This window comes from Lemur catta, chromosome 6 (assembly GCF_020740605.2).
Source record: "Lemur catta isolate mLemCat1 chromosome 6, mLemCat1.pri, whole genome shotgun sequence".
NCBI lineage: Eukaryota > Metazoa > Chordata > Mammalia > Primates > Lemuridae > Lemur > Lemur catta.
In genome coordinates this window covers 25,044,523-25,188,701 of record NC_059133.1, presented here as the reverse complement: position 1 = coordinate 25,188,701, position 144,179 = coordinate 25,044,523, and the positions used below count along the sequence as shown (strand labels likewise).

Below are 144,179 nucleotides of genomic sequence, written 5' to 3'. Positions count from 1 at the left end.
TTTTCCATGGACCGGGGGTGGGGGGCATGGTTTTGGGATGATTTGAGTGCATTACATTTATTGTGCAGTCAAACCTCTCGATAATCTGTATTTGCAGCCGCTCCCCAGAGCTAGCATCACCACCTCAGCTCCACCTTAGGCCATCAGGCATTAGATTCTCATAAGGAGCCACAACCTAGATCCCTCGCACGTGCAGTTTACAGTAGGGTTCATGCTCCTGTGAGAATCCAATGCTACCGCTGATCTGACAGGAGGTGGCGTTTTTTGTGGTGATACGAGCGATGGGGAGAGGCTGTAAACTCACAGGAAGCTTCGCTTACTCACCCACCACTCACCTCCTGCTGTCCGGTCTGGTTTCTAACAGGCCGTGGACCGGTACCGGTCCACAGCCCAGGGGTTGGGTACCGCAGGTCTATGGGATAGCAAGTATATTAACACCTGACTTTAGCAAGAAGTCTAATTGTATATCCTCCCTCAGAAAGGCAGAAAATAGGGAGAGGCAGAGAGATAGAGAACACCAGTGTGTGCTTATACGACAGCCACTGTTTCCTGGTGGCACTGCTTTGATCTGTTTCTTTTTATTTTTTAATTTTTTTTATTTCAGCATATTACGGGGAGAATGTAACTCTTACTGCCTTGCACAAGACTTCAGGTGACTAGAATACAAAAGTAAAGGCGAGATGTTAAGTGTTCTTACCACAAAAATAACTATGTGTGTAATGCATTTGTTAACTAGCTAGATTTAACCATTCCACAATGTATATATACTTCAGAACATCATGTTGTACATGATAAATGCACACAATTTTGTCTGTCAATTAAAAAAAAAATCGCGGTTGCTCTAGCTGCAGAGCCCAAGCCCTGGGCCTCAGACCAGTACCAGTCTGTGGCCTGTTAGGAACCGGGCCACACAGCAGGAGGTGAGCAGAGCTTCATCTGTATTTAAGCTCTGCCTAACCCCACCCACAGTTCATGGAAAAATTCTCTTCCATGAAACTGGTCCCTGTGCCAAAAAAGTTGGGAACCACTGCTCTAGAGTTTACAATGTTCATATTTAATTTATTATACTCTACCTTCAAAGACTATTATACCACTCCATGTATAGTTTAAGAATCTTATGATAACATGTACACAATTCCTCCCATCCTTTGTGACTTCTTTTTTTTTAAGAGACAAGGTCTCACTCTGTCACCCAGGCTGGAGTGCAGTGGCATGATCATAGCTCACTGTAATCTTGAATTCCTGGGCTCAAGCGATCCTCCTGCCTCAGCCTCCCGAGTAGCTGGGACTACAGACACATGCTACCATGCCCGGCTAATTTTTTCTTTCTTTCTTTTTCTTTTTTCTTGGTAAAGATAGGGTCTCATTATGTTGCTCAGGCTGGTCGGGAACTCCGGGCCTCCCAAAGTGATAGGATTACAGACATGAGCCACCACACCCAGCCCTTGGTGATATTTTTGTTTTACAATTATTTTACGGTCATAATCCCCACAATCCACTTATTTTACATTTGTTTACACTGTTAAATATCATTAGTTGATTTAAAAATAACGAAAGGGCCTCCATAAAAAAAAAAAAGTAGGTTGGTCCGATGGTAGTGGGTTATCAGAACTTACTTACATTAGTGTCACTAAAGTTGGTATACCACTCCCCACTGCTAAATTTGGCAAAAAAAAAAAAAAAGTAGAGGCTAGAAACTTGAAACTTCAAGAAAACCACAGCACGTAAATAAGCTGAGGCCTGGGGACTCGTGGAAAATGGAAGTGAGATATGCAAGGCAGCCCGCAATAAACCCCACACTGCTGCAAAGGCAGCTGGGGCGAGGGAGCTTGGGGCAGGCTGACAGAGGGGGCAGGTTCCTGAAGGAGGGCGTGAGCTGGGCCTTGAAACACAAGGAATTTATTAGGGGAGGGAGGGCACTCCAGGAAAATCAGTCTTGTCACATTATAAGATGGAACTGCCACATAAGTCCACACTGTGCTTATTATACAGGAGGACAATTGATCACATTCACGAGGCACAGAGTTAGATGAAAATTTCTTTATTTTAGGCTCAGCTGCCCCTTGAAATTCGTATTCAGAGTCTCCACCTTGAGGGGGGAATGACCTGTCTTGCGCTTATCTTACGGCGAAACTGATGAGCGTTACAGTACAAGGTATGTTCTAATTCTCTCGTTGGAAGCTCCCCAGCCTGCTATTCTTGTTGTAGTGGTTTAGCTCCTTTTTAGTAGTTTGTTAATTAATCTCCTTTGGGAGTTGTCCAGGACACTCCAGCCTCCTATTACAAGGTCTGTAAGACATGAGTCACAGCACCGCCACCCAACCCATGGCCTAGACACACTCTAGGTGTCATTCTTTATGGCACCCTTCCTGCTCCCATCTGGGTCTCATCAGTGAGGTACTAACAATCCTACCTCTCAGATAACTCTCATATCTGTCTCTTCTGCTCCTTCCTCACCACCGCTGCCTGATCAGCCCCTTGTCATTTCTTGCCTGAATCCTACCCTTTAATTTCCATCCTACCTCCAGCTCCTTTTAAACATTCCTCTCCATCCCCCATAGCCTCTCTGTGACTGCTTGAACATTCACCGTGATATATTACACACACACACTTCACGACTTACCACTATTTCAGCCTCTTCTCCCTCCTTGCCTCCCAAACATCCGGAGTTCAAGAAAACTGAGTTACTTACAGTCCCCCAGAGCCACATGCTGTTGGAAGTCCCCATTCCTTTGTGTCTGCAGTTCCCTCTGCTTAGAATGTCCTTGCTCAACCCTGTGTGGACTCCTCTTTGTCATCCTTCAAGACTCACCTCAAATATCTGATCTCTATGAGCAAGGTTGTGGGTTTTTCTTCTGCAGATCCTGTAGCATCTCAAATAAAAATTCTGTTTTAGCATTTACTACATTGCTGTAATTAATAGCAGACACATCCATCTCACCTGTCATATAGGTAGGAGCTACATGCTAGCCATATTTATATCCCGTTCTTAATACAGCATCAGTGAATACTTGAATTAATGATGAATCAAATTCATTTTTATATTGTTAGGGCACTATTAGGCATGCCTAGTTCTTACAACTACCTCCAGCCCAGGGAAATATTGTTATCTTCCCAGGAAAGAAATAAAATTAGAGTACAAAGAAGAGATCAACCCAACTTCCCTCTGAGAGACTGCAAATTCTGAGGTCCATCTGAGGTCCTTTTGGAACCTTTGCCCCTCAGTTTACAGGGCACAAGAGATGGCCTGGCTCCTTTAGCCTTCTTTGGCCATGGGTGGGTGGCCATGAAGATGATCCGACCTGTCACTATCCCAACTCAAACAGCCACTGGCCAACAAGAAGTTCCTCACAGCAGTCTGGACTTACCACTCTGTGACTCACCTAATCACAAATGTCCCAGGAACTTGCCTCAAAGCGTTTGTGGCATAATGACACTCCAGAGACCATAATTCCAAACGTGTCATAAAGTAATTAGAACAAATTCCTACCATTATTTTGAAACCCAGGACTCAAGGTATGAAGGGCAAGAAATCTCCAACATCAGGGGGTCGGGAGAGGGCAAAAAAAAAAGAAAAAGAAATCTCCAACAGCCCAAACAATGTCATTCCATTCTAGAACAAAGAGAATACCAGTATTTGGTGAGATGGGCTTTGCACTAAGGCTTTTGTTAATAGCTACAACCGTACGAGAACTTAGTATGTTGCAGGCATTGTTCTAGAGCAGTTTATGTGTCTTATCTTATTTCACTCTCACGATAGCTCTTTAAGGTAGGTACTATTTTAGCTACATTTTCCAGGTGTAGGGAGTGTGCGGAGACACAGAATTTAGGCAAAAAGGGTAGGAAGCAGCGCTGTGGAGCTTCAAAACCAGATCCAGTCTAGCTCTAAAGCCTGCGGTGTTAGCTAGGGCAGCCCCTCAGAATACACCCCTCAGAACACCCCAGACTCATCGGAGCAGATCAGGAGTGAATGAGAGAACTCTCAGAATACTCTTCTCTTTCTATGCCATCTCACATGGCTCTTTAAGGCCTGCATCCCCATCCCCTGTCCACCAACCCCGCCCCATCTCTGCTCCTCCAGCCCCACCTCTAAACTCTCCCCACCTGCATTCTACACTCCAGCCAATCTGAGCACTTCTCAGTTTCATCAGCATCTCTTGTCTGCAGGTCTTATACATGGTGTACCCTCCACCAGGACCTCTGTCCCCTTTCCCCTGTGCACCTGGCCAACTCCTGTTCATCTTCCAGGTCTCAGCTTTGCCCTCACTGTCTCTGGGGAAAGCTCTTCTGCCCACCCTGCCTGGGTTGGGTGCCCTTCTCCCTGTATGCTCCTAAATACACTCTAGTTTTCTCTGTCACAGACCTGTCACACTGTAGGGTAATTGCCTGTCTTAATAATGGCCTGTCTCCCAGCTGTTCCCTCCATGTCATCATAATTAAATGCTCATCACCCAGAACAATGTCTCACATATGGTGACATATGGTAGACAATAAATATTGGATGGAAGGAGAAATTTAAAAATGAATGAATTGAATAAATGCTGTTTATCACTTGCTCTTAGATGGGACACTTTCAAGAAAGTCTCAAAAAAAATCTAAGATTTCATCAAAAATTGATGCCCTCGTGACATCTTCTCCCCTAGCAAATTAAGGAGGACCCTCGATTTCTCTAGCTAAAATAAGAGTCTCCAAGGATCAAGCTCTAATGACCTCTGAAACCTCTTTTCTAGCTCTCACACCAAATATCAGTTGTCAGATGGCACCAAGACTCTTTTTTTCTTTTCTTTTTTTTTTTGAAACATCATCTCTGTTGCCCAGGCTAGAGTGCAGTGGCATCATCATAGCTCACTGCAACCTGGAATTCCAGGGCTCAAGCGATCCTCCTGCCTCAGCCTCCTGAGTAGCTGGGACTACAGACATGTGCCACCATGCCCAGCTAATTGCTCAACTGATCTCGAACTCCTGAACTCAAGGGATCCTCTGGCCTTCCAGAGTGCTAGGATTATAGGCGTGAGCCACTAAACCTGGCTCTAAAGCAAGACTCTTGATACTGCTCTAAGGTGAACTTAATCCTGATGCATTTTTATTAATAAAACAATGTCTGGGTGTGCTCCAGCTTTGGGCTTATAAACATGCTGTCTACTTTTCATTCTGTTTTTATAAGTAGTTCTACATCATTGCTAAGCTATGCAAACGAGCTCTTCATGATTCCTAAGGAGCACTCTCTTAGTCACAACACAAGATGTACCTCATGATAACAAACATGGAAGGAAACTGTTTGCATCTTGAATACAGACCTTTGTTCTGTCCTAGGATAGAAAGTCGCAAATCAGGGAAACATAATTTGTGTAATATTCCATTCATTCTTCTTTCTGAAAGTAAGTAGGAACTGTCCTAGATGCAGTCTGAGGTTTCCAGTTCTTAATATTCTGTGAGCCTGGGAAGTCATAAAGAAAGTGTATGAAAGCACTAATACTAAATGAATGTTATAGGCTGAGTGGGTTCCCCCAAAATTCATATGTTGAAGTCCTAAGTCCAGGTAGCTCAGAATGTGACTGTATTTGGAGACAGGGCCTTTAAAGAGGTGATCAAGTTAAAATGAGGTCATTAGGGTGGGTCCTCATCCAGTCCCACTGGTGTCCTTATAAGAAGATGAGATTAGGACACAGAGGGAAGGCCATGGGAGAACAGCATGAGAAGGCGGCAAAGCAAGGAGGAAACCAGACCTGCTCACACCCTGATCTTGGACATAAAATCCTAGTGCATGATGCATTCTATCTGCCATCTTGGCTAAGGATGTTTTGATTCAGCATTTTCAATACAAATATTTTAATAAAATGGTACTAGTATTTATCCATTTTGGTTAAGAAATAATTTTTGGTGTGAATGCCATTAAGCCAATTTAATTTTTTAGTCCATTTTCTACAGAGAACAAACTAAACCATTTTCAGTGCTTTTGCATTTTAAATTTTGTTCAGCTGAAGTAATTTTCATTGAATCGATTCTTATGAATGTGTATTTCATAACAAAGATATGATTCATCAATGAATGTTTTGTTCAAATATAATTTGGCCAGTTAGAGCCTTTTAGAAACTTTCTGCTGTGGTTGTTATTTGTACTAAAGTTAGATTTTCCAGGTAAAATTTCACAGGTTAAATAACACTGGCAAAATTTGAATCTTTTGTCATTTTTTAAAAAATAACAGCTTTATTGAGACATAATTCACTAACCATAAATTGACCCCAAAAGACCCTTCGCGTTCTTCCCTCCATGTCCCCCAGCCTCTAGCAACCACTAATTTACTTTCTGTCTCTATGGACTTGCCTATTATGCACATTTCATACACAGTCATGCTTCACTTAATGACGGGGACACCTTATGAGAAATTCATCACTAGGCAATTTCACTGTCATATGAACATCACTGATTGCCCTTACATAAACCTAGATAGTACAGCCTACACCACACCTAGGCTGTATGGTCTAGCCTATTGCTCCTAGGCTACGAATATGTACAGCATGTTACTGTACTGAATCCTGTGGACAACTGGATCACAATGGTAAATATCTGTGTATCTAAACATATCTAAACATAGAAATGGTACAGTAAAAATACACTATTATAATCTAATGGGACCACCATCACATATGCAGTCTATCCTTGACTAAATGTCATTATGCAATGCATGCCTATAAATGAATGGAAACAATAGGTAAGCTTTTGTGCCTGACTGCTTTTATTTAGCATAATGTTTTCAAGTTTCACCCATGCGGTAACATGTATCAATACTTCATTCCTTTTATGGCTGAATAATATTCCACTATATGGATATGCCATACTTTGTGTATCTATTCATCAGTTGATAGACATTTGGGTAATTTTTACTTTTTGGCTATTATGAGCAATATTACTATGAACCTTCATGTACAAGTTTTTGTACAGATATATGTTTTCGATTCTCTTGGGTATATACCTAGGAGTGAAATTATTATTAATCATATGTATATTCTGGTTTCTCTTCAGATCGTATAAATCTTTCACCTTTTATTATTAATCATATAACTCCATGTTTAACTTTTTGAGGAACTGTCAGACTATTTCCCAAATTGGCTGTACCATTTTACATTCCCACTAGCAATCTATGAGGGTTCTAATTTTCTCCTAAGTTTTATCATCATATACCATGTGCAATTTTGGCTTTTTCAGTTTGCTGTTTACTCATACCACCAATAATATTCATTGCCAATTGCACAAAAATATGGTGGTTTGCATTTATTTCTTAGCAAGTTCAAGAAAATTGGAAACTCTAGGATATACCTGTTGTCCAGAATTCGTTTACTTTATCTATCTATTTATTTATTTATTTATTTATTTATTTATTTATTTATTTATGTTAGAGACAGGGTCTTGCCCTGTCACCCAAGCTGGAGTGCAGTGGCTCAATCATGGCTCACCTTGAACTTCTGGGCTCAAGTGAAGTGATCCTCCTGCTTCAGCCTCCAAAGCAGCTAGGACTACAGGTGCATAGTACCATGCCTGGCTATTTTTTAAATTTTTTTTAAACATAGGGTCTTGCTAAGTTGCCCAGGCTGGTCTCAAACCCCTGGCCTCAAGTGACCCTTCTGCCTTGGCCTCCCAAAGTGCTGGGATTACAAGGGTGAGCCACTGCACTGGCCCAGAATAGGTTTATTACAGGGGTCAGAAAACTACAACCCATGGGCCATATTCAGCCTGCTGCCTGTTTTTGTATGAATCACACACTAAGAATCTGTTTTTCGTATTTATAAATGGTTGAAAAAATCAAAAGCAGAATATTTTGTGATGCATAAAAAGTATATAAAATTCAAATTTCATTGACAATAAATAAAATTTTATTGGAATATAGCCACATTCATGTATCTATGGACCATCTATTAACTGTTCTCTTGCACAATGGAAGAGTTAAGTAAGTAGTTGTGACAGAAAGCATCTGAACTGTAGAGCCTAAAATATTTACGATTTTTGGTACCAGTTACTCCAAGAAAAGGGTAAAAAAAAAAAAACCAAAAAAAAAATAGAAAAAAAATAAATCAAATATTTACTATCTGGCCCTTTACAGAAAAATGTCTATCATGTGGCCAATCCAATTCATCTTTATCTTTCAGGTCACATGGTGCGATGGGTACTAACTTCCAAATAGTTAGCAAAGAAAGAGCAAATGGCAGCTACCCAACCATGAGCCTCAGACTGCTGCCAATTTGAACTGTTATGCTCCATAATGAGACCAATATAGAAATTGAGAGTAGGCCTTAGAAACTTATAGAAAATTGACATAGTAATTTTGTATCTGTTGAGTCTAATGCTTGAAAAATGGGATTTATGCTTTGTACATCTTTGGGGTTTTTTATTTCATCTTTCTAGGAATTGATTTTTATTATATTTTATCAGTTCACGAAAAATTGAAAAAAAAATTTTTTTTGAGATGGAGTCTCGCTCTGTCACCTGGGCTAGAGTACCGTGGCGTCAGCCTAGCAGTTCACAGCAAACTCAAACTCCTGGGCTCAAGTGATTCGCCTGCCTCAACCTCCCGAGTAGCTGGGATTACAGGCTATGTCTTAAACTCCTGACCTCAAGCCATCCTCCCACCTCAGCCTCCCAGAGTGCTAGGATTACAGGCGTGAGCCACTGTGCCCAACCAATTGAAATATTTTTTAAAAGACTGGTCCCTTAATATAGTTTGGAAAGCACTCAAATAGAGAATCAATGTCTTTAGTATCAAAGAAGTGGCCGTACTGGGACATAAGCATCCTGAGGGCAGTGGCCTCATCTGCTCTGTGCATCTCTGCTTCCCCCGGCACCCATGACAATGCCTGGCACCCTGCAGTAGGTGCTCAGTAAATACTAGGAGGATATACCAATCTGAAACAACTCACTTCCTAACTCCAATATCCTCACCAAAGAACACCATTTTCTAGGTTTGTTTATGTTTTTTAATTTACTTTCAGAATCAGTACAGACCACAGAATCTAGAGCCAGGCCTATGTTCAAATCCCAGCCTTACCCCTTACTAGCCAGGTTATTCTAGGCAAGTCACTCAACTCTCTATAAGTCTTCATCTATAAAATGCAGATAATGGTGTCCTCTCTATAAAGTTATTAGGATAAGTAACTGAGTTAATGTGTGTAAATTACTTAAAAGAGTGCCTTGCACACAGTAAGAACGCAATAAATGTTAGTTTTTATGATTACTGTATATATATGTAAAGTGTATATGCATGAAGTGGTCACAGCACTTTCTTATATTAGCTGCCCAGCATGGCATCTAATTCATCTTTTTAATGTAACCACATTTTATATTCCTGACAATTATCATATCCCCAGCCTTTTGAAAGTCTTTCCGGGTTAAGGTCATCAGATACTTTGGAAAATTGTAAGATAACTATTTGCATATGATTTTTCATGAATTTGTAAATTATTTCTTATAAATTTGATCAGTACAGTCCAAAGACCTAACATCAAGTATGTAAAGTGCAGCCCACGAATTGGTGCAAGTAATGAGTAGAAGTTTCTATTCTGTCATCCCACACGCAACACCTACCCGTCTGCAATTCCAAATAAACTTTAAAAAAATCAAAATGTTTTCAGAGTGAATCTCCCTAAGCCTGTGGCCGCCCCTTCTTAGGCAGGTCCCCAGGCACTGCAGGGGTGGCAGTAATAGTGAGTGGCTACCCTGAGGAATGACCCTCTCTGAACTCATATCCTGGGACAGTGTTCAGGGTTACCGGAAGACACAAGGCTGAACCAGTTCCGCAGGAAAAGTCTTGCCCTCCACATGCCTTCTTGCCATCTCATTGCTCCCCATCTGGCTGTGCTCTGCCTTGAGCCCAAAATAAATCTCCTCCCAGCCTCCACCTACTGAGAATGTAGACACTCTTCAAGACCAGACACCACTGCTATTTCTGTGGCAACTCCCCAGATCCCTTGTAGTCAGAAATAATAAAAATGACAAAACCTTATGTTATCATTCTTGTTCAAAGTCTGCCTTGTCCACTAAACTGACCCCAGAGCAACTACCAAAGTGCTTTGTACATATTAAGGGGGAAAAACCCAACAAATCATGTTCTCTGGGAAACTTGATCAGGCATCCACAAGCTATTCTTTCATTGTCTGCCTTCCCTACCACCCTAAATGCCACGAGGGCAGGGATCTTAACTGTCTTGCTTATTAGCCAGGGACTGACATTAGTAGGTGCTAAATAAACACTGACTGAATAAATGAATGGATGAATGAATAAGGGATCAAAGCCATCTGGTATCTTATTCTAACTTATGCGAAGGAGGATTTCAAAATTACCTTATCCCAGACCTTAATGATTGAGTTGTTCTTTCCCAAGATCAAAAGCAGAACTGCATACCATAAGGTCATACCTAGCATATACAACATACTGTTATGTACTGTAAGGCTTGTTTAAGGAACAGATATATTTTTTCTTTACTTCCTTTAGACAATTTTAAATCATCTTGTTTTTCTGGGAGCAAAGCTTCCAGTTGGCTAGGTCATTTCTCTACTAATGTTCAACATGCCATCAGAATCATCCATTTTGTAACATTTAATGATTTCATCTATCTTGGGTGACAATAGCCTCCCCTGGTCACAGGATCAACAAGCCACATGACCTGGGTAATTCTAAAGGCTTGGGCTTAGAGCACAAATTCCAGCCAGGGACTGGGGTTATCTAAAGGGCAGAGAGCAACTAAACCAAGGTCACGAGCCAGTTGTTTTTACTGCCTATCATGGGCATGGGTGTTAACCCTCCCAGGGACCTGACAGAAGGGACTCCAGAAGGTGATCTAAGTGCCATCCACCTGTGTCGGCACTCCCCTCGTTTATTTGCAGAGTATCACAGTCACTAAGTTTCCAGAAAGTCACAGGATCATAGACATTAATGCTAGACGGGACCATAGATAGAGTTTAACCCAGGGGGTGCAAACTCAAAGGCCAAGAGTGGCCCAATGGGTTATTTAATTGAAAGAAGATTGCCAGGTGGGGCCTGGGGAGACTGCAAAGAACAGGCTCATCTGAAAAGAGGGGCAGATACACAGGTCAAGCTACCTATTGCCAACTGGTATGTGTGACTCAATATGCCAGTTCTTTTTTGCTTTTAATAATTTTTTTTTAAAAAAAAGCCGACTATTCAGATTTTCATGAGCTACCTCTTATTCTTTTCTCAATTGTGGTAAAATGTACACAACATAAAATTTACCATTTTTACAAAAAAAAAGAAAAACAAAAGGAAAAAAGAAAACAAAAAGGAAAAAGAAAAATTTTAAAAATTTACCATTTGAACCATGTTTAAGTGTACAGTTCAGAAGTGTTAAATACATCACATTGCTGTGCAATCTCCGGAACTCTTTTCACCTTGCAAAACTGAAACTTGTACCCATTGAACAATAACTCCCCATTCCCCTTCCTGCAGCCCTTGGCATCCACCTTCGTATTTCCTGTCTCTACGATTTTGACTATTCCAGATACCAAATAACAGTGGAATCAGGCTGGGCATGGTGGCTCACATCTGTAATCCCAGCAGTTTGGGAGGCTGAGGTGGGAGGATTGCTTGAGGCCAGGAGTTCCAGACCAGCATGTAGGGAGACCTCCTCACTACAAAATAAAGAAACAAATAAATATTTCAAATTATCCGAGTGTGCTGGCATGCACCTGTAGTCCCAGCTACTTGGGAGGCTGAGGCAGGAGGATCGTTTGAGCCCAGGAGTTTGACCTTGCAGTGAGTTACTATCGTGCCACTGCATTCTAGCCGTCTCTTAAAAAAAATGGCTTATTTCACTCAGCAGTGTCCTCAAGTTTCATCCATGTTGTAGCATATGTCAGGATTTCCATCCTTTTTAAGACCAAATAATATTCTATTGTATGTATATTCCACATTTTATCCATTCATCCATCGATGAACACTTGGGTTGCTTTGGGCTACGTGAATAATGCTACTACAAACATGGGTGTACAATGATATCTCTTTTGAGACCCTGCTCTCAATTCTTTTGGGGCATATACCCAGAAGTGGAATTGATAGATCAAATGGTGATTCTATCTTGAGTTTTTTTAGGAACCACTATACTGTTTTGCATAGCAGTTATACCATTTTACATTCCCTAAAACAGTGCATAAGAGTTCCAATTTCTTCATATCCAGAAAGAACCAACATTTGTTCTTTTTTGTTCTTTTGATAATAGCCATCCTAATGGGTGTGAGGTAGTATTTCACTGTGATTTTGCACTTCTCTGATGATTAGTAATATTGAGCATTTTTTCACGTGCTTGTTGGCCATTTATATGTCTTTTCTTGGAGAAACATCTATTCAAGTCCTTTGACCATTTTTTTAACCATTCTTTGTTTTATTCTTGTTGAGTCAATTTTAAAATAATGAACACCAATTCAAATTTTATTTTAAAAAAATACTATGCAGATAAAATACATGCTTTCAGAAAGTATAGGGTCCAGAGACCTCCATTTGGTGACTTGATCTGGGCCCAACAACCTCACCTTGCAGATGAGGAAATCAAAGCCTAGATCATCAGCTCCACCCACCCACAGCTGCACATGGCTGTCCTGGTGTCTGAGACAGAACTGGACCTGAGGTCCTCTAACTGACAGTCATTGGGAAATTTCTTAAAACACTCACCAGAGCCAACACCTCAGATTTGTGAGAGGTTACAACTTGCTAAAAATTCACGACTGGACTTAGTGACTTGTGGGGTAAAGTGCAAAAGGCTACAGCAAAAGACAGTCAGGGACTTTCAGAAAGGAGCTTTCTCTGGACACTGCCTCTTTCTTTCTCTAGAGGCAGAAACAAGGAGCTGGAGATGTATCCGTTGTGGATTAACAATGGACCAAGAGAAACCTATCTGCTGCATTCGTCATTGCTTAGAGGTCCCCGAATTCCGCTGCCAATGCTGCTCTCTACCCCCGAAGTGATTTCTTTCTGATGCTATTTATAAAAAGGAATGTGATCCTCCAGCTGGGCAGGTCTAAATGCATGTGGGGGACTCGAGGGGGATATTAAAACTGTATTTCTGCTTGAGTCTGGCATGTGGCTTCCCAAGAGTACGTATGGCAATGAGAACTTGGGATGGTTGTTATTTGGAATACAGCTCTCTGGGGACGAAAAATGAGCAACATTCTTGAGATGAAATGGCAAATGTGGGAAGATACCCATTTTGGAAAACGGGGTGGACTTTCTCCTTCTGGGCAAGACTCACAACCTGATTTGCTGATTACTGAGTGTTTCTGCCTCTAACTTGTGTGCCATAAGGTGAAATTCTGTACTTCCTTCCTTCTACTTACTTTGTTTCTTTATAACACTGGGGGAAAGTTACACCGATGCAGACTTTCCTGTCTTGATGATAGCAGCATTGAATCGCATTAAATTGACATAAATCAAATATCCATGCCATCCTGCCTTGGCTGGTGTCTTCTGCTCTACCGGCCCCTCTACCAACTTCAGCTGCCTTTGGTTTCCAGAATTGAGAATTTGAACAGAGGCAGCAGCAGTTGCAATGAACCGAGGGGCCTCATTCTAACTCATTTGTTAGCAGAGACCAGCTTAAAATTTCTGGTCACCTGGGGCAAACCATTAGCCAGCAAGTCCCAGCTCTGATCAAATTTGCTGTTGCCTGAGAAGTGCTGCTTGCCATTTTCCTCACGGCTTGGGGCTGTGGGTGGTGCAGAGGAAAGTTTGAAGGGGTTGTTGATATTTGAAAAAGCACTTGGGGGACCCTCAGGCCAAATTGCTAAGTACCCCCAGTGGCCCACAACTAGCTGTATTATCCACATTCTAGGGTTGAGCATTGATGGTTTCATGACACAACCATAATTTAAAAGTCGCTAAATGATGCCTTTTCACACCAGGGCTGGAGCATGCAATGCTCACTTTCCTGTTTTTTTGGCCAGTAAAGGTCCAGTGTGGAGCACCACTTATTAACAAAGTATGCCCAGGTTTGTGAGTGTTTTAGTTTACATCGCCTGATACGTTATCAAGATGAAGCCAGAAATGAGTTTTTGTTATAACCTTCTAGTTCAGGGCAAAGGCCTTGTCTTACTCATCTTTTTATTCCCAGTATCTAGAACAGGGCTTGGCCCAGGATAGAGCCTCCTAGCCCCTGATAAACTCTTAATCATCCCACAGTTCATTCACTCATGTGAATGCGGATTGAGTACACATTGTGTGCAAGGCATTGCCCCAGGAGAGACAGCTAGGTCCCTGCTCTCAGGGACTTACAGTCCAGAGGAGCTTCACCTGCAGGAAGCTTCCCTTTCCCCACCATCCCTCCTGGATGTGCCCTGAAGATCCTGCAACTATCCCAAAGACCATACTTACTATAGGGTCCTATAATCACCTGTGCAGATTTCTTGAGTACAGGGCAGTGAGTTATTCATCTTTGTAATCTCAGCGTCTAGAACCAAGCATGGTACTCTGAAGGTGCTCCTCAGATGCTAATTAATCACTGAATCCACACCTCCTCACAGGCTGCACTAAGACAGGAAGAGGAGACACAGTAGAATGTGGTTTATTCCCCATGCTAACCAGCTGCTTGGTAACTGCCCACTTACTGACCTGTAAGTACACGATCACTGGACTTTAAGCTCCCCAAGAGTAAGGACCATATCCTATTTACTGTTGTATCCCAACACACAGCAATAGTTGTTTGTTAGATCATTGAACAAATAAGTGCATTATGAATAAAATGAAAGATGCTTAGATATAAAAATGCTACCCAATTATACTTACAATGATAGAGTCCCTAAAGAGTGTATAAGATTATTCTGGTATCTTTGACCTGCTGTTTGAGAGATGGTGCTGGCACTCCTAATTTAGAGCAAACCCTTATCAGAGGATATACAGAAATCTGTCGATGATTGAACCATTATAGCTCCCATTATCAGATCATGCAGTGAAAACACTTTAACCCCTCTTCACTTAACCGACTGACTCGATTAACGTAGGTCTCTGTTTCTTCTCTAAAACACACTGACCTGTCACCAGACACCCAGTAAAGGGGTGCAGCTGGGAGGGTCTTCAATTGTGTACCTGAGTTCTGCTCCCACCAGATGAACTGTATGCTTTCTAAAACTTAGTTGAGATCATTCCCACACCCATTTATGTCCATTGTTACTGTTATTATAATTTTACAATTTAATTAACTATTATAAAGCTGATGAAATAGGACTACAAACAAGAGTTGTTATTTTTATAAAAATTAAGCTGAATGCTTTGGGGAAAGTTGATAAAATAAATCATTCACAATATTGTCCAATTAGGTGCAAGCTAGTCGACTCTAAAAGTGTAGGGGCAGAAAAATCTACTAAGGTTCTGCACTCAAAATTGGAAAATGTGGATAATCATTTGTGAAAACTGTGCAAAAGAGATAGAGTAGAACTTGAAACAGCAGATCCATATTGAAAGAAAAAGCCTTAAAGCCTAAACAAAAATAGACAAATGAATCTATATTACACGTTGTACAAAAATATTTAAGGCTTATAAAGTCATATCACTCTTTATAATCCCCTCCTTCTAGCCTCCTACCCCGATGACTGCATGCCCCTAGCCACATGTCCATCTTACCATTTTCTCTAACATCCTGAATAAAGTAGAAGAGTTTAAACAACTGTAAGGGATTTAGAGGTCTATTACCTTTTTTGTGTGTGTGTGCTCCAAGGACAAAACACATGTCTTTTTTTTTTTGAGACAGATTCTCACTCTGTTGCCCTGGCGTCAGCCTAGCTCACAGCAACCTCAGACTCCTGGACTCAAGTAATCCTCCTGCCTCAGCCTCCCAAGTAGCTGGGACTACAGGCGTGTACCACCATGCCCGGCTAATTTTTCTATTTTTAGTAGAGACAGAGGTCTCGCTCTTGGTCAAGCTGGTCTGGAACTCCTGAGCTCAAGCGATCCTCCCGCCTCGGCCTCCCAGTGTGCTAGGATTGCAGGTGTGAGCCACCTCGTCCGGCTAACTCTAATATTATTATACAATGAAAACAAAAAACTATTTTCTTACATAGATGCCCTCTGTAAAGGGCTTATTTTCAGAAAGGGAAAAATGGGAAACTGACTTTTGTTCAGCACCTTCTGAAAACAGGTGCTTTTCATATCTAATTTCATGTAATCTTTACAAACACCCTATGAGTTTGAGCTCACTGGCCCCATTTTCGAGATGAGAAAACTGAGCCCCAGAGAGCTAACCAAGGTCACACAGCCAGTACTAGAGAAGTGGCATGTGACCCACTGTGATTTCCCTAGTCACCAAATTATTTCTTATGATTTGCCCCAGATCTGACATCCCTTTCTCCCCCCACCAACTCCCAAATAAGGCAGTATGATGGCTATGTATTACGCTTCTTTCCAAGAAGTTCCAGCCACTTCAAGGGGATTTTTTGGGTGTCATTATCGGCATGTGCCCAAGTTAAGCAGCTCCCACCCTCCTCCAACACTGGCTGAGATTGCAGAGACCCTACACAAAGCTCCTGTGTTATGCTGTCTACCTGCTATTCTAGAAATTCTCTAAGCAACCCCCGACCTTTCTACTTTCAACCCCCTCTCTGTTTCTCTCTCTCTCTCTCTCTCTCTCTGTCTATGATGGATTGAATTGTGTCTCCCCAAAAGATATTGAAATCTGTGACTGTGACCTTATTTGGAAATAGTGTCCTTGCAATGACCAAGTTAAAACGATTATTAGGTGGGCCCTCAGCCAGCATGACTGGTTCCCTTATGAAAAGGGGAAATTGGAACATAGAGACAGGCACAAAGGGAAGAAGATGGGAAGGCACAAGAGGATGCCTTCCACAAGCCAAGGATACCAGAAGCAAGGAGAAAGGCATGGAGCCAATTCTCCTCACAGCTCTCAGAAGAAACCGGCCCCTAAAGACACCTTGATTTCAAACTTCTAGGCTCCAAAACTGTGAGACAAGAAATTCCTGTTGTTTAAGCCACCCAGTGTGTAGGACCTTGTTATAGCAGCCCTAGGTCCCTAATTCATTCTCTCCCCCTGTCTCTCTCTCCCTCCTCCTCCCCACCTTCTCCCTCTTTCTGTCTCTCTCTGGTGTGACCCCCACGCCTTGCCTGGAGTCACCAGCTTTCTTGGTCAGGCATTGGTTTACCTCGGGAGTAGGGTTTCCCAGTCTCCCCACCTCGAAGCACAGTCCCCTGGGGAGAACTGATGCTTCCCAGTGACAAAAGCCCAACCCCAGCTCAGCCACCAAGGCCCCCAATTGGAAAGGGTCAGGGGAAGGGAGATTGAATAGTATTAGAATAGTCATCATTTTTTAATTTTGACTTGTTTGTTTGTTTTGTAACTAAACAGAATTGTAATGCAGGGCAGATATACTATATCAAATGCCCCTTTCTCACGCAGGTTACGACTGCTGTCGACTGCTGTCGTGGCTTTTCCCTGCTGATCTAATACCTTCCGTTTTGTGTCCTCTGTATTATCACACGGTCAGGCTCCAACAAAGACTTTCCCTGAAATCGCCAGGAGAATCACAAAATTAATCTAAAGCTGCAAATTACTCACCAAGTTGAATCACAAAATTCTTTGTTATTGTTTTGACTGAATCTCTCAGACATTCTACTGAAGTCAGAAGTGGGGCATAAATCATTGTCCCCATGTCTCATCACACTGGGTTTTAGTATTTAATAATTGATTTGAAAGATGCCTGAAGGAAAGTGGTTTTAAGTCTTTTTTTGTTTGTTTCAGAGATGGAATCTTGCTATGTTGTCTAGCCTGGTCTCAAGTTCCTGGACTCAAGTGATTCTCTCACTTCAGCCTCCCAAAGTGATGCAATTATAGGTGACCCACTGTACCTGGCTTAATGCATCTTTTTAAACAGACTACAAATTTGCATCCTTAGTTCTTTTAAATAGAACGTAGACAGTTCTAGTTTATTCGGTCAACAAATTTTAATCAAGCACCTGCAAAGTAGCAGGCACCATTCTAGGCACAGTGTCAAACAAGATGAAACCCCTGTCCTCCTAGAGCTTATTATAGTCTATTATTGTCAGATGTAGACAATAAATAAAAATATGTAAAACTGAATTTCAGGTCATGATAAGTACTATGGGGAAAAATAAAGCCATAATTATTTGTTCAATATCTGTCTTCCCTTTAGGTTATAACCTCCCTCGTCATGATGACAGTGACAATGTCTCTCTCGAGGCTAAAGCATAGCAGGCATTTGATAAGGATTGTTGGATGGATGGACAGATGGACTGGTAGATGAAATGCAACATTCATTTTAGATTTCTTTTTTTATTTCTTTTTCTAACCCACGTGACATAGATCACATTTTAGATTTCCAAGAAGCCATGTACATCCTTCACTGAAAATTCATTGGTTCAAACATACAGTTAGTTTCCTTCACTGTGCGTCTTGCAAGAAAAAAAGGAAAATTTCTTTTTAAAGTACAAACATACGGTTAGTGAGCGCCCATGGTGCCAGACACAATACTAGACCCTCAGAATAAAGATCAATAACATCCTTGCCCTCGGGGAGCTCACACACAGACTTCTGGAGAAACAATGACCCTCTCATGAAGGTATACCTGGGGTGCTCTGTGCCCAACTGGTGGTGGGGAGAGTTTGGGGGCCTGGCGGTGCCAGAAAAGGGTCCCAAAGGAAGTGAAAGCCGAGCTAAGTCTTGAAGGTACAGAGAAGTATTCCAGGCAGGGGAAGGTGTGGGCAGATGCCCGGGAACACCAAGGCAGTGTCTCGGTGGGACTGGAACACAGCGCGGAGCCATGGAGGTGAGGCAGGCGCCACGGCACATGTCACCTCTCTCGCGGCGGAAATCTGATGAGCTTATCAGACCTTTCCTAAAGGTCAGCAGAGCTGAATGATTAGGAACATTGAGGGCGCTGGGTAAGATGTTGCCTAGGAGCCTTGTTTGGCACAAAAGCATCCTTTTTCTCCACCGTTGCTTTGTCTCCGCCCTGGGGTATCGGGTTCCGTGTCCTCGGTGACTGGGGGCCGCAGAGCCGCCCTGCGTCCCGCGACAAGCGTGCTAATCCCAGCGTCTTCTCCGCTCTGCGCCCCGCGCCGCGCCTGGCCGCCGCAAACCTGCTCTGCCGGTTTGTCCCCGCTGCTCCCGGAAAGGGGACACTTTCAGACCCGGCTGGGCTGGCGGCGAGGGAGGAGCGCTCTGCTGTTTTCCGTGCGCTGCCCGCCCCAAACGGCAGTTGATCCTGAGGTCACCTGTCCTTCACAATTCGCAAAGGGGAAGAGCATCTGAATGAATTTGATTTACTTGGGAAACCCCAAATTTAACTGTGCCCTAGTATTTCTAAATAATGTTAGCTTTTTCAATCTAAAAGAAATATATACACCTTGCAGAAAACACAGAGATTAAAAGAAATATAAAGAATAAAACTTACATGAATCATGCAGAGAGAACTGTTGTTAATATTTTGGAATATTTCCTTCTAGTCTTTTTTCCCGGGAACACACACATATATACACATATAAATTCCTATACTCAGCACCCACCACGGTGTCTGAAACATCTAGGTACTCAATATATTAAGTTTGATGAATAAATGAATGAATAAATATAATTTTATTTTTACACATCTAACATCATACCTATACACAGTATGGAACTTTAAAAGATCTTACTCAATATCTCATGTGTATTTTTCTATGTCATATAGATTTTTAAAGCTTTTTTAAATGAATGCACACATGCTATTGTATAAAATAATGCTGACCTAAATGAACATGCAGTACATAACTGTACGTTTGCATCTCTGAAGGTTACCTTATGCTGGATTCCTAGCCATGAAATTAGTGGGTGAAAGAGAATAAATGTTTTAAGATTCTTAGTGTCATGGTGTTTACAAACTCTTCAAACTAAAGTGCTACTTCCCCTGGAAATGCAGAGCGGCTTGCCCACCTGCTGAGTGATCCTCATGGGTGGAACTTGGGCCCCATAATCCCCTCAAACCAAGGATAACCCTCCTCCTGCATCTCTGGGTCATCCCTGGGCTGGCCTGAGCTGGATTAAGCTGCAGCTCAGCTGCTCTGGTCCTCCACAAAGACTCAAAGCAGAGATCTAATCTTTGCCATTGCATTCCATTTAATTCTCACGTAAGCATTGTCTTTTGTGTCTTTTTACTTCCTCTGACCATACCCATTCTATACTAATTCCGTGTCACGAAACTGTTTCTTTTTGTTTGTTTGTTTTCATACTGTGTGCAGTTTGAGATGGGATTTAAATAGATGGTTTTGTCCTTCCTCTAAACATAATTTGTACAAAAAAAAATCATTAGAATTATATTGTGTGCCTTTGGTAAAAACATGATACGTGCCATTTCCAGTGCATTCATCAAACATGGACGTGGTACCACGTTATGGACTGGAAAGGCTTGTTTGCTTCTCCATTTTTAGTGACTAAAACCCTGCCTTACAGAGTTCAGATTCACCACTATGACATCTTTACCTAAATGTTACTCCCCTGGAAGCCTTTCTTGAACATCCTATTTACAGCACCCCTTCCTCCTCTGCTTAATTCTTTTCATAGAAGTTATCACTACCTCACCTACTATGCATTTTATTTATTTGCCTTGTTAACTATTTGTCTCATCCACTAGATACATAACCATTCATTCATTCAGTATGTAAAGAACACCTGCATGTACCTAGAAATGTGCTAAACATGGGGTGGGGAACTAAAAACAAAAAGTATAAGACTGCTTCCCAGGAGCTTGTAATTGAATTAGAAACATCAAACAGTTAAGCAAAGATACAGGTCAGGGTATAATCTTTATGATTTTCTGTTGCCCAGGCTGGAGTGCCATGGTCATAGCTCACTGCAGCCTCAAATTCCTGGGCTCAAGCCATCTTCTCGCCTGGGCCTCCTGAGTAGCTGGAACTACAGCTTCAAGCCCAGCTAATTTTTCTGTTTTTAGTAGAGATGGGGGTCTTACTCTTGCTCAGGCTGGTCTCGAACTTCTGACCTAAAGCAATCCTCCCGATTCTGCCTCCCAGAATGCTAGGATTATAGGCGTGAGCCACTGTGCCCAGCCAACAATAATTTATTAAGATTAGTCTGGTGGGCAAACAGTGAGAGTGAAAAACAATGAGGACAAATAGGACGGATGAAACTCTGGTCCAACAGATCAGCTGGGCTTGAGATGGGAAAGGACCAAAGGATGGTGATAAATGAGAACAGACAAAGATGGTGAAGAATGGCACCCAGTCAACACACACTTGCCTCAACGCAGGCAATTCTCAAAATAAAATGTTTAAGATTATCAGCCATTAAAGAGGACCTGGTTAGTGGGTTACAGGAGACCCTGAGGCTGGCTGCCTAAATGAGGATAAGGGGTAGAAGATGCACAAAGCAGAGGGTAAAGTCAGCTGGGTTATTCCATGCAAAGTAAAGCCCATTTAAAGAACCCAGATAAAGAGGAATAAAAATGAGAAGAGAAAAAAAAATGAGGATCGCTAATTTTAGATAAATCCCATATGGGTTATACTCTTAATTTACTTAAACCAGATGGCTGGGCCCAGGACCGACTAATTTATCACCATCCTGTCATTCAGACACAGAGCCTTCCTCAGGTTCCTAAGCAACTCTGAAGGGAAATGTCAGATTGCATGAAATTTCCTGATCAGATCACGAGACTCAAAGCACATCCCACTGAAAATGATTCGCATCCTCAAAATCGCATGTTCCAGACCAAGCTGCCAGCTCTGCTCACTCCTGGCTTGTGGCAGGCGCATGGGCCTTCTCTGTTTGCAGGCATCGTGGTGGGAGTTCTAAGAATAAGAAAGACCAAAATAAAGGGTGGGGAGGATTTAGAAGAAAGCTTTAGAATTTGGTATTTCAGATTCTTTCTCATTGTACTATATCCTTCCCAAAATTTTCTTAAAAAGGAAGGAAAGCAGCAAAGCATTTAAAAAAAAAAAAAAAAGCATTAAAATTTCTGTGGCAATTAAACAGCAGCCTCTGCGTCAACAAACCCCATCTAGTATGAGATAACATGAAAGGATTGGAAAAGGTCAGACAGGATCAGGAGCTAGGCTGGTTTATGATCCAAAGAGGAAAGTATAATGATGTAACAAAAGCAACAATGAACATTTCTTGAAGTGGAGTCAGTATGTGTCAGACTATTTAGAAACTACTCTTCCTCCCATTTTACAGATGACAAAACTGAGGATTTCTAAAGGATTTAAATCAGGTGTCACATCTATTAGGTACAACTGTTATGGACCAGTTCTATGGATCTTTCAAAGTGTAAGAAAGTCATTGGTTAAAGAAAGGAAGGGCAGGCCGGGTGCAGTGGCTCACACCTGTAATCCTAGCACTCTGGGAGGCCGAGGCGGGTGGATTGCTCGAGGTCAGGAGTTCGAGACCAGCCTGAGCAAGAGCGAGACCCCGTCTCTACTAAAAATAGAAAGAAATTATATGGACAGCTAAAAATATATATAGAAAAATTAGCCGGGCATGGTGGTGCATGCCTGTAGTCCCAGATACTCAGGAGGCTGAGGCAGGAGGATGGCTTAAGCCCAGGAGTTTGAGGTTGCTGTGAGCTAGGCTGACGCCAGGGCACTCACTCTAGCCTGGGCAACAGAGTGAGACTCTGTCTCAAAAAAAAAAAGAAAAAGAAAAAAAAGGAAGGGCAGCAAGGTGCGAATGCCAGAGTTAGAGCCTGTAAGGTGGTTGGTTCCCTGGGGCATGTCTCATGAGCAGAGCATACATATAAAGCTAACAGAACAAGTGATTGCCAAGTGCAACAGGGAGCATGTGCCAAATTCAATGTGGCACCCTGGATTGGATCCTGGAACAGACGTTACTGAAATCTGAATGTAATCTATGGGTTAGTTAATAGTAATGTACAGATGTTAGCTCCTCAGTTGTGACAAATGTACCATAGAAATGTCAGATGTGGGTATGGGATATTGAACTCTCTGTACTATCCTTTAACTTTTCTGTAAATCTAAAATTATTCTAAAAATCTTATTAAATTTTTGAAGAAAAGAGAGCATTTGTGATGTGTTTACAAACGTTCTTCAGAGCAGCACTATCTAAAATGGAAACAGAGAGGGTAGCATTGCATTTTTGTGGCTGGTCATATTTCTTGGCAGACAATATTATTACTAATGATGATCATAATAACTAACATTTTTCATTTAATAATATTTAAGCTTCTGTCCAAGGATGTGACACGCATGTCCGCATGTCATCTTTAAGACAACATTTGTAAACTAAGTAGTTGCTATTATTTTCCCAATTTACAGATGAGAAGAGCTCCTAGAATAGTGCCTGGAATCTGGCAGGTATTCAAAAAATTAGATCGTTTTATTGTGGAAGCTAACAAATAAACCCAACTTCTGAGTAACAGAGTCACAACTCAGACCCGAAAAGGCTTCTAACCCCAGGCTTGCCACTTCCTGACTATTTGACCCTGGGCAAGTTTCAAAACTGAAACAAAGCTATTAATAACCAGTATCATGGAATGGGTTTAAAAGTTTTTCAAAAGTTGCATCATATCAATCTAAATCTATAAAAAGACAATTATTTATTAAATATCTCAAAATTGTTGAATTGAATTTCATTGACTAACTTGAAAATACCCAGTTCTGAGGCTGGGTGAGGTGGCTCATGCCTGTAATCCTAGCACTCTGGGAGGCCAAGATGGGAGGATCGCTTGAGCTCAGGAGTTCAAGACCAGCCTTATCAAGAGCGAGACCCCGTCTCTATTAAAAATAGAAAAATTAGCCAGGTGTCATGGTGCAGGCCTGTAATCCCAGCTACTCGGGAGGCTGAGGCAGGAGGATCACTTGAGACCAGGAGTTTGAGGTTGCAGTGAGCTATGATGATGCCACTGCACTCTAGCCCAGGCAACAGAGCGAGACCCTGTCTCAAAAAAAGAAAAAAAAAAGGACAGAAAGCAGAGACAATCAGGGAAACCATTAACTCCCGATAAACATGGGAGCTTCGAGGAAGAAAAAGTGTTTCCAAATATTCCTTGGAGTCAACTGACTGCGGCTCACAGGATCAGGCAGATTTCCATAAGAAGATCTCCTGAAGAGGGAAAAATGGAAGCTGCAAATTATGAAGATAGGCCTTCTGACGACCAATGCCCAGGGTGAAAATACGGAGAGGGGAAGAAGGCTGGTGGCCAGCAGCCTTTGCTCATCTACATTCAACATACTCAGTTCGATCCCATAGATCTTAATGTCTAGAATGATGCTAATATCCAGGCACAGTGGTGTGCACCTATAATCCTGGCTACTTGGGAGGATGAGTCACAAAAAAAAAAAAAAAATTAAGGATACTAAGCACTGGGGAAGGATACAAAAGTGAAAAGGTAAAACAACACCTAACTTCAATGAGTTTACATCCATCTAGTAGTGTATTTCACCAGAAAATACAGCAAACACACGGCAAGTGGCACAGTGGAATACCTTGAATTTGAATCTCAGGTGTACCTCTTACTGCATGTCATCCCCAAGTTATAGCTCTCTTTGGACCTCAGTGGAAATAATGGTAATTAACATTTGCCTGGAAAGACTGTTGTGATCATCGAAAGTGAGATAGTGTCTATAAAGATGTCTGACCCAGAAAGTATAATAAAAAGGAGTCCCATCATAAATACATATCATTTTTCATCCCCCCTCTCGTTTTTTTTTTTTTGGTTTTTTTTTGTTTTGTTTTGTTTTGGTTTTTTTGCCCTCAGTAAAAAGAAAGAGAAATCCCTGACTTACACCTCTTTTCACCCAACTCTTCATTCTAAACTCAACCTTTGCCTCAGCGGTTACAGCAAAAGGGAAGTCACAGCAGAAAAGCAAAGAGAAGTATTTTTAGCTTTAGAGATTGCAGAAACCCAGATCCCAAGCAATATAAGGACTGTTGGGGGAGGTTCAAGAACTGACTTTAGAACCTTACCCCGTTATTCCCCCTTACCTCCCCCCACCCCCCAGCAAGGCACAAAAACGGGTGCCGTTGAAATCCAATTCACTCGTAGTTGCTGATACAAAGCAGTTTAGAGCCTGAAAAAAGCAGAAGCTTTTCTAATCCATCTGCCCAGACCAGGAGCCACTTCTAATTTGCACAAAAGCAAGAAATATCCCAGCAGCAGCCTTGCCTCTCCCCACCCCCACACCTGCCCAAAATGTGACACCCTTGCACTTCTTGGTCCAAAAAAAAAAAAAAGGTTGGGAAAATAACAAACCCCTAAGTCTGGAGTCATATATTTATTCATTTTCTTCTCCCTGGATCCCTGGGGTTGCTGTTAACCTCTGTGTTCCACTCTCGCCCACCTGCAGGTCTCCAGTTTATAATCTATTTACTTTACTGTTCTTTAGCCAGGGCCCCACCTTCTGGGATGCAGATACGCCATCCTTTTCCTCCAGAATAGAATATTGTTCTACACTCCTTTCTGCCCCAGGCTTTACCTCTCTCTTTCTTGGTGACTTAATTTCAATGCCCTTAATCCCGTCATTGGTCAGGTCCTCTTGCAGCCCTTCCCCAGTATCCTGTCACTAATATCAGATCTCCACTCACCCACACAGCAGCCCCTGAATAGAGCAAACAGGGCTGAAAGAATGTAACCCATTTGCCTGTGGTAACCCAACTAGCCAGTGGTCCAATTCAACAAATTCTGTAAAATGCTAACAGTTACAACAACAGCTGGCACTCGAAATTGAGATGACGGACAGGTTGCAGTTAGGAGCAATGACCAAGTCTAAGGCTGGACCACCGGCGTGAGCGGCACGAGGTAGGGGAGGGAGCAAGGTGTTTGGAGGAGAGGAAGCCGAAGAACACAGAGACCAGACACTGTGTTGAAAAAATAATCTGTAAGAATAAAACAATCACCCAGAAGTATGACAGAAGTCGTGTGGGCGAGAGGAATTCGGAGCCAAGATCTTTAAGGAATGAGGGCGTGTGTTGGGAGGAGGCACTAGAGGACTACAACCTGGTGGCGGACAGGCTGAGGACACTGAGGCAGCGGTGGTGGCAGAGCTGAGGAGTGGGAGGGAAAATGCTCCGGAAGCAGGAATGAGGATGCCCACCTCGTGCTGTGCAGGCCTGAGATCTGAGGAGTATGAGACAGAAAATGGCCACGATCTGCAAGGGAGCCAGCGTTCTTAGAGAAACAGGTCTCCACTGTAGCACGAAGGCAAAGAGAACGTTCAGAGAAGCGTGGTATGGAGGGAATGCTTCCAAGGTCACTACAGAACGACTGCAAAAGTTGGGGAGGGGTAAGACATAGGCTCAGAATACATAATGCCATGGGGCATCAAAGTGCAAAGGATAAAAGACCCAGAAAACAGGGCTGACATAAAGTGGGGGGAAGGACATGATGGGCATTAGTCCCAGGATCCCAGGGCAGATAGCAGTGACACAGCTGTGAGTATTAGGTGGGGAAGGTGAGGGTTTGTCAGGAATGCTAGGAGTTCTTGCCCATTGCAAATTCATAATCTGTTGGGAGAAACCTTTATTCAGTGACAGAATAATGGAAATCTGCAGATTATGGAAACCTATAGGAATGGCATCCAACTCAGACAGGGAGGGCCACAAAAAACTTCAGAAAGAGAAAGAAAGAGACAGAGGGAGAGAATGAATATATAATTCCATAAAACTATTGCCACCACTAGAAAATAATTAAGATCCTTCTCCTATGGCAGTAAGTCTTTGTATAAATGGATTATAAACTGAAAAAGTTGTGTAATATCTTATATTCACATTATTTGAATAGTCTTTGTTCTTGCCAGAGTGAAATGTATTGCTTTTAGCTAGAGGACTTTGCAAGATTTACACAGCGCAGGGTGAGTATATTATCTTTAATGTACGTTGTAAAATTCTAAATAAATGGAAGTTAGAGATTTTCTGAATCTAACAGTCTAATTCTTTCTCTATCCATTACCTGAAATATTTGAAATTACCTCCGGTATTTGGGATGATGGCTACAGAGAGAGAATTAAATTGATGGAACCTTCCCTGATTCCCCTATCTAAATTAGCTATACTCCCTTTATGTCAACATTTGTTGAGCACCTTAATGTATCTCATATAACCCTCATAACAACCTACAAGGTAATAATTTCCACTTTACAAACAAGAAATCTAATGCGCAGAAAGATAAAATAACTTGCCAAGATCCCACAGCTAGTGAACAGCTGAAGCAAGATTCACGATTGTCTATTAAAGTAACCACCCTTTCCCGTAGACCATGATACAATCACATCTTCAAGAGTTTAAAATGTGAAAAAAAAAAGACTATTTGTTTTGTCCACCCCAGATAGTAATTCACTTCCTCTTGCAGTGATTTTGAGGGAGAACAATAGTTGATCAGACCCATGAAGCTTTTTACATAATTGTTGATACATAAAACAGATTGAAATATAATGTAAAAGAATCTCCCTCTAGGGAATTCTACAAATTGCAAGCTAGTTTAGCAAGGCAAAGTCTGCTTGTGTTCAGTTGAAGCAAGAGATTGGAGACAGTCTGATAAGTTTGGCCAGCCAGAAACTCCTAATGGGACCACTCATGGTACCATAACTGAACAGCTGGTGCTGAAAGTGAGCTTAGTCTACAAAGCATCCTCATTGTAAAACACAAAAACAAAAAGCATCTGTCAACCCATATAGATGAACTATTATTCAAATGTAGAGCATTTATTCAGCTTAAAATAAATCTATGAGAACATATTTTACAAACACAAAAATGTTAAATTAGGGGTCATTGGAGACTTGGGTAAAAAATTTGAGGAACCCCTAATGCATGTCAGATGAACTCCAGGGTTTTGTGAAACAGTCTAAAAACCCAAATCAATTACAAATTATTAATCAGTATCCCTTAGCATGGCTGTACTATCTATTATTTAAACAATCTCCTATGTGGGGTCATGTGGTTATTTTCTACCTTTCTTCAATGTATATAATGCTGTAATACCCTTGTGCATATATTTTTATATTATGACATAATTCTTTGTTTTTGGTTTCTTTTTTTTGAGACAGAGTCTCATTCTGTCACCCCAGGTAGAGTGCAGTGGCATCATCATAACTCCCTGCAACCTCAAACTCCTGGGCTCAGGTAATTCTCCTGCCTCAGCCTTCCCAGTAGCTGGGACTACAGGTGGGAGCCACAACATCTGGCTAATATTTTTTATTTTTAGTAGAGACAGGGTCTCACTGTTGCTCAGGCTGATCTCAAACTCCTGAGCTCAAGCAATCCTCCTGCCTTGGCCTCCCAGAGTGCTAGGATTACAGGTGTGAGCCAATGCACCTGGCCAATTTGGCATAATTCTTTGATTATTTCCTTAGAATAAATACATAAAAATGCTGGGTCAAAGCATAGACACATTTTCGAAGCATTTGGTAGATACTGCCAAAATGTCCTCTAGATATTCAAATACAGTGTTGAGATTAATAGCTCAATGAAGGTTTCTAGGATTCTTCTCAGAGTAACCAAGAGGAAAAGAATAGATTTAGATCCAGAATCCTGCATTTGAGCCAAGTTTACCATTATTCGCTGTGCAACCTTGGGCAAGTTGTGTAACCCTTCTGTTCCTCATTTTCTTACCTATAAATTGAGTATAATATCAGTATTCACCTAATAGGGTTGCTGTAAGAATTAAATGACTTAATGTTTATAAACCTTTTAGAACAGGGCCCGGCTCATAGGAAGCCTGTCATAAACGTTATTAATATTATAATTATCCCTGGTTCTTAGCCTTGGTACTTCAAAATCCAGTTTTAAAAAAAAAAAAGAATTAGGGAATCACTATGTTTGCCTTTTTTGCTTTTTTTTTTTTTAACTTCCCAAATAAAAACATTTTAAAAACCAGTGCAGGCCAGCGCGGTGGCTCACGCCTATAATCCTAGCACTCTGGGAGGCTGAGGCGGGTGGATCGTTTGAGCTCAGGAGTGAGTTCGAGACCATCCTGAGCAAGAGTAAGACCCCCGTCTCTACTAAAAATAGAAAGAAATTATATGAACAACTAAAAATATAGAGAGAAAAAATTAGCTGGGCATGGTGGCTCATGCCTGTAGTCCCAGCTACTTGGGAGGCTGAGGCAGGAGGATCACTTGAGTCCAGGAGTTCGAGGTTGCTGTGAGCTAGGCTGATGCCACGGCACTCTAGACTCGGCAACAGAGTGAGACTCTGTCTCAAAAAAAAAAAAAAAAACCCAGTGCTTTCTACAATAATGAACATCTCCTAGAAAAAAATGATATTTTAATAACACTAAAAATTTAGGAAGAATATATTAATAATATCAGGATCAATGACTTGTTATTATATTTAGCTTTGAGAGAAACTTTTTATATTATACTTATTTTTTTCATTTCTCCTTGGAGCAGTGAACATGTTATCTGCACACTGTATTTAGGAACCACTTAGCCATATTTTCCAAAATGGTTACATTTCTATTTTTTACTAATTAGTTGTTAAATGTTTTTAATTTTTAAAAAATTAATCATAGAATTTAGATAGTAGCTTTTGTAAACAATGTGAATGACAGATAACAGGATCATAAGGTCAGCTTTCTGGCTTTGCACAGTGCCAATAATGAACAAAAAAGAAACATTCTTGTATATGACTCTGAGAGAAAGTAGAAGTAAAGCTAAAAACTATTTGTTGGCCGAGAAACTTGGCATCCTCACTTTTATTGTGATAGAGAAGTCCCTAAAAGCTGTTGGAGTGGAAATGAAATTTCGGAGCACCTAAGGGTCAAAGCATTTGTGGAAGAGCCAGCAATCTAATTAACTCAAAGCAAGACCTGGAAAGGAACACAGAAATGCCCAGGAAAACCACAAGAACTGCAGTGTTGATTGATCAATCTGCAATTGTCTTCATTTTAAAAACAAATTGTTTGGGTGAATGAATATTGCTATTGCATTATTTATTGCCCAGTGTTCTATGTGATCTGCTAGTTGTCAGGTATGTATTTAACAAATGTTCAATAATATTAATAACAACTAGCATTTAATGAGAGCTTACTATGTGCCTTGCCCTGTGTGTTATCTCATTTCATCGGCACAGCCATTTTTAGTGATAAATGGGTATTGTTATCATTTCCATTTTAAAGATGAGGAAACCAAGACCTAAAGAAGTTAAATAACGTTCTCCAAGGTTACACAGGTGGAGCCAGAACACAAACCCAGTCTGGCTGACTCCAGCACTCTTACTCTTAACCACTGGGCTACACTGCCATTCTAGACTCTGTTTTATTATTTTGAAAAGTTAAGGAGAAAACATAATGCTTCACCCTAACAAAAAGAAAAGAAAATATGGTACTCTAGTCATCATTAAGAAGCATCCTAGAAGATACCAGAACTAAAAGAAATCAATCCCAGGCCAGGCTTCCAACTTGTCCACAGCCCTTAGCAGATCCTACCTGTGCTTGCTCATCTCATCTGTCTTTTTTTTTTTTAAATCAGTGATATCCAAAGTTCTGGTCAACCAGGAAATTATAGGAGTCAAAGATTCCACTGATTTCTTCTTTCCTTAAACTGAAAGTTGGCTTCTAGTTAATAATTTAGATGGTAGGAAGGAGTGTGGCAAAGAGAGAAGACACTAAGACTCTTAAGTATTATTTTAGAGGATTAGCAGTCACCTTCATTTATTTTATTAGTTATATATCTAGTAAGGCCAAATCAAGCACAAGCACACATGAAAGAAAAAAGTTTCACTGTGAATTACAGTACTGACCATCAAGAACTGTGAAAAAGCTGAGATTTTACCCTACTTGCAAATTGACAAGTTAGCTTACTAATTTTACTCTGGTCATTCTGATAAAAGACATGATATTCCTGGGTCAGACACAAAACCCATCAATACCAGTAGTCAGAGTATCAGTATTTCTTGCACTAGTTCTCAGAGTCTTTATCCCCACAAAGTGACATGAAAGGAGCCAGGTGACATCTGCACAGGCAGTGATTTGCATTACAAGAAAGGAACCCTGCGGCTTTAAAATGGGCTGCAAATAAGCCAGTCCCTTTGCTCCAAAAGGAAGTATTACCTTTGTCTTCCAAAGCTGTTCACTGTACAAACGTTCTTGCAAAGATAGTCTGGAACAAACACAGTCAGTGACTGTTCACAAAACATGCAAAAATGTGAAAGAGCTATAGAAAATTGTCTCCCCACACTGACCATTCTGCTTGTTAGAAGAGTATTTATTTTGAAGACTGTATCTTGCTTAGATCCATAGATTTTGGCAAATGTTTTAATGCCAAAAAATTATACACCAGGATCTTGGAATATTCATTTCATCAAAAAAGTCAGTTGTGCCACTATACTTGCCATATTTTCTAGTAAGCCAATACAGATTCTAGTAACAAAATCTCCACACAATACAAAACGCAGTAAGTGGAAACTGACCTAGAGCATCCCAAAGTTCACATGCTCTAAATGTACAATATAGGCATTATATTCTTATACTAAGAAGACTACTGAACACAATACTCTAGAGTAAAATCATCTCAACAACAACTATTTTTAACACATTGACTGCCACACTAGAAAAAAATTTTTTTCCTTGGGGTCACAGTGTTTATTAGGAAAATAGAATTAAAACTTTGAAAACAAAATGATCCCTTCTAATTTAATGAAAAATTTGTTATTGTTTTCTGCGCATGAGTTATATGCAACTTGAAAAATAGTGAAGAGACATATGAGTTACATATGCTTCATGAGGCCCTGGACTCAAAACTAGTGTGAATTAAATATAACTCACATGGCAGTTAATGTGTTAAAGTCTGAGTCTTAAAGTCTAGATTGGATGATACTGAATCTCCATTTGCTCATTCTTTAGCTTGTGAAAGATAAATTAAAAGGAAAAGGGGTTTTCTCTCTTAGGACCAACTTTCTTATAAGAATCTCAAATTTTTAAATTATAACACATATTTCCCTCTATTTGAATGGGAAATTAGATTTGAATTTTACAATCATTACACATAGTACTCTTGAAATAAAAGCCCTAGAAGCATATCATTCTTTCATCATAGACCAAAATTATAAGATGGTACATAATTGTACAATAAAATAAAATAATGATGATTTCTAACTGAATTCAAATCAAACTAAATTTTGTGCATAGTACATTCATGTTAAAATGGAATGGAATGGGATCTGTAAAATAGGTAGTAATATGCAAAGGTAAATCAGTCCCGTTGCCATTTTTGCAAACTTACCACAATCTAACACCTAGCAAAGTACCTGGCGCATAGTAGACATCAAATAGTTGTTGAATGAATAAATTAATGAATGAATGTGCAAATAGATGTACACAATTCTGTATAATTTACACGTTTTCCTAGTCCATTTTCCCCAAGGAGTACTGTTTTCTTTCCCTCTAGTGCATCAACACTGTCCTTGCTTGTATAACTGCACTAGTTACTCCCTTGTTCTCAATGGCTCACATGAGTCTGCAGCTGTTCAGAATGATCTTTTGGTCATAGAGAGCTACTATAATGAGATTCAGAGATCTATGTTGAGAAAATGCCTTTTAAGTATTTCTTTTGTCTCCTGTGATTTTAGGTAGTAGCCCCCAAGTTACAAAAATCAAAACAACCAATTAAGCTTCAAGGCAAGCTGTTCTGTTCCCCACATCCATGGATTTATGGTTGAACGCCATGCAAAATATTTTCCTTGTCTTTGCCCTAGATCATTTGAATGTTACTTTATCTAAGTCTTATAGTTCCCCATTTACATCCACACTCAAACTCTACGGACCATTCATAAATTAACACGATAGCAAAGGTTTGCTGCTTCAAAATAAGAGCACATTGACTTTTACTCAAATTCATTCCACCCAAGCATAAACAACAACACACTGACCAAAGGACACAGGAAAATGCAGTGTGACTAAAGAACTGCATCTCATATATTGTTTTTATAATGTTTGTGGGGTAGAGGGCTGCATATCCGTGCTTCTGTGGTTTTGGAAACACAGCCCTAGGAAATGTGAAATATAATTATGTCTCCTGATTTCAATAAGGCTTGCTTTGACAAGTGGCTAGAAATAAACTCAAAATGTGATTGAAAGCCAATTTTTGCTGTTTAAAAAAAAATATAACATTCAATGAAATCAGAGGTTGGTTTTAAAAGAAATGTCATTCTCTTTCTTTGAGTCTCATAAAAAAAACACTAAAATGTACCCGCCAGAGAACACTTAACAAGAGCTAGGCTCTAAAGAAATTAAAGAATCTGTAGAAAATACAATGGTGCACCTGAAAATATTCTCTCCTTTGTGTGAAATTCAATTACATAGAAAGCAAACAAATGGAGCAAACAATGAAAATGGCACATGGGATTTTTTTCAATTACTATAAACTGCACGCTCTAAAACAAAAGACCATTTATGCAGCCAATTGCATCTAATGATGTGCATTGTTCTCCCATCAGGCTATTTCTGATGTTAAAAATGCTTTCTCTTGGAGCCTCACACCACTAAACCGAATTATTAACTCCTTTATCACAAGAAGTTATCTCTCCCCATAAATGCAAACTAAATAATAACCTTGTTCATATCTAGATCTCTTTGTCAAAAAACTTTAAAACTTTGACAATACTAAGAAAGACTCAATGAGGTATTTATATCTTTCTAGAAATATTTTACTGAGCCTACTGCAACCATTCTAAAGCAGAAAAAATAAAAACCATGACATCTCTTTGCTTTAACTTAACTATTACTAATATGTTGTTTTAGAATAAGAGAAAAGTCTACAGGCCGGGCGCGGTGGCTCATGCCTGTAATCCTAGTACTCTGGGAGGCCGAGGCGGGTGGATCGCTTGAGGTCAGCAGTTCGAGACCAGCGTGAGCAAGAGCGAGGCCCCCATCTCTACTAACAATAGAAAGAAATTATCTGACCAACTAAAAAAATATATAGAAAAAATTAGCTGGGCATGGTGGTGCATGCCTGTAGCCCCAGCTACTCGGGAGGCTGAGGCAGTAGGATTGCTTAAGCCCAGGAGTTTGAGGTTGCTGTGAGCTAGGCTGATGCTACGGCACTCACTCTAGCCCAGGCAACAGAGCGAGACTCTGTCTCAAAAAAAAGAAAAAAAAAAGAAGAAGAAGAAAAAAATCTACTATAATATACAGGTTCAAACCTCCTAAAAAAATACCAAAACATAATCTACCAGATTAATTGTCTTAATCCATTTTCTGCTGCTATAACAGAATATCACAGTATTGGGTCATTTATAAAGAAAAAAAGTTTATTTGGCTCCTGGTTCTGGAGGCTGGGAAATCAAAGAACATGACACCAGCATCTGTCAAGGGTCATCCCATGGAAGGGCGGAATGTGGAAGGGCAAGAGAGGAGAGAAAAAGGGAGTTGAACTCCTGGCATAACTAACCCACTCCCATGATAAGGGCATTAATCCATGCATGAAGGCAGAGCACTCGTGACCTGATCACTCCTAAAGGTCCCAACTCTCAATTCCATTGCATTGGGGATTAAATTTCCAATACATAATGTTTATGGTACATACATATTCATTAATCTTCTAAAAAATTAAAATCTTAAACTTATTCTTCAGACTCCTTGAAATAAAAATCTCCTTTTATATTTAAAATATGACTCCTGTGGCTGGGTGTAGTGGCTCATCCCTGTAATCCCAGCACTTTGGGAGGCCGAGGTGGGAGAATCACTTGAGAATAGGAGTTCAAGACCAGCACTGGCAATACAGCAACACTTCATCTCTACAAAGTTTTTTTTTTTTATATAAATAATTGACTGGGCATGGTGGCATGCACCTGTAGTCCAAGCTACTCAGGAGGCTGAGGTGGGAGGATCACTTGAGCCCAGGAGTTTGAGGCTGCAGTGAGCTATGATCACACCACCACACTCCAGCCTGGGTGACAGAGTGACACCCTGTCTCTAAATAAATAAAATAAAATAAAGTAAAATAATAAAATATGACCCATGAGCAATTAAACTTTGGCTCCAAAAGACCAAAAAATTTTAACAAATCTCTGTGAATAACACATGTCCAGGAGAATGATACCAAGAGAGGTTGTCTTAATTTAGAATATATATACACACAAGTTATATAGCTTACTAGCAGATACTAGCAAAATTTGGGATTATTTCTACATCAAATGACAGCAAGACCTTGCACCCTGACTTGTTTTTGTTTGTTTGTTTGTTTGCCTTTTCTTTTTCTTTTCCTTTCTTTTCTTTCTTTTTTTTTTTTGAGACAGGGTCTTTCTCTATCACTCAGGCTGGAATGCAGTAGCACAATCATAGCTCACTGCAGCCTCGAACTCCTGGGCTCAAGCGATCCTCATCCCTCAGCCTCCCAAGGAGCTGGGACCACAGGTATACACCACTATGCCTGACTAAATTTTTTTTTTAAATAGAGATTGGGGTCTTACTATGTTGCCAAGGCTGTTCTCAAACTCCTGGCATCAAGCTATCCTCCTGCTTTGGCCTCTCAAAGTGCTGGGATTAAGTGTGTGGGCCACCACGCCTGGCCTGATGTTTTGCTTTAAAGTAACAGCTCACGTGTAAGGCATCCAGGAACTCTATAGAGCCTTTCTTTTTTCTCTACTCCAGGTGGAGGTGGAAGTTGCTACTATCAGAGTAAGAGGTGCGAAGTCGGAACCACAAATATGCATCCAACTGTTGAGACAGATGTTTGGTGTCTATCTGAACTCATCAGAACAAAAGCCCAAGGTTAAGCTCGAGATAGTAAAATGGTATTCAAGAAAAGTAAGTGCCCTAGGTCTTGATGCTAAAGATGAGTATTTTCAAGTTACCTCAGTGGTATTTCTTCCACCTCTTATCCTTCTGCAAGATTTTGATCTCCATGCCCACCATCTATTTTGAACACATAAACTAACTCATAACCTATTCCTTTCTCTTTTTATTCTGTGGTACTTGGCAAAATTCTTTGTCTCTAGGATCCACCTACCTTTCTTTTAACTGGACCTTCTCCCTCTCAGCTCCTCAGGATTTTTATTTGGTTTTCCTCAAGCTCACTATCTAAACCTACATCATTTGGACTTAGATATAAATGACTTGCTACAGATGCTCTGCTCCTCCCAGGTGGATTTAACTGTTTTATTAGGGAACAATCCCTTGAGCCCAAAGAAACTTAAATATCAATGACAAGCTGGTGGTATTTGAATTTCTCCTGCTACATTCAAAACACACTCCACCACCCCCCTTCTCCCATGCCTCAAAACTTCCATTTATGAAAGCTTTGGGATCCCACCTACATGTACCTCAGGTGATGCTACAACAGGTCTCACCACCCGCCAGTCCTCTTTCTGGTGACAATAGAGTATGGTAGAAAGAGCACTGGGCTTTAGAGTCAGACAAACCTGGAATCCAATCCATTTGCTAATATTGAGTCTTGAGCTAGTTCGTTCATATCTCTCTGAACTTCAAGGGTCCTCATCTTTAAAATGGGGAAATAAACCAGCCTCCAGGGTTGTAGTGAGGATTAGATAACATGTAGAGCTCCAGGTGGAGTACGTGGCACAGAAAGGTAGTCCTGAGGAATCTTCCTTGGGGTGGTGGGGGGGAGTAGAACAGGGAAGTAGAAGTTTGAAGGAGTGAAATGAAGTATTTGTGAAGTCTCTGAAAACTTTGTCTTGGGCCAGTCCTGAACATCACTATTAAGGAGGACATTGTTTTGTTCGTGGATTTATTTACCCATTGGGCACGCAGTTACTGAGCTTCTCACCTAGGCCAGCAGGTGGGACAGTCTCATCCATCGCTAGCTATAACACAGAGCACAGGTGCTACCACCCTCAGGGAAGAGTGAAAGGCAGGCTGGAGAGGACAGTCAGAAGGTCCCATACAAGAGGGGATGTTTCAAGTTGAGTCACATATGGTCAGAGAGGGGATTCTCAGAAGGATGGTAAAGGAGTTTCAGGGCCACATATGAGTGGCTCACACTGGTCTCTCTAGGAATAAGTAGTTAGGAGCAAATGCACCCCCTCTGGAGACTTGCAGAGTGGTGAGCTCCATTGTGGGTGCATTCAGGCTACAAGAGGTTCCAGATTTTCTTTCAGACCAGCTGGACTATAACAATGTGAATAGCTTTAAAGACCACCGAGTTGAGGGCGCAGTTTATTTAGAAGGAAGAATCTGCAAGCAAGGAAGTAAATATGTTTACTATATCCTTCCAGCTGGGATGAGGCAATCAGATTCATTGTACATTTGATGTGAATAACCAGTCTAAAAGTTTCAAATATAAATTAGAGTAGATTAATGAATAATAGACTGATGACTTCTTCTGTTTGATTCTATATATTCCTGCTTGTCTATATATTCGTGTTGTTGAGAAGAAGAAGAAGAATAGTAGCTACTATATCCTGGGTATTTCCTACATTTCAGAAAATGATTTCAGTGCTTTACATTTATTTTTTACAACAACCCTACAAGATAGACAGTATTTACAAATCCGTACTTTACAGATGAGGAAACAGAAACTGAGAGGTTAAGTAAGTAGCTGAAAGCCACACAGTGAGTAAGTGGTGGAGCTGAGTTTCAGAGGCAGAACTGTCTACAACTCCAGAACCGGATTCTATATCACTGCCTACGTGCTTACTGAACCTCTAAATGGCTCTGTGGACATTCCAAAACCACGAACTTATCCAAGTGCTCTTTGCTTTTTCCTAATATCTATTATGATAAAAAATATTACTAGCATTTACTATACCAATGATAAATTTTCATATAGTAAGAGTTTTAGGTCTCAAAGAGACTTTGAGGTATTTAATCAACACCCACAATTCCACAAATAAGGAACTGAGCTATCTCAAGTTCAACTGAGCTATAGCTAAAACACCAATGATTCTCTTTAAAATGTCAGGCAGTATAGACCTCATTGTGTGTGTGTGTGTGTGTGTGTGTGTGTGTGTGTGTATGTGTGTGTATGTGTGCATATACATATATATATATATGTTGATGATGATAATTACAGTTTGAAATTATATGATGATGTACTAAGAAGATACAAGTATCAGCCTATCCAAGGTTTTGACACAAAAGATTGGGATGTTTTCAGACCTCACTTATTAACTTTACTGCTGGTCCAAAAGCCCAAAAGCAAGTGAAGTCTAGATGCTGGCTATTTGGCTCTCCCTTAATCTTTCTTATTTATTTATTTGTTTTATTTTGAGACAGAGTCTCTGTCCCATTGCCCCAGCTAGAATACAGTGGAGCCATCATAGCTCACAGCAACCTCAAACTCCAGGGCTCAAGCAATCCTCCTCCCTCAGCCTCCCAAGTAGTGGGGACTACAGGTCCTGGGACCACCACACCTGGCTAATTTTTTCTATTTTTTGTGGAGACGGAGTCTTCCTATGTTGCTAAGGCTGGTCTCCAATGCCTGATCTCAAGTGATTCTCCTCCCACCCTGGCCTCCCAGAGTGCTAGGATTACAGGCTTGAGCCACCATACTCCACCCCCTTAATCTTTCTTAAAATATCAAAGGTATATTTATTTTTAAAATATCCTTGGTGGATAAATTTTTATTTAAAAACCTAGTCCCCCAAAACTGAATTTATTTTTCCTCTGAAGTAGAAGAAGCAAAACCTTTTTAAAAGTAATTGAAAATAAAAGCATTGCCTAAAAAGCAAAAACTATTCAAAAGTCAAGATAATAGGATAAGGCCATCAGCTAAAAATAAGAGAGACAGAAAGTTCAGCTTCTGGGTTTTTACATTGTTTATTTTTTATCCTCCCATTCTTCATAGGATCACTTTTTTCCATAACTAGTTTACTGATCATTTGGAAAGTTTTGTTTTTTTAAAATAACTGGCCATCTATTTCCACTGTAAAATGACAAAACAAATTTTTCCTCAGAAGAAAAAGTGTTCAACCTCATTAATAATCAAAGAAATACAGATTAAAATGAGATACCATGTTATAAACTATGAAATTGACTAAGGTCAAAGACTTCTCCCCCCACCCCCAACTCCCAATGTTGGTCATGGTATGAGAAAACAAGCTTATGTGGTGTTTTTTGTTTTTGTTTCTTGAGACAGGGTCTTGCTGTGTTGCCCAGGCTAAAGCGCAGTGTCGTGATCATACCTCACTGCAACCTCAAACTCCTGGGCTCAAGTGATCCTCTTGCCTCAGCCTCCCACGTAGCTGGGACTACAGGTGCGTGCCACCATGGCCATCTAATTTATATGGTGTTTTGACAATATTAAGAAATAAACCATGGCAATCTTTCTAGGGATCATTTGCCAACATCCCTTAAGATGTGCATTTATTTGGCATAGCAATTTCACTCCCCGGAATGTAACCTACAGAAACAATGAAACTTCATGTGCAAAAATTTACCTATAATAATGTTGATAACAGGGTTGTTTGTCATAGGAGGGAAAAAAGGAAGGAAGGGAGAGAAGGGAGAGAGTAAAGGAAATCAAAATGTCCATCAATAAGAATTGGTTAAATAAATATGGTGCAGTACATGCATAAAAAGCACTATTATTTTTCTACTGAAAGTGATGTTGTAGATAAATGTTATTGAAATGGAAATTGTATACATATGTTACTAGGTTTAAAACAAACAGACTGCAAAATTCTTCCCCTTTTTTGGTTACAGTTTTGTTTTACAAAATTCTGTGTAACTATATGTTTCTATTTATATGAAGTTCAAGATCTGGTAAAACCAATATGTAGTGACAGAAATCAAAACAATGGTTGCCCTGGAGGGTGGAAGGAAAGTAAGGCTGATTTGGAAAGAAGGGAACTTTCTGGAGTGATGGAAATGTTCTAATATGACATTCTTGGCATATGGCTTGCAGGGGGTGGGACAACAGGATGGGTATACATTTTCCAAAATTCATCACGATGGTCACTTAAGATCTATGAGTTCCATTTTGTGTCAGTTATATCTTTTTTTTTTTTTTTTTAGAGTCTCACTCTGTTGCCCAGGCTAGAGTGCCGTGGCATCAGCCTAGCTCACAACAACCTCAAACTCCTGGGCTCAAGCAATCCTCCTGCCTCAGCCTCCCAAGTAGCTGGGACTACAGGAATGCGCCACCATGGCTGGCTAATTTTTTCTATATATTTTTAGTTGTCCAGCTAATTTCTTTCTATTTTTAATAGAGATGGGGGTTTCGCTCTTGCTCAGGCTGGTCTCGAACTCCTTAGCTCAAATGATCCTCCCACCTCGGCCTCTCAGAGTGCTAGGATTACAGGCATGAGCCACCATGCCCGGCCTGTCAATTATAATTTAAATAAGATACAAAATCCCCAAGTCTACAACATGATCTCAATTTTATGATAAAAACAGTGTTTCTATTTGTACACACAGAAAAGGATTTGGAGAGCATCTTAGGCTGTTTTGTGCTACTGTGAGAGAATACCACAGACTGGGTAATTTATAATAAACAGAAATGTATTGGCTCACAGCTCTGCCAGCATCTGGCAAGGGCCTTCTTGCTGTGTCATAACATGGTGGAAAGGCCATAGAGAGAGAGTGAGAGAGCGAGAGGGGGCAGAGCTTGTCCTTTTATGAGGAACCCACTCCTGCAATAATGGCATTCATCTATTCATGAGGGAGCTGCCCCCATGACTCTAAACACCTCCCATTGGGCCCCACCTCTCAACACCACTGTATTGGGCATCAGGTTTCCAGCACATGAATTTTGGGGGACACATTCAAACCATAGCAGAGAGGATTTTGGGGTGGTGGGTTTATAGATTTTTTTTGCTTTTTTTCCCCCTAACTTATCTCAACAAAGCATTGTAACAATTAAAATAAACATAAATATATAAATTTATCCAAATATGTTTCAGTGAGCCTCTCTTGCCCTTAATCTAGATATTCCCATGCACCACATCAAAAGGTAGTATGCGATTACCCAAAGCATTGTGGAGCTGCTCTGAGGGTCTGTGCAGGGCTATCAATGTGGTCCTACCCCTTGTGGAGGTCTCTCATTATATGCACTTACTGGTCATTTGTTTTATTCTTTCAGACAGCTCCAAAGTTAAACCAAGAATTTGATCATTTTGAGGCATGCTTGAAGTAGATTTTATTTCTAGAGCCCACATCACTCTCGGGCCTAGAGAAAAAAGCTTCAAATTCCTGAAGGCAATGTAAATGCTTTTGGGGCTGAGAAGTAGCTGTTCCTTTGCACGTGTCCTGCCAAGCTTCTAAGAATGGTTTTGCCATTAGTTCCAACCCCACAAGCAGCCCAGGCTGAGCCCCACCACCTCCAGCAGCCTATTACAGAGAAGTCAGCCGGTCTTCATGTGACAGGGCAGCCTTCTATGCCAGGTATGCTCACAGCCAAGGCTGGGTGTCTGCCACCTCATGCTGGTGGCAGCTCATGTTCACATGCAGCCACGAATCTCAGCACAGGCTGTTGGGTGGCTAACCATGCGGGCACAATTACCTGCTAACAATCATGGTGCAAACAACCGTGGGGCAGTTAGTTGAAGGGCGGGAGAGAGAGGGAACAGCAACAAGAAGATAAAACATAATTACACTCCTCCTCCTTAAAATCCCTGCAGGACGGATACAAATTGAGAACTGAGGTAGGTGAGAATAAGTGAGAAGAGAAATCTAGCTTTCCCTTGGAATACAGCCAAAGAAGCTGGGTCACAGACAGTTGTAAGAGAAGCTCACCTCCAACAACCTGGCTTGGATCTGGGCCAGAGTGGAGCCAAATGTTCAAGGGATCCGTATCTCTAGCCCACTGGACAGTTTGACAAAGATGTCCCACATGGTAATCAGAATCACCTAATCTCAAACTGAACTCAACATCCTTTTCTTGCCCCAACCCTGCTACGTCTTTTGCAAAGCCCACATCTCAGTGAATGACAACCAATTGACCTCTTTACCAGAGCAAGAACCTCGAAGCAATTTTATTTTATTTTTGAGACAGAGTTTCACTCTCTTGCCTGGGCTAGAGTGCTGTGGTGTCAGCCTAGCTCACAGCAACCTCAAACTCCTGGGCTCAAGTGATCCTCCTGCCTCAGCCTCCCAGGTAGCTGGGACTACAAGCACACGCCACCATGCCCGGCTAATTTTTTCTATTTTTAGTTGTTTGGCTAATTTCTTTCAACTTTTAGTAGAGACGGGGTCTCACTCTTGCTCAGGCTGGTCTCGAACTCCTGAGCTCAAGCAATCCTCCTGCCTCAGCCTCCTAGAGTGCTAGGATGACAGGTGTGAGCCACTGCGCCCAGCCTAGCAGCAATTTTAGACTTCCTTTCTCTTCATCTTCCACATAAGATCAGTTGCCAAGTCCTATAGATTCTATCTTCTAAATATCTTTCTGATAAGCCTTTCCCTCTTGTTTGTGCTGCCAATTGTCACAAAACCTATTTTCCACTTTGCTGCCTGAACAACCTTTCTAAATTGCAAATCTGATCATGCACTGGCCTCTGCCAGTCTTTCTATGGCTCTCAATTATGTTCCCACAGGTTCTTGAGACAATGTGAAATGCCTTCCCTACCAGGCACTTACATGTGTGAAGCCATGGGGTTTAATATAGCAAAGTGGGAGGCTGCATGAACTTGGAGAAGACGTGTCCCACCTCAAGGCACTCAAATCTGAAACTATTTAAAAACAGCTGTGCTGGCCCACCCAATGAAACTCTTTCTGAGGTCACTTTGATATTCATAGTTCACACAACAGAGTCCAAACTCCTTAGGCTGCAACTAGGTCTGTAATGTAGCTGATGCCTGCTTCCTTAGCCGTGTCCCCAGCTACTCTCCATAAGCAGCCTTCATTTTCCTGAAGGTTTTTTTGTCACACGGTAATGCCTTTGAATATGATCTTCCCTGTCTGGGCCCCTCTCCTTCTCTCCCTACCTTGCCTAGAAACTCTCATTTCAAGACCTCCTCTGCCAGCTTTCTTGGAGCACTAGGGAGAGTTGTGCCCTGGACACTCGTTTGTTATTGTTCTTCTTTCCAAGTTTGCAAATATTTATTCTTCTTCCCTGCAAGTAGTACTTAGGGGGCTTGACTTATAATGGCACAAATTGTATGTTACAAAATAAACAACAAAGGCTAGAGACAGTTTTCCTCCCCAACATTTTAAATGGTTGAGAAAATACTATTTGCTTCTCAAAATATAAATTTTACTTTTTAAAAATGTAGGGTATACTTGGAGAGGTAGAGATTTTAGGAGGACCTCCAAATATGTACTGCCCTATGTCCTTAGCCAGCCTTTGCTCACTAAATCTTTTATTGAATATGATATTGCAACAATCTTATGCCAGAAAAGCTGCATTAGGCTTTGATCAAGTTCACAAAATGTCAACAAGGTATATTAATCATTATCATTAAATTTTAGTTGTTAAAAAAAAGAAAGAAACTGTTATATGCTCCAGTGCGTTTTAAAAAATCACTCTGAGAAATAAAAGGGAACTCAACTCTGCTCTCACTACTGGGTCACAAGCTCCATGGGCTGAAGTAGTTGAGTTCTCAGCTACATGAAATAGCTCTATTTCTCAGAACTTGTCCAAAAGATCTCTTCTGCCTGCAGGGATGGAAGTAAGGAAAAAAAGAATCTTTCCTATACCTTTAAGTTTGACCTGCCTCATTTTTTCCCTCCCTTCCTATCCATTGATTTAAGCCATCAAGGAAGTATGGAAATAAAATAGGAAGTTGGAATGGGAAGGATGAAGGGGTGGGCCTTCATGGGGTTTTCGAAGGCTCTCTGCTTATAGTGGCTGAGGTTAAATGAAGTTCACAAAGCTGCAGTAACCTCACCACTTCCTACTTTGTACACTAACAGGCTGAGCTCTGCTTTAACTTAAAGCTGAGTGATCTGGAGTGAACTCGTTCGCTGTACACCAGTTCCTCTCAGAATATTATATATATATTTTTATCATTATTGTTGAGATTATAAGTGTTTTTGTTCTCAACCAATCTGAAAGCAATTCGCTTAATATCTGGCTGAAAAGAAAACCACAAAGAAGACTGTACTTTAATAAAAATGAACATGCTCATGATAGAAAATTTGAAAAATACAGGAAAGTATAAAGGAAAAACCTCTATAGTTTACCCAAAGATAAATATTATTATTTGTTCAATTATTTTATTAGTATCTTTACATGGCTGTGACTATATTGTATTTACAACCTTTTATATTTAAAAAAACTGACATTATAACAAGCTTTTGTCTTGTTTTCAGAAACTACATAACCATTGTGGGTTTTTTGTTGTTGTTTTCAGTTTTGCTTTTGTTTTTGCATTATTTATTTATTTATTTTTTGAGACAGAGTCTCACTCTGTTGCCTGGGCTAGAGTGCTGTGGCGTCAGCCTAGCTCACAGCAACCTCAAACTCCTGGGCTCAAGCAATCCTCCTGCCTCAGCCTCCCAAGTGGCTGGGACTACAGGAATGTGCCACCATACCTGGTTAATTTTTTCTACATATATTTTTTTAGTTGTCCAGCTAATTCCTTTCTATTTTTAGTAGAGACAGGGTCTCACTCTTGCTCAAGCTGGTTTTGAACTCCTGAGCTCAAACGATCCACCCACCTCGCCCTCCCAGAGTGCTAGGATTACAGGCGTGAGCCACCTCACCCGGCCTGTTTTTGGTTTTTAAGACAGGGTCTCACTATGCCCAGGCTAGTCTTGAACTCCTGGACTCAAGCAATGTTCCCCCCCCAGCTTCAGAGTGGCTGGGATTACACTCTGGACAGCACCATGCCTGGCTTTGAGCATTGTTATTTATAGCTACATAGTACTCCTTGAATTAGATACATTGTAATGTATAGAATCATTTTTCTACCACTAGGCATTTAGTTTTTAACTAAACATATTTTGGATGATAATATGGATTTCAAACTTTTAAAAGCTCTCAATACCAGCAATGAGTAAAAAAGAACTCATCAAAAAAGGTATAGACAGCAGTAGCTGGGAAGTATTTTAGACATTGGCTTCCTTTAGCCAAGAAAAACAGGTACAATATAACTGAATTATGAGTGGAATCCTGAAATTTCCTCAAGAATAATATATTTCTAAAGCCTACGTTGACTTGAAGATTGGACTTGTTCTAGAAAGGCCGTGGGGGGAAAAAGGAGTCTTAGTAAGGAGGATAAATATACAAGAGATGGTATAAAAACACAAAGCTGGGAAAAGAGAACAAATAGGCTCTTATGTGGCACCTAGCAGAGTTTGCCTCTCATCGTTGCCTTTGATGGTGACTGGACTCTGCTAAGCTTAGCACAAATCCTTAAATTCTAGGTGGAACACTTTCTTAAACAAAGAACTTAAACAACCATTTGCTAACAGTAATCTCCTGCCTACTCAAAGTGTCTTTTCACCAAATCATTCATCTTTTTCTATGCTATTTGGATTTTGCCAGCAACAGACTGGTCAGCCAGATGTTATTTTACAGAATTCACATGGCTGGAATCACCACTGTGAGTATCCTTTTAAAGTGACATAGAATTCAGTGTCTTCCTAAAACCCACTTCCCTGAAATTTTGTAGTAATCTGGGGAAGACAAAATGCTATGTTATCCATTTGATTTTCACTGAAGTCAATTTTTTTTTCCTAGAAAGCTATCTTAAGATTCTGATTTGTTCTAAATGTTTTGCCCAAAGTGTTTCCAATTATTTATCACACTTTGTCTTCACAAAATTCTGAGAGATGGGTAAGGCAGATGTTATCACTTCCATTTCAGAGGGAGGAAACAGATGAAGAGAGTAAAGGCACTGCCACCAGAACCCAGGTGTCTTGTCTTTTGGCCCAGTGTGCTGTTCCCTACCAGACTAGACTGTCACCGTGGCTTTGACAGATGGCATTGTTAGAGAGGCCATGGAAACACAGCTTGAGCTTCTACGATCAGATATCTCAAAATAGTTTTATACTTCAGTTTCAAATCTGGCAATATAAACCTTGCATATTTCCTTCAAGCATACATCAACCTAGTCTATCTTACAGCATCTATAGTTTCTCCAGATGTGAATTTTTAAAATTTCTTATCTATTTAACCCACATAGAAGTAGGAATCAAAGATAATTTGAGCAGTTTTCCAAATATTTAAAAAGAATAAAGAGGAATCTTTACATAAAATATATTTGAAAAACTGGTTGATAATTACATGGCAAACAAAACTAGGAAACACACGTGTCTCTTTTTTTTGTTTTTTTTCAGACAGAGTCTCACTTTGTTGCTCAGGCTAGAGTGCCGTGGCGTCAGCCTCACTCACAGCAACCTCAGACTCCTGGGCTCAAGCGATCCTTCTGCCTCAGTCTCCCTAGCAGCTGGGACTACAGGCATGCACCACCATGCCCAGCTAATTTTTTCTATATATATTTTTAGTTGTCCATATAATTTCTTTCTATTTTTAGTAGAGACGCGTCTCGCTCTTGCTAAGGCTGGTTTTGAACTCCTGAGCTCAAATGATCCGCCCACCTTGGCCTCCCAGAGAGCCAGGATTGCAGGTGTGAGCCACCGCACCCAGCCTCATGTGTCTCTTAAATATGGAAAAATCTACACTATGTGCAGTTTAAATTAATAAGTGAATATTTATCTTAACATTACCAAATTTCATCAAATCGGATAGAGCAATGCTTTAAAAAAATGCGTGGATATACAAAGGCTCAGCCTGAAAAATTTACCTATATACAATGCTCCTGTGTAGGGATGTTTTCTTTTTTAAATAATATGACTTTTCTATAAAGCTATAATGTAGGTGATTCTTGGAGAATATACAATGGAAACAGGACAAGCCTACTTTATAGCATACTTTAATGTATTATTGATTTTCTTTTTTAAGAGGGGAGGAAAATTAATATTGAAAGCTACTTTCATTAGGGATATGTGTGTGTATGTGTGTATATGCATGTGTGTTATTGTTGTCAAAAAGTGGTTTCCAAGAAACCTCAACTAGCCTATGAGTGTGGTTCCAAGTTGGCACTTGACAGTATTTAGCTTAACACTTTATACTGCTGTTCTGCCTTACATTGTTTCATGTTTCCCAAAAGACTGCAAGTGTCTCAAGGTTAAGAACTGTCTTTTGGTTCTTTTGTATCCTTCACAATGCTTGCCATAATGTTTGTATTGAGCTTAAAGAAATAAAGTCATCCAATGTTCCATGACAATGAGTCCCACTAACCATCCAATCTTTGAAAGAAATTGTTTTTATTCTCTGAATTGTAGAACTGAATGTTAATATTATTATTTTATGAACATAATGACCTTACAATAATCTACGTTTGTATGATATGGTTGCAAACGTTATTATTATGTGAAAAAGAATAATTTGTGTGTGTGTGTGTATGCTTGCTCCCTAAAAATGTTGATGCTCCAGACATAATTTTATAAATGTAGTGAATAGGAGTAAGTAAATATTAGAAAGCAAGAGTCCATCATCCCTGAATCTCTTATAGATTGGCTAAAGGATGTGGAGAAACCTCTTGGAAAGGAGGGTAGAGTTATTATTTGGGAGCTATTTGAGAGCTCAGACACATTTACTTATATATTGCAGTATGAGTTAAACATCTTGTCTTACTCACATCTAAAATCAATTCTTTTTCAAGCAACATGTATCCACTCAGACTGGCTTCCTTGTGTTCTTTCTGTTCCTCTCTCCCAGTGCCAAACGTTGTTTCTGTTCATGCATATGGATTCTGATTTACAAGTTTATGACCAGCTCACGACTGTATCTTTATTCTTGAACCCTGCACTTGGATCGTCTGACAGTGTCACCGGATTCCAACTTTGACTCTAGCTTCCTAAGGACAGATCCAGATGCCTATTGCCCTTGTGTGGGATTTACAGGTGGGTACATTTAGGGTCATCATTCTTAATCCTTTTGAGGCCTTCCTTGAAAATATTATGAAAGCTATGAATTGATCCCTCCAAAAAATGTTTACCTATACACAAACATAAAAGTTCACATACAATTGCAATAGGTTCATGATCTTTTAGAGGGACTTCTGCTGGCAGTAACCTATAGTGTAAAAAGAAATCACAAAAACACATTTTATGTAATCTATGATCAATTTTTATACCTGCCAATGAATACCTTCCTTTCAGCTTTTTGATAGATGGGATAAAGAGGTAATCTAAGATATCCAGAATCAAATTAATGAATTTACATGGTTCTTTCCTACGATCAAGTAAGTTTCTACACAGCCATTCTAGACTCTAAATACTTATATCACAAGTGTGCACAACTTATATTCTAATAGTGTGAAGATGCATTTCCATGTCTACATAAAATATGGAACATCTTCTTCTATTCTCCTCCTTTCTCTTTCCTTCTTCCTCTTCCCAATTTTCCTAATGGTTTACAACTTAATTTTTAGAAACATTTTTAATTATAGAAAATTTCGAAGATATGCGAAGTATAGAATGTACCTCTATGTAGCCATATCTCAGCTTTAACAATATTCAACTAATGGGCAATCTAGCTTCCTCCACACTCCCGTTTTCCCTGCTCCCAACAACCTAGATATTTTTTAAGGAAGTCCCAGACATCATATCATTTCAGCTGCAAATATTTTAGTATATATCTCTAAAAGGTAAGGATTTTTTTTAAAAAACATCATCACAAACTGCCCCAAAAGCAACAATAGTTGCTTAACATTATCAAGTATTGTGTTCACATTCCCTCATTGTCCTATAAACATCCTTTAAAAAATGTTTTAGTTTGTTTATTTGAATCTAGATCAAAACAAGGTCCATACTTTGCAATGATTAACATCTCTTTTCTGGGCAAATATTCACCTTTTTTAGCCTTTACTATCAAATAAAAAAATGAAGAATTGTTATGTAGCAAAATCCACCATTTCCAGATGAAGCAGGAGTTGGAAATGCTGGCCTGAAGAAAGCTGTGAAAATGTCCAGTCATGCCTTTAGGAGGAGATAACTACTTGGCATATACCTTTCCCTGAATGATAAAGAACGAAGTCCTGCACTTGTAGTAAACATATTCATTAGCCACAGAGAACTGTATATAAACATGATACTTATGAAACAAATGCTCTGCAGTACATAGGAATTGGGAAAATGGAAATAAGTTGTCAATCTGAAAAATGGTCTCTTTATTTCAGTGAAAAAGAGGTTTATAAACAGTCAAACCAAAAAGTTTGCTGTCAATGTTTTGCAAATGCTGGTCACATTGATAAGTCCTTTTTAGGATTTTTAATCCTAAAGCTTTAATTTCACTTGAGGCTTTTTCATTTTCAGTTTGCTTACTCCATTCTTGTCATACGTGAAAGAAGAAAAATTCGCTTTAGACTAAATGAAATTTTAATTAAGACTTCCACCTCCATCTCTTACCTTGAAAGCTTCTCTTCTGGATCCCACCTTACAAAAGAAGTTCCTTTTTCATTTAAAAATTAACAGAAACCCTTGTGTTAGAATGTAACTAATACACAAAATAATAATGACCATGTAATGGAAGCAGTAGGACAGGCTCACAGTAATACAGGGCGGGAGGTGAGAACTTGGGCGGCAATGAGAGAAGGCTGCCTATTTCTTAGCCTGCAAAATGGGAACAATGAATAGATCATTGAAATGAGATCATGTAAAGCACCCAGCACTGGCTAACACTCAATAAAGAATAGCTATTATGATGATTAGAAAGACATAGAAAGGGATCTTTTGTCATTGTCTCCAGTTTTACCTTGAGACGGAACTTACTTTATGGTAACATTCTGAGTCAGTTACAAGAGAAGGCAACAAGTGCTGTGCACTGCAGGGGATCCTGTCTCTTCCAAAATACTCTGCTACCATTGTTAAAGGACCAGGGGTGAGATGTGTGTGTGTGGGGGGGCGGGGTGGAGTACCCTATACAGCCAATATTACACTGTTACCCCCTGAAAGTTTGAAAAATCTGAAAATAATATAAGAAATGGCTCTGTGCATAATAAGTCCTAGGTAACACAATACTGTGGTAAGTGAACTAAACAGAGAATAATCTGAAATTGGACTCTGATCCCCAAGTGAACCAGCCGGTGTAGCCCAGTCCTTACTGGCTCCGCAGAGGAAAAACAAGCCTGTGTCTATCTCAACTGTGATCTGGCTGGACATGATCTAAGCTTTGAACAGTGCCTAAGTGCATTTCAGATGCATAATGCGTGTTAAATACTAAGCAGGGAGCTTTGGTCTGGGGCAGCGCACCCAGTTACTGAGGAACTGACATAGGAAAATAAAGACCTAGCATTGTAATTTGGCCTTTCTCTAGTCTCTTATTTTAGACAAGTTTTCTTTTCTGTTAGGTTTCTCTCAAATAACTGGAGAAAACCAAATACATAAATAAAGTATGGGGGGTGAGGTGGTTATTTATATTATCAAGTCATTTTTCAGTTTAAATAATTCATTGCAGCATTTCTTTTAAATTAAGACCCCTCTATAGTGTTAAAATCTGTAGCCCTCTCAATTACTCTTCTACTCTTTGAGGAAAGGGAAGAAGAGAAATGCCTAGTGGAAATTTCCTCGTGAATGATACCTTACATTACTTTCAATGCTTTCAGTGTTAAAGTACTTTCAGACTCACTGTGGTATCTTAGTTAAGTCTTGTACAAGATGCCATAAATCATATTACACTCATTTGAGAGGTGCAGAAAGCCAAGGCTCAGAGACGAAGCAAATATAAATAGTAGTAATTGGTACATATATATAAATATAGTAATTGGTACATGTGAGTCCTGAAGCCAAGATTTTTTGAACAAGTCTAGTGTCCCGAATGCTGAAGCAAGTGGTTCACACTCACTGGTTTGGGGCTGCTGTTTTACTTCCCTTCAGGAATTCGGTTCTAGGCATCTTCCCCTTTTCCTCCTCAGTTAATTCTGATTCATGCCTCCCCTCGTGTAATTAATAAATGGGAAAGACCTGAGTAGACCAACATTCAATCAACTAGTATTTATTAAGCACCAACTAAAAGCCAGATCTTCTTTTTCTCTTTTTTTAAGACAGGGTCTTGCTATTGCTCGGGCTGATCTTGAACTCCTGGGCTCAAGCAATCCTCTGGCCTCAGCCTCCCAAAGTGCTGAGATTACAGGAAATTCTGGAAATAGTTAAACTTTCAAGCCGCTTCAACAGACTTCAACAATCCTCCTGCCCCAGCCTCCCAGAATGCTAGAATTCTAGGCATGAGCCACCGCACCCAGCCCTTGATGAGACTTCCACTTGTGGTGAAGCCTCACTCCTTAAATCATTTATTCAACATTAACTCATTCTTACAAACTTACAACTGCTAGGCTCTGGGGGTAGGAAGATGAGTTAGATGCAGCAGTCCCAAATCTAAATGAGGTCAGAGCCTAGAATGAAAAGACCAGTGCCCTGCTCTGAAATCTCCAAGGGTCTCCAGCCTCCCAGTGGTCAGAACTCACAGCCCCCTTAGCCAGAGGTAGGGCCAGCTTCCCTCCCCGTCTGCAGCCACACTTGGCCCTTTTCTTTCATTTCTTAGAACTCTCCTCACTCCCTCCCTCATTGTGCTTTGCGTAAATCCCAGTTCCCTTGGCCTTGAAAGTTCATCTGCTCCGGCTTTACTTAGCTCCTCCTTCAGTCCTCAGCTCTTGCGCTGCTGCCTCCGGGAAGGGTTTTCTGACTTGCAGATCTGGTTAAACCTCTCTCTGAAACCGTCTACCACCTGAGACCTCATCACAGATGCAGTTTTACCTGTATTGAGTGATTGTTTAATGTTTGTCCATCTGTTCTCAGGTGCTTAAGTTCCCCGGGAGGGCCAGGGACTACCTGGTTTTGTTAGATGTCATTGCTTGGCACACAGTAGGCCCTCCAGGAATGAAAAACCAACAAAAGGCTGTGCCAGGACCCAAGCAGCCTGGGCCTCTGCGGAATTGCAGGATGGAGTGGGTTGGGGGTTCTCTTGAGCTTCCCTAACATTGGCCCTTCTATAACACTGTGAAGTGTAGAGGCTGTCCATCCCAAGTCCCCAAGCGACTGTAAACTCCCAGATAGCAGAGATTCCATTATGTTTAGTGTTGTGGCCCCAGCCCCCAGCTGTGTCTGTCCCTTAGCTTGAGATACACACAGAAACCACTTAGTAACTACTAGCCATTGCCAGTATTAATGAATACATTCCGGAGGGTGGGACACAACGAGGGATGCTATAGACAGCGTGGAAGAAATGTGTAAGCCTGAGCTGACTCTTGAAAGAACACAAGCCACCTCCCAACTAAAGATTAAAAAACAAAAAAAGGAAAGGGAAATTTGCATTTTCCTCATCCGGGAAAACAGAGAAAGAAAGAAAGAAAGAAAGAAAAAACCCTTAACCAATGTCTTAACCTTTCTGAGCCTTCATCCTCCCCTCCCCGCGCCACACAGGCGAATTCTGGACGTGTCTACGGTCACCGCGAGGTCTCTGCAACCGCTGCAAAGCCTCCTGTCATTTCCTGATCAGGGTGCAACTTGGCTGAAGATTTATGCAGTTAGAGCCCCTCTCGTAGATGGTATTCAGGGCCCTCCTGGGAAAAGTCGAGGGTATACGCAGGGAGGGAGGGGGTCTTGGCTTCTTTCCATTCACAGGCATTCTTCCGGGCGCGGTCACTCCCCGCTCCGCCCGAGCACCAGCCCCGAGGACCCGCTGAACACGAGCCCGGGAGCGCGCGGCCCCGCCCACTGGTCGGCCGAGGTCCCGCCCCCCGCCGCAACGGTCTCGGCGCGCAGGCGCGGTGGTGCGCGCGCGCAGCTGGGGCGGGGCGCGCGCAGCTGGGGCGGGACGCGCGCGCGGGCCCCACTTAAATAGGGGCGGAGGGGGTGGCGCGGAGCCGCCGCGGCGCTGCTGCTCAGAGCGCGAGGTCTTCGTAACCGTCTCCGCGCGGCGCGAGCCTCGAGCCTCGCTCTTCCCCTAGCGGCAGCGGCCGGAGGGAGCGGAGGCGAGCGGGAGGCGGGCTCCATGGAGAGCGGCGGCCGGCGGGGCACAGACGGCACTTCCATCCCGGCTCACGGGCTCCAGTGACCTGCGCTCGCGTCCCGCACCGCGTCCGAGCGGCCGCCGGCTGGGGGACCGAGGGATCGGCCTCGCCGACCAGCGCGCCCGGCGCCCCAGCTCCGAGCCTCGCCCTCGCCCCACTCCCCGGCGGGGTGGCGGCGGCCGGGCCCCCGCGGCGGCGGTCGGAGCAGCGAGAGCCCGCCTCTATGATGAAGTTCAAGCCCAACCAGACGCGGACGTATGACCGCGAGGGCTTCAAGAAGCGGGCGGCGTGCCTGTGCTTCCGGAGCGAGCAGGAGGACGAGGTGAGGGCGCCCGGCGCGCACGCTGCCCTCCGCGGGGCGCCGGGGCAGGCGCTGCCGCCCCTTCCCGCCCCTGCCCTTCCCCGCCGACCCTCCGGCTGCTGGCCCGGGGGCCATCGGCCCCCTCCCTCCGGCCCGCCCGCCTTCCTTCCTTTCTCTGGCTCGGGAGGGGAGACAAAGGGGCTCGCCCGGCCCTGCGCTCTCCGTCTGGGCCCTCGTGAGGACTCGAGGCCGGGATGCCGCCGGCCCCTGGCAGTGTCGCCTCGTGGGAGTCACCATCTTAACGTGCGAATTGAGTTTGAAGCCGGATAAACCTCGAGCGCTCACAGAGGGGTGGAAATGGCGTGAGTGTTGCAGCCCGAGCCCTTCTGCGTCTTCCACATTTTTCCTTCCGTATTACGGCAGTTTTCGGGCTCGGATTAAGCCTAAGCATGTTGGTGGAGTAGCAAACAGCCCTCGTGCTTTAAAGTAACAACCCCTTGGGTCTAGTTTTGGCAATTTCACTTTTAAGTGGATCCATTAACCCACTAGCGGCTGGTATAATTGCACTTCGTTTTTTCAAAACGGCCTTTTTAAAGTTTTCTGACAGCATGAGGATGGTTAGTGAAAAATGAAGTAACGCCAAAGGGGAGGAGGTGGGCTAGAGAGATGGGCAAAGTTACCGTTTCAGACAGTAATCTCTAGCTCTCAGCATATTTATAAAAGCTTTACTTTTCTGTTTGGCTTGACATCTGGAGAAGAGCAGGCTTTCTAGTTCTAAGAGCAGTCAGTCTTCTGTAATTTACCCATTTGCATCGGGTTGAGAGTGAGACCCTTGGGGTTTCCTTGGAGAGTGATTTGTACTTATTTCAGTTACATTTGTTTAATTAAAAGCTGGCTCACTGTTTTAAATGTGCTTAGGGCAATAGTAGTCATTTGGTAGATAATGAAAATATTTTAGCATTGCCACTCCTAAAATGATTAGACAAGGAAGAAAATTAACATTCTGAATTCTGCTTCCATAACCAACTGTGTCTAATAAAGTATTAGGCTAAAGCTGGGGATGGGAATTTAATGGCTTCCTTACTGTTAGTCCCTGCTGTTATGATGACTATGACATAGTATACATTCAGTGGCATAGTTGTTCACGTTAACAAAAACCAAGTGCTTTAAATCTGTACTTTTCAAACTCTTGTTTTGCCTTATTTATTTATTCTTTTTAAAAGCCCTTTAGGTTAGCTGATTTGTGCTTAGTTGGGGCCCTTAAGTGTTAGATCTATTCCTGAAAGAGTTTCCAGAGAAACAGTCTGTGTCTTTGAGATAGGTCTACTTAGGAGAGCTAGAAACTACAGAGGGAAAGGTTTTTAACATATACAAAATGAACAAAGTGAAGTGCTACATTATGGCAAAGCAAACTTGAAATATAAAAGAATATAATAGCCTGAAGTGATCGAGATAGGTCAAGGATCTTGTCTGACTCACTCATTATTGTATAATCATTCTTAGTTGAGTGCTTATAAGGTGCTAGGCACTGCCAGAAGAAAGTATGTTACATTTAATCCTTTTAACACTTGGAGGTAGTGCTGGTTATTACCATTTTTATAGATGAGACAGTTGTGGAGCATAAATGCTTTGCCCAAATGATACAATTAGGAAATAGTAGAGTCAGTATTTAGGGTCTAATCCTTACTTCTGATGCTGGGCTCTTGGCACAGGGCCCAGCCCATCACAATTGGATGCTCATTGTCTGTTGAATGAGTGAGATTTTTTGTGGGGCTAAACTTGGAAGCCTTTCTGAAAGTGGTGACTTTAAAGTCTTGCCATATGTGAACTTGGATTTCAGGTTTTGTAAAAATGTAAGTCCCTAGAGAAAAATGGGGGTGGGGTGGGAGGAAATTGAAATGATCTCTATTGTGTGTATGGTGCAAAACGATGTCTGACAGGAACATGAGGAATTACTTTAGCAGATAAATGGATTATTTTTGTGCTTGGGAATTGTTTCTGCTCTAGTGAATACTTTTCATAGCCTCTAGTTGAGTCAAGAGACTTAGTGCTGTTAGATAAGATGAAGGAAGATTTGGAGAATATGTTAGCAAAATCCATTGTGTAAAACTTTAAATCAGATAACCTGTAGGTTGAGAATCCCAGTGAATCAGCTTGTTAGAAGATGTGATCTGAGGGATGATTCTGGAATTCTCTAAAATGCACAGCCAACTTTTAACATCGGGTTTGGCTCTTTCGGAGTCCTCATTTCTGTGGTTGTATACAGTTGAGGCTCTATTACGTGGTAATTACATAATAAACTCTATTAGCTTTCCTGGACATCTTACTGTTTTGCTACGAATTTGTTTCCATTTTGTTGAAATTACATTGCTAGCCTTCCAAGGATAGGATAGAAGCCATCTTTAACCCACCTCTCTTTAGCTAATAGGTGAGAAATGTTTCCCTCTACTGGATTAACACCACCTAGATCTTGGTTAGGAGATTTAAACATATGTTTTGTTTGCGGATGAATGTTTAGAGATATAAATGGAAGTAAAAGTAACTTCCCTCTGACCCCAAGAAGCCATGTGGTGCTTCCATCTGGCTCTCCCTGAACTGAAGTTCTCAGTAAGTCCTTACTTTAGAACAGGTTATTCTAGGAAGAGGGTTCTAACATCGGACTCTATTTTCTTTTGAGGTGGCTTTGTATTTTTTCCAATTATCTTTTTCTGCCCTGTGTGGTAAGTAAGTATTAGCATTTATATAGGAAGAAATTAGGTAGCAGAAGTAACTGGTTCCAAGGTCGCCAAAGCTGGCAGACCTTTCCCGAGCCCTAGTCCTTTGTTTCTAATCTTTTGGTTTATTTAACCCACCTCCAGCTAGTTATTTCTGTGGCAAACCACCCTCACTTTTGGCAGTTGGGCTTCCAGACAAGCCCACAAATAATTGTGCCATAGAGTAGCTGGGATACTGTGCTTGTGCAGTGAAAGATGACGATACCTTTACAAATGAGTGACCAGAAATGGGTTCCGTTGAACCTATTTGCATATATGGTAGTTTGAATAGGGGATGCAAAATGAAGTCTCTGCTCCTCAGGAAACATTGTGTAGTGGGACGTTGGACAAATGACTGACAAAAAGGGAAATAAAGTAAGGGAAAAGTGCTGTCAGATGTTTTTGATATTGGATCCAATGTGAGTCATGTGGAGGTGGATTTCAATAGCATAGAAAGGAGGACGAACCATCCCAAATAGAGCAAGTCTTGGGGCTGTGGTCTTGTTGGGGTGCAGCTTAGGATAGCATAGAACAATTAATAGTTGAAAACATAAAATACCTTAAATGTAAGGCTGAGAAGTTGCTAGGCAAGCAGGGAACTCTCGGTTTTGTTTTTTCTTTCTTTCTTTCTTTTTTTTTTTTTTGGAGACAAGAGTCTCACTCTGTTGCCCAGACTAGAGCGCCATGGCATCAGCCTCCCGAGTAGTTGGGACTATAGGCATGCGCCACCATGCCCGGCTAAATTTTTCTACATATTTTTAGTTGTCTAGATAATTTCTTTCTATTTTTTAGTAGAGACGGGGTCTCGCTCTTGCTCAGGCTGGTCTCGAACTCCTGACCTCGAGCAATCCTCCCGCCTCGGCCTCCCAGAGCACTAGGATTACCGGCATGAGCCACCGCGCCCGGCTGAACTCTTGGTTTTAAACAAAGAACATTTAGATTTTAGATTTATTCAAGCTTGAGAGTGATCTGGCAGCAAAATAGTATATAGACTGCTAAGAGGAGAAATAGAAATGACTTGATCCTGAGTGGAATCCAGGCACCATTGCAAGAGAGAGAGGCATTGACAAATCAGTCTGAAGAACTGACCACTGCTCTTGCATTGGACTCTACGCTCTAATTAGCTTTTAAGCTCCCTAAGCTAAGGGCTGTATCTTCTACAGATGGTCTGCTAGAATGCCGAGTATATATTCCTGAAAAATCTTGAGTTCTACAAAATCATGCAGTAAAACTAAGACTTGATGGGAAAGGTAGAGTCTCGAAACCTAGAACTCCAAAACCAGAGCTCTGATAAACAATAACAATCCTAGTAAGAAATATTAGTACAGTTAAATCTCCACTAGCATTCTTATACCTAGAATCAGTAGTCTACCCTTTTCAGATGTATACTCTGGAGCTCATAGTTCTTCAGAGATTTAAGTCCTTGAACATATTTGCTTCAAATGGAGACCACTTTCATCAAAATTGAATACTATCCAAAGGTAGCCTTTTAAAAACACGGAGATGTCACCGACCTCTTCATCTGTCCCTCCAGCTCCCATACCTAAAGAGGGTTTTCTTAGGCCATTAAACCAGCTGCTTCATCAAGGGAAGGCACTTCTGCAGAATTTCCACTTTTGTTTTCCTAGGATCTTGGTATATCTCAAGGCTTTCTCTAATTGTGAAAAAGCTTTACCCCATCACTTAAAACTGACGCAGTAGGAGAAAACATGATCAATCTGACTTACCACATTATTGATAGTACTTTTAGCTACCAATCCCATATAATTTAATTTGGTTTGGACATAGTTTAGCAGAAGGAACTGTTATTTCTGGTCCTCGGTGCCTTTGTAGTCCAGGCCAACTGATTTGCTTAATGATAGCAGTAGGTAGCTGGTTAGCATATATCATAACCATTCTTTTAACCTGTGATCTTTTAAAATGTCTGTCTGTGCATAGTGGGTGTTCCTAATAATGCTGCTGGCCTTTGGCTAAATTCCTGTGAAACAGTTAACTATAGTAGGAGGTAGGTTAGCCCTAACCATTCATGATGTTCTAAGTCATGATAATGTGGGAATAAAAGCAACCCCAAAACAGCTTCTATAATAAATAGCTACAGTTTACAAAATAAAACTCTTCATTCTTAGATTTAGGGATCACGTGAGAGCTTCTCCAAATGGCTCCCCCACTTCCCTACGCTGGAACAGAAGTGGTATCTGTGGTGGTTAGTTGTTCCCAGCGGTGCGCAATGACTAATAGCAGTTTTAATGGTAAAAGCTGAAACCACAAATGACAATTTGAGGCCACTCGGTAGAGAGGATTAACGATGCCATGTACCTCGAGCCTCTGAAGGCATAACTGCATTACATAGACCTTGAACACATTTTTTAGTTTGCACACTGTTAAACTTATCCAGTGAGGAGGACCTATTGGGTGATACAGGGTGTAGAGTCAATACAGTAGATCCTTCCAATTCCCAAAGTTTTATCCAGTAAGACTCAGGGCTAGTTCCAAGTTGAGGCTTTCACTACATGATCCATACTTAAAGTGACAGATGCTTCTAAATGCTTATAACATTAGGTATCTGGGAAAAGGCAAGTGTGAGAAATGACTCTTCGGTAATGGCAGATGAATGATGTTTTGTTCTGGTAGTTGTCTGATATGTGGAAAGAGGGAATAAGGTCCAGTAGTGTAGTAGAAGGAATGGTTAGGTGAAGATGTCACATTGACTAGAGGAGGAAGAAGTGTCTTCACTTTTCACCCCAGTCTTAACAGCTTTGGCTTTAAGATTTGAGTGTTGTTCAATTCTGAATTTTGTGATTCAGCACTTGAAATTTGCAGCCTGGTGGGATGAGTAGACTCCTTTTTATGAGTCTTTCCTTGGATGTCAGCCCTGGCTTATCTGGAAGGTTGAATGTCAACTTTTATCTTTGTCATCTTATCACTAATGTGACAGACTGCCATCTTGATGGGTACAGAAAATCTAATATACTCAGAAAGGTAGTTGCAAAGGAATTTAAAACCCGTGAATGACCATGCATGGCGGTCAGCTGGTGGAGTATGTTCTTACTGAATGAGCTTTTATAGTCCATCTTTGTTACTGCAGTAATAATAATTTTAGAGCATTAATTAGCGTGATAACTATATTATAGATCTCTAGTAAATCTGAGGATGTTGTAGAAATGTTTAGGAAGCTGTTAGTGTACTTTGGGGGAGTATGGAATTATAATGCTTTGGAATATGGTTCTGTAGATTTAGATTCTTCCAGTGTTTGTGGGAGGGGCTCAGGACCAGCTACCTATTGTCTGAAATCAATATTATTGCAAGAAAAACAAACATTGAGGTTGCTGTTGCTGTGATTCAGTAAATGGCTTCACTGAAACAAACCAAAAAAATAGGCTCTTACAATAAATTGTGCTGAGGCTCCATTTTAGATTTCTACATGTGTGGAAGATATTAATAGTTCACTTTGCCCGTGGAATTTTTGTAGAAGAGGTATAATGAAGCCAAAAGCATAGGTACTCAGTAAAAACACTGTGCTCAGTACTAGTATCCCAAAAAATTCATGTAAGAAACAGTTTCCATTCTTGACTATACCGGACATTTTCATCAGTCTCAATTTTTTTGTGGAACACTTGAAATTTATAGAAACAGAAAGGTGTGTTGTGTCTGTTTAATATTGGAAAACTACAGTTAATCACATAAAATCTTTTATTTGCATGCTTTTTACAAAACTATTAAAGCTAAACTACCTTAGTACAGCAATTCTTTAAAAAAAATGTAGTCCACAAAAGTCTAGATTGGTGGTTTTCATCTTCAGCAAATTCCAAGTGACTTCAACAGAAAAGCCTTAATTTTTTGCTTGCATTCTTGATAGTTCTGGAGTGATAGTGTGCCACACTTCAGTGCAACTCACCACCACTGTCCCCATTTGCTCTTCTTTTTTTTTTTTTTTTTTGATTGTATATTTAATTTTACCTGGAGCCACGCCCAAGAAGCCTTGAGCAAGTGGACTCAGCATTTGCTCTTTTCTAATCCTAGGCTATTTAACTTGGTGAAATCCTTTCCTGGAAAGAAAAATGGTCATAGTAGCCATAATACTGAATGCTGTAAAATGCTGTGTAAGAGTGAAGTTGGCTTTCATATTTGTGATCTTACTTGCTGTGTTAGCAACCCTCTGAGATAAAGCAGGTGTGGGGGTGCTTAGAAAATTCTGAGTCACGTGTGTTCATCTTAATCTCAACCCCCTACTCAAAACAGTCATTTTGTCTTCTGTTGTCTGCCTAACTAAAATATAAACACTGTATCCAATGTGATAGCAACTTTTCATCATTTGTATCGGTCTACGGCTGGGGGTGATTTCTGTGCTTCCATAGCCTTTTCTCATGTGCTTGACAGACACCAGGGAATCGCAGGGTTGCCTTGCTGTCCCACTAGCTGGCCTCAAATTAAAAACTCGTTCACTCATTTTTATTGAGGGGGTGAGGGTGAGGTTGGTTTTAATTATCCTTGTCTCTGAATGCAGTTCAGATCCATTTCTTCCACCTGGGCCGACCTGTGCCATAGTCCTATCTATTCTCTAGTCTATGGAGTGCATCCCTCAGATCTTGCTTTCTTAATCATTGCCTTCCCCTCCCTCTCCCAAACGTGGCCTTGCCCTCCTTGGAACTGCCCGGTGAAGTACTTGAGATGAATAGGCAAGTACTTGATGTTCAAATCTGTACCGTGACCTGTGTATCAGATCTCTTAAACTAGTAGTTTAGATGGCCAATCATTCCTATACCACAGGTACTAAGTACTCACTTAAAGTAATCATTTTTTGGAAAAATAACATTTGAGGTTAATGGATTGGTCAAATTTAATCTTTTTGGGATGTCAAGGGATTCTTAGATGATAAATTATTGGATTAGGCTAAATCACTTGTCCAAAGTTTAGATTGATCTGTTGCCAGTATAGATTTATTAATATTTAGATCTATATTTTCTTGCTATTTTTTCAGCCACAAAATATTGAGCCTAATGCCTGACTTCTACCCACCTCCAAGAATGCAAGCTCTTTGAGGGAAAGACCTATATTCAATATCTTTTTACCTTGTTCAGCATAACAAAGTTAGTAAATATGGAGCATAATCAGTACCTTTTCTTTTTAAGCTGGAGAGTTTATGCTGAATTATTTGTTTGACAGGAGTTAGTCCTCTGTCCATCTAGAGAGTAAAGAGTGTAAAGACAAAAGTGATTGGGTTTAGTTTGGATGCCATGTACGCGTCTTTCCTGCTAGCCTGTTGTCACAATTCTGGTTTTCTTTTGGAAGAGCTTTAAAGTGGTAATCTTTTGCGTGGGAATTAAAAGTGGATAAATAACTGTTACATGTTTTATCTGGTCTGAAAAGGATATACCTTTAAGGTGCTGGTAGATCAGTGTTGTTCAATAAATAGCCATATGATGCTAGCGGCCACTATGTTAGACAGTACAGCTCTAGAGCCTCAAAAGCATGAAAAGTCCAAAAGCGGAGGGGTGTAGGACAGACTGCAGGATTGTCAATTGAGATGAGTAGACAAGCACCTAATGAAACATACTGGTTTTCAAAACTCCCATCACCAAATGATGGATATTAACAAATCTCTCTTCTTAAGCTAGTAGTTTAGATGGCAGTTCTATACCATAGACAATAATTATTTACTTAAATTGATCTTTTTTTGAAAGATACATTTGAAGTTAATGATTCAATCAAATTTAATCTTTTTGGATTGTCAAGGAATTCTTGTATGATAAATTCTTGGATTAGGCTAAATCACTTGTCCAAAATTTATATAAATCTATTTTCATAAGGCTGCCTAAAAAGTAATTTATGAAGGGGAAATGTTGAACCATGGAGGGGTTCCATGACTTTTGGAAGAAAAGCTTAGTTATGTGTTGATATCCTATAGGTAAAGGTTTGGTTTTAAATTTTAAATCTGAAGCTTAAATGTTAGTTTAGAAAAGCAGACACAGATTATACTAATGGATTTTTCAACATTATTAATCTTATGTAATTTAGGTCTTACAGACTGTCTTGGAGAATTGGCAATGTAGTAGTCATTGATACGTGATAGTTTGAATTCATTTTTCAGGATTCAAACATTTTGAATATGGATGATTCTGAAAATCCCTATTTAAGTGAGGATGTCCTTTTCAGGTGGCTAGCCGCCTGCACCATCTTGTCCCATTATGAAAGTAATCAAGTAAGTTGATTAGAGGACATAGAATTGTGTGATAAGAATTTCATCTAGGCAATAGAAACCAGATTTTCCCTAACCCATACCTAGGGACCAGAAAGAGGTTTCCAACTGCAATCAGGACCAGCACTTGTATTACTGCCCTTTTCCAATCTTCTTCCTCTTTTTTTTTTTTGAGACATAGTCTTGCTCTGTCACCCTGGCTAGAGTGCAGTGGTGTCATCATAGCTCATTGCAACCTTAAACTCCTGGGCTCAAGTGATCTTTCTTCCTGAGCCTCCCAGGTAGCTCCTAGGAGTTTGAGGTCCCAGGACTACTGACACACGCCATCACCCAACTAAGTTTTCTATTTTTGGTACAGACAGGTTCTTGCTCTTGCTTGGGCTGGTCTCGAACTCCCAGACCAAAAGCAATTCTCCCTCCTCAGCCTCCCAGAGTGCTAGAATTACAGGCATGAGCCACCTCACCCAAGCCCCCTTTTCCAATCTTTTATAGTAGTTTCATCTGTATTTAATTTGACAGCAGTTTTTAATAGTCCACTTTCAGTGAATCGTTGCAGAATTTTTTGATACATTTCTTTCTGTCCTCACTTCATTAATTCTCAGTAATTATAAAACAAGTACAGCTGGCATAATTTGGGAATGAGCCTAATTATTGGTAAGCTGATCAACACCATTGGGGGAAGAGTGGAAGGACTGTTAAGAGCCAATAGTTAGTGCTTAGGCCAGGGCTTGAGGTGTTTTATACTCATTAACACCCAACAATCTGACAAGGGTAGTTATTAATACTTTTCTGAACAGGCAAGGAAAGGATGCACTGAAAGGGAGCTTATTAACCCATCCTTGTGTGCATCAAGGAATGAAACACATCTTGATCATGATCTTCTGTAAAGTTACACCTTGAAGTTCAAAGCTGTATTTTCTGATACTTGCTAGATTTGCTTTCTCTCTTTAGTTTCTGATTTTTATACTTAAGCCCTATTTGCTAATACTTAAGAAAGCTTAAATTTAAGGTTGTCTTACATTTCATTTTATTTTATCAAAATTACTATATTTGGACTTGACCCTCAAAGACAGCCGTTAGTATTTCACCTGAGGCTTTGTCAATTGGTAGGTTGATTTACGTGCTTAGCTGGATTTACCACTGTTCTGCCAATTACTTGCTTGAAGGAAGGATGCTGGTGGAAGCAGTAGAGTCCTCCTGTCCAGATCAAGAATGAGAAACAATGGTGACCCCTCTAGCATTAATTGATCACTGCTCTGAGGTAATGGTGTGTCTGTAAGCAAAGGTGTGCTGCTTTTCTAATGAGGGGGTTATATACCTAAATAGGAATTCTCTTCCACTTCAGTATATTGGGGGTTTGGGAGAAAGGTGGGAGTCGCTGATCTACTGTCATCTGAAACTTGCCAGCTGGGAAAGGTTGAGTTCCTGGCAGCTTACCTCTAGAGGTAAGAGAGGACACCTGTGCTGGCCATGAACTGTTAAGGCTGTCAGCTCCTCTGGCAGTGGGAGGGAGCCGGGCAGAAATGCTAACCTGCGTGTAAAAAAAAAAAATCAGTACCCACACTGGGGATTAAACTTCATTCTAAACTGGATGTGTTTTTCTAGGGAGAACTATTTAAATTTACTTTAAAGGCAACATACTAAGATAATTTTGCAAATATTTTTGTTGGTGAAGATACCTGTTATCTTCATAAATACCATTTGGTTGTTTATCATAGCTTTTTTTTTTAACTTGAGTGAATTTCAACCTAACAACCTACAATTTCATTTATGAGATGGGTAAGATGGGTATATACTACCTGTTTTAGGTACTGTTAAGTAGTTAAACTCTAGGATACTTGTCTGTGATAATATAGTGGCTTACTTGAAGCTTTTTTTTTTTTTTTGAGACAGTCTTGCTCTGTTGCCTGGGCTACAGTACTGTGGTGTCAGCGTAGCTCACAGCAACCTCAAACTCCTGGGCTCAAGCAATCCTCCTGCTTCAGCCTCCTGAGTAGCTGGGACTACAGGCTCACCATCACACCTGGCAAATTTTTGTGTATTTTGTAGAGACGGCTCTCGCTCTTGCTCAGGCTGGTCTTGAACTCCTGACCTCAAGCAATCCTCCAGCCTTGGCCTCCCAGAGTGCTAGGATTACAGGTGTGAGCCACCATGCCTGGCCTGCACTTGAAGCTTAATGCTGTTCTTGATCATGGGTCCATAGACTTCTCCAAATTAAAGGGCGAAATAAAAATTTTAAGCTTTGAGGGCTACACAGTCTCTGTCACAGGTACTCAATCTGCTGCTGTACCACTAAAGCAACCATATTCATTATGTAAAAATGAATGAGTGTGTCTAGATTCTAAATAAAATTTTATCTATGAACACTGAAATTTGGATTTCACATATTTTAAAAATATAAAAACCATTTTTGGCTCACAGTCTGCACAAAAACAGGTGGTGAGCTATAGTTTGCCAACCCTGTTCTAGATCATAAATTATAGATGCCTGTTACAAAAGTGGGGTGACTTGCTCATTTATATAGGTTCAAAATACGAAGGGTGCCTCTTTCCACCTAATCATAAGCATAAAAATAGTAAGCACTCTTTGTACCCCGCATTGGCTTTACCTGCATTTTCTTGTTCCCTTCTCACAGCATCTGTCATCTTCTAAATATTCTTACAGTTTACAGGGGAGGAAACAGGGTGACCTGCTGATGGTCTTACATCCTTAAATTTGGAAGATTCTATACCTAAAGAAACTGGTGTGATCACAAACCTGTGTGTACAGCTCTTGGGCTAATAAACCAAGTCTCTCCTTTTATCCTTTGTTAGTATCTAAGAATTGCAGTTTTACTAATTGAATCTGATAGTTTAAATTATTAGATGCAGAATGATTTAATAATATGACCATGGTAATGTTGAGTTCTGGTTTCAGAAAGATGGTGTTTACAAAGGCTGTCAGTTGGCTTTTGTGGCATAACACGTACCCGTAACGATTTTAATGAAATTTAAAAATGGATTAATCTAGAATAGAGGTACAACCTTGCAAAGGTTTGAGAACGTTGTTTATCTTCCTAGTGCCTCTCAGGCTAGAAGTACATATTTATACTTGTATGCTTGGTCTTCCAGGTGCTGTTGGTGAGTAGCAGTCGGTACCCAGACCAGTGGATTGTCCCAGGAGGAGGAATGGAGCCCGAGGAGGAACCTGGTGGGGCTGCCGTGAGGGAAGTTTATGAGGAGGTGAGATGAATAGTAGTTTGTTTGTTTTCCTTTCATACAAACTGTATTTTAGTTTTACAGGAGAAGCATCCGTGTAAGGTTTATAAACAAGGCATTTGCTACATAACACTGAGGAAAGGCAAGAAGATAGGCAGGTGAACAGGAGTGCTTTTTTATTGCCTGATGCAACATTTTAAAGCATGTGACTGTAGGTAACATTTTGTTAAGCAGATAAAGTTTATTTTACCTGCTAGAAAAATATCTAAAATCAATGTATTACAGCTGTAGGTGAACTAAAAAGAGAAAATAATAAAAAAATAAAATCAATGTGGAAGTCCCCATAGTCCCCACGGAAGCATCGAGCTTCTGTTGATCAGATTTATCATTTGATCGATGATCGATCATGGTGGCCTTGCCTCAGAGCAGGGTTAGCATTAACATTCAGCAAGGATGCACAGAAACATTAATCTTATGCCATAATTCTTTTGCAGATGAACAAGAAGAAAATTGCTTTTATCTTACCTGATTTGTCTTAAAGTTCAGTAAAACGTGGCATATGCTCAGGCACAAAAGCACACGTGGCCTGCGTGTCTTCTTACAGTTACTAATAGATAGAAGTCGCTTTTACTCACAGGCAAGACAGAACGTAAGTGCCACAAAAAGGTATCAAATCAGCAGTTCTGGGTTGAACGGGAAGTAAAGACTAAAGCTCTCACTGGGCTTTGGTGCGTAGTAGGAAAGGTTCCGTGGAGATGTCTTGAAGGATGAGCAGCTTCCTGAGGAGAGAACACATTTTAAGTGGAGGAAACCGCATGTACCAGTCTGAGTTTGCAGCATGGATCTGAATGGGAAGCACAGTGACGCTGCAGTCGGTCCGTCACGGGGCTGGCTTTGAGCCTGAGGGCTCTGCGGAAGGGGAGCACAGAGAAAGAGCTGTACCCCTGGGGCCATGTGAAAAGGGGGAAAGGCAAATCTGTAAGTAAGAAGGGGGAGAGGCTATTTATTAGTTCCCACAGAAAAGTCTGTTTTCATTCAAGAGGTTTGTCCAAAATTGGTAGGAAGTCTAATTTTCGAGCAGTCTTTACCCTTTGCCACTTCTTATAAAATAAATGACAATCTGATCCAACAGGAAGTTGCACGTGGAACAACTTAAGCCATGTGTGGTAGCAGACCACAGGTTATGAATGTTGGCACAGTCAGATGTCACAGAAGCAGGAAGATAGTGACTTGGTATGGGGGTGCCGATTGTGTTTAGATTTAAAACTTGAAATAGCCAGAATATAACTTTTCTATAAATTCTGTTATAAAAAGGAAAACATTTTACATTTCATTTTTATGTCTTTTCTTAATAGGCTGGAGTTAAAGGAAAATTAGGCAGACTCCTGGGCATATTTGAGGTGAGTTACAAAAGTAATCCTCACGTTGCTGATAATAGAATTAATGATTTCCTCCTAACCAGCCAAATAATCTGGCAGTAGCCTCAACCCCAGACGTTTTCTAAAACTAGAAGTAGGCAAGTCAGTAAAAAGATTAGGAAAAGAGGTAAGTTAAAAACCATTTAACTTACTCATATATCATCAATTTTATACAGCATTATTATGCTAGTAATTCTGTTTGACAGTATAGTGAACCTGATACCAAAAGATTTATCTCTTAGTTCATTTATACTGTTTAGATGTAGTATAGACTTTTTAAGAGGTACAGCATCTTCGAAGTATACCTTGTGGAGTATACTTTGTGTACTTCATATGGGCTTAGGTCTCTCTTGCATTCTGTCTGGAAATGTACCCATTGCATAACATTGGATGATATACATAATGCCTTTATCCTTAAGGGACCGTAAGAAGGTACAAAACTCAGGTACATGGAATAGATGTTAAAAGAATAGAATTCTTTCATATAATCCCTTATTACTAAAGGCAGAATGGAATTTGCAAGGACGGGATTTGCAAGTGATAGGCATTCTACGAAAAGTAAGGAGAAAGGAGGTCGGTTTCTGAGACCCACGTTACTCAAATACATTTTCATCCGGGAGTCAGATGTAGATACATACCAGAAACATGGTGACTTTCCTTTTTTCAAGATATTATTTAAGGGTTAGCTCTGTCTTTCTATAGAACCACATACGTTTTATTTTTAAGTCTTTAGGAATTCAGGAAAAAAAATCCCAGTTGTACAGCATGTGGAAGAATTGATAACTCTCATCAGAGTATAATAATTGTTCAGAGTAAAGCCCTTTATTTAGGTTCTATTTAAACTTTTCCACAATTCAGCACCTGGTTTACCCAGTTAAATAGCACCATCTCCTGGTTAAACTGAAAAACCTATTGAGGTTTTCTGTGATTTAGGTATTGTGGTGCAGATAACACATTTGTCAATATGTAGACAAGATTTTTGAAGAAAACTTCTCACGGTATAAAGAAAGCTTATGTGATATGGGGAGTTGACAGCATTAAGTGCTTTACAAATACTACTTAACAGAAAGTACCAATGTACCTTTCCCTTTAGGAAATATAAAGGAAAATTGGAGTGCCCCGCCCATTCGCCCCAGTGATTTTTTTTTTAAAATGAATTTGAATATAGCATAATAAGAATTAATTCACCAGACATAGAAATAAGACAACTTATTCTTTAAAATAATGAAAAAAGTAATGTTTAAATGACAGATGAATGCCTCTATTGCTGTTATTTCTTCCCAGGCATAATATACTGTTGGAGTGGATTACTCAGGTTATTTGTGATAACAAAAATCACATTAATCTTCTAAAGTCTGACCACAGCAAACAGGGCTAAGTTTAATCAGGACGAAGGTGGCCCCTTTATCTTCAGGCCAATTTGAGTATAATTTTTCTTTTTTTCTTTTCTTTTTTTTTTGAGACAAAGTCTAGCTCTGTTGCCTGGGCTAGAGTGCTGTGGCGTCAGCCTAGCTCACAGCAACCTCAAACTCCTGGGCTCAGGCAATCCTCCTGCCTCAGCCTCCCGAGTAGCTGCGACTACAGGCACGCGCCACCATGCCTGGCTAATTTTTTCTATATATATTTTAGTTGTCCATATAATTTCTTTCTATTTTTTTTTTAGTAGAGACAGGGTCTCACTCTTGCTCACACTAGTCTCGAACTCCTGAGCTCAAACGATCTGCCCACCTCGGCCTCCCAGAGTACTAGGATTACAGGCGTGAACCACCGCACCCGGCCTTGGGTATAATTTTTAATCTAGGGACAAGGTGAGGTGCTGGTTTTAATATGGGGAAAATTGAGTTTGAGCAGATAGTACTAAAATTATATTCCAAAATGCACCTACCCAGGTATTCTCTTCAACCCTAGATGTGCCTAGTTCATCTAGGAGCTTTTAAAATATCAACACTTTTTGGGGGGCCTCACTCCAGAGTAATTGAAATGATGTCTCTTTTTAAAAATCTTTTATCCTGAGTAATCCAGTGATGGCCAACATTGAACAGCCCCAGTCTGGGTTAGCAGGGCTGTGCTCTATGCAAATCTTGATAAGCCTATAAGAGGAGTGTTCTAAAGCAGTGGTCCCCAACCTTTTTGGCACCAGAGACCAGTTTCCATGGATGGGGTGGGGTTGGGAGGAGCTCAGTTATGGGGAGCGGCTATAAACACAGATGAAGATTTGTTCCCTGGTCCATCGCTCACCTCCTGCTGTGCGGCCCAGTTTCTAGCAGGCTGTGGACCAGTACCAGTCAGCACTCTGGGGGTTGGGGACCGAGGTTCTAAAGGAACTGGGTCCTGAAGGAAACAACAGTTTTTCCATAGCATTGAGAGGTGGTTAGGATTAGCCTTGGGGAATAGGACCTAGAATAAAAACTACAGGAATACAGTTCTTTTAATATACATTACATCCACATTTTAAGATTTTCTTTGTGAAAATAATGTCAAATATACAGAAATCAAAGTGTTGAAAGCTCAGCATTGGGAGCTAATTTCACCATTGGTGGTGATGAAGGTACAATTACAGTCTTCTGTCTTTTAAATGTTTTGTCTTGCATAAACTCCCTTCTGTGCTGGACCACACTAGAGTGTAATGTACTCGCCTGTGCTGAGAAATATACTGTGCTGATCAGCAGTATGCCAGAACTGATTATTTTTCCCTCAAAAATGTGTCCATGGCTAGCTCCCATAGATTAAAATGCATTTCTTTTTATATTCAAGCAGAACCAAGACCGAAAGCACAGAACATACGTGTATGTTCTTACAGTCACTGAAATATTAGAAGATTGGGAAGATTCTGTTAATATTGGTAAGCTCCTGTTCCTTTTGCTGTCTGAATCCTCTTCAGGTACTTGTATTCTTGTATCCAGTTTCATGTTAAATTATTTTTGGTCATTTTTCTTTTTAGAGAAGGGAAGATGAATATGTATCTCCACATTTGAATTTAAAATTCTTCCCCAACATATTGTTGTCTAAGTCATTTTGCGGGGGGAGTGAACATTGTTAGTGGGGTATGGCTTACTTTGTAAAATTGACTGCTTGCGTATAGTAACCAATGTCATACTATTCTCTAGGAAGGAAGAGAGAGTGGTTCAAAGTAGAAGATGCAATCAAAGTTCTCCAGTGTCACAAACCTGTACATGCAGAGTATCTGGAAAAGCTAAAGCTGGGTTGTTCCCCAACCAATGGCAATTCCATGGTCCCTTCCCTTCCAGATAACAATGCCTTGTTTGTAACTGCTGCACAGACCTCTGGGTTGCCATCTAGCATAAGATAGAAGAACTGGGAAGACCTCTCCCATGTGCAGTCTCATGAGGAGAGGCTTCTTTGTTTTCTTTGGCAAACATCTGAATGACGCTTGCAAACTGTCTGAATTTGCCATGCAAGGTTTTCAAACAATTTGCATGTTTTTCAGATGCTTTCAAGTCTTCTTTTAAAAAATAGTGTAAAATATTTTAATAAGCCAAAGCCATGTGGAATTTTTTTTAGATGCCTTAACTGTGCCCCCCTCCCCCAGTGTTATTTTGGTTGTTGTTTTTTTCACAGCATTGTATCAGTTTTTTTGTCTATTTGACATCAGCCTGGTTTGTCCCATCAAATTCTTTGTAAGTATATTTTCCCCTCAAATGTTCTCATTCACAGCATTAGCATATTCAACAAATCCTTCTGTGGTGGGAATTAATGAAAAATATTCTTGATGTTAAGGGAATCTATTTATCCCCAAACTTGATTTATATGATCACAATTTTAATTCATAAATTGCAGATTTGGGCTATTAATGTATGATCCAATAACTATTTTGACAAAGGATTTAATTTGCTATTTTTGGGAGTTTGTCAACTCATTTGTCTGAATTTTCACAAATAGCATTATGTCACTAGCCTACCTGATGATGGCTATTGCCCCTACAACTCTATAGAGTTGGTGAATTTGGGGGAAATATTGTTAGCAAAATGCATGTAGTAAATACACCTTACCATGAACATTACATTCACGGAATTAGATTTAGCATGCTCAGTTGCCAGGTCCCATTATCTGTAATCTCTCTTTACACAGAATACCTTAGAACCATAGTTCCCTCAATGTAAATTGCTCTTAAAACATATTTGCAGTTTTACATTTAGTGACACCTCTAGAGTTAAAGTTCTGCTTTTGCCGGTAACCACAGGAGTGGAGACTAACCTTAAATGCCAGTCAGTGATGACTGCAACGCAGTTGAGTAAAGTGGCCTTCTTGTTGTTTAGCTGTCGCAGGCGTAAGATTGTTAGGGCACCTTAGAATGTCCCATCTCTTCTAGGTTGTCAATAGGTACTATTATCACATAACTAACTTTTCGGGCACTGGAATATACCTAATCTAAGAATGATTTTTGTCTTATACTTGGCTTTATACTTACTTAAAATCAAGAATCCCATCTAAAACACATAGGTACCTTGTCTGAAACTCCTGTACTTCCCCAATGAGGTAGTAGGTGGAAAAACCTTTGACTAAGATGTGGAGTTGGGGACAGTGAAGGATCATTTTTTATGTAGACTTTAGCCTTTTGTAAATATTGTAACTGGTGAGTATAAAGTAGAAAATAAGTATAATGAAAACATTTGTTTTACAAATTGTTAACCTTTAAAAATATAATTGCTGCTAAAAATAGAATGCTGTTACAGTTAAGGAAAATCGGTGCCATTTTGAAAATGAGATCTTGTGCCATAAATGCAGCTCAGCTAAATATAAACGTTAGTTCACAAATTAACGCTGTCAAAGGAATGAATAAAGTAGAAAACCTTTTAACTAATGACATTTCATTCTAAATTATGTAGTGTGATCAAACATGATCATCCAGAATTTTTATATTTTTCTTTGTACAGAGGTGTTATGTATTCTGGGTGTTTTTTAAAAAGGAAACATTTTAAATCCCACAAATTGACACTTTCTATCTTCAGTGGACTAAGATTTTTTTGTCAGTAATCTCTGAAATTTCTTTAAATTACATACTTAACACAGTACAGAAACTGGATCATTTTTGTATATAAGACTGCTTCCACCTGAAATGCTGTCACAAGAACTGGGGGCGAGGGGTTATCTTGTACATGATATTCTTAGTGGTAATAATGCATGAACGTATTTTATAAAATCTTGGACTATGTATTTGACATGTAAAATATGTACAGTATTAATGTCAACCATCTCTTAAAAGTTAGCCTATAAATATTGTTGTATAATTTTCTTTGGTCAGAAACATTTGGACTGAATAGTGCCACTTGGGTCAGGATTTAATTCAGTGCCATTTAGCAAACCAACTGTCTTTAGTCTATGCAACTAGCAAAAATTTGTATGATGCAACAGAATAGTTTCCACACTTTAAATTTTCATGTGAGTGGTTCTTCACTATTCTTCTGGAACCCAGTCTAACAAAATTAGAGAGACCCTTAGGAGATTTCTGTTAAGAGAAAAAGCCGATATTATCAGGCTAAAAAGTTGAACCTACTAAAGATAACAAATAGTGTCTACTATCTCAACCCTCCAAAGTTTGCAGAGTGTTGGGACTGTCATATGTGATTTTTTTTTTTGTGGGGTAGTTGAATAAAATTGGGCAGCTAAATTTTTCAGTTCCATGTGTCTCCTAAATAAAAAAGAAAATAAGTAGTTATTGTGAATTGACTTGCAGACAAAGTAGAAACTGTCTTGCATGTTTTTTTTTGTAAAGAGATGACATTTCCCAACCAGGCAGATGCCATCCAATGTTGTCGTTCACACCGTTGTATAAAGCAGCAGAACCTAAAGGGGGAAATGATTGTTGTACACACTGAATTGCTTTGCATGGTCTCATTCGAGATAATTGGTGTAAGAATCTTGACTTTTTTTATATTTGGAAATATCAAATAAAAATTGAAATAAATGATCTTGGTGTTTTTTTTTAACATAACAGATTTGCAAATAATCAGCTTTCTGATAAGATACATGCTTTTGACTTGGACTGTATATTTTAAAGTAAATATCCAGGGGAGAGCTATACCTTTCAGTGCATTACTTCCTCAACCATAGGTTACTTTTGTACCATGTTCAAACATTCAACTTAACTGCATTCATCCTCCAAGTGAAAACCTGTCTGGCATTCTAAAGTACTTTTATTGCGCTCCCATTGATAATCATACACACTATCTCTTACGAGCAGTACATTTGTATGCTTCATTTATGATAATTTATAATTACTAGTGGAATTACTGGGTTAAAAGGAACTGCCCACCACTAAGTCAGTACTCTCCTGATGCTGCACAGTATTTACGGTCACTCCCCATCGTTTGCATCACTGCCTGCGTTCTGCATCCCCTCCCCCCACCACGTGGAAAAATTGTCTTCCACGAAACTGGTCTTTGGTGCCCAAAAAGTTGGGGACAGCTGCTGTAGTATGTGGTTGTCTTATTTATTGCTCTTTTCCCCTCCCTGATGAGGTATTACAATTATTTTAATGATCAAGAGCTCTTGACTAATAGAATTACTTTGTTCTAATATGTTGCAGATACTTTATGCACTACTGTCACTTTAATTATTGCAGCTGTGTTTTAAAGGGTAACCAGTTAGGCACACAAGCCCCATTACTTTCCAAAAATAATACTCTACCCAAGATGAATTTTAGAATCTTCATGTAAAAGTCCTATTCAAATGCCAATTCAATTAGGAGTACAAGAATTCTCTGCAGGTCTCTTGAAGCAGGATTTTTTTAGACAGTCACACAGCACTAAACACATAATGAATTGGTTGTAGCTACAATGTTGCTACGCAGGTGAGTCCACCTTAAATGAAGTTTCCAACCAAATTCCAACCAAGTTCCATAAATTCTTATGCAACCTTTAACAGCAGCTGCACAATAAACCACAGTCATCTTTACACCTAGTATTGGTGATAACAGCACAGAACAAGTTTCCGCCCTCAAGGAGCACATATTCTTGTGGGGTAGGCAGACGTGTGATGCATGTAGATCTTTGTTTTTGCATCCTTAAGTACCTTTCAAGGTTATAGGGTTTTGTTTTTTTGTTTGTTTGTTTGAGACAGTCACACTCTGTGGCCCAGGATACAGTGCCGGGGCGTCAGCCTAGCTCACAGCAACCTCAAACTCCTGGACTTAAGCGAGCCTACTGCCTCAGCCTCCCAAGGAGCTGGGACTATGGGCATGTGCCACCATGCCTGGCTAATTTTTTTTTATATATATATATTTTTAGTTTTTCAGATAATTTCTATTTTTTTTAGTAGAGGCAGGGTCTCGCTCTTGTTCAGGCTGATCTCGAACACCTGACCTCGAGCCATCCTCTGGCCTTGGCCTCCCAGAGTGCTAGGATTACAGGCGTGAGCCACCATGCTTGGCCTATAGGTTTTTATTATACAGACTTACACCATTAAAAAAAAATTCTTTAAAAATTATCACCCTCTACCAAATACTCAGCAACATTTAACATGGAGCTGTATGGCAAAAGGTTGAAAGGTAGTCTCATCCCTGATGCTACTTTATCTCCTCATTTTTAAGACCTTCCTGACTGGTGCCACTGGCTAAATTCTAGCTGAAAGATGAGAAGGCCCCTAAGGCCTACCTTAGCAAAACATAGCAAGACTGAAACACCCAAAGGTTCCAGGTCTTTTTGTCAGGAACTAGTCTAATTCCTCCACTTTGATGTGATTTGAACAAATTACCATCCCTAAAGTTACACTTCTGCATTTTGTAACATCTGACAAAACACCTCCCAAAAATAGGTGAATTACCACTCTCTCCAGTCATATTCTCGGTGCTTATCAAACAACAGTATCAGACATTAATAAAGTATGGCAGTTCTTCCCAGTTTTCTCCATTTTTACTCGTTCATTCCTTAATAAGTTAGTGAAATACTTTATTGTAGCCACATTTATTTGGAAATCATTGTATTTCATCATATTGACCAAGTAATTATACTAGGAATTCCACATACCCACAGGAATGTGGACAAAAGTTTATGTACCAACATAAACACTAGAATGGAAGCCAAGGAAATAAAATGCCCACCAGCAAAAGGGTAATGGTTGACTTGTAATATACCCATATAATAGAATATTATAGTCATTATATTCAGGTAAAAATGATGTGTAAACTGACACAGCCTTTTGGAGAGCAACTGAGTTTGACCTGTCAACATTTAAAATGCATGTATAACCCTTTCATTACAATTCCACTTCTGGGAATCTAGTCAACAAATGCTTGGACAAGTTGCACAAGCAAAATATGGTCAGAGATATGTGCTGTAGAATTTATGAAACTGGTATCAATTTTATGTACATATGGGACTAAATTATGAGTATGATTGAAAAAGAACACTGTATACAGCACTTTGTTTTGTGCACATATTTGCATACACTGAAAAGGCTTAACAAAAGTCACTTCTTAAAAAGGAGCTTGTGCAAATCTCAGATTTTTTAAAAAGGACGGGTTCTAAAAATGTTTTGAGAAATTATCAATGTGAAAAAAATTGGACTTGCTATATGCTCAATTTGTACATAATTTACCAAAATATGTATATATTAAGAAAGGGAAAAAGCAAAATTACCACAAACTTTTTCTCTAATCCTTATCTGAGTGACAGTAAGGTATTACTTTTGAGAGGGTGGGGAGGGGACACTCATTTGGTACTAACAAGAGCAGAAATTTCTGCCAAAGGAGAGGGTGGGGAACTATAGCCTACAGGCCCAATCCAGCTCACAAGCTCAGCATGCTTTTTACATTTTAGGTGGTTGAAAATATTTCTGACAGGTGAGAAGTAACAGAACACAGTATGCCCATTTGTTTGTAAATTGTCTGTGGGTGCTTTCTCACCTCACTGGCAGAAGTGAGCAGTTGAAACAGACCACACTTAATAGGAACAATTTTAATCCAGCTCCCAGTTTGGCAGCCAGTGGGATCCTGCCCAATGTGTACCATAAAGCTAGAGCAAAGCCAACTCTTGGAACAAATCCAATTTCCAACCTCGATGTTGAAATGGTAACTAGCACAGGGGTGAGCGTACACATGAGGAACCAGACAAAGTATCAGCAGTCCAGGTGGTGGATTAGATTTTTATTTATACCTCTCTCAAATTGTTACACTCAACATGGTTTGCTTTTGTTACTCTCATATAACCCCTCAAGATAGGCAGCATGCTAAAGAGCTAAATAAATGTTGCCCCCAACTCAAAAGTACACATTTTCAATGAAATAATATATTTTTCAAATGGACTGATGAATTAGGTGCCCTATTATGGTATTTTACCTTTTGGGGGGGGGCAGCTTTTCTAGATAAGGTTGCATCTTTAAACCTTTGCTACTGTAACAAAACCTGATGTGGACAGAGTAGCCAAAAGATTCCTAAACCATTAAATAGAAAAATAAAATCAATTCCTATCATTCCATTGCACCATTTCATTCTGCTCAGTTAACTGTGTTTATAATGTCTTGTAGGACACCAGATTTCCTTTCCCATTCTCCTTAAAACAAGGCTAAACCACTGCACCTGTGGTTTTTATTTATATAGACTTGTATTTAATCTTATTTTTAAATGCTACTTCTGAGATTGTTTTACAACGACACTCTTGGTCTAGAGCAAGGTTTAAGTTCTATATACCTGTGGTCCCCAACCCCTGGGCCACAGAGTGGTAACAGTTCGTGACCTGTTAGGGACCAGGCAGCAGAGCTCCACCTCGCTCCCTCCCCCGATTCATGGAAAAATTGTCTTCCCTGAAACTTAGGCAGGGGAGGCAGACAAGCCAGTGAAGCTTTATTTACAGCTGCTCCCCATAGCTCACATACAGCCTGAGCTCCACCTCCCCCTCTCTGGTGCCAAAAAGGTTGGGGACCACTGCCACATACAGTTGGCCCTCCTTACCTACAGGTTCTGGCATCTGTGGATTCAACCCACCACAGATAGCAAATACTTGGGAAAAAAACTAAACATGTACTTTTTTTTGGGTCATGATTCCCTAAACAATACAGTGTAACAACTATTTACATAGCATTTACATCGTATTAGGTATTGTAAGCAATCTAGACATGATTTAAATTATACAGGAGGATATGCATAGGTTATATGCAAATATTACACTATTTATATCAGAGACTTGAGCATCTGCAGATTTTGATATCCAAGGGAGGTCCTGGAACCAGTCCTTCATGGATAACAAGAGGTGATTGTACTTCAGATCTAAGATATTATTAGGTAGCCTCTGAGACTTGAGGGTAACTTTGTGATCTGTGGAAGCAAATCACAGCAGACTACAACAAAACAAAATAATCAAAAAACATAAAGCTCACATCAGCACCTCAGGATTTCGTAACAGCCCTCGAATGGGCAGAGTTGATACTCAAGAAGCCACCTATCAACATGTTCAGATTCTTTTCTTCTCTCCTAGGGCTTTGCACATGCTGCTTGTTCCCTGTGCCTGGAAGGGTTCATCTGGCTTGAATCCAGAGTAGCCTCTCCAAGTACTTCCTTTGTGTGCCCTCTGCCCCATCAGACTATAAAGTCCCCAAGAGAAAGCCCCATGCCATTCATTTATCTAATCATCCCCAACAAGTAGTAGATACATATTAAACACTTTTATTTGAAAAATAAATTATTTCCTTTAGCTCACGGACTACAAAATCAAAGGCTTACAAGGGTAGGTGGGCTGGTAAGGGACTCCAGCCAACTGGCAAGTAACTGGGTAAGAGGAAAAACGACATGGCTCTTAGGGTAGCTGCTACTCAGCTCCTCCCATGCAGAAAGGTGAGTCAGATTCACTGCTGCCAGATCCTCAGATCATTGAAAAGTTACCAGAATTACGAATTTCAACATGAAACTCCCAATTTTTAAAAATACCGGCATGAAATTCAAATGTTTTAACCAACCACAGTGTATGGATCCAGGCAAACAGGGCCACAGGCCAAATGAAGCTGCCAGTTTCCAACCTCTGCTGTGAGTCCTAACAAAGCTCAGTCAACCCACTGGTTGAAAAAGGGAGTCTTATCAAAACAATGAGGACCCATATCAAAACTGCAAAGGAATTGTGATGCCACGAAATTAGGAATTCACTGCATTTGAAACATGGGTTTATTCCATTTCTGTACTTCTAAAACTTGTAACTCAGTAGACATCAATTAGACATATTTTGGTGGTGTGTGCAATAGATTTCAATCTGAAATTTCTTTTCTCTCTCTTTTTTTTTTTTTTCAGACAGTCTCATTCTGTCTCCCAGGCTAGAGTGCAATGGCATCATCATATCTCACTACAACCTCAAAATCCTGGGCTCAAGCGATCCTCCTGTCTCTCAGACTTCTGAGTAGCTGGGACTACAGGCTTGTCCCACTACACCAGGCTAATTTTTCAATTTTTTGTAGAGATGGGGGTCTCGCTCTTGTTCAGGTTGGTCTCAAACTCCTAAGCTCAAGCAATACTCCCGCCTTGGCCTCCCAGAGTGCTAGAATTTAGGCGTGAGCCACCTCGCCCCACCTCAATCTGGAATTTCATAGCTTGTAAATCACTATGTGATACTAGATATAACCATGAGCAACGCTACTTACAGTAAATAATGTTGATCTTTATTTAACTGCTTGAAGTCTGGTGTGGTTCATTCATTTTTTAGAGTAAGATTCCGTTTCCTTAGCTTGGCCCTTTAAGAATTATTATAAATGGCAATTGCTGTTATTAGTTTTAAAATTTACAATATTAGGGTTATTAACAATTTTATTCTGAATTAAACTAACATTTGTTACCAAGCAATGCATTTATTTGAAAGGATACCAGTTACCAGTCATCAAAAGCTTTTGTATGTTGAAAATGTAATTTTAATAGATAATTCTTCATCTTACATAGGAGCACAATAAAATACACCACATTCTGAAGAAACTCCAGAATTACGAGAATAAGAATGAGGAAAATTCAGATGGGCTACAATATCCGTTACCTTAAACTGCAAGAGACAAAGGTTCCAACCTGAAGGTTAACATTTACACATTTATGACTGGCTGCATCTATGACTTTAAAATAACAAGAATCAGGATTTAGATAAGGAGAGAGGTGGGAAAGAACAGTTTCATGAAGGGAGGAACTCTGTCAATGAAGAAAAAAATTACTGAATACCAAATTAAAGAATAAAAGGAGCTCCCGCAGAAAATGCTAGAGAGATGAAAGCAAGAATCATTAACTGAGGATTTGACGCTCTCAAAGGAAGAAACCTTTCTGATACACTTAGGCAAGCCGGTTGCTTGAGATTTGCTCATCAGGTTTATAAGGAAGACGCGCAAATGCCTCAGCAAACCCCAAATGACTTATCAGCTCGGTCTTTCCTCGTAACACACACGAATGGTTACACATGAAATTTTCAGACAAGAACCAAGAAAAAGGTCATAACCCAAATTTGAGGCAAAAATGTGGCACATGTGAAAGTCCTTACATGTCGGTCACAACTGCTTTCTTTGTTAAGACTGTCCTGTACAGTAATTTTCAAACATTGTGGCAAGACACCAATGATCGTCTAATCAGACAACACAAACACATTTATTTCAAATTTCTAAGAGGTAAAAAAAGGTCAGATACTGATGCTTTATGCATGCTCAGGGCCAGTTTACAAATCCTCCATTCACTAATATCTTAACACAAATTTGCATCAGTGAAAAGAAACTGGCAAAATCCACCTCTTGCTATTCAATTTGTCAGATGGTGAAGACCAAAACAGAATGTTCCATCAGAGTTTTAATTTTTAAATACGATTGTCACATTGGGAAATGAAATAAACACAGTAAAATAAACTGTACAAAGGCAAAGTAGAATAACAAAAAATATTTTACTAAAACATAAGATTTACAGAAGTATCCAGACAAGCCATACAAAATGGTCACAAGCTTTTTTTTGAAGGGGGCATCTACACTCGACAGCAAAGTCACAATGTTATTAGTGAGGGCTGTGATGTTTGTTTAATGTTCCCATTTTGGTTCAAACAATCAAGCTTGTCCATCTACAGCGTCTAAATAAAGTTAGACTTGGCTAGAGAGCATATTCTAAAGAACTGGTTAGCTGCTTTTAACCAATGCAATTAGATCACCATAAAAAGGGGGAAAGGAGCTCATAAAATTAAAATAAAACAACCTCCCCTCTCAAAAAAAAAAATAAAATAAAATAAAGAAAAACACCCACACCCCTGCAGCTAACCCTGACAACTATCTTCATTCACAGTGCTTTATACTTAAACCATGATGGGGGAAACGAATAAAAGCAGAGAGGGGCCACTGCTTTTAAACGTTTCGCAACATTCCAGATGATACTTCTAGCCTCTGCTCATGCTTTACAACAGTGAATCAGGACAAGACATAGATTTGCTAATGTGCATTTAATCACCAAAGGACTGAAGATGTCTGGGCTTTTATTCTGTAATGTTTCTAAGACTGTGTCCATTAAATGCAAACAAAAAAGGAAGAAGTCTTGGCAGAACAGGAGAAGTGATGCACACTTGATGATCGGATCGATTTAAATATTATTCATGGCATATAGCCTAGTCCATGCTCTAGCTGCAGACAAAAACAAACATGCAATTATTATTTTACTTAGTTCAATGTTATTTTCCAAACTATACACAAGAAAACGAACACTATTAAGTTAATTATGGAAATGTCACACTATAATCTCTTAAATTCACGCCATTTTCTATAAATTGGATTAGGGCCGAAAGATTTTCTCTATATTTAATTACCACAACACTACAATGAAATTCAGAAGTTCTACAAAATTCAACAAGATGAAGAATTGCCCCCTTCATTTCTAGACATTTAATGCTCCCTACTAATTTTATTAAAATCTGTAGCAGGAAGAAGCTTTCTAATTTCAAATTCTCTAGCTACAAACTGCTGCACACAGATTACAAAAACAGGTCAAAAGAGTTCAAAAGTTTTCCAGAATCTTTACATGCTGCTAGATGAATGGTTGACACTTGGTATTTGTTAAATCAGGTGTAGTTATAAAAAGAGTCCAAGAAGATTTCCCAATTATAGGTTGTTTTTAAATCTGGGGGTCCAAGAGCAGGCCATAATGGAGCTTGAACATCTTTTGTTAAGAGGCATTTATGTACTATAAGCAGGATCTGATTTATTGTATTTTTTTCTTTTCCTTGACAAGAGTTTTTTTAAGTTTTAAAAATGGTGGCATAAATTTATTTTTAAAAGTGGAAGAGTTATGAAGGAGAATGAATATTAAATACCTGTTTCTATGGCTTGGGCTTCGTTGGTCTTCCACTGCTCCGCTACATCATTTGCTAACGGATCATCTGGATTGGGAGCACTTAACAAAGCCTGGATTGATAGCAGAACTGTGCGGATCTGCAGTGCTGGGGACCATTTATCTATGAAGGCAAAAGGCCCAGTATGATAAAGCATGAAAAACTGGCCCAGAACTGCTGCATTTCCCTCCCACAGACCTCTGTGGTCTTGGTAAAAGACAAGATTACAATGTTTACATTTTAAATATGGAATGCTTTAAAGAAAAAGGAGAAATCTTAGTAATAGCATATAATGACAAAGGTAACACTTACCTTTCAAAATATCTAAACATATTCTTCCCAACTTGTCTACATTAGGATGATAAATTTTGGTCATGAAACGTACTTTAGGAGCTGCCATTGGGTATTCTTCTGGAAGGAATAGTTCAAGTTTAAAAGTCCCTCCCTCAAAGGGGGAATCCTGGGGGCCAGCAATGACCACATGAAAATAACGGGCGTTGCTCTCATCTGGTTCTGCTTTAATGCCAGGAACTGGTTCCGCCAGCAAACGCTGGGTTTCCTACAACAGAAAAACAAACACATTTGTGAAACAAATGTCATTCTGCTAGACAAAAAAAATTAAAATTAGAAAGTTCATCTCTTGGAATTAGACATAACAGAACCTCTCTCCAATTTTCCAATGGGTTTTTATTTAGCTTATAAAATGCAAAATTTAAAAAAGGGACCATTTAAATAATTATAACCAGCTGAATGGAAATACAACAAATATTTACGACGTATCATACATTCTGGCTACAAATATGTTGGTAATAAAATTAGGTTAATGAAACTGATTTTTTACTCAAGTAAAAGAAAGAAAATAACACTAGGATTACCACATAGGTAAGGCAACTTGCTCTAAACTCAATCAAAACCATGCTGTTTAAAAGGTAATAATAGTTTTTAAAACCACTGCAAATCTCCCCTCTGAAAAACATAATGGAATGAAGGAGGTAAGAACAAGTCTAGGCACCTAAACAGGGCCAGAGAAATATATATAACCATGCTGATTAGTCTAAAATAGACAACCTAAAAGGGACCCTTAATGCTTCCAACAATCATACTATTAGTTTCTTTTTTTCATCATTCTCCCTCTCTAGTAAATAATTCTATCATTCTTTCTCCTTTCTCTTCACACCGCCAACATCTCCAGTGTTCATCCTAACTTCTGGCTGACACCAGGCCTCCTATCCTACTTCACAAGAAAATAGAAACTTCCATGAATACCCACAGTAGCATTTGTACACTTTCCTGCATATGTGCCCATATGCTCTGCCTCTTCTCCTGTTACTACATGCCACACATTTAACCTGGTCAGCAAATTATTTCAGAAAACTTCAAAATCTACCCATGACTCAGGTGCTTCTCACCATTCCACTGCTCTCAGCAGCTCTCACCTGGCACACTGTAACAGCCTCCTAACCTGTTCTCCCTGCTTGACCTTGCTACCCCCTCCCCGTCCCGGGTCTATTTTCCACAGACACTTTAAAAGCCAAAGTCCTTCTAACGGACCCCCCAAAAGAGGCTCTATATTATCCCCTCACTCCACCTACCTCTCTGACTCATCTTCAGCTATTCTTCCCCAACACCCCTCCCACTCTGGTCCAGCCAAAAATTAGCTTCCTTGTAATCCCTTCAACCTGCCAGGCATCCTCTCACCTTAAGGGCTTTCCATTTGCTCTTCTTCCCCTAATTTCTATATGGCTTGCTCCCTCAGCTTCTAAGATTTTCATTCAAACCTGTTTTCTCAGTGACGCCTCCATAACTGACACTGCAAACCCCACTGCATCCTGCCCCACACATTCCCATCCCACTGCCCTACTTCATCTCCACCACACTGCTAGCATATCACATAGCTCACTTACTGTGTTCAGAATGGAAGATCCAGAGGACAGATCGGAGTCTGTTTTATTTACTGCTGTACCTCATCATTTAGCACAGTGCCTGGCACCACAGTAGATATTCCATAAGTACTTTTTGAATCTATTTGATATTATAAAGAGAGGGGACTGTGGCTCATGCCTGTAATCCTAGCACTCTGGGAGGCTGAGGCAGGAGGATCGCTTGAGGAATTCAAGGCTAGCCTGAGCAAAAGCAAGACCCCATCTCTACTAAAAATAGGAAAATTAGCCAGGTGTGGTGGCATGCACCTGTAATCCCAACTACTTGGGAGGCTGAGGCAGGAGAATCACTTGAGCCCAGGAGTTTGAGGTTGCTGTGAGCTAGGCTGACACTATGGCACTCTAGTCCAGGTGACAGACTCTATCTCAAAAAAATAAAATAAAATATAAAGAGAGGGGAATGAATAAACTATGAGAATTTCATCTTTAAAAACATTAAAGCACAGTTATTTTCAAAGCAGAAAGTGCACATCATGGGAAGAAACAGTATAGCTTATATTTACTTTTAGCCAGAAAATGTTAATATTTAATATGCAAATTGACAACAGTATATATAATCTGTTTATTAATAATGTTTTCAACATTTTGAATAGGCACGTGTAAAAAAGTTTAGAAAGTGTTTTAAACTAGTAATTAAGCTTTTAGGTATGAAAATTAAGATGAGAATATTTTAGTTATACTGCCTTTACCTAAGAAAAATTATACATCCTATATTGTTTCATTCTATAACTTACAGTGCATATGCTAAAAAAAAAATACTTCTCTCTCAGCACAGTAATATACTGAAAAAGTCATGAGATATAGACAAAATCGATAATCCTCCAAAATGTATGGCCATTTAAATTAATGTCTTTTGTACTTTAATTTGAGGCTAGTTTTTTTGTTTTGGTTTATTAGTTTTGTTTTAATCATGACAATAAAAGGGCAAATGAGAAACTGAAATGCTGTGAACCACTTTCAGCAAAATGTTCTTCTGTAAGTTCAAAGTTAAAAAATTTTTAGAGCATTAAAAAGCTCAAGAGACAATAATGAAGCTTCTCCCCTTGAGAAGTCCTCTACAAAAGCAGCTGGTCTTCATGTTGGTAAAAAAGTAAAGATATTAAGATGAACAGTAGGAGTGGAGGAATGGGAAAAGAACTGGATGGTAAAATTCCTTGAATGCTGGCCTCTCCCCATCTTTGGTCCTCCTTTTGTGTTACGCTACCTAGGTCTTCATATTTTTAGAAGCCATAAAGAGGGAGACTGGAAAAAAAGAGAGCCAGGGTCCAAGAGTCCCAAACCACCACCCGCTGGTTACACAAAGTAGTAGCAGCTCTATTTAAAGATACAAAAAGCTAACAGAAGGGCCTCCAAGAGCATATCCCAAAATAGCTTCAAAATCACTCCCAGTACACACTGGCACAGATGGATGTGGCATGCACTTTCTCATCTTTAGCTCACCCTCAAAAATCAGATATTCTTTCTAAAGAATGAGCATATTAAGCAGACCATGCGACCTAATCAATCATAAGATTTAATCAGAACACATTCTAGAATAAGCTTGTAAATGTGGAAAACATTTTGAAATGGGTTTTATATGTTCTCAAGTTCTAATGGATTTTGACACAACAATCTGATGAATAATTATTTCACTAAACAATGTTGATTTCCCAAAGAAACCCAGAGCATAAATTGTGGGAGGAAAAAAGAATGAAATCCAAACCAAATGGAACAAGTCTCAGATGCTAGCATCTGAAAAAGTGTTACCCACAGAAAACTGATGTCAACTTTTTTTCCCTAAAAAGGCAAAACCTGGGTAGGAAATAAAATCCTTCCGGCTACTACTCAACACATGGTTAACTCTAAAATACCTTTTAGTTTTATAGTATTCTTTGGTAGAAAGACAATGAAGTACAATACGATTTAACTCAAGAAGTGAAAGGCTCAAATCCCTACTACTTCACTTCTCTGTTTCTCAGCAAGTATTAATGATTTACATTGCTCTGAGCCTCAGCTTCCTCATCTATATAGTTAACATTACCTCTCATGCAGTTACTACGAATATCAAATGCAGGAACTGTAAAAGTATTTGACAAATGAGATCACATATGAAGGCCACAGGCTCATACAAGAAACTCAAAAGAATGTAGGGAAAAATCTCAAGATTTATTAAATAACAATGTTTTTAAAGAAAACAGTAAAACCTTTAGTTACATTCTGTGACCCTACTATGTTTAAAAGCAACCCAAGGATGGAATCCCAGGTAGAACTGAGCTCAGGGCCATTCATAACAGAATGTACTGTAGACTATGCTCAGGAAATTAGTTACTAGAGTAGAAAAGGAAGTTCATAAAAGAGCAGGGTATGGATTTAAACGGCAACAAGATTAAGTCTTAAGGAAGGTAATTCATCTAATAGAATGAGTATAATAGCTAATGCCATAAATACTTCAAATACCACATCAAACTGATCATCTACTGGGACTTGAAGAGCAAACACCAGAATCACACTACAGAAAACTACATTTGACATTCTGTCAACTATCTCTATTCACTAGGACTTTTCCCATTTTTAAGTTCAATAATAATTTGTTCTCAGTATGAAGCAATGAAAAGTCTTTTATGTTCTGTATGCCACCAATGCATCATGTCTATAGTAATTAGTGTTTTCACATTTAGAATATTCTCTGAAACACAAAACTGAAATATATAACTAATAATGCCAAACAGAGATCCTTTAGCTCATCTTAACCAAGAACTGTCTGATAATTTGATAACTCCACCAATTTCATTATAGCAAAAATGTTATAAAATTGAGAAACGCTTCGATGCCTACTCTGTCTACTCCAACCTCTGTCACTTTGTTTTTAAGGGATTCAAAAATATTAATAAACAGGGGCTCCTTTTTTGGGATTACTATTATAATAAAGCAAACATCAGTTCTTCATTATGTATACAACTGTAAACTACTTAAGGGAATCTGCAAGTTTACCCTCTGTATGTAAGTGTCCATTTTTAAAATGTTAACCCTATGGATGTTTTTTAGTGCATGCTCCTACTTCAATTTATCTGTAAATCTTGTGAATTTTACTGCATGATTTTGCATGATGTGATAATTTTTTAGAAACACATATCTCATTATAATAAAACTGTATTTTAGCTGGTATCAGAAACAGAACTATAGTTGTGCTCAATCTCCTCACTTCACAACTTCCTTACAAATCACAAGGCCAGTTAGAGGACATCAAGATAAAAACGGAAAATGAGTACTTTTCTCAACAGCAATGTTGTCTTGCAGAAATATAATGCAAGACACATATGCAATTTAAAATTTTCTAGTAGCCACCACATGAAAAAGTAAAAAAAAAAAAAAAAAGGAAAATCAATTTTAATTAATTTATTTTAACCCAATATATTCAAAATATTGTTTCAACATGTAATCACTATGAAAATTATCAATGATATATTTTACTTTTTTAATATTGTCTTCAATGTTCAGTGTTTAATATACACTTACAGTAACAGTACATACTAATTTGAGAGTTTATTTGGAGTTTCCAGCAGGGGAGCGCATCTACTCATATACCTTGACCAAAGAACGGTCCTCCTCTATGACCCAGCACGAACTGGGGAAGCACACAAATGGAGCAGTGAGGGAGGAAGGGGATACCCACCTAGCCAGTCAGATCAGCTAAATCAACCCTGGCGATCAATGGGGTGGCAGATGTCACAGCCAGATCACCCTTATATCAGCACATACCAATTTGAACAAGCCACTTTTCAACTGTTCAACTAGCTAGTAGCTACCACATAGGACAGTTAAACACGAGGTAATCATGTTATAATGATGTTACTGACTGGTCATTAAGAATACTTTAACTTATTTCATATAGTGGGTAAAATTTTGTACAGAAACTATAAAGCATCACTATTTTCCCCTCAAAAAGTTCTGTACATAATGTCAGACCCTCTGAAATCACTAGTAACAGGATTGCATACAGGAATTACTGCATGCTACAGTCACAAAATTGTGTTTGAAAATGATAATTTGTAGCAATGAAAAAAAAACAGTGAATGAACAAAAACTAATTCAAACAAGCCAACCGCACCGAGGTCTAATCACTGAAGAATAATTGTAACTTTTACAGTCCACACTACCCCCTAGTGGACATAAGACATCATCTACTTATTTCAAATCCCTTTCTTTTGCAAATGAAAAAACTGACACTCCCAAAAGTTAATTATTTTACCCAAGTTCACCATTTTAAAATTACACTACATGATTACTCTAGCAAAGTCAAAACAAGGTTAGCATCCATCTGAACATGTCCTTGAAAAAGATCTATCCTGATCTAGATCCCAAAAGCAAATAAAATGGAAATAGCTTAAGAAAACCAATAAAAGCAAACGAAGCAAAACTAAGCTAATTTTTTATTTCCTTTCTGCTTTCGCCTCTTGTGCCTGTCTTGCTACTAAACTGCTTACAATCCCCAGATAGGCTAACTGGGGCCATGAGAATTTCTTGAAAATATTTATCTTGAAGTTAGATGAGAATAATGATTCTCAAGGCATACTCCTCTCCCTTTTTTTCTTCTACTACTTTCACATACTTAAACCTCAAGATTTTCTGGATGGCAGATGCAGAGAAGGAAAAATGGCAGAAGCTATTTTACAGGCTCCAAGTACCAACACTAAATCTGAGAATACTTTAAACCAGGGTATCCCTCTGTTGAAAAGCTGTATTTCCAGTTGAGTTGATAGGAAACAGGTAGGAAGGTACGTTCTATTCCACTTGGAGTAAAAATCAAGAGATGTGACCAGATGACTTGGGGTAGAAATCTCTACATCCTAATTTTGACCCTCAACCCAAAACCAGATCAATATTTCTGTGAAGTTCAATGAGATGAAATTGAAACTTGAGAGTGAGAGGGACTTCTGAAAGGCTGAGGATATATGACCAGGTTGTTGTTTCCCGTTCATGACCACCACTCTGCTTACTATAACTAGCACAGTAACTCTTGGTTTACTTGTCAGACCCTAAACTATTTGAAAATGGGAACCCCAGCTAGCAAATGGTGGTAAGTGCTAAATAAATGCTTGTTTAGTAAGTAAATGCCTGCATGCTTAGGTACCACACAGAGCTGATGACACAGATTACTATATCTGCTGTGTTTGTTGGTAACTTTCACCTTAGGAATAACATTTAAGATTATTATTCATCAGGTTATACTGTAGTCTGTGTTTATTGCCCCTTACCCCAGTTGGTAAGCTCCATAAAAGCAGAGACTACATGCAATTATCGAGCACTGATCCTAGATATGCTGAAAATCAATAAAAGCTACAGTAACAGTAAAAATTAACTGTGCCAAATACTGATTAAGTGCTCTATATGTATTAACTCATTTAATTCCCATACTCATTTTACAAATGAGCCACTAAGAGTAACCAACCAAAGCTAGCAAATGGCAGAGCCAAGATGCAAATCTAGGCTGTTGGGCTCTACTCAATCTGAATTCAGGGCCTGTTTCTTAATCTCAGTGTTATACACGAAGACATTTAAAACTATATGAGCAGTAAAGGTCAAATGATCAGAAATAGCACAGCAGTTAAGAAAGGGCTATTTTCAGCTCTTCATAATCCTGAAGCGCTTCATGAAAAAGGTAAATTTAGCTATGTTACTTAAATATTTTTTTTTCTTTTTGAACTGGAAATTGAAAAAGTATAGTCTTATTAAAATAATGTAGAAAAATTTGCTTTATTTGCTTTATGGTATATACCGTTTTGACCTGGAATTATCTATTTATGACAAACCCTTTTGCCTATCTTTGATATTGCATAAAACTATTATGCTCTAAAATGTTCTTGTGACTCTGAATTTACTAACAAATATTTAATTGCTTATTTTGTACCTGACTTTGTTGTACTGACTAACTGAAACAGTAACACAAGGCCCTTGTCCCTGGCAGTTTATTTCATTGTTAATATTATATAAAGCACATATAAGTCAGTCTTTGAAAGATCCATTTTAGAATTGGTATGTCAAGGTCTGAAAGAAGGTACAGGAGGTGTGAGTTAGGATACTGTATGAACAGCAGGACTAGATTAGGGGCCCATTATGTTCCTGTTTATTTCCAAAGACATTTTAAAAGTTTTCTGGATGAGAACTTTAAATCAAAGTCTTTAAATTTCCATCCTTTCCTCTTTTGGGTGAAAGATTTCCAAATATTGGCATCACAGCTAAAGATGGTATCAACTACACCTTCATAAAACACTCAAATTCTTGGTGATAAAAAATATCCTTTAAATACTCAGCATTGTAATTAGTAGACCCTTGGTAGCTAAGCCTCTCCATTTTCTGTTTCCTGATTTGATGGATGATGTAACACTTCATTGTCTGAACTAACTTGATCACCAACTCAAAAATAAAAATAAGACTTCATTGATTTGAATAATGTAGCTGTCTTTCTGTCTTAATGAACTCCATGTCTCAGGAATGATTTGACACTGATATCTCAGAACCCTGAATGAAAAGAGAGAGGACCTAGTTTAGTCATTGGGACTGTTGTCTGTCATGGTCCCTACTTAAGGCACTAATTAACAAACCCACTGCATATTTTAGATTCTAGGAGTTGGTATGTAACTTAGTAGGTGAAGTAGAAGATGATCTTCTGTATTTCTTGAATGAAAATTGAGGAAATTTTTTAAAAGCCTGCTTCTGAATGGTGAACACTAAAATCATGAGTGATGTATTAGCAAAAACCAATGAACCTGTTAAAAAAATTCAGCTTTTACACATTAAAAATGATGTAGACTATGGGTTTTTCTTTCTTAAAATTTTAAATGGTTATTTGAAGTTGGTAATTCATTTAAGCCCCTTATGTGTAATTTTAGCCATTTGTCTATGTCTGTTAAACAATGGTAAAAATTTCCCCATTCATTCACAATTCCTTTTTACCTCCCCTTGCTTAGTATAATGTTGAAGCTGGGAGCTTAAGACTATGCAAATTTGAAGTGACTGTTGCAGAAAATAGAAAAACTTAACTATGGCCACACAAAAGGACTACCTAGCAGCATTAAGGGCAAAATGAGGTTTGTAGAGGGGCATATGGCATTCCTTCTGGCCACCTCAGGGCTAAAGCACCCTTGTTTAGCAATTAGCACCCTCACACACACCTTTATGGATCCCCATTTCCCTCAGTGAAAGCTTAAGTCTTACTTCCTAACTCTCTCGCAACTAAGTATGTGACTTAGGCTCAGTCAAAACCTGTGCACTAGTAGCAAAGAAAGAAGAATGCATTCTGGAGAGAATAGCAGTAGTTACCACTAAGACAGCAATGGAAGAGTTCTAGTGATAGCATCCTGTACTTGGCATCAGCAATCCCACTGTACATACTGCAGAGTGTGTTTCACACAATGACAGCAGTGACATCTCTACCATGATGTAATTCTGAGGCTTGTTCCTGGCTGCCTTTCTTTGGCCCTCCTGAAGATTGTGTGAGGTACCTAATAACTCTTAATAAATACCATTTCTGCTTAAACTAGCCAAAGTTGGTTTCTGTTGTCTGCTAAGAATACAAAGTCTAAACTAGATAGGGAAGGAAGTGAAGAAAAGGTAAACATGGGGAAGGTTCAAGATGTTATGTGTATCTCTCTGGGATTAAATGGGGTCAAAAGAGAGCACACAAATCACCATCTCTTTCTCAAAGAATTTCTACCTAGTTTAAAAGCCTTCAAAGAGGGAGCTAATTTTACACTAGAGAGCTAATTTTAACTAGGCAGCCTGGTACACCTAGTAGGGAGAAAAAAACAAAACAAAACAAACAAACAAACAAAAAAAAAAACTCAGCGCCAGCACACCTGAATTTAATTCCAATTTTAATTGTACTAATTTGCTACGCAACCATATACAAATCCTTTACCTCTCCAGGCTTCTAAAACTGAGTCCCTTGAACATTTCAAAATATTCTCTCTAGTACTAAAATTGACTGAACACTTTTTTATTTTTAGAATGGGTTAAATCTTATTGCTAAATGCTTACTTTGTATCCCCAAAACTTATGCCAATATTCAACAGCTAAATAAGGAAGAAATTTGTTGCTAATGGCACCTGCTTTTTTTTCCCCAAGTTTTTTTCACTTGCTCATTAAAAAAGATATATGAAATTAACTTAATGCTCTTCTTTCAGGTTACTTCTGGTTTCAAATGCAGCAATCACAATAAGATTTAATGCCCCATTAATAGGGAAGACCCATGACAGACAAGAACAGATGGAAGCAGAGCAGTTGAATTTTTCAGTGAGGCAAACAAAAAACAAGTTACAATCAATCCAGATTTATACTCTCAACCCAACTGTGCCACTGACACAATTTTGTCCAAAATCCAAACCATCAGGAAAAATTAAAATAGTCTTTCACACTCTGCATACTAATTCTGAGATAAATTAGGAAACATTCAGTTATTAAGGAGTTGTCTCCCTCCCCAAAAGCATCCTTTAGCAGGGCCACCACACCACACAGCTTCAGGAGAGGACCATTCAGACTATATATAGTCGGCATGAATGATACCCCTTGGAGTTATGCAGTGAACAACTTAAATACTTTAGATTAAGGAATAAGACTTCAATTTACCAGCTACAAAAATCAACTTTATTATTGTCTAACTCATGCAAAATGGGTGACATATATGATAATTCTAATAAAGCTGAAATGCATTATCTACCTGAAACATCCCATTTTCCTATCCAGTGTTTATATATGAGCATTCACTGTGCTTTCAAAATCTATATTTCACTTCAGAGAGTTATGTTTAATGTTATTTACTTTGTGGGACATAAATGACAAACAATTTTTCCACACACTAAGATGTTCATTCTTTTTATGTTAACAGTGAAGTAGCATCTTTGCAAAATCAGAAAATGGGAATAACCAACACCATAGAAGGCTCAGTATTATGTTAGGCTCTGTTCTTTACACTCTAATCCTTCCAGCCACCCTAGGGCTAGATTAGTATATTAAGCAGATAAAGAAGCAGAGCGGTCAAATTAAGTTGTCCAAGCTCGTATTTGGCAAAGCTAGAAGTCAAACCCAGGAAATCTGGCCCCAGATTTTGTGTTCCTGCCATATATATACACACACATCCCTACATTCCCTGAAACAGTGTTTTCCCCTAGAGAATTAGGAAATAAGGCTAACTCATTTGAGCCATAAAACATTATTTTAGCAGCAATTCTACCACCCTGAAAGTCAACTGTCAATTAAGAGGTAAGCAACAGATTAAATGTTATTGAATACTGTTGGAAAGTAGGGGTGTACCTTCTGTAGAAAGCCATCTGCTACACACTTTGCCACCTTACTCTGTCTCCCCAACTAAACTAGTTCCTAGAGGCAAAGGCCCAGGTCTAATTTTGCAACAGCATTGGGACTGCAAAATTAGGCCCCCAATGCTGAACACCATACAGTGTGTTTCACATTCCTTACTGGTTGAATGAACAGATTAACTACAGAACTACTGAGAGCAAGCTCACAGAGGAAAGAAAATTATTGACTTGGTAAAGGAGAAACTCAAGAACTTCCAAAAATGGTAGGCCTGAGGTTTCAGAAGCCAGAAGGTAGCTGTAAATGGCAGGAATATGCAGAAAAAATTAAGACTTAAGATTCCAAACCCAATCTTTACAAACTATTTCACACTTTTGCTCAAAAGCCTCGGCCCTGACACTGTCCCTACAGGTCATACACATACATACATTCATTCTTTTATTTAGAGACAGGGTCTCTGTGGCCCTGGCTAGAGTACAGTGGTGTTATCACAGCTCACTACAACCTCAGACTCCTGGCTCAAGCGATCTTCCTGAGCAGACTGAACTACAGAGGTTTGCCACCATGCCCAGCTAATTTTTTCTAATTTTAGTAGACACCACGTCTCGCTCTTGCTCAGGCTGGTCTCAAACTCCTGACCTCAAATGATCTTCCTGCCTCAACTTCCCAGAGTGCTAGGATTACAGGCATGAGCCACCATGCCTGGCCTCAGGTCATACACTTTTAAAAGGACCAAATATGAAGCACCAGAGATACCAGGCTTATCTTTCTTTTGCCATTCTCTAGCAGCTCTGATAATCTAATAATCATTTTCCTAAATTTAAAAAATGATCATTGTCTCAATACTGACTGGTTGACATATTAAAGATTCTGCCCTCTATCTCAAGGTTTTTGGAACAATTTGAAATGAAATTGCTCAAACCAAATTTGTACTAGGTTAGAGACTTTAATATTTCACAAATTACAAATTTGGTCTTAAAGTTGAACAGTATTAAGGTATCCAGCTGATGTAAATAACTCAACAGATTTTGTATTCCGTGATTTCAGAAAATTATTTTGTCCTGTGCCACTAAACCAGAGGAAAAAATAATCAACAATTTAGATTTTAAGAAAACTGAAATAAACACAGATGTACATACTGGGGCAGATGTATTATGACAGAGCACCGGTGCTATAATACTAGGTCTAATTTATCCACTGAGTCTCTGAAAGAACTCAACAATACATTTAAAGAATATGGACGCCGGACTCTGTTCCTGCTAGCAGTGCAAGCCAACAACATGAGATTATATGAAACTTTGTCCAAAAAAAACCATGCTGCAAAGTCATAAAAATTACCCTTAGAATAAATGATTTAAATAGTGCATGTAAACAATGGTTTCCTTGAGGAATACCATTTTGTAAGATGGGCCTGTACTACTTATCCAAAAAAGCAAGAAAATAAAATCACCTAAGGAAACTGAATAAGAATTTTGAGTAACCCTACTGTGAAACTGACAATGTCTCATTATCAAGACAATCCTTAATATTCAAAATTGAAAAAGATAAAAAACAATGCTAATATTTGGTGTTGAGAAAATTGGCTCTCCCGTACATGGCTGGTGGGATTATAAATTGGCCCAACCTTTAACAATTCCACTTCTTGGAATTTATCCTAAGGAAAAACTGTGGATGTGCTCAAAGGTACCCCTCCAGAAATCATGATCACAACAAAGTCTATAAGAAAAGGACGCTGTAAAAATAAATAAATAAAAAATGCAGATGTTTATGGTTTAACACAAAAAAATTCATTCTCTAGAAAGTGAAAGCACAGTTCAAAACAGTATAATCTCCTAATTAAACGCTGTGCCGCAGTGACATAATGTTCTATGTGTTAACTGAGATGGTGGTTTCACAGCCATATACATTCATCAAAACTTAAATTATGGGCCAGGTGCAGTGGCTCACGCCTGTAATCCCAGCACTGTGGGAGGCTGAGGAGGGAGGATCACTTGAGGCCAGGAACTTGAGACCAGCCTGGGCAACATCAAGACTCCTTCTATAGAGAAAAAAGAAAAAAGAAAAATATCTGGGTGTGGTGGCACACACCTGTAGTCCCAGGTACTCGGGAGACTGAGGCAGGAGGATCACTGGAGCCCAGGAATTTGAGGTTACAATGAACTATGACTGCCACCACTGCATTCTGGCCAGGGCAACCAAGTGAGACTGTCTCAAAAAAAAAAAAAAAAAAAATCAACCCCCCCCCCTCCCCGCACAAATGTAAGCTTAAAATGGGTACATTTAATTTGGCTTTTCCCTTACACTGAAATTTTCCACAAGTGTATTTAATTGTATATAAGTTATATCTTAATAAAGTTGTTTTAAAAGAAAAAAGTGGAAGGTAAATCTTGAACTCATTAAGGGCAGGAAGTGGGTCTTAATTTAGGGTGACAAGATTCTTTATTCACTGGAATACTTGTTGGGGATTTCGGGGCAGGAGCTACGTTGCTTGGCCAGGCATCCTGTTAAGAGAATTTGAGCAATGGAAGAGAAAAAGAAATGATGAGAAAGAGGTAAAGCACTGAAAGCCAATAAAGTGGCTTATGGCCATTTGCTGCTTTGTGTAAGCCAATCGCAAGCCCCTAAATCTTCAATAAAATCACTCAATTTACAAAATCCTTACAAGTAGTGGATTCTTTCATGGAAATTGTTTAAATAGCTAAGCAGAATGCCTGAGTTAACAGCATGTTCAATCCCAGAACCATGGACAAAAAGGAAACTTCAAGACCTTAAACTACTTGATAACTGGCCAAATCCTAGGCAGAGTACTGGACTTTCAGGGGCCAATGAATTGGAAAGGTAGATAAACTTAGCTAAAAGTCCAAGGTGAGGGGATTGAAATCAGGATTAATCCTAAAACTTGACTTGTATATTCACCTACGTTTGTTTCCTTTAATCCTCAGAACCCTGAAATTATTTTATAGAAATGTGCACAGAAACCTACCAAGTGGCAAAGCATGGACTAGAAGCCCACTTTACAGTCAAGCGCTCTTTTCACAATTTGCCACAGCTAGAACTTGGAATTCTCAGCACCGAGAAATGCCTTACATCTATACATCCACGTTTGGGGAATAACAAGGATTTATAACTGAAAGGTGTGTCAGAGCTAAAAATAGAAAATATGTTTCTTAATTTATTCTGACAGGATATCAAGAAGTGTCCATGGAGCTGATGCAGAGAAGAGTCACCAAGGATAGAGGAAAGGATAAACCTGAGACAGCATTTGCATCTCCCTTGGCATTTTCTCCCTCTAATCCTTTCTTCTCTAACATGCTAGTTTTAAAGCAGGCAGTCCTGTTGCCAAGATTTGAAGGTTGGTTCAACGGATTTGGAACAAAGGCATTTCCCTATATGAGAAATATACTTTGAAAGTGAAACAAGGGGAGGGAATGTTCCCCCTAATCATAATCAAAACAAAAGACCCCTTATGAAATTCCTAATTCTAGGTACCCATAATAATTAAAAAGTCTAAAAATTTAAAGGGATTAATTAAATCAGATTCGACTAAGAACAAAGTATATTGAGATTAAAATATTTTGGTTTAATGTTTTGTTATACAATGTGACATAAAAGCAAATCGTTAGTGTTTTGGGTCATTTTTTTATCACAAACCTTAATAGCTGTAATAGTTTGGGGGTAAAAATATTTTGTGTATCAGAACATCAGATTTGTCACTATGTAGTGTCTCATCACAGCACAACATACAAAAATCCCATTTTTTATACAAGAACACTGTAACAGAGAAAAGAAAGGCATGAACAGAGTATAAATATTTAACAATCTCCATGTATTCTTGATTTACGTGTTCTAAAAATCCTTACTTATATCCTCTTTCATGGCTCTCTGTTTTTTTTTTTTTTCTAGAAACTGATGGGTACCGTCATTCATTTTTATGTTGACCTATTCAATCATTTTGCTCGTTTAATTTACACATAGCTTTTGAACTACAAGACTGCTTCTCATTTAAAATTTTCTTCTTTCAGCCTTAGACCCACAAGGTACAAGTTTGTGTACTATAAGTGTTTAATAATACCCTCAAAAAAAAAAAATTCTGCAGGACTGAAGTCCAGTACTGCCCCATCTCAAGGGCTTCTTACTTCTTACCCTTCCCCTATCTATTATAGGGCCAGTTCAGGCAGTTTTCTACCTTTAAAATGTCTGTGCTGGAAAAGTAGCGTGTCAGATACAAAATTAATGTCTCTCACTTTCCTTCTACACATGATTCTGGAGGTGGGACTCTATCAGGGGATCCCTGTTAAACTGCAGATAAGCGGATGGTAAAGGGAAACTGCAAGAGGGGACTTGCTTCTTCTAAGCTTCTTGTCTGCTTGGGGTACCTGTGAACATCACCCAACATCCCTGTAGCACATTAGTCCAATATGCAGCTTACCTAACACTGAGAGAACCAGCTTGATCGCCACTCCCTTCCCTACAGAGGGCCAGCCATGGCATAATTCAGAAGTTGGAAAATTCATCATTTTGACTGGTAAACACTATCAGAGGTTGTATAGGCGAGAGAACACAAAGAAGAAAATATCAATGAAATAATTAAGATGAAAGGGCTAGGTTATGAAAAAGCCTTATATGCCCAGTTACAGAGTTTGAACCAATCCTATACACAATAGAGAGCCACATGATCACATTGGTGTTTTTAGAATAATGTGTCAGTGTAGAAAATTAAAAGTGTGCGCACACATAAGTAATGACGGGGGATGAATTCTGAGATTACCCCCCACCAAAAAAAAACAGGAGAGGATAAGCACACATCCAAAGACAGTTTGGAGGAAGGCGAAAGGATCTTAGGCAACTGGGTTAACAGTGATGTAATTAATAAAGAGAAGGAACAACTACCAGTGCTGATGCACCAGAGAGGGAGATAGCAAAATGAATACATTCCATTGTAAAACTAAGCTGATTTAAAAATGTCTGCAAGACGCCTATCTAAGTGGAGATTAAAAGTAGGCAATTGGGGAGAACTAAAACTCAGCGCTAGGTTTTGAAATCACTGATCTATATGGACTGAAGCCCATAAGTGAATGAGTGTGTTTAGGAGAATATATAAGGAGAAATGGCCCATGGTGAGAACACGACCACTTAAAGGCTTAAAAACTATCATAGCAGATACGAGACAGTCCTTCCTATTGGTGATACTGGAAAGCTACACATTTATTTTGGATTACTGCTACTGCTCAAAGCATTTGTGCATTTTTTTGGAGGTGCCTAAGAGCCAGTTTAAAAGCCAAAAGAGAAAATCTGTTCTAGGATTATATGATCACAACCTCTTGTTTTAAACTCTGTCCAACTGGATCACAGAATCATCAAATTTTAAAATAGGAATTAGGTCACAGTCTCTTAATCCCTGAGATAAGAATAAAACCCAAATCTGATTTCTATCCACTATTCACCAGAATTGGCTCAAATTTCTTATAGTGTCCAGCAATCAAATCTATTCTTTAAAGATTTACTACTGCTAAAAATTTTGTTTTTAAATAATGGCTCATAAGGCCTGAAGGATATTTCTTAAATGTGCTAAAGCAATGCAGGCTACAAATGTGTCTAGTTTTATGGGAGCCAATACAAATTACCTATTTCCTAATAATTCTGCCCTGCTTCCCTTCAGCACTGTCATTTCTCAAAAGTATTTACTTAGAAGAAGCTTCAACTAAAATATTTACAATGGAATGAAGCACTGATACATGCCACAATATGGATGAAACTTGAAAACATGCTAAGTGAAAGATGCCAGACTGAAGAGGCCACATAGTATATGATCCCTTTTATATGAAATGTGCTGAATAGGCAAACCCATAAAGACAGACAGTAGATAAATGGTTGCCAGGGGCTGAGGAAGTGGCGGTGGAGAGTGACTGCTAATGGGCACAGGGTTGCTTTTTGGGGTGACAAAAATCTTCTGGAATTAGACAGTGGTAATGCTTGTACTACTCTGTGAATATATTAAAATAAACCACTAACTTATTTGCCCTTTCAAAGTGTATAGGTTAGTGGTCTTCCTTCAATATTCAGAAGATTTTAGCATTTTACCTATGAACTAGACATTGTAATAGTAAAAGAAAGTGAAGGGGAAATAATTATTTCACTATTTTTAGTATATAACAGCATATTAACTGAATTTTTAATAATAAATATGTATCCAAGAACTACACTTCTGGAGAAAAGAAACGTTCAAGTTTAACAGATTGCATTTGAAGCTAAGTATCTGTGGTCCAAGCACAGACATGCTGACTCATGTTACAGTTTTAGCACTACTCAAATATCTCCCTAGGTTTGGTATGTCTAACCTAGAATGACATTCTACTCCCCCTACCCCACTTTTCTACTTATCCCTCAAAATTCGGCTCAACTTTCACCCACTAAAAATCTCTTTCCCTAAACTAATCTTGAAGGTTTCTCCAGGCAGCTTGTCACTTTTTGGTGTTCCCACTGATGCCTTTATATTCTATACATAAGGTGGCACTGGCTGTATACTTTTACTTGTGTCCCCCACCCCCATTCTACCCATCTCTGCATTGAAGGCAAGCATACACAAGACTGCTGTTTCTGCAAGGTATACAACAGAATCATCCAGAGCTCTTGAAACAAAAACTGTGTTGGGCCGGCAATGTTAAATTTATAAACACTCCCAGATAACTCTAATGCACAACCATGAACTAAGCCCTCAGATTATAAACAAGTGTTCAGAGAAAATATCTTGTAGTTCCTATACACCAGCATCTCTGCTAACTAAACTGGGAAGATTCCTTTTTTGGAGACAGAATGCAGTGGCATCATCATAGCTCACTGCAGCCTCAAATTCCTGGGCTCAAGTGATCCTCCTGCCTCAGCCTCCTGAGTAGCTCAGACTACAGGTGAACACCACGACGCCTGGCTAATTTTTCTATTTTTAGTAGAGACGAGGTCTCACTCTCTCTCAGACTGGTCTTGAACTTGTGAGCTCAAGCAATCCTCCCACGTAAGCCTCCCAAGAGTGCTAGGATTACAGCCATGAGCAGCCGCCACCCCGGCCTCGGAAAAGATTCTGACAAAAAATAGGCAAGGTTTTGGCCAAGTATTATTCCTTGTCTAATCACAGCACCTGAACAGAGCTTGCAGCACTTTTAGTTTAAGGCTTATGTGAATCACAGCAGTAAGGACAGGGTGCTTTGTTTGAAAAAGTGTTACTTAATGGGAATAGCTCTTTTACAGCTGAAGATAAGAAACGTGAAGCTTTAGAGCTGTAAATCACTGTGCCTCCAACTGTGAAAAGAAATTACTTTTTTAAAAAGCCAAACCAAGAATTGTATGTGCTTGCACAGGGGGAATTATATTAAAAAAACATTTTTCCTTATCCTCTCTCAAATCAGAGTGAAGAAATTAAGTCAGGCACAAATACCCTCCCTGAATTGAAAACACAAAACTCAATATATAAAATGAGTACAAAATAATTCTGGTCTATTTTTAGGCTTCCTGAGGAAAAAAAAAATTGTTTAAAATTAGCATTGGAATGGTTGCAGTCCAATTCAGTGATACCACAACTACAGTCAGTCAGGTGTCACACATCAAAGTTTCAGTCAATGAAGAACATATATGAGACTGTGGTCCCATAAGAGCATAACGGAGCTGAAAAATTCCTATTGCCTATTATTTACTATACTATACTTTTTACCATTAATTTAGAGTATATTTCTTCTACTTATATATGTAAAAAAAGTTAAACTGTAAAACAGCCTCAGGCAGGTCCTTCAGACGGTACTGCAGAAGAAGATACTGTTCTCACAGGAGATGACAGCTCATGTGTGTTACTATCCCCGAAGACCTTCCAGTGGGACAAGATGTGGAAGTGGAAAATAAGTGAAATTGATAATCCTGACCCTGTGTAGGCCTAGGCCGATATGTGTGTTTGTGTCTTAGTTTTTCACAAAAAAAAGCTTAAAAAGTAAAAAATTAAAATAAAATAAAATAAAAAAGTTTTAAAATAGGAAAAAGCTTATGGAATAAGGATATAAAGAATATTTTTGTACAGCTGAACAATGTGCTTGTGTTTTGACAAGTCAGAAAGTTTAAAAAATTTAAAAGTTTATAATAAGCTAAGGTTACCTTATTGAAGAAAAATATTTTTTATGTTAAGTGTAGTATAGTCTAAATGTACAGTGTGTATAAACTCTACAGTAGTGTACACTAATGTCCTAGGGCCTAGGCCTTCACATTCACTTGCTGACTCACCCAGAGCAACTTCCAGTCCTGCAAGTTCCATACATGGTATAAGCACCCTAGACAGGTGTACCATTTTTTACCTTTATACTATATTTTTACCATACTTTTTATATTTAGATCCACAAATACTTACCACTGTGTTATAACTGCCTACAATATTCACCATGGTAACATACCATACAGGTTTGTAACCTAGGAGCAATAGGCTATGTTACCTCTTAGGTGTGTAGTAGACTATGTCATCCAGGTTTGTGTAAGTACATATGATGTTCACACAATGGTGAAATAGCTTAATGATGTACTTCTCAGAAGGTATCCCCATCATAAAGCAATGCAAGACTGTATATTTTTCTGGGAAGAAATAGCAGGAAAGAGAGAAGTACCTGCTCTTTAGTCCCTCCTCACCGGAACCACAAACTTCCCCAAATCCAGGACACAGAAGGGCAGGAGAGGAATATGCTGCCCAGACCAGAGGCATTCCCTCTTAAGGTGAACTATATTACTAAACAGGGCTGGTGCCCGTGCAAAAGCTACAATAGGAGACTTTTGATTTAAAAAAAAAAAAAAAAAAAGGAAAGAAAGCTAAGTACTTAGATCTTGCTCTTGAACATGTTTCCACTTAATTTGTCCAAATGATATAAAAACACATGCATCGCCAGTTATTACCTAGGGGCAGATAAGTTCTGGCATATTCTATCTGCAGCACCCACAGTCCATAGACTCAGAACACCTAGGTTCAAATCACAGTTCTATAAACTACCTAACCCCTGGTTCACATATTTATAAAATAGGGATAACACTAATATCCATATCATGAAATTGCTGTTAAAATAAATTAATGCATGTATTTAATAACATGCTTAGAACCTCAGTGCCCAGTACATACAATAGCATCGATAAAAGATGTTTATTTTTATATAATAAAAACCGTATGACCAACATCACTTCGAGAATATTTGCCACACTGTACTCTGGTGATTATGATTCACAGATGAAATCTGAATTTGACTATTCAGAAATGCTTTGTTTGCCCAATAGTTCTAGATGTCATCTCTCTGAACTTAGTAATTAAACAGTAAAAATTCTTGATGAGACCGTAATAATTATATAAGGCATTATCCATCACACATACTGTATTTCTGGAATATGCCATGCTCACTTTCTCTCTCTCCTTCCAGCTTTCATACCTGCTATTCCATTTGCTCAAAACTCACTCAACACTCCCTCCTTCTCTTGGCCTGGCCAACTTCTAATCTTCAAGTTTAAAAACATTACCTCAACAGATACCCTTCCGTCATCCTTAGACTATGATAAATTCCCTGCATTTCCTCTTTTATAAGACACCTCATTGTAATTTCTTATTTCATGACTGTGTTTTCCATTAGACCGGGATGCTTATCATGTTCACCTGTCTTAGTGCTGAATACATATTATGCATTCAATAAATGGTCCAATTAATTAAACTGAAACATATCTCATAAATGGATAATAAAAAGGCAGACAAATCACGATGTTATGGGAGATTAAAATTTGGCCTTGGGCTCTTACAGCCACCAAAAACACAGCTACTTACTGAAATAACTTTTCCTGAGTATAAACTATAAAAGAATCTTAGAAAGTTGCAGAGAAATAAAAAATCAACAGTGGTCTCATGACACAAAGACAACATTTGTTACATTTCTTCCTAGTGTTTTCTTAACTACAATGCCTCCAATCCCTAGATTTTGTATTTTTCAAAAGACTTTGAAAATACAAATTCATTTACCCAAAACTAACCAAACTCACAGAGACACAAAGTGATGGTGTTGAAAACTAAAGGAGAGTTTGACAATCTGAAGATAAAATAGCCAATTTTTTAAAAAAGCAAAGTATATCAACCTTAGATTCTAAAACCAATGTCTAACAGTACTTTACATTACAGCAGAATTTGGGGTGGGCACAGTGGCTCATGTCTGTAATCCCAGCATTTTGGGAGGCCAAGGAAGGAAGACTGCTTGAGACCAGGAGTTCTAGACCAGCCAGGGCAACATAACAAGACCCCATTTTCACAAAAAAAAAATTGAAAAATTAGCTGGGCGTGGTGGCACGTGCCTGTAGTCCCAGCTACTTGGGAGGTTGAGGCAAAAGGCTTGCTTGAGCCCAGGAGGAGTTCAAGGTTACCTTGATCACACCTGTGCACTCCAATCTGCACAACAGAGCAAGACCCGACTCCTAAATACATACGTAAGCAACAGCAGAATCCTATTTAGAAGCATCTCAGTTACTGGCCAATTCAGAATTATAAAAATGTCTATGCCTAAGTACTCTTAGGGAATTTTAAAATACCTCCATTCAGGATTTTAACAAATATACCACAATGCACCCAATGGTGTCATGTTGCTGTTTAAAGAATGAATTAAAAATTCTTTCTGTTGATTCTAAGGTCTCTTAACCAGTTTTTTGAACCACATAATCATGTTTCTGCCATCAGAGACCCTCAGGCCACAGTTCACTTCACTTGGGAAGAATTAAAAGTTGCTAAGATTTTAGCTGAAGTTAGCTGATTTCCTACTTTTTATATTCATGCTAATTCCCTTATACACTACATTTGCAAAGAAAATTTCAACACTATAATAAAACAGTCCAACTCATTTTTCACACTTAAAAAATAATTCTTTTTCTTGATATAACATCACTACATACACTATACCTCTCAGATCTTTTTTGTTTTTAGAAAGCTAATACTATATAACATAAGAATTAGGCACCTACATCAGAACCGTGATGACTGCAACTGTAATGTTCAAATGCCCTGCTGGATGCTGCTCTCCTCATTTCCTTATTTGTATTTATTTCTATAGTGCATATTCATCCATAACTCATTATAACAGATTTAAGTTGTATGCTCAGAATCTATACAACTTGGATCTGTAGCATAAGTTATTTTCTTCTTAAATCCATTTACACACAGGTAAACCGTCCTAGAAGGTATAGGAAAAAGATGGGAGGCACCAAATTTCTAGTCAGGAGTCCTGGTTATTCAACTTCTCCGACCTACAAATTCCTCACCAGAGAAAGAAAAGGATAGAACACATGTTCTCTAATGTGTAAAACTCTGGTTATAATAAGAGCAGTCACGACATGTGTGGAAAAAACTCTGAACTTCAACAAAGCAAATGTGTAACATTTCATCATCACCTAGAACGGTGAAAACTAAGGAAGTGCTTGATAATTTGACAAAACTCAATTTTTATTGTATAGGAGCTCATCAATCTGGCCTGAAAGAAATGCCTGACACAGACAAGCTTAAAAAATAATACTCAACTGGCTGCTATTTTTAACTTACTTTCAGTTATGTTCACATTTCAAAATCAAAACAGTAGATGGCATATTAAAGCAGTAGTATCCTGATCGCCTGAAAGTTTAGTCACTACCAAAACCAGTCCAGGAGATTCTTAACATGGAGCCCATGGAGACCAAGGGAATCCACAAACAAACTTGGCAAGAACCTGAATCCCCAGAAGTCATATGCAAAAAAAAAAAAAAAAATACAGCTTATTTTCCTGGAAAGTAGTCAAAAAATTCTTAAATGGGACAAGTTAAAAAAAATAAGAACCACACTATCTCTGGTCAAATTTTTACTATATTAGCTTATCTGTTTCCAAAGGTGATTTTAATTATATTTCATAACAAGTCCTTCTTCATCGTGGTAAGTTTTTTATGCTTTTTTAGGTGGGAAAAACCATTATCAGCCAAAGATTTTCAGGGCTTAAAAACGGGAGTTTTCTAAATCACTTTTCTTACTTAAAAAACAAAACAAAACAAAAAACAAACCTTAGGCACTAGAATACCTATCAAATGAGTGGCTTTTACATAGTAATGGGAAAAAATGATATCTGCATTTTTTTAAACCATATTTTTTCAAAAAGTAAACTCAAGTCTCAATGCAAAATCATATAATATTAGATTTTTAAGAATTGGAAACAAAATCTCACTAAATAAAAAGTAAATTTTGGGAAAGATTAGTGAAATTCTAACCTCAGCAGGCTGGCTTGCTAGATTTTAATCAAATAAATCAACTCTTTGGGTAACTTAACTTACTGTTTCTTAAGACTATATTTTATCATTTTCATGACTATTTTTGAAAAGGCAAAGGCATGTCACTATATCAATGTAACATGTAAAGCTGAAATAGATTTGGTTTTGACCAAGGCCATAACTCAAATCTCACTTATTCGCTCCTAAAATAACTCTGATTCTTCTTTTTGACAGGATTAGGGAGAACCTCTCATTTAGGAGATACTTTAGGTAGCCTTTTAACCTAAAGTTACTTTGTAACTTTAAGCTTTAACTGTTCAGTCACTTAGGGACTAAAAGAGCTTTGGCCCAGGAGAAAAGATAGAAAAAGGAAACTAAAAATTCTAGCTAAAAACAAATCTCAAGACTCAGTATCATTCATACTTTTGCAAAAAGTCATATATGCAAAACTATTCATTATGGCACTGTTTGTACAGCACAATTTTAGGAACAATATAAGTTATCAATAAGCAATTAGCTAAAATAAAATCTAGCCACAAGGTTCCTCAAAGCAACCCTTTAAAAAGTGAGTCAAAGACAGCAGGCATAATGGAGAGACTGAGGCAGGAGGATTGCTTGAGCCCACAAGTCCCAGGCTGTAGGAAATGTGTTATGATCACACTCCAACCTGGACAATTTAGTGAGACCCTATCTCTTAAAAAAAAAAAAGAGTCACCTCAAAGATGTATTAGTGGTTGGAGGGTGGGAGAATCAAAACATTTGCAAGAAAAAGAGAAGAAGCCTAATATATACATACTAAATCACTCTGGTCTTTCTGGAAGGATATACAATAAAAATAGTGGTTGTCTAAGGAGAGCTAGCATGCTGAAGGACAGATGAGGGAGTCTTAATTTTCTCTATGTACCCTTTAGAGCCTTTCAAATGTGCTCTACCTATGTGTTTCCTAGTCAACAATATGAGAGATTGACATGTTTTTTAAATGAACTTATGGGTAGAAGAGAGACTTTTAGCTAATACTTTGGTTCAGACACAATGTAATAAGCAGTAGCAATGTCAAATGATAGAGAATAACAATGTTTTTTTTTTCCAAAGAGATTAAGGCTCATGTGTTCATTCACTTAATACTTCGGTGCCTACTATGTGCAAGGATTAACGAGCCATGTCCAGGTCACCCAAGGGCTCCTGCCTTCATGGAGCTTTAGGGCAGAAGAGAGATAAACAGTAAATAAACCTTGAGCAATAGTAAGTGCTATACAGAAGAGAGGGGAATAATGGGATAAAATAAAGTGTGGGAGAGGGAAACTGGTTTACAAAGAAGTTAAGGTAGACCTCTCTGAGGATATGAATTGTGAGGCCAAAACTAAACAATATGACAAAGCAAGCAGTGCAACAAACAGGACAAAAGCCTTGTGGCTGGAATAAGCTTAGCCACTTACTGTTCAGGGCACAGTAAAGCCAACAGTGAGGCTGCAGCGGAGTGACCCAAAGAAAGAAGTGCAGAAGATGAGATCAGAGGTAGGCAGATCCCAAATGCACATAGAGCATTGTAGCTAGGGGCGGGGAAAGACAAGATTTTACTCTAAGTGTGTTGAGAACCTCTACTGTAGAGTTTTTAGCAGGGGAATAACATGATCTATATTTTAAAAAGATAAGCCTAGCTGTTGCTATAAAATAGGCTAACACAGCAGGCCAGGCAACAAAAGATGGAACTGAACAGAGGTTTAAGAGAGATGGGGAAATGAGTCCGATTTAAAGATATATTTTGAAAGTAGAGTCTACAGAATTTGCTACTGGATTGGATATAGGAATCTGAGTGAGATAGAAATTGGGTGAATAGTAATTCAAAAAGTCATCTTATGTTTGTATAATTATTTACAGTTGTCAAGGTACTTGAACATACATTATGTCATTTCATAGTAACGAGAGATAGGGGAAAGTTAGACCACTCAAGAACCAAGTTCTGTCTCTTGCCAGTTTTAAGACCTTAGGAAAGTCGTTTAAATCAGTTTCTAGACTTATATTGTCTAGTTCACAAAATTTCTGCAAGGGCCAAATGGTTCAAGAAATCTGTAAATGTAAATAATGATCATTGTGAAGTAGAAAGCATCATATTAACAGTTGTCCAAATCAAGCTACCTTATTTTAATATTTCCATTAGATTAGAATGTAACACTGATATAATAATCAACACTAAATTTCATCCTTTGAAAGTCAAAGGTCACAAAAAATAAAACTTATTAACAGTCCAATGAAAGAAGGTATGTCCCTATCGCCTCAGGATATTCTACATAGAGCCTTGTACACTGGTTGACAGAAAACTTTTTAAAATAAATTCTGATATTAAAAAAATAAGCATTTCACTGATTATGAAACATCCTACATAATATAAGTATGGCACTAAAAAATTATAATTTTTTAATCCTTTCTAAAGATTGGAGAAAACAGTACTTTTAAGCTATAAATAACATGAAACTAAAACCACCTAATTTTAACTTTTAAAAGATAAAACCCAAATACATGTACCATTCATTAGAGAGATGCTATCAACAAGATACTGTAAAATTAAGATTATATATCACAGCCCATTATCACTGTCTTAGTTTAAGTAGTAAAATGTAAAAGCCTAGTGTAAATTAATGTGTGCCAAATGAATTGAATCATGAGGACTTCAAATTATCCCATTAAAACATTTCTGTAAATTTATAAACAAAGTTCCATAGAATTTATTTTTCCACCCAAGGCTTTCATATTACTGTGCATATCTTCACAACCAAGCAAAAATGGAAAAATATGTTAAATGCTTAGTTCACTATGTATTTTAGAGAATTATCTTGGATGTCAATTTGCACTATGTACTTAGTGGACAATCTGAGTAACAATAAAAAAAAAACACTAAAGGGTATTTGACACACAGCTCTATCATCCCACATTGCTCACTGTTCATCAGAGGTCTCAATAAAAATGATCATTGGGGGCCATGTGACTGCAGTGATAACTAAGTAACTAAAACCACGTTGTAAGAACCTTCCAATGCCTATGACAATTAAACCTCCTTTGACAGAGTAGGAGACAACCCATAACACAACAAATTCCTATGAAAGTTCACATTATTAGACTCCAGTGCTCGCTGAAAATCGATTCTGCTTCCCTCATTTCTAAGAACTTCTACCTTATAAATACGTCTTATTTCTCCAAAACAAGCACCTGCAGGTAAATGACACCCCCCATCTCAGATATATTTAACTGCAACTGCCCGAAGCACTACACAATACATCATCCTTCAAAGCCTAACAGGTCTTCTATATGGTATGCAAATACCCCCAAATTTTAGAAGAACGAACAAGATTAAAAATACACGTTCACCAGGTTTTATCAAGCTAAATACGCTGCAATTTAGTCACTTTAACTGGCGTAGTGAGAGCAACAAAGATGTTTAACTGATTTCTTTCATAAGAACTGACAAAAGATTTTAACGTTTAGTATTCATGGATGCAAGAAACACCTCACGTCTGAAGACCTGACGATATTATGTAAAGACCTTACAAAATCAAGAGGTCCAAAATTTCATGGTTCCATATGTACGCTTGTCAAAGTACAGTATTCATAAAGAGCCGAAGAACGTTTCAATAATTAAAGCGCACAAAATCGAGAGGCAAAAGATTTCACAAGATCCACGTAACTGCGGCCCTCCCCCAACCTTGTGTTAAACTATTTCCTCGGAACAGAGACAGCGCTGAAAGAGTTTGCCAACCAGAGTAAAATCACTTCACAGAGATAACGAGCGGAAACGCATTTAGAGGCGAGGAGATCGCGGAAGCGAGGGCAGCCTGACGCGGAGCCCCCATGTCCCCGAACCCCGCAGCCAGGGGCGAGCATGTGCCAACCGCGACAGGACGTGCGGCCCTCCCGGAGCCTCCTCCCGGGGCTCGGGGCCCCGCCCGGCCTCACCCTCCCGATTCATTCATTCTGCACCCGCGGCTGCCGCACCTCTGCGCTCCCGCCTGGGCCGAGAGGGGAGTCCCAGGCCGAGGGGCCGTGACGGGCCACAACCTCCGCCCGGAGTCCGGGCCCCGCCGCGATTCCCGCGCGCTCGCAACCTCGGCCCGGCGGTGGTCTGAGAGGCCACGGAGGCCCGGGCCGGCCCGCGCCCAAGACCAGACCCCCGCAGCTCTGCCGCCCCACCCTCGCCGGCGCGTGGAACAGGCCTGCCCGCCTCCCGCGGGGCGGCCCCCTGGACGCCCCCGGCCCCGGGCGCCGGGCTGCCCTGCCGCGGCCGGAAGTCTCCCCGGAGCCCCCTCCCCAGCGCCGCCTTCCCTCGCCGCGGCCAGACCCTCTCCGCGCCGCCTCGGGCCTCCCAGCGCGGGCCGCGGGCCGGAGGAAGAGAGGGGCCGCGCTGCCCACCCCGCCGGGCAGACAAGAGCAGAGCGGGGAGCCAGAGGCCGGCCCGGGCGGTTACCTTGATGATCCTTCGGGGCAGCCCGGCCATCTTGTCAGATCCCGAGTTCGGCCTCTGGTCTTGTCTCCGGCTCCGCTCGCCTCACGCACGAGTGGAAGTCCCGGGCTCCACTTCCGGGGGACGTTGCCGCGCCCGCCGCCGCCGCCGCCGAGGCCCCTCGGGAAATGTAGTCCCTGCTCGGGCTCGTGTCCGGGCGCGGGCGGCCTTCCCTCGGACCTGGCCCCCTCCCCCGCGCTCCCCGCCCCAACCCCGGCCGGGGGTGGCGGATGTGACGCTCCGCGGCGGGGCAGGGACTTGGGGGAGGCGGTGCGGAGCGGCGCGGAGCTCCGGCGCTCGTGGCCGAGCCTTCGGCGCGACGGTGTGAGTGCGGTCCCGCGCCCGCAGGCCTCTTAGCCGCGGCCACGCCCGCGCCGGTGGGAGACGTAACGGAGGCCCGGCCTCCGACGTAGCCCATTCATTCATTCATTCACTCCTTCGTTCATTCAGCTTGCTGCATTGCGCGCGGCCCCGGCTGGCGCTGCGGGAAACGACTGCGGTCGGGCTGATCCGCCCGCTCCCTCCTCAAAGGGTGGGCAAGACCGAAACTCGATAGCAAAGCTTCTAACTGTGGGTCTCTCTAGTTATCCAGAGCCTGGCGAGGGGGCATCGATGTGTAAATTTCGCAGGAATCTGGCCTCTTTGATACACCGTTTAGACCCGGGGTAGGCTAAAGGAAATGGGTTTGGAGTGAGTTGGGGGCGGGGAAAAAGAAGAATGGCTTCTGAACGCCTGTCCTAGCGGTTGAGACGCAGAGTTGCTAACGGGACGAATGACCAGGGAAAGGATTAAAGAACTAAAGAACCGAGAGTAATCCTTAAACGAGGGATTACTCATAGAGGGCGAGCCCCTATAGAAGGATTACAGTGGGGGTGCCCAAAAATGGGATTGTTGGAGAAGCATTTCGTCCTGATGACTGATCGCTTGCCATGGGATAGACTTTTTTGCAGGCATCTTCACAGCAATCTTAAAGAAAAGGTGTTGTCTCCACTTTACAAATCAGGCTTACAGAGTTAACTTTTTCCAAGGTTATGGCAGGAGAAAGTGGAGCTGTTTTGTCCCCAGGCAGATCTGTCAAGACATGGGCCCTTAACTACTTAACCACAGTGTTTCCTAGCACAGTAACACAAACAGTAGATGAGTGAATGAAGATGTAGAGCTGACCGCGCCTTCCAGGAACTTAAAGCCCAGTGGAGGAGAGAGACAAGTAAACAATTAATTACAATCCAATGTGATAAGGGCTGTGATACAAGTTCCTCCAAGGTACTATTTTAGAACAGAAGCATTAACTGCTTGAGAATTCAGGGAAGGCTTCTTAAAGAAGTGGAGTCCTAAATGATGAGAAAGTCCTGGTAGGGAAGAGCATGCCAGGCCTAGGAAATGGCCTGCTGAAATGGCATTGAGCTATGACCAAAAAAAGTGCATGAAAGAAACTGGCAATATGAGTGCAAGAAACATAGTAAGAACAACAAGAAACATTTTGTGATGATTACATGGATTATCTCACTTAATTATAAAGCATATGAGGCAGGCTCTATTATTCTCAGAACCTTTTAGATGAGAAGCCAAGGCTCAGAGGTAATAATGAAAACTTGATAATGAGAACTTCAAATAACCAGAAGTCTGAAATGGGTGGTTCTGTGACTAAAACAATCTGGGAAGGTAAATGACACTGGACAAAGATAATTGCGGATTATTTTATAGAGGACCCAGGAGAATTCACCCTGGAGGCAGAAAGGAAGAATGTTGGGTTAGAAGTGTATAAATCTGCAATTAGGCGGGGCTTGGCAAGGAAGGCACATCTCTGCTCAGCGCTGCATCAGCCTGAGCCCAGATCCACTTCCAAGATGGCTCACAAGGCGGGCAAGTAGACAAGGCCTACAAGTTTGTTCTGGCTGTTAGGTCCTCTCCAAGTGGGCCTCTCCCTGGGGCATTTGGGCTTCCCCGCTGCGTGGTGGCTGGGTTCCAAGAGCAAGTGTTCTAACAAGCAAAAGTTGAAGCTCTTGCCTATAGTCCCATCTACTTGGGAGGCTGAGGTGGGAGGATCCCTTGAGCCCAGGAATTCAAGGTTGCAGTGAGCTGTGATCATGCCACTGCACTCCAGCCTGGGCAACAAAGCAAGGCCCCTTGCTAAAAAAAAGGAGGGGGGGCAGCTGAATCACTACCTAGCTGTGGAAGTCACATAGCATCACAATTGCCATAATCTATAGGCCAACCAGCCTATACCCACCCAGTTTCAAGGGTAGCAGACGTGGCCTCCACCTCTTGAAAGGAAAGTGGAAAGATTCTAGAAAGTAGAATATATGTGATGGAAGGTATGGTTGTTGCCAACTTTAGAAAACATAAACTGTTGTATGTATGATATTTGTCAGAGTATGCTTACTAGTCACCAGCCTTAGAATCTCCTGGGGCACTGGTAAAAATAAGCATTCCTGAAGCCCTTCCCACAGAGATTCTAACTGTCTAGGTCAGTGCTGAGACCTGGGACTTTGCATTTGAACATCATGGGTAATTTTGATGGATTCTAACATTTGAAAACAAAAGATTTTGAACAAACAAGAACAAAAAATGTATTTAAAAAAAAAGGGTTGCCAGGGTCTTTCTTTTTGCTATTTTGTATCAAAACAAATAATGAGTATCTTTCAGATTAAGAGTGAAGGCTCTGGAGCCCCTGGCCTGGGTTTGAAAACTTACATTTTGCTGAATTTCTCTGTCCCTCATTTTTTTCACCTATGAAATATACTTACCTTCATGTGGTTGTTGTGAAATTTAAATTATATATATATATATATATATATATATATATATATATAAAGTACTTAGAACAGTACCTAGAACTTAGCAAGCATTATTATTTTTGTAATTTGATAGAACCAGGTATAGTTTTCTTTAGGAAACCAAGATTTGTAAAACTTGGCAGCATAACCTTGTTTGGTATAGATTGGTTTGATAGCATGAAATTCTTTTAAGAGTATTAATCCTTTAAAATACATATTTTTCATATCTCTAATTGTTTTGTTCTGTTCTTCCCCCCCTTGATAATAGCTCACACTATATTCATCTAGAAAATAAAATCTGAACTTCTGATTCATGTAAGTCCTGTAAAACAGGATATAATCTAGAAGAACAGGCTGCCACATGGCTGAGATGGGGTTTTCAAGGGAGAAGGCTGCTTAAGAGTCCTATTTATCCAATACAGAGACAGAGAACAAAACAGTGATTACCAGGGGCAGGAGGTGCGGGTGGGGGGTAATGAGAAGATATAGGTCAGAGGATCCAAAGTAGCAGATATTTAGGATAAACAAGTCTAGAGATGTTCAACATGTACAAGATGAAGACCATAATTAATAAAATTGTATTATGTATGGGATTCATGCTAAATGAGATTTGAGCTGCTCTTGCCACAAAAACAAATGAAAAGTGGGTAACTATGTCAGATAACAGACATGTTAATATGCTTCAGTATAGTAACCTTTTTACTATTATATGTATCACATAACATCCTGTTGTATACCTTCAGTATATACAATAAAACTTATTTTTAAAAAAGAATCCTATTTACTACATCCATAAAATATGGATAAAATATTGTAAAATAATTGAATGGATTCCTTCAGGGAACGGGTGTTGAGCAGCTGGAGAAGAGACGTAAAAGGGAAACTTTTTACTCTATACTCTTATACCTTTTATATTTTGAATGATGTGAAAGTTTTATCTATTCAAAATGTAAAATACATGCTTAGTTTACTAATTTCAACAGTCTACTCCAAGAGGTATTCAAAGCTCTTCCATTGCTGATCAGAATGCCATCAATCCTGGGCAACATAGCAAGATCCCATCTCTATAAAAAAAAAAAAAAAAGAAAAATTAGCCAGACGTGGTGGCACACACCTGTAGTCCCAACTACTCGGGAGGCTGAGGCAGGAGGATCACTTGAGCCCAAGAGTTCCAGGCAGCAGTGAGCTATGATTGTGCCACTGCACTCTAGCAAGGGTAACAGAGTGAGACCCTGTCTCAAAAACTAAATGCTATTATACACTCAAAACTCAGCAAAAAGGTGCTGGTCCAAAGTACTGAATAAAGGATTACAGCAGCCAGATAGCTTCACTAGGCTAACAGTGCTAGGCAGAACTCTTAGCTAATTAGTCTTTTTTGGCTGTTCATCTGGCCTTACCCTCTTCCTTGTTTCTTTCCCGTCTTTGCTCTTTCTGGGACTCAAAGTGTTAAGTGCCTTTGCATTATGATACAGGGGAAGAGCAAGCAAGAATGCTATGTTGAAGGAATTACAGAAGTCCTGTTCTACGAGAATCTCTTATCCCCTTTGTAAACTATGTTACTGCCTCCTGCTCCTTCCCCATCACCCACCCGCAAATATTCTAGGTTTGCTGTTTTGGTCCTATAACTGGTGGATGCATAAGTACTATTTCCCCTGTAGGCAATAACTTAGGGCATTTATGCCTAGGATCTTCTCTCTCTTGACCACCACTGTATCACTGGGGCCTAGTGAATGGTCTGCTAATGTAGGTTCTATAAAAATATTTGTCAAGGGGATGAATCAATCAATGCAGACTGAAAATAAACACCTATTTGAGAATGGCTGACACAGATTCATGATCCATAAGTGAAAGCTTACAGAAAGCACAGGAAGTTTATGTTTATCCCTAAACTTTTCAACTTGACTTACTGGAGGGCAACAGAGCTTTTCTACAAACTGTCTAATGCTTTGCAGAGACAAAATAGAGAAATTCAGTTTAGAAAATGGTCTGTCAGTCACCTTTGATAGAGGCCCTGTTTCAATTCATAAGCAACAGTCATCAGGCAGAAGTATTTGTTTGCAAGTTCCCTTATTGTTTCTTACAGCATAGGGAAACTGTTTTGTGGGCGATCAAGACAGAAGTATCTGAGAGAGGAGGGTTCATGAACACTGACTCAGACAGGCAGTGGGTGGGGGTAGAAGAAAAGCCTGCACACTGATTTTAAAAAAGAAGGGGAAAATGCCTGCTGGCTTATATTTATGCCTTCAACGTAAGTAGCCGAGCACCTACAAACTTAACCAACACAAGGCCAGCTTGTAAGAAGAACCTGAGTAGGGTCATTCCAGGTCAGGGGCAGTTCCTAAGGAGTACGGTCTCAAGGTGGAAGGCCTGGGAATGATGAGACTCAGGAGAATCACAGTAATAAGGTTGAACTTTGTTTAGTGCTTTATGCATTACAAAATGTTTTTGAATGTTATCTCACCCAGGGATAGCCTTTAAGTGCATGCACCACTGGGGCCCATCACTGATTCTACAAACGTAGATAGAGAGGTTGTTCCACACACACATTTGTCTCCCTTCTCTGGGCAATTCCCAGTGCAAACCAGATTCCAGAGGATGGTGACTCAAGACATCTGGCCAGAAACCTGGCTGGAACAGGAACTCTGCAAAGCAGGGCTCATTTCCCTCTGTGCCACCCTTTCAGGTTCCCAGGGGAACTGTTTGCATTCCATGTCCCTGCATAACTCTGCCAGTGGTTGCATCTTCAGCCTACACATCCTGGGAAATGTTCTCCCATTTCCTCCCTCCTGGTGGCCCCACCCAAGTTTCTTCTCACTACACTCCCTTCACCTTTCTTCTTCCCCTACCATCACTTGTCTATCTCAAGTCCTATTGATTTCTCATATGCTTCTTAGTTGTGTCACTTGCTATCTGAAAAACACTGCCCACCTGGTTTTAGTATGATTAGAGGTTTTTGAAATCTTTGTTTTTCTTCTGAGTACAATGATGTGGGATCAGATATACTGTGGAGCAGAGGCATTCAAACTTTGGAGTGCTTTCTTACATTAGAGGCTACTTCAACATACAGGTCAAGGGGCCTCACCCAAGATCTTCTGAGTTCAAGTCACAGGCCTCAGGCATCTGTGTTTTTAACAAGCTCCCCAGGGAGCACTGAAACATCCAAAGCTTGAGAGTCAATGTCATATTATCTGATCTGTTCAAGAAAAACAAAACGATTGCAACAGCAATCTTGACTTTTACTTACTCCTGTTTTTCTAAACTTTTCTGATCCAATACCCATAGCTTTCCTCCTACCTATTCAAATTCTTTTGGTCCAAGTGTTAGATATTTCAGATTGTTGAGGTTTAAGTTGACCCTCAAGTGTTCAATATTCCAGATTGTTGGGTTTTGAGGGGGATAAATAATATCTCCTTTCCTCTCCTGAAATTATAACCAATTGAAAAATACATGCAGGATTCAACAGATGAAGATCAAAATAGTGTCTTCATTATTAATAAAGCTGATTAGAGGACACAGCTCTAAATCTGCAGTTGGGCTTAATAATATTCCCCCACCAGTCCCCTAATTGCAGGCATAGCTACAAAGCCACTTAGCACAGAAAGACAACTGCAGGCCCCTGAACTCAAGACAGAGCAGACAGGAATGCATGAGGGCAGAATGCAGGCCACTAAGGGAGGAGGAGGAGGAGGAGGAGGAGGAGGAGGAGGAGGAGGAGGAGGAGGGGGAGGAAGAGGAGGAGGAGGAAGGAGAGAAAGACAGGAGGGAAAAGAAAGAAATGGAGAGAGAGAGAAAGGATAGGCTAGAAAGAGAAGAGGGAAAGAGAAAGGCCTGGGCAGACCCAGTTCGTTATTTTTCAGTTCACCAATCAGAAAACTTACTCCTTTTTTAATTACAAAACTACCTGATTCCAACTTTGGGTACTAATGGTATGTTTTCTTAACCTACTGCTTGCTTTGGTTATCACAACTTTCAGAAGGCAACCCCAGACCACAACCTGAACAATCTCGTCAGTGCTTTTGAATGTCCTGTAATATAGATCATACCTGAACTCTCTCTAACACCATAATCTTTACATCTTTGTTGCCTTTTCACATATAGTTCCCCTCTCCATCTGCCTGCTAATTTCTCACCCTCCTCCATGAAGTTTTTCCCATCCTTTCTAAAACCCCGTGTACACCACGTTCTAGCAAATGTTCACTCGTAATAATCTGTTTACCTATTTCCCTCACCACACTGTGCACCCTTTTAAGTCAGGGAGCATCATATTCTTCTTTGCTATGTGTCCAGCAGTAACACAATGCCTACACATACTCCCTCCTTCCTGCCTTCATTCATTCTCTGCCTATGATGTACCAGACACCCCCAGGAACAGATTTTTCACATGAACAAGGTAAGATCTCTGATCTTGAACTTTCTAATAAGGGAAACAGACAATTAAACACATTAATACAATTTGATGTGACAGGTTCTGAAACTGAAATATAGAAGATACAATAAGGAGTAAATATATAATACAGAGAAGGCTTCTTCATCCATTTAATTATTCAATTAACATTTAGTTAGTGTCTACTTAGTGCCAGGCATGATACTAGACTGCAGGCAAATTGATGGAGCAAAATAAGACACGGAATTACCCTTATGGAGTTCCATGGAATGGAGACATATTTTAATAAAATTATCACAAAATAAGTGCTAAATATTATTTTAGTGAGGGTTCTTGGTTGCAGGTGAGGAAACAGACTCAGGCTAACTTAAACAGAAAAGGAATTCATTGGGAGAACATCAGGTGGTTCATAGGATCACAGGAAAGGCCGTGAAAACAGTTGTTTAGCTCATGGGCACTGGTATCAGTTGTTCCTGGGTTCTACCACTTGGACCTTGTAGGACTTTTAACAAATTATTTAAACTTCTGTGCATCTGTAACTTCCTTTGTATAATGAGAGTCACAACAGGGCTATCAGAATAGACAAAAACAACATATGTCAAGTGTTTGGAGAAACATACCTGGCACATAGTAAGGTCTCGAAACTGTGTAGCCAGTTTTATTTAAGTAATAAAATATAGTTTTTGGAAAGATTATCCCTAATGGTTAGCTAGTAAGATTGCTTTGGAGTGTTTGCTCTCTAATTATTATAAAGAGTAACTTTATTCTGGGAAGTTAGAGAAGAAGAAAAGGCAATCCTCTTTTAAACTGAAGCCATTTGATGCCAATTCCAAAGTTCTAGAATTTTGTCTGTTTTGTCATTTTACTAGCAGGCATTTAAACTGCTTTTATATAGGCCATATAACTTATTTGCTGGTATTTCAAGTTTGTATTTACAGCTTTAACCTTGCTGGCACTGAACTCTGAAGTTATGAAACACCTCATGACATGGCCTTTCTTAGCTACTCTTACATTATAGGCTTCTGGTTTCCCCACTACCTCTCTCATTGCCACTTCTGAGAGATCCTTGCTCAAGGCTGTCCTCCTCCAACCAATCTCTAAGTGTTGGAATTCCCTGGGGCCAGGTTCTGGGCCCTTTTTCTTTTTTTCTATACTCTCTTCCTACATAGGGTCAACATTTCCATGCCTTTAAATTTATACCTAGCCCAACCTCCACTCTCCAACTACCTCCCTGATTTTTTATCTCCACTTGGATGTCTCAGAGGTATCTCAAACTCAACAACTCCCAAACGGAAGTATTCATTTCCACCCTCAACAGACTCCCAGACTGGCTCTTTTTTCAATCTTCCCTATCTCATGAGTGGCCAGCTAGTCATCAAAGCGTCACCTGAATCATCTTCCTCTCTCTCAACTCCTACATCCAATCAATCCGTCAGCAAGTTGAGTCATTATTTCTGCTTTCATAATCCATCTGGGCTCTCTCTTCTTCTCTCCATCTCCACTGCCACCATGATGTCATCCCCATCATCTCTTGACTGCAGTGCTGTAATAGCCTCCTTGTTAGACTTGCTTGTAGTCTTGCCACTCTGCAAACCACTCCTCACAGGGCAGCCAGAGTAACCTTTTAAAAATATAAATCATACCATGTCACTTCTTTTGTGTAAAACCCTCAAGTGGCTCCCTACTACATTTAGAATAAAACCTATATGCCTGGCCTGTGTCCTAATTTCATGTTCTCACCACCAAGGCCAACAAAACCCAGCATGGGCCAGCTCTTACCCACCTCATCTCCTGCCACTCTCCTCCATACTGTTCACCTTACTCCAGCACATGGTAAGCTACTTCCACCCCCATTAAAACTTTTGTTTAAGTTGTTCTCTCAGCCTAAATCTGTCTCTCTTCTCTTTCCCACCCACAAAGTTGGTTTCCTGTCTGGTCTCAACTTTGTGAGACCTTCCCTGGCCCCACTAAATGAGTCTCTCTGTTGGGGTGAGGTCCTCACTCTGCTCATAGCCATTGAGACTTGACCTCTGGAGTCATCTTACTGTCTTTGATCCATCTTCCTTCCACTTTGTGCAGTGAATGTTCGACAAGTCCGGTTGATTGCTTATTCAAATCTGTTTATCCTGTCTCTTGTATAGCATAGTCCAGAAAGATCATTCACTGGTGGCTTTGGAGGATGGACAAGATTGGAAAGGACAGAGATGGGCCCTCTATGTGGGCTTCCACACCAGCAAACATTAGCCCCCTGATACCCTGTGGGAAATAAGGAGACACTACAGCAGCCCACATTTATTTTTCTTTACTGTGAACTCATGTCTCTTGGTTTCCATATTAGTCACTTCAGATCTATAGGGTTCTTAACTTTTTTAGGGGTTTATCAACTCCCTTGAATACATGGATCCTCTCTCAGAGCAATGTACAAAAATACAAAATTTTGCAAATCACAAGGGAAAGGAATTTCCAGGCTAAACTTCTGCTTTAACAGTCCATTGCCTCCCATCTTCGATGCCTGCAGTGTTATCTAGCCTTTTCATTCATTCAACAAACACTTCCTGGAGACCTACCATGAGGCCAAACACAGTCTGAGATGCAGGGTTTATACACAGTACAGAACAAGATAGACGCTAGTCTCTTCCTTCACAGAACTTGCATTCCAGCAAAAGGAGCATACATTAAACAAGAAAACAAATGATAATATATAATGGCTGGTAATGGTAAATGTTCTGAAGAAAAATAAAGGAGGGGGTGGGATAATGGTGTGGTCTTTTCCGAGATGATATTTGAGCAAGACTTGTATAATATGGGGCAGTGGTCATGAGAAGAGGTGAGAGAAGAAAGAGTATTGTGGCAATGGGAACAGAAAGTGCAAAGGCCCGGGGGTCTTTTCTTCCTCTTAAGATGGAAGGCACGGTCCAGTATTCTGCACATTTCTTTCTCCCGTAAGAGACAGCCAGCGCCGTTTTGAGAACACAGGGCCTCTCCAGGTCCCCATTTCAAACGTCCAAACCGTAGCTCTCATACTTTAGGGCTTTTCTGGAATGCCTCTTCCCCTGGGAAACTTTAACTCCTCCACTAAGGAGCAATCTAGTGTTTCTCTGAATATTAATATAATTTTTTAAAAATAGTACTTGTTACTTACTGAGGATGTGTGCGTGGGGCGGTGGTTTTGTTTTTCTGGGTACCCGGGGTAACTTTGTGGCCACGCTGCGACAACTAAATGCAGGCGCTGCGGATGAAGCCGATCTCCGCCCTCCGCACGCGGGCCGCTTTCCTGCGGAGACTACATTTCCCAGAGAGCCGCGCGGGCCGGGAGGGCGCGGGGCGGTGTCTCACAGGACCCGGATTGAAACAACATGGCGGGCTCACGGTGAGGAGCTGTCAAGGTAACCGCTGTCCTCTCCTCCGCTGATCGCGGAGTCCCTCGAAGGTGGGCAGGCTCAGAAGGCTTGCCGACAGGTGTCGAGGTCTCCTGCCTGTCCTTCCCGTAGGGCAAAGGTGCCGGCATCCTTAGTCTCCATCTGTCCTGCAGAAGAGCCGGCAGGTGGCCGCGAGCTTCCTGTAGCGCCCCCCTCGTGTCCCGGCAGATGCCCGGGTGCAGCCGATTGCTCTTGTGGCTCTAGCGACCCCCTCTAAGTCGAAGCCTTTCGGGTTTGTGCTCCTGGTAGCCTATTCCTCAAACCTCGGACCCTCCGAGGCTCTCTGTAGTTTTTGCTTCGGGGTTGAATTCTGGGCCAAGGAAATACCCTCTGAAATCCCCTCCTTGGTGGTGAATAATCTGACCCCCAGTTGGATGTGTTTGCTCTTGGACCTCGGACAGAGGGGTCCTGATGTCCCCCAAAATGTTTGTAGTCAGAAGACATGGGTTTGCGTTCCACCTATTAAGCAGCAAAATACTGGGCAGGTAATCGGTTGACCTCTCTGAGCCTTTGTTCTTAATCTATGAAATGAAGACACAAGTCTACTTCACAGACTTGTGAATGTCAGAGCACATATCGTGTATGAAAGTGGGTCATAAACTGTTAAAAAACACACCGTATGAACTCAGGGTTAGTGTTTCCTGACAGTGCCAGGAGTCAGCCTGCAGTCTAGTAAGGAAGAGGGCCTATGTATCACTTTTGGGGGAAAGGCACAAACAGTCGTTGAGGCTGATTAAAAACAAGGGGTGTAATAATGGTTATTTGTCATTTATTCACAACAACCCATGGAGACTGTGGTTGTTTTCCCCATTTTACCATCAAAGAAGCTGAGGGTCATTTAGTTAACAACTTTCCCAAAGTTTCCCAGTTTGTCAGTGACTGACTCTAAAGTCCTTGGAAGCAAGTCATTTAAATTTTGTACTTAGTTTCATGAGTCAAGATAAAGATACTTCACATGATTAATATGAGAGTAAAATGAAATGGTGGTGAAGCACCTCGGAAAGTTTAAAAACCATTAAATTTCACCATCATATATGATGGTGAAATTTTATCTGGGACTTTAGGACATTTATATGTGTTCCTCTAAATAAGTATTTAGTGGGCCAAGAGCAGGCCTTCTTGTTTGATGTTTCATTTAACCAGAAACAGACTACTACTCTAGTGACGTAGTAAGATCTTGTGTATGGGATCTTGGAGGTTGTCTGCAGACATACTAGCATCATGAGAGTATATGCTCTATGTATCGTGTGACCGTTTCTAAAAGTAATTACACATTTACTGAATGCTCATTGAGTGGAAAGCTGCACTTGGTGCACAGAAGTTTGCATTTAAGAGAAATAGTAATGGACATAGTTCTGGGGTTTCTGATCTTACATTTTGATGATGTTGCTCTTTGTCACATTGTTAAATCACGTGGAATTGCAAAATTGTTTAAAAGCCTTACTTCAATTGACTGTAGTTCTAGGTAGTGATTCTTATTTTGTTCTTTTTGTTTTGGTTTGGGTTTTTTTTGAGATAGGTCTTGCTGTCTTCTCCGGCCAGAGTGCAGTAGCCTCACCATAGCTCACTGCAACCTCAAGCTGCCAGGCTCAAGTGATCCTCCTGCCTCAGCCTTCCCAGTAACTGGGACTACAGACACACACCACCTCACCAGGCTAATTTTTCCATATTTTGTAGAGACAGGGTCTCGCTTTTCAGGCTGGTCTTGAACTCCTGGCCTCAAGCAATCTTCCTGCCTCAGCCTCCCAGTGTGTTGGGATTACAGGCGTGAGCCACTGCACATGGCCTCTTTTATCTTGTTCCTATAGTGTTTAATATAACTCCGCACTTAAGTTTATGATAGGAGCACTGATTTTTCTTTATCTCTTGAGCAGGGATGAAAATTGGTGTGCCTAGAATCAGATTTTAAAAGCAATTCTTCTTCAAAACATCTTTTTTCATACCACCTGATAAGGATCTTGAACACCATGGCCGTAGCAGCAGTAAAATGGGTGATATCAAAGAGAACTATGTTGAAACATTTATTTCCAATCCAAAGTAAGTGAAGTTTTTTTAATATTTAAAAAGTTGTATACTTTTAAAAATAGTATAGAAAGTTTAAAGTGTTTAGTTATTGTATATGCCTATTAATTTGCAGGAGTGTTTGCAATAATGGAAATGGGAGAAAACCTAAATGTCAGTCCAAAGGGGGATGGATATATTATGGTACATCTTACTGTGATTATCATGCAGCTGTTGCCAACATGGAAAGAACTCCAAATGGAAAGAGAAAAAAAAGCATGTCACAGAACAGTATCTGTCATATCTTTTTGTGTGTTTGAAAGGTGATCCATCATATACATATGTGAATATGCATAAATGTGGAGTAAAAGTGAATATGCATAAATGCAGAGTAAAAGGTCTGTACCAAACAGTGGTTATCTGTGTAGACCACTAGTAGGATTTAGGTGAGGGCAAGAGTGAGGGGCTATACTTAGCATGTTTACAAATATTACTTTTTTAGTAGTTCTTAAAATTTGCAATAAAGGGTAAATTCACAGTCCCATCTTCCAAAGATAATCATTGTTAATATTTTGGTGGATTCTTTTTGGTTTTTTTTTTCTCTGTACCTAGTCATTTAAAAAAATAAAATGTAATTTCTACCTTTCTTTTCTAAAGAACTATATATAGTCTAATATTTTCTTGAAGGCCTGTTGAAAGATGTTTGACAGTCAAAGCATGGACCCAAATAAGTAAATAGAATATTAAAGTCTTATTTCTCAGCCAACTGTGCTGTCCTTTTCCTTTTCCTCTGGCTGTGAACTCTGTTCTCCCATTTCTAAAGTAGGCATGATTATAGGGCTACAGTAGATTTGCTTTTTCATGTTTAGCTATGTCAGCCAACTTTTTTATACATCTCAGCTTGACCTTAATCTCTTCCTTCATGTTTGCTATTTACTACCATTTGTAATTGAAAGTTTCTTTATTGAGTTAAGGGGAGAAGAGCTGTTTAAAGACTAAGGTAAAAATCAAAGTAATAAACAGGTAATTTGGTGGCCTTTGAGGCAGGGAAAAGATGTTTTGCCCAGTAAACACCTTTGTTGAATAGAATGTTCAGAAGTTTGCTAAATCATACTTTTATAGGAAGCTTTCCATCCCTGCTCCTTACTCACCCCCGTGCCCCCCTCTTTAAGGCTCTGACCATAATAACACTTATCATAGTATATTCAAAGTCAAGTCAAGTTAGAATTCAATAAACAGAGAAGGAGATTGCTAAGAGACATTAGATATAAAGTGAGATAATAATCAAAACTACAATCAGCTTTTGATTATCTAGGAGCATTTTTGTTGTTGGGAATTGAAAGAGAGGCCCCTGCTACTTTACCCTGACAGGAACCCAGCCTCAAGGCTAATGAGAAGTCAGACCTAATCAGTTTTTACAGTCCATGCCTTGAAATAGCAATTAGTAACTCACACAGCTTAATCTGAAAGCCAGTTAATCTGTCCCTGGATAATTGAAAATTGTTTATGTGTCTTTTTCCTCACTGGATTTCCCACTAAATTTGTACTGGATCTAATTTATTTTGGTGTCCCTAGTGCCTCTCATTCATGGTAGAAAATAAATAAATGTTGAACGGATCTGAATGGATTGAGTTACTGTCAAAATATCCAGTTAACTAAGGATTTAGAAAATCATTCCAGTACCACTCAGTCATCCTAATACCCAGTGACCTCACTTCTTATATCTTGAAGCCCCTTATTCTGCACAGTTCCTGTTATTACTATTATTGAAGGTACAGTAAGTATTATGACTGTCATTATTGATGTTTTATAAGAAAGGAAAGGACATTAAGACTGGAGGCAAAACAAAATCATGAATTAAGAGATGAAGTTCAATGAGCAAAGATAAAAAGACTTCCCTGTATTCTAGAAGGAACATTTAAGATCCTCCCAAATATAAAGTCACATGGAAATGCAGAGCATTTTACTGTTTCTAAAAGTATGTTAAACCATTTGATTTTTACAGCTTTAAATTTAGTAGCCTATATAGTATTATCCTCTTTATGACGATAAAGAATCTTGAGTTCTCTGGCCCTCATAAACTTACTCAGCATTACATATCTGGTAAATGAAAGCTGTGTCTAAAACCTAGGTCTCCCCATCTGTACCTCCTCCTTTCCTCTAGTAACTTAAAATATTGAGTACTTAAAGATTAAATGGGACAAAGTTTAGCTTTTATAGCTTTTATAAAAATGCAATCAAACATATATATAAAACAAGAGTAGCCCATAAGTTAAAGAAATTATTGTTACTAAAATTCTTTTTTGGCACATTGAGTTGCTTTGGATTGATAGGTCTTAACTTTGGCATCAATCCTATTTAGAACCTTTGATACTTCCATATCTAGAATTCTCTTGGTAAAATGTCAGGTAATGAGTTTTTCAAGTATTAATTATGCAGAAATTAACATTTCAGAAGCAGTTTGGCAATCACTTTTTATGAGTAGGCACTATAGGGGACACAGTGATGAGCAAGGTATGTAGTTCCTAGCCTTAAGGAACTTATTTAGACTTATAGGTGAAACAGACATCTGTGGAAACAAGGACTATCCAGAACATGAGGTAGAATCTTTTAAGTATGTCATGAGGGCACAAACAAATGTCTGTGTAAACACAGAGTAGAAATTTTACTGAGTTTCTTGTTGACTAAGATACTGTTTTGTTGTCTTGAATTTTCCCTTCTGCCTATTTAATAACACTTAATTCTGGCTGTCCTGCCTTTGCCATCTAATACTATTTCTTTCAGTAAACATGCATATTATCGAGCTGGTTTATATTGAGAGAATACAAGCCTTTTTTAATATTAACCTAATCAATGCATAATTAGGAAGATCCCCAGCAATGTTAAACAAAAAATATGTGTAAATGATTTTTACATTAGCTTCTGATTTGTCTTAATGCTTTTCTGTATTAGCACAGATCATTGAGAATTAATAAATCTTTTGAGAGATTAGGTTAAATTTTGAATTCTTCGTAGTTTATTTTCTTAGACATCAGTAGAATTTTGGGGCTAACATTTTGTTGAACAGTGTTTTGCATGGTAACAGTAAACTTTGTTAAGGGACATATTAAACTTTGGGGTAAGAATTTATATTCGTATGTCTATGTATATGCAGTTCTTGGGGAGAGGAGAGGTATACAAAAATGGAAAACACAGATGCACGTAAATAACTGATGCAGAAAAAAAAAAGGACTACAAAGAAAGTATAGCAATGTCATATGAAGCATTGATTGTGCGACATGTAAAATAGACAACTCTTTCCCCTGTGATGGAGGCTCGCAGGCAGGGAGGGTAAAAAGGATTTCAAGGAAGAGTAGCATTTGACTTTGAAGGATGAATGGTATTTGAACAAAGTGGGGGTGGTATTCCATACTGAGGACGTGGTAAAGGCCTGGAGATAGGAAAGGCAGGGTAGGTTATAGTTACATGGCAGGAACAGGAGGCTCTGTTGAGAGAGATTGATTCTTGGATTTAGCCAAAATGTATTCAGAACTTGCTTTTAACTATACAAAGCTACCTTTAAGAACTTTATATTTAAAAGACCACCCTTTCTCTGAACATAGGGGAACTTTCACAAACTTTTAAAAAAGTAATATGACTCTTGAATTTGTATGTATTCTAAAAAAGGAAAATATGCTTTGAAATGTCAGCATTTAGATTAAAAAAAGTTAATTTTGAACAAATTATTTTGTATTTCATCACTTAACACTCCCCCGTTATAAACTAAGCACCTTGGAATACCCAAATACTTCGTGTTCTTTCTGGGAAAGGTTGGAACACCCAAACACTTTCTTACCTATGATCCTTACATCTGTTACTTTCTCTTCAGGGAACATTGTACTCGCCCCTTATCAACTCCTAGTTATTTCCTCATTCTTCAGAGCACTTTATATGTCATCTCCACTGGGAAGGCTTTCTTGGACCTGCACGGTTGTGTTCAGTAGCCTGTCCCTGTGCCTCCTCTCTCTCCCAACGCTTATCCATCCTAACAACGCTTCGCCTTTGTGTTTTACTTGTCTGTCTCTCTGAGAAGCAGACTACCCTTTTGAGGGCAGGGACTGGGTTTTCTTTGTTGTTGAATCCCTGGCCCCTAGTAGAGGCCTGTTTCATAGTAAACAGTAAATGTTGGTTGCAGGAGTGAAACTAGCTTTAAATTTATATGAGAACATATACTCAAATTAACTAAATCTATTTTACTGTTTGGGATTTTTGCAGATGGAGCTTTATATTGTGTTTGTCATAAATCTACATATTCTTCTCTACCAGATGACTATAATTGGTATGTATTAAAATTCAGTTGAAAAAATAACAGTCTTAGCTGTATCTGAAATGATTTAATTTTGTTTCCTGTTTTGGTTTCTGCTTTCTTTTCTGATTATACTTAATTTTGTTTTTAAAAATTATTTCAATGATCTTATTTACCCCGTATCTGGGCTTATAAACGTTTTAAATAACAATCATTATGTTTCATTGAATACTTAATTTGTTGTAAGACAGACATGCTTTTAGAAATGTTGTCTTTTCTTCCTGAAGCATGCTTTAGCTTTTTGGAAAAGTTAATTTTTTTTTTATAGTTTTCTCTTACAGTTTATATCTATTAGCTTAAGCAATTATTTATCTTATCTTTTGTTTGACATTAAATAATCCTAAATTATAAATATTTAATTTAACCACCATTTATTTGGTACTTATTCAATACCAGTCACTATTTGATAAGAACTAGGAATAACATATGACATTGTTTTTTTTCTCTACAGCAGTCTGACGTGCAGAAACTGCAGTATATTTTCTTAAGCTATGTTGTTTTTATTGCAAATTTTAATAAAAGTATTTTTTTCTTCTCTCTTGATACTAGTTTTAATGGTACATTTAGTGAATGCTAAGATAAATAGTGATAAGATTGGATTAGGTAACATTTTTTGATTCTGGAAAGGTTGAGTTAACATTAAATGTTTTACTTTATGTAAAATTCCGTCTTTCATCAAAAGTCAATTGATTAAATGTTCATTGTAGTCATGTTATGGTATCCCATCTTAAAATCCTGGTGAAACAATCTAATTCCTTATCCTCTGTTAGCTCTTAACTACCTCTGTTGTGGTAGTTTAGCTGACATATTCTGTGGGTGGTCTTCAGTTGTCCCCTGTGTTGTGGGCACCAGGCTTGCCAATCCAGTGCTGTAATATCTTCTCTTCAGCAATTCATGATTAATTAATTTTAGCCCTAAGAATCATCATTCTGCCTTGAATACAGTATAACTCCATTTCCAAAACATTCTTTTTTAGCAAAGTCGAGCTTGCTTTGACATCTGATGGCAGGACAATAGTATGCTACCACCCTTCTGTGGACATTCCATATGAACACACAAAAGTATGTATGAGGAACTTTCTTGTACTTTTTAATTTGCTGTTAGAAATGTTTATACTTCCTTACAGTATTCAAAGAGAAGGGAGTTGTCTGATTTCCTTTATTTGGTTTAGGTCTTCTTTTGCCTTTTTTATTTTACTGTTACAATTTTTCTCTGATTTTTCATCTTTTTTCTAAAAAGGTTTTCTCAGTATACAAAGTGAACCATTTAAACACAATTATGGCATCAGTTTTCGGGCCTAAAAAATTTGGTAGGTTTCTGGTTAAGGATCAGACACATCCAGTATAAAATTACAAAACACGTGTCCCATACTGTCTCATAGTATAATCTAAAAAATTATGAAAAATTTATATTTTAGAGTGCTGTTTCATAACTTTTGTAGTGTTGGTTCAAATAATCTTTTTAATGTTGGGTTAATTTTTTTTAATTTAGTTTGTTTCTAATGGGTAGCATGGGTATAGATTTTAAGTGGCCTGATTTAATTTTTTCTTTATTTCCTCAAAAGCCAGGCTCTACATAGAAGAGGTTTTGTTTTTGTTTTTAATACAACTTATATTAGTTTGACCCAGTCTTTTTATTATTTTATATTTGAAATGCTTTCTCCTATTTCTTTAATCGTTCATCTAATTGGTAATGTTTGATTTGCTTTTTGAGGAGAAAATAATTACATAAGTCATGACATGATGTATTTAGTGTATCTATTTTTAAAAATCATCATTAGGGCCAGGGTGCTGGTTGGTTTAACCAAGCAGATTATTGTTCTTTTGCTAGTTTTTATTCCATTTTTTAACCTCACCGTTTTGTCTGTCTGTTTTGTATCCTAACCAGATACCATAGGCACTAATCCAGTGCCTCTTTTGTTTCATTTCTTTGGGCAATGTTTAGAAAATCGGCCTAAGTCACTAACTTTTGGCCTGTAAATGCTCCAGCTCACACCATGTTGTGCCTTTTTCCATTGTTATTTTGTGGTATATGTTTGGTCCCATGCCCTGTTTTAGCAGTTATACCAAGAATGCCAGGTCATTTCTCAGCATGCAGACTCTCATCCCCATATGGCTCTTTACATCACTGAATCTGACCTTTCTGAATTCTCAAAACTTTCCACTGTACTTTTACTTATTTATTTATTTTTTGAGACAGAGTCTTACTCTGTTGCCTGGGCTAGAGTGCCGTGGCGTCAGCCTAGCTCATAGCAACCTCAAACTCCTGGGCTCAAGCGATCCTACTGCCTCAGCCTCCCGAGTAGCTGGACTACAGGCATGTGCCACCCTGCCCGGCTAATTTTTTCTATATATTTTTAGTTGTCCGGTTAATTTCTTTCTACTTTTAGTAGAGACGGAGTCTCACTCTTGCTCATGCTGGTCTTGAACTCCTGACCTAGAGCGATCCTCCTGCCTCGGCCTCCCAGAGTGCTAGGATTATAAGCGTAAACCACTGTGCCCAGCCACCACTGTACTTTTAGAACTTCCAGAATGTTGCCTTCACCTTCTGGCTCTAGTAGAAACCTGGCTGTACCTCGCTGACATTGCTTTCCCAGCCGTCTTTTTAAGTAATTGCTGTTTTCTGTCCAGTATCCTTTTATCACTGGGCTTAGAGGTGGAGATGGTGTTCCTGTAGCTCCTCATTGTCATATCCGGACCATTTCTTCTCCTCCCTAACAATTTGCAGCTTTGTAGCTTATATCATCAAATTATACCATCTATTATCTTTTGTTGCTGTCATCTACCAACTCCCAAGTCATTTCTCTGCCCCTACCCCTCCACTCTTCCTTGAAGATTTTATTTATTTTTTTAAAATTTTTTATTTTTTTTTTGAGACAGAGTCTCACTCTGCTGCCCGGGCTAGAGTGAGTGCCGTGACATCAGTCTAGCTCACAGCAACCTCAAACTCCTGGGCTCAAGCAATCCTCCTGCCTCAGCCTCCTGAGTAGCTGGGATGGTGGTACAGGCATGCACAACCACACCTGACTATTTTTTTCTATTTTTAGTTGCCCAGCTAATTTTTTTCTATTTTTAGTAAAGATGGGGTCTCGCTCTTGCTCAGTCTGGTCTTGAACTCCTGAGCTCAAGTGATCCTGCTGCCTCAGCCTCCCAGAGTGCTAGGATTACAGGTGTGAGCCACTGTGCCCAGCCTTCCTTGAAGATTTTAAACTTATTGTCACACTCTCCAGCACTTTCTGCACTAATTCTTTGTTATTTCAATATCCATGTAGATGATCTGTCTGATACCCTGGCTTCTCACTTGATCTTCTCTCCTTGCCTCAGCCACCCTACTCTCATGGACATGCTCTAGAGATGTTCTAATTATCAATAACTGCTCCTTTTCCCTCTCGGTCTAAATTTCAAGAAGTCCACTGGTTTGCTACCAATTCCTTTTAGCCTCCCAGCTCTAGAAATTATTCATCCCCTCTTTGGGACCTACATCCATTGATCTAACCACTTCTTCACATTCCCTCATGTATCTCACACATTCTCACTCTCTCCTTACCCAGCATAGATTCATGCCATGGTATGTCATAATCACTTCCCTGCATACATGCCTGCCTCTTTCTTTGTTGAATTTCCTTTGTTGTAACAATTGTCTCCTCTCTTACATCATCAATATTCCTCTCTCTAGTTTAGGGAATCGCTCCACTGCCACCATACTGGCCTCTCCACTGTTCTTCAAGTACATCAGGCAAGCTCTTCCCTCAGAACCTTTATATTTCCTGTGTCCTTTGCCTGGAATGCTTTTACCTTAGAAATCCTCATAGTTTATTCCTTTTCCCTAAGATCTTTCTCCTTATTTGTTACCTTGTGAGGTCTTCCTTGGCTCCTGCATATAAAGTTGTACCTCTGTCACTGCACTCCCTGTTGTCCTTTGATTTACTTTTCTCAGTAGCACTTATAATTCCTGGCATATTGTATGTTTTCTTGTTTTCTGTCTATCTCCCACCACTAAAATGTAAGCACCGTGAGGACAGGACCTTGTGTGTTTTGTTCTCTGGTATGTCTTTAGTACCTGGAATAACACTTTGAACTTGGTAGGTGCACAATAAGTATTTGCTGATTAAATGAATAACGTTGTCCCTCCCTCTTCGTGCTTAAGGGTTTTCTGTTGTAGGAATAAGAGACAGTCACATGGGATAGCTGGAATTTTTTTGTTTTTTCAAGTAATAAGTTGTAGACTGGGATGCAGAATAAGAAACATTCTTGGCCGGGCGCGGTGGCTCACGCCTGTAATCCTAGCACTCTGGGAGGCCGAGGCGGGTGGATTGCTCGAGGTCAGGAGTTCGAGACCAGCCTGAGCAAGAGTGAGACCCCATCTCTACTAAAAATAGAAAGAAATTATCTGGCCAACTAAAAACATATATACAAAAAATTAGCCGGGCATGGTGGCGCATGTCTGTAGTCCCAGCTACTTGGGAGGCTGAGGCAGTAGGATCACCTGAGCCCAGGAGTTTGAGGTTGCTGTGAGCTAGGCTGATGCCACGGCACTCACTCTAGCCCGGGCAACAGAGCGAGACTCTGTCTCAAAAAAAAAAAAAAAAAAAGAAACATTCTTGAAAACCTGTTACAATTAGAATAAAGTATGTTCTTTTTGAATCCAGATTTACAAATCTCATGAAGATTTGTACATAACAGTACACAAATGTCCTCAAACCTGACTTAAAATTTAGAGTTGCTTTTTCTGTTTGGGTCCTGGAAAGAATTTTGCATACAAAGTTTCTGGTCATATGCTGAAATATCAACTGAGATTGGCTTTAAGAAAGTTAAGATGATTTGCATCTTTGTTTTTGTTGTGATTCACTCACATTTGACTCTAAAACATGTTGATTTTTTTCCATAGATACAAGTAAAAAGATCCTTCTTTCTGCTTTTGCCAGATGTATGTTTTACTCAAGTACTAATATTCTAAAAATGTATTTCTAGTTTAGGAAAATAAAGGTAATACCTGTATATTGTTTGTTCTTGCCTATGTTCCTTTACTCATAATATTTGTTATCCCTCATAGGGTACATTCTGTTCTCTGTGACAAGGCTCTAACTTGGCTCCCTTTCCACTTTTCACTGATATCTTTGTTGCTTTGCCTCTCTGTAACACAGTCATATGTTGCTGAAATGGCTATATGTTCCAAACAATGCGTCCTTGGATGATTTTGTCATTATGTGAACATCATAGAGGATACAGCCTACTACAAACCTAGGGTCTATGGTGTAGCCTATATGGCTTCTAGGCTACAAACCCAGACAGCGTGTTACTATGCTGTTACTATGTTGAATGCTGTAGGCATATTTGTGTATCTAAATGTATCTAAACATAGAAAAGGTAAAGTAAAAATATGGTATAAATGATAAAAAATAGTACACCTGCATAGGACACTTACCATGAGTGGAGCTTGCAGGACTGGAAGTTGCTCTGGGTAAGTCAGTGAGTGAGTAATAAGTGAACGTGGAGGCTTAGGACATTACTGTGTGCTGTTGTAGACTTTATAAACACTGTATGCTTAGGCTACACCAAATTTATAAATATTTTTCTTTGTTCAATAATAAATTAACCTTAACTTACTGTAACATTTTTACTTTATAAACTTCTAAATATTTCAATCCTTTTTGACTCTTTTATGATAACTTAGCTTAAAACACAAACACATTATAGAGCTATACAGAAGTATCTTCTTTATATGCTTATTCTATAAGCTTTTTTTCTATTTTTTACTTTATTTTTTTACTTTTTAAACTTTTTTGTAAAAAACTAAGACACAAACACACACATTAGCGTAGGCCTACACGAGGTCAGGACCATCATTATCACTGTCTTCCACCTCCACGTCTTGTCCCACTGGAAGGTCTTCAGGGGCAATAATACACATGGAGCTGTCATCTCCTATGAGAACAGCACCTTCTGGAACACCTCCTGAAGGACCTGCCTGAGGCTGTTTTACAGTTAACTTTTTTCTTTTTTATACGTAGAAGGAGTGAACTGTAAAACGATGATAACAAAGTATAGTATAGTGAATACATAAGCCAGTGACATAATTGTTCATTATCAAGTATTATGTACTGTACAGAATTGTATGTGCTATACTTTTATATGACTGCTAGTACAATAGGTTTGTTTAAACACCTGGGTTACCACAAACATGTGAGTAATGCTTTGCACTATGACATCCGCAAGCTATTACGTCTACATTGTCACTAGGTGATAGGAATTTTACAACTCCATTATAATCTTATGGAACTACTGTTGTATGCATGACCGAAATGTCATTGTGTAGCACATGACTGTACTTACTCAATTGTGCCACCTCCATGTACTTATATATTGCTTTTTAAAGAGACCTTGTTTCATGTACATATAAGCTAGATGTAAGTATTATATGTGCTATAACATTTAATACAGTGGTAGAAGTGAGTTGCCAGTGACAGCATGTGAATGTGAAGAAGACATCTGCGTTTGAGTTGTTTCTTATCTGGTTGTAAATTCAGATTTTCATTGCATTATGATACATATTATGGTGATTTGTAAAGCAAGGCAATATTGCAATCTTGTTAAATACATTATCGTTATAGGCATGTTATTTTCATTATGATTGGATTATATAATATTGATTGCTACAATATGTGTTATGTACATTAATATCACTTAATATTTAAAATACAAGTGACTTGACCCACAAGACAGTGGTTCTGAAAGGTTTTAGTGAACTACTATTACTAATGGGAATATGTTGTATCATTTATGTGTGTTGGGGATATGTGGTTTTTAGTAATTAATGTCTTTAGGAGAAAACTACTGAAATTACCATAAAACATTATTTAATGGTATTTCATTCACCTAAAATGAAAACATTAAAAATTTTTCTGCCTCCATTAGATATAAGAAATGTCATTTTCAGTGAAAGGTTATTCATTGTTTCTTACCTTAATGATATACAAGGTAGACTGTAAACTTTTAAGTTAAAAAACAATAATGGACATAATTTATACTTTTGGGAAATAGAAACAAGTAATAAGTACTTTATTATTAGGGAAAATAAGAACTTTAAATAAGAACTTTATTATTGGAAAAAGAAACCTAAAATTTGGTGTGATAAAAATATTTCTGACTCTTCAATGAATAATGCAACTAAGTTGAAATGCTGTTCTGGTAACTTATTTACCCTCCCTAAGGTACTGTAATGAATTACTAAGGATGGTAATTGTTTTATTGTAAACTGAGTCAAATGCTGGCTAACATTCCTACATTTTGTTGCTGTGTGTTACTGATTATTTTATAGCCTATCCCTCGACCAGATCCTGTGCATAATAATGAAGAAACACATGATCACATGGTGAAAACCAGATTAGCAGAAAAAAGTGAAAACCTTGAGCAAGGACCCATGATAGAACAACTTAGCAAACTGTTCTTTACTACTAAGCACCGTTGGTATCCTCGTGGACAGTAAGTTCTACTTTCTTTTCCTCAGCTCCCACTAGACACACTAAAGGAACACATAACTTTTTTTACATTAACAATCTTCTGAAGTGATATTCTGCATGGAAAACTTAACCCCAAGTACAATACATACTATATTGTACTTTTAAATTTACATGTAATGTAGCTGAAATGAAATAGTGCTGCTTTTTTTCCCCTTTGTTTCAATGGGGGAATTTAATGAGAGCTTTCAGTGAAATTTACTTGTAAGAGTTCCTGAAAATTTTTCTGTTTTATGATATAGTCACTTAGTGTGTTGTTTTTATTAATCTTCCCAGTAAATAATTGATCATGTCCTCAGCCCTTTTCCATTTCTTCAACAGATTTCGAATTATTACCAAAACAAAATTGGGTGCAGCAAATGATTGGGCAGTATGTACTGTTCTCAGTTCCTTTGAGAAAATACAATTGCCCTTCTGTTTGCAAATACTTGCATTTTATTCCATCAATTCTTACCTGCTATCTGACTCTGGCTTTAATTAGTTTTCGTTTTTTGATTCGTTTTTCTTTCTTATGTATCTCTTCCATACCAAAGTATGAGGTGTTTTTTTGTTGTTGTTTATATTTGTTCATTTGAATAAACTTTGTTATTGTTCACTTTCACTTGTGTAATCTAGTAACTAGCACTGGGCTGGCACATTGATGGCAAGATACATTTATAGAACTAATGAATATACTTCATCAAATTGCTCTACTAAGTGCTAGGTGATCAAAAACAATTCCTCTTTGCAAGTTGTTTACAGTCAAGGAGGGAAAATAGTAGAGTAAATAAACAATTAAATTGAATCGAGTATGATTGAGCCTTGAAGGATGGTTAGGAGTTAACCCATTCCCATGGGGGAAAAGCTCCACAGGCAGAGGAAACAGCATGGCAGATAAAGCGAGCTGGGGAAGTCGCTAGTAGTTCAGATTGTATGGAACCAAGAAAATTAATTTACTATACTAAAACATAGCTTTTCTTTTCTTGTCTGAAAAAGCCCCTCCCTTAACAATCTCTATAATACAAGTGATATTTCCATATCCATGTACCAAGAAAAACATTTGGCCAACATACTCTTTCAATTCCTGCTTCTATTTTATATCTCCTTCTTTGCTTTTTCTTTCTTATTTGTACCCACTTTGTTTATGCATGCTATTTGGATTTGTCCCTACCTTTGTAATTGTAAGCTTAGGGCATGTGAAAATAAAGTAGGAAGCCATTTCATTTCCCTGTATCTTAAGTAATTTCCATATTCTAAGATTTTTTTTTTATGATTTATAACATCTTTCATGTTTACCTTTTATTTCTATCCTGTTACTTAGATATTTGAGTTCAAGCCTTCTTTGAACTTCTTCTATAATGGCTTTCAGTACCTGTTTCCTTCCTGCATGTTCCATATTGCTACAGTCTTTTGTAAGCATTGTTCATAACTAAATCACTGAAATTATAAAAACCCTCTAAAGGTATATAACTTGAAGGAGGCAAGACTGAAGGCAGGAAGACTATTAGGCGTTTTAAAACTAAGCATGCTGTCTTTAAACATTTGTGTCTAGTACTCTACCTAGGTTTAATCTTATTTACTTAATCTTACTACAATTAGCTTTCAGCTGCTAACTAATCTCCTGGTATTTTTTTTTCCATCAAAATTGCTAGGCACTTTCAATTGTAAGCAGATTTAATTAGATGAAATTGATTATCCCAATATCTATCCTAATAAAGAGCTCTGCAGAAAAACCCCAGATACTAATTTATGTGCATAAAGAAAACTTTTACCTATATGGTTGTCCTTGCAGATGCATCATCTTTCTGAATTTTCTTTTCTTTTCTTTTATGATTATTTTTTTGAGACAGAGTTGCACTCTGTCACCCCAGGTAGAGTGCAGTGGTGTCATCATAGCTCACCGCAACCTCAGACTCCTGGGCTCAAGTGATCCTCCTGCCTCAGCCTCCCAAGTAGCTAGGACTATAGGCGCACACCATAGCACCTGGCTAATTTTTCTATTTTTAGTAGAAATGGGATCTTGCTCTTGCTCAGGCTGGTCTTGAACTCCTGAGCTCAAGCAATCCTCATTCCTTGGCCTCCCAGAGTGCTAGGATTATAGGTGTGAGCCACCACGCCTGGTCATCTTTCTGAATTTTAAATAAGCCTGTGTGTAATCACTAATCATTCAATAAATATTTATTTATTGTCTACCTATATATTTTGGATTAATGTAAACCATTTACAAGTGTTGGTTTCTAGATGTCAGTGACCATTCTTTTTCTTTTTACCATTTTTTTAAAACCTCAGTATATAGAAAGATGACTTACTAAATATTTCAAAATTCTTAAATTCAGCAATCAAAAGAATGGGACCCATTATGAATTTAATAACTGGAGATATGTAATATCTTTTTAAATAAGTTTTTATTAAAAGGTATAAAATACACCTTTTTAAAAAATATTTTTAAACTACACATAAGTATAGTCTCCTCTGCTGACACTTTGCAAAAGAGGTATCAGGTCCCCACTGATCAAGCCTCTTTTTCTACTTTCTTAAGGTTCATAATTTGGAAGCCTGTCTTCTTTTTTAATTTAAGCAATTTAGTGCTAGAAATTTCCTTCTCAGCACTGCTTTAGCTACATCTCACAAATTTTGGTATGTTTAGTTCTCATTTTCATTCAGTTAAAAATGTTTTCTAATTTCCCTTGTGAAATTATCTCCTTTTTCTTTGACTCATGGGTTATTTAGCAGCTGTTAATTTCCAAATATTTTGAAATTTTGCAGATGTCTATTACTGATTTCTAGTTTAATTCCGTTCTGATAAAAAAATACATTTTGTGTGATTTCAGTCTTTTAAAATTGATTGAGACTTGTTTTATGGCCCAGATTATGGTCTATCTTGGTAAATATTTCATGTGCATTTGAAAAGAAAGTATATTTTCTGCCACTCTTGGGTGTAGTGTTCTAAAAATATCAATTAGGTCTAGTTGGTTGATAGTGTTGTTTCTTTTCTATATCTTTACTAATTTTCATTTATTTAATCAATTATTAGGAGAAGAATATTAAAATCTACAACTATAACTGTGGATTTTTCTCTTTCTCCTTTCACTTTTATCTGTTTTTTCTTCATATATTTTGAAGCTTTGTTATCAGATGTATATATGTATATTTTTGTTGTATCCTCTTAATGAATTGACAACTTTATTAAATTTTTTTACTGCTGCTAATATTCTTTATTCTGAAATCTATTTTGTCTAGTATAATGTAGCTTATCTAGCTTTCTTATGATTAGCATTTGCCTGATGTATCTTTTTCTGTTCTTTTACTTTTAACCTGTGTCTTTATTTTTCAAAGTGGATTTCTTATAGATAGCATATAATTGGGGCTTTCCTTTTTATCCAGTCTGACCTCAGTGCCCCCTCTCATTTCAACATGAAGCTGTTTTAAATGCTTTATTCTTTGATTTTCAGTACCTTCACTATTCCTCTGCCATTTGCTCTTAGCTTACTTTCTTCTTGAAACTTTATTTGATAATATTCACTTTGAATAGTTCCTACCCCTGTTAGCACAACTATATATATAAACTATAGTTTATTAGGTATCTGTTAATGTTATATTTGTAGGTAGTTATTTTGTTTACTTCTTCTCTGGATTATTCTCTCTTCATTAGGAATGCATCTTCTGTTTTGTAATTTTCCACAAGACTTCTAGCATAGCATCCTTAATACAATGTATGGGTGCTAAATTACTGTCTGATGGAATAATATCTCACCTAATTATCTTCATAGCTTCGTTAAGGTGTTCAGTTCCTCTTTGAAATGGTACTTTATTTATAGTAGTTTTGGGGATGGTTCACTGGTAAATTTCCCAGTGATCCTTAGAAGTTTTATTTCTGGAATTCAGCTATCAAGTTATATGAGTTTATCCAGTTCCACTTTATCTAGGTAGGTCACAGGTGGGTTAAGATCTTCCTCATTATCAGATTGTTAATCAAGGTCAGCAAATCCCGAATGATCCAGGGGTGTTGCCCCACCTCATTCAGCCTTGAAGACACTTGCATCTAATTATTGGCCTCACCCAAAGTGGGCAGACTGGGAGTATAGGTAGTATGACTGTGCAGAGTTGATGCTGCACTAGTCAGTGGCCAATAACCATTGTTGATTAGATTATCTCAGGTCTAAATCAAATCTAAAGTTAAGTCTTTACTATTAAATTTGTGAATTGAATTTTGCCTTTTCCTATCCTGGTTATCCTACATACTTTTGGATGTCAATTCAAAGAGTCTTCTTAGATTTGGGCTTCCTACCAAGGCTGGGTACTAGAACTGTTTGAATTCTTAGTGTGGGAGATGGGTGATGAAGAAACCTAGGATGTTGGGTTTGGGGTTAATTTGAAGTTTTAGTTCTCTACCCTCCGCTTTTGCCTGAATGAGTTGAGTATTTTTATATTCAGTTGTGCAAAGGTTATTTTTAAAATAGCATATATAAGGAAGCTTCTACTACTTCCTGTGTGATGATATTATAAGTAATGAAAACAAACTAGCTTAGTTATTACATGATGTTAACCTGAAGTCCTGGGGTTTCAAACATATTCTTTGGAAGGTAAGTCTTATGCACATCCATTTATTTTGTACTTCCTACAGGAATTTACATTCAGTCGTGGCTCTGTAAATAGTTGTTGAGGACACAATTCTAAATTACACTGTCCCCCACAGCTGGCCCTGAGGTATCTCCTTTTGGCCTTTAATGTTGCCATTGCTCAGGAAGCAGGGCATGTCTGCGCCCTCAGTTGCCAGCATCTCCGTACAAGTTCTTCTTCCTTTCTTCAGTCTTCCTTAGTTAGCTTGAAAAAAATCAAAAGTGATGAAGCATTCCCTCCAGTATAATTCTTTCTAGAACACATCATTTTAGCAGTACTTACAGAGTTCCTAATGATGTGTCGTTTACTTTTCACATTAATTCAACCTTAATAACTTTATTGAAACTCTTTTTACATGTCTAAAGTTCCTAAGAACTAACGAAAAGAATCCTAAAGAAAAGGATGGAGGGAAGACTGGATAGAAAGTAGAAATGAACTGGAAAATAATTCTAAATTTCTGAAATATGGAGCGATCTTATAAATGCTTGAATAACAGTACTACTTATTTAAAGAACTACTTTAATATTTTCCCATGGAGGCAAAAAAAAAAAAAAATAGCTACTCCCATCAGTAGGAAACAGATCTGAAGACCTAGACCCAGTTTTATTTATTTACGTATTTATTTATTTTAGAGATGAGGTCTCACTCTGTCACTTAGGCAAGAGTGCAGTGGTGTGACTATAGCTCACAGCAACTTTGAATGCCTGGGCTCAAGAGAGCATGAAAAAAATCAAGTGATGGAGCATTCGTTCCAGTATAAACTATTAAGTTTCATTGATTTTTAAAAAAAAAAATAGTTTTAATAACAGCAAAATAATCATAGAAATTTAGATTTTTATCAGGAGTAACTTTTATTAAAATTATCTTATCACAATTATTTTCTTCTTTTCAAGGTATCATACTCGTCGTAAGAAACTGAATCCTCCAAAGGACAGATAATATTGAGGTTCTGCAGGGAATCAGAGAGAAATGTGCCTCATTTGCCATTTGAGAAAATGTAATCTGGTGTATTCACTAATGTGTTATACAGAAAAATAGTAATAATAAAATGTCTTTTCATATATTAGAATGTGCATTTCTTTATATTAAGTCTGGATTTGACATTCTCATTTAGAGAAACCTATTTCATCTTATTTTTCTTTTGCGATATTAAAGTCTTTCATTTATAGATGGTCCTTGACTTACAATTTTTTGACTCTTGGATGGTGTAAAAGCCATACACATTCAGTAGAACATCAATAAATTATGTGAGATATTCAATACTTTATTATAAAATAGGCTCCGTGTTAGATGATTTTGCCCAGCTTTAGGCTAATATAAGTGTTCTGAGCACATTAAAGGTAGGCTAGGCTAAGCTATCATGTCCAGTAAGCTAGGTATATTAAATGCATTTTTGACTTACAATATTTTCAACTTATGATGGGTTTATTGAGATATAACCCCATTATATTTTTATGTGTCTAGTATTAAGTATTTTTACATAATCAGTTAAACATTGTTAATAGTGTAAATATAATTAATAAAATTGTGCACAGTTCTCCTGAAGGGTATTTTAAAATGCCTTTGAGAATAAGCTCTTGAGATCTACCCAGAAAATAAATGTTACAAGTGTTTCTATTGGCTTCTAGGAAATAATTAAATGACTTACATTTAATCAATTTCTACTATCTGCTAGGCCCTTTCCATACATTCTTATTAAATTCTCACAATAATCTTTGAAGAAGGAACATCATTCCCATTTTACAGATAAGACTAAATGACTTGAACCCTACCTAACCAGTGGGAAATACAGTATCCAAACTGTCAGGCTCCAAAGCTTTTTTTCAGTGCATTACAATGACAAAGGGGTGGTTTTCTTTCACCCTAGAATGTGCTTTCCTAGAGATTTTTCTAGATAGAATACTATATAATTTGTTTTGGGTTTTGTTCTGATTGTCTTAAAAATTATGCTAGCTTCAGAGCACAAGCAAACAGCTGCAGCTCTGTGATTAAAATGTTAATATCACTAGTGTTATGAGAATGTTAATAGGTTATTCTGCTGTTGCTTGTCACTACCAGCTTGTATATGATCCTTAATAGTATTGCTGCCTCTGCCATTTCTATTTAGGAGGTGAGGAATCTTTTAAGAAGGTAGAAATATGCTTTATTTAAACTTGTGAAATATTTCTGATCCAGTATTTGTAAAATTGATGTGAAAAATAATTTCTCATTCAAAGTCTATTTAATGTAGTTCTTTTAATAAATAAACTCTAAAGGTAAAAGTGGCCAGTAAAACATGAGAAATAGTGAATAGGAGAGAGTAAAGGAAATAATAATGGTGACCCTATTACTCAAAGGAAATATTTTTAAGTGGTTTACTTTTTTCATTATTATTTTTTGAAAGATTAAAGAAAAAACAATTTGATAGAACTTGATAAATCAGAAATATTTACCAAGTGTGTTGATGGTGGATCCTGGAAAAGTGATTGGTTTTCTTTCAGTTTGATTTATATCTAAAATTTTATATATTTTTAGATATGTTATAAATATAGAAAGAATTAAAAAAACCAAAATATAATGACAAGGATTTTCATTTCTTCTAAGTACAAAGATCTACTAAATAGGGATTGTTCAACTCTTAAGATGCTCAAACCACATATTGATATGTCAATGCTTTGGAGAATTAATTTTGACTTCATTGTACTGGAAATATAGACTAACACTGTAGTTCTTGGAAATTTGGTTTTCATGGGTTGCTGATTTTTAATTTTGCTAAATAAACACATATTCCATCATCAGCTTCACCTCCCCCCTACTCCCCCACCCCCATCCCCCAACCTAGGGATAGGAACCTATTATCATCCACCATCACTAACATTTTATGAAAGGTCCATTTATTTGTCTGTTCTTACAGACATTTTAAAATTACAGAAAATGGGCTTGTTATTGGCCTCCAAGTGGAGGTTTTTCCAAGTTCTTTGTGTTTGTCATGGAAAAGAATTTCAGGATGCACCTGCACCGCATAAGCCAAGCAAGCAAAAGCTTCACTGAAAGCAGAAGTATGCTCTCAGGAAAGAGTGGGCAGGCTTGAAAGGGAGCAGAGGCACTGAGAGGAAGTGGTCTTAGATCTTTTGTAGTCTTACTAATTAAAGGGAGGAATATTCAGGGTGAAAGGGTTGGCTTTTGTTAAAAATTTGGGTAGTAATTCCTAGAAATGGGTTTCCTCCATTTTCATACTTCCTACGGTTGTCTTAGAATTGTCATGGTGATTTCAAAGGCGGAGAAATTTTAAAACCACAATGTAAATGATATTGTAATTAGCCAACATGCATGTAAAGGGGCAGAGATAGCTGCCTATGGTTATCAGCCCCCTTTGTTTAAGTGTTGTTTAACTTTTGTTTAGGTGTTGTTTACTTTAACACCTGCACCAATCTTCAAGCCCTTGATACAGTCTCAGCCTTGTTAGTCTCCTACTCTAACAGGTTTTTCTTTGAAAAAGTCTTCATACAAATCATATCAGCTGAACTGAATAATGGTTCAGGAAGTTCAATAAATTGAGCTTCCTGAAAAACTTGCTATTCGGTTCTTATTCTCAAATTTCCACTGGTGAGGTGGATTCACCCACCTCAGATCGATACAGCATTATTGGTGAAACCACCAGAGGGCACTCTCACACCGGGCTCAATTTGAACATACCCTCACCCAAAGGTAGTGACTTTTAAAAGTGCTAATTAGCAGATGATTTGGATGTTCATTAGTTAAGAATGACTAGTAGAATAAATGGCAGTAGTGAAGTTAAGTGTTGGAATATTCTGAGGTCATTATTCATTCTGTTGATCCATTTATCAACCATTACTACAAGTGAGGAGGCATACTTCTTGGTGGGCCAATAGCAAAAAGTGGTCCCTTCTTTAAAACCATAGTATTTACTGAACTAATACTACTGAGCTACTTAATTTTTCTAATGACATTGTTTTCTAACCATGCACATAATGCATTATTGTTTTTAAAAATTGGACACTAAATACAAAATAAAAATTACCCTATCCAAAGGTAACATTGTCAACATTTTTGTATATCTTCTTCCTTTGTATTTCTATTTCAAAAAATAAAAACACGGCTTATTCTGCATGCTGTTTTGTAATGCTTTTTTCACTTAATATGAATTTTTTCCCTATCATTAAGTACTCTGATTTAATGGGTGCATATTATTCCATAATCTGGGTTGTCATAATTTAACTCCCTACTGTTAGACATAATCATTGTTTCTGTTTGTTCTATATTATAAATAATGCTGTTATTAATATCCTAGTGGATCATTCTTGAATATTTTCTTAGATTAGTTTCTAAAAGTATAATCGAATAAAAAGACATGCATGATTAAGTACATTTTTAAAGTCTGTGGCTTAAACTTTATACTTGTAACAGCAGTATATGGAAAAATTTTCTCTACACTTGTATTAACAATTTTTAAACTCAATTTAGCAAGCAAAGAATGGAAAATGTTTTAATTTTATTCAGCCACTTTAAATTTAGTATATTTTTCATTTAAAAGAATATAAAGTATAACAAGTTTCAGGTCCTAGCTTAAACCTCTAAGGGGCCTATTCTTGTTCCTTTATTTCCTTTGCAACACTTTATTATGATGTGCTTCCTCTACTTTACCCAAAAACACCCTTTATATGTCAGCTAAAATTTCACTTCTTTAGAGAACTAGATCAGGTTGTTACTATCTGTAATATTGTATATCTCTCCATAGCACTTAATCAAAGTTTGTAATTAGCATCTTTTTGTGTGATTATTTGATAAATGTACATCTCCCCTACTAGACTATAAACCCCATGACTTCCCAGGACCTGTCTGATTAGGTGTTTCACTGTGTCTCTGTGGCCTAACATTGCCTAGCACAGTCATTGTTTCACAAGTATCTAAATATGGCTTCGTAAAAGAAATTGCTCTTCTGCAGAGGATTTTATTTGTATAAATTTAAGGAGTAAACACGTAGTTCTGTTGCAGATATATTGTATAATGGTGAAGTCTGGGCTCTTAATGTAACCATCACCCAAATAATGTATATTGTATCGTATATTTCACATTGGTGAAAAGCTTCATCAAAGATTTTTAGAAATTTTGGGAGACTGTGTGGCATACCTCAATTATCACTTACCAAGAACACAAGTTGAAATACCCAGGAAGGGCCGGGCGCGGTGGCTCATGCCTGTAATCCTAGCACTCTCGGAGGCCGAGGCGGGTGGATCGCTCGAGGTCGGGAGTTCGAGACCAGCCTGAGCGAGACCCCCATCTCTACTAAAAATAGAAACAAAAAAATTATCTGGACAACTAAAAATATATATAGAAAAAATTAGCCGGGCATGGTGGCGCATGCCTGTAGTCCCAGCTACTCGGGAGGCTGAGGCAGTAGGATCGCTGAAGCCCAGGAGTTTGAGGTTGCTGTGAGCTAGGCTGACGCCACGGCACTCACTCTAGCCAGGGCAACAAAGTGAGACTCTGTCTCAAAAAAAAAAAAAAAAAAAAAAAAGAAATACCCAGAAAGACCAACTCATAGAATAAATAATGCTAATAAATTACTTTTCCTTGTAATCTCTTTGATGTACATGAATGTATATATATTGCTAATATGGCCATTCCTTTAGTTTAACGCTATTTGAATATGATAGTAATATGAAGGAATAATTCTCTTTTTTTTAGCTTCATTGCCAACAAACATAACTAACTCTAAACAACAGAAAACTATGAAAAATTACATTGTAAATAAATGTGGTTTGAAGTTTTGTGTAAGAGTACAATTGGATATACAGCTGCAATGCAAGAAAGAAAACATTCTGGAATAGTTGCCTAATTAAGGAGCTTATCTCAGAATGTAAATCACATACTACTGCTTTCTTTGAAAAAGTCTTCATACAAATCATATCAGCTGAACTGAATAATGTGCTTAGTGACTTGGTAAAGACAATAAATTATGTAAAGGCTAATGTAATAAATTTGAGCTTATTCTCTTTATTATGTGATAATTTGGAAGACAATCATAAACAACTGTGATTGCATGTGGGTGTGATGGTTATCTAGAGGGATAGTTCTGTCAAGCATATTTGAGCATTTAGTATCACTGCAAGAATCCAGTGTGGTCCCAACTTTTTAAAGATATAAATTGGCCTGCTAGAGTTACAAATTTGTCTGGTATCTTCAGAAATCTTCCATACAAGGTAG

At 39.1% G+C, this 144,179-nt stretch overlaps 3 protein-coding genes and 1 long non-coding RNA gene across 7 annotated transcripts; 2 read left to right on the top strand and 2 right to left on the bottom strand.

Moving 5' to 3' along the window:
* Positions 1-52,646: 52,646 nt before the first annotated feature.
* NUDT4 (nudix hydrolase 4) lies at positions 52,647-72,603 on the top strand. 3 transcript variants are annotated; one of them, XM_045553248.1, is made up of 5 exons: positions 52,647-53,131; positions 65,170-65,280; positions 66,612-66,656; positions 69,432-69,516; positions 69,782-72,603. In XM_045553248.1, the coding sequence occupies exons 1-5, from the start codon at positions 53,033-53,035 to the stop codon at positions 69,982-69,984; spliced, it is 543 nt and encodes a 180-aa protein (XP_045409204.1). In that variant the 5' UTR covers positions 52,647-53,032; the 3' UTR covers positions 69,985-72,603. The 3 variants fall into 3 exon arrangements, with proteins under 3 accessions (XP_045409204.1, XP_045409203.1, XP_045409205.1); XM_045553247.1 differs by having other exon boundaries at positions 69,429-69,516; XM_045553249.1 differs by lacking the exon at positions 52,647-53,131 and adding an exon at positions 53,342-53,470 and having other exon boundaries at positions 69,429-69,516.
* Positions 72,604-79,497: 6,894 nt separating this feature from the next.
* On the bottom strand, positions 79,498-109,272 carry UBE2N (ubiquitin conjugating enzyme E2 N). The gene is made up of 4 exons (XM_045553246.1): positions 108,896-109,272; positions 81,254-81,500; positions 80,924-81,064; positions 79,498-80,237 (listed from the first exon to the last, which is right to left on the bottom strand). The coding sequence occupies exons 1-4, from the start codon at positions 108,923-108,925 to the stop codon at positions 80,197-80,199; spliced, it is 459 nt and encodes a 152-aa protein (XP_045409202.1). The 5' UTR covers positions 108,926-109,272; the 3' UTR covers positions 79,498-80,196.
* A 3,122-nt stretch (positions 109,273-112,394) lies between these two features.
* Positions 112,395-119,350, bottom strand: LOC123639445. Its single transcript, XR_006735728.1, has 3 exons — positions 119,235-119,350; positions 117,480-117,713; positions 112,395-112,772 (listed from the first exon to the last, which is right to left on the bottom strand). It is a non-coding gene; the product is annotated as an uncharacterized LOC123639445 (long non-coding RNA).
* A 51-nt stretch (positions 119,351-119,401) lies between these two features.
* Positions 119,402-139,035, top strand: MRPL42 (mitochondrial ribosomal protein L42). Of its 2 annotated transcripts, none has more exons than XM_045553244.1 (6): positions 119,402-119,478; positions 121,386-121,548; positions 125,767-125,830; positions 126,834-126,918; positions 133,175-133,338; positions 138,866-139,035. In XM_045553244.1, the coding sequence occupies exons 2-6, from the start codon at positions 121,479-121,481 to the stop codon at positions 138,909-138,911; spliced, it is 429 nt and encodes a 142-aa protein (XP_045409200.1). In that variant the 5' UTR covers positions 119,402-119,478; positions 121,386-121,478; the 3' UTR covers positions 138,912-139,035. The 2 variants fall into 2 exon arrangements, with proteins under 2 accessions (XP_045409200.1, XP_045409201.1); XM_045553245.1 differs by having other exon boundaries at positions 119,411-119,462.
* Positions 139,036-144,179: the final 5,144 nt, after the last annotated feature.

Coding starts and splice junctions, on each gene's coding strand:
- MRPL42 (XM_045553244.1), top strand. CDS start 121,479: ATGGCCGTAGCAGCAGTAAAATGGGTGATATCAAAGAGAACTATGTTG. Junction 126,919..133,174: donor TTCCATATGAACACACAAAA/GTATGTATGAGG, acceptor ATTATTTTATAG/CCTATCCCTCGACCAGATCC. Junction 133,339..138,865: donor CGTTGGTATCCTCGTGGACA/GTAAGTTCTACT, acceptor CTTCTTTTCAAG/GTATCATACTCGTCGTAAGA.
- UBE2N (XM_045553246.1), bottom strand. CDS start 108,925: ATGGCCGGGCTGCCCCGAAGGATCATCAAG. Junction 81,501..108,895: donor TGCCCCGAAGGATCATCAAG/GTAACCGCCCGG, acceptor TTTCTGTTGTAG/GAAACCCAGCGTTTGCTGGC. Junction 81,065..81,253: donor ATGTTTAGATATTTTGAAAG/GTAAGTGTTACC, acceptor TTGCCTTCATAG/ATAAATGGTCCCCAGCACTG.
- NUDT4 (XM_045553247.1), top strand. CDS start 53,033: ATGATGAAGTTCAAGCCCAACCAGACGCGGACGTATGACCGCGAGGGC. Junction 53,132..65,169: donor GGAGCGAGCAGGAGGACGAG/GTGAGGGCGCCC, acceptor TTGGTCTTCCAG/GTGCTGTTGGTGAGTAGCAG. Junction 66,657..69,428: donor GACTCCTGGGCATATTTGAG/GTGAGTTACAAA, acceptor TTTATATTCAAG/CAGAACCAAGACCGAAAGCA.